The sequence below is a fragment of the Cervus canadensis genome, chromosome 14 (assembly GCF_019320065.1).
Source record: "Cervus canadensis isolate Bull #8, Minnesota chromosome 14, ASM1932006v1, whole genome shotgun sequence".
Classification (NCBI taxonomy): Eukaryota; Metazoa; Chordata; class Mammalia; order Artiodactyla; family Cervidae; genus Cervus; species Cervus canadensis.
The window spans coordinates 50,190,252-50,334,430 of record NC_057399.1 but is presented as its reverse complement, the minus strand read 5'-3'; the positions used below and the strand labels follow the sequence as shown (position 1 = coordinate 50,334,430).

General features: G+C 38.3%; 1 pseudogene; it reads left to right on the top strand.

Annotated features, from left to right (window-relative positions):
* Positions 1 to 30,894: 30,894 nt before the first annotated feature.
* On the top strand, positions 30,895 to 83,172 carry LOC122452961 (annotated as a pseudogene).
* The last annotated feature ends 61,007 nt before the right edge of the window (positions 83,173 to 144,179 follow it).

Sequence of the window (144,179 nt, the reverse complement as noted above, 5' to 3'; positions counted from 1 at the left end):
TGTACACCTGTAACATATAATATTGTACATCAACTAAACCTCAGTAAAAAAGAACAATTCATTCTAAAATTTCCTGTCATATCTTAGGCATAAACCTTGATTGATTTGAAAGCTCAGAGACTGGATTAGAACACCAAGTTGTGCGTAAGTATGCAAATATGAAGATGTCTTGCTGACATCTTCTCATAATTCCTTATTCATAATCACTGGGAACCTAGCATCAGAGAGTACAGAGAGGCCCTGGCAAACACTTCACATAGAGTTGCTGGGAGAAAGACCTCAGTCCACCGTGGCAATGATATCACAGGTGTTAATAGCCCTGGTTCTACTGCTGACTATCTGAATCTGATCTTGGACTAGTTCTTTCACTCTCTGAGCTGTGATTTTATGAAAAAGTGCTAATGCTACACAGATTCAGGAATGATTCAAGTAGAAGAAAAAAATAAAATATTAATGACATTAAAAACTTTGAAAAGGGAAAAATCTTACCCCCAAATGCCTTGGGGTAAGCTCTCTCTCAAGTAGTAGACAGAGCTTGCTATCTTCTGACTTGTGAGCAGCTCTTGAAATGAGATGGCTTGCCAGTATTTTTCTGGGCTGGGGCGGGGGGTGGGTGGGTGGATGGGTTAACTGTCTTCCAAAGGTGAAAATCTTTCTAGAAATCACTTCCGTATCTTCTTTATCTTGACTCGGGTTCTTTTCTCCATTTTTCCTTTTTTTTTTTCTCTTTTTAAAAATCACTTTCACTCCAACTTATTTTCCTCTTAATTCTTCCTAGTAAAAACATAAGTTAAACCCCTACTCTCTCAAGCCTGATCTTGTACCCCTGGTTTCATCCCTGTCTCCATGTTTTTCTGCTTGATGATGAGCTGAAGTTCTAATTCTCACCCATCTGGAAGAATGAAGGAGCTGGGAGAGCCACGTGGGCTAGAGAGAGTTAATCCTCCCATGATGATCCCTACCTTGAGTACTGTCTGGGATATTTTCCTGATATTTCTATGTAATTCTACTTGACAAGAAACTATCCCCACTCTTCCACCCCAGAAAAGAAACAAAACAAAACAAAACAAAACTCTGTGAAGTAGTTTGTCAGAGTTTGAACAATTATTACCAACAGAAATGGAAAAGCCAACTACCCAATTTTCTATTCTTCTTTCGCTGAGATTCTGTCTAGGCAGTTGTGTTTCTTAGAATGTACTTCAGAAAATATGCAGATAATTTCTTCACATTCAATACCATCAATTAGCTCCTATTTAAAAATGGATTTTCCTGCCTTCCAAAACAGTAAATGTTCATTTACTTTGATCTCTTTATAGTTGTCCTTCCTCCTTAGCTAGAAAGTCTTTCTTTCTTGTTAAGTATAATATCTGCCAACTTGGAAAGCTAAAGTACCCAGAACTGGCAGAGATACATTATTGTCATCCCTATGCTTCACTTTCCCAGAACCTAGCAGAAGAGGAAAAAAATAAAAAATAAAACCCTATTTTCACATGCAACTGACACTAGCTCAGTTGCTGAGATTAGCTCATGAGGGTGGGGAAACGTGTACCAGTCCCCTTTCATATATGTATCCTTTTTATCCTCTTCCATCTGCGACTCAATGGATAGAAAATGTGATGGGTTGGAGAAATCTGTTCATCCTGGTAAACTGTTTGGAGGTGTCAAGGCTAAGAATAGTCATGGGCTGACATTAAATAGTAGGGACACATGCTGAGCTGGCTTACCCAAAGCTGGTGTCTACAGCAGCACACCAAATTAGAATTTAGATGGGAGACCTTTTTTAGAATATTCTTGGATCTGATTGTTCAAAGACATTTTAATTTAGAGATGCGATGTGACCCTTGGGGGCATGAGTTCCCATGGACAAGACTGATTCAGGTGCCCTTAAAAACTGCCCTTAAGCTGGAACACAGAGGCAAAAACTATTGCAACAATCCCCCACTCCGTCATATTTAGGAGGAGACTCTCCTCTGAACACATACAAGGGCAAGCAGGTTAAGCCACTAACCCAATCTAGGAGAAATTATAATGCTTTTTAAAATCAGTGAACAACCCATACTTGGATGTTTTCTAACTCACATTATCTGTCTGAGAACTTAGCTGATTCACATCTTGGCAGCATCCATATTCAGCGAGGTTAAATACATGTCTAAATCTATGTCACTATAAATGTCATGATTATGGTGAAAATATCAATTTCCTTTAGAAGCCATGTTTCACTTCCAGTCACTGCTCCTTTAAATCACTTGCACATGTTTAGACTCAGACGGCGAAGTGGTTAAACTGGTAGATTTTGAAAAGAACAGGTCACTCTTTAGATCATATTTGGGAAACTGTTTGTGTGTGAATGTAACTGTTCTACTCTAGAGATTTTTCTGAGTTCTCTATTAAAAAATGAGTCTTTCACATGCCTTCAAATTTCACCAAACTGCTCTTTAAGTCTGTTTTCTTTCACAAACTATCAAACAAGTTTGTTCAAAGAGATGTGTTAATTCACAGACTTGCAGGGCAAGGAGCCTTAGGCTTGAGAGCGCATGTGGCATTCAAGTACATAACCATGTCTCCAGGCAGGACCCTGCCAACAACCTATCAAGAGAACTGAAAGTGTAACCTGCCTTCTAGAGCTGGCGGGAAGAAATTTTCAGTGATTCCAGTGTTTAGACACTCCATGCTGCCCATCTACATGCCTGAAAGGGATTCCCATCTTGTTATTTAAAACTATTCTTCACATTTTGTTCACCGGAGTTAGAACACTAAACTTCTGATAACCATGCTATTTCACAGACATTAGGTCAAACAACCCCCATTGCTTTCCCCCTGTTCTCAGAGTTCCACATATTAATATTTTAGTCTGCTTCATTGCTTTGTGTCCTTACATTGCTATGACAAGAATTAGAAAAAACTACATTTTTCTAAGCAAATGAAGTACATTTTGGATTCATCTATTCATTTTACAAACATTCCTAGAAAGTTCCTATGAGTTGGAAAAGTTCTAGGAACTGATATTACAGGGGTAAACAAAATAGAATTCCTATCCTTTTGAAGTGAAGAGCCAATCTAATGAAAGGAGATAGACAGTCAACAAAGTATATGAGTAAAAAAATATATATATAGATGACAACTTTTCTTAATGAGAAGTGAAAGCCCATGGTGAGTAAGGTTTAGGAGACAAGTCAGGATTTGGGCTTTGGATATATTACTTGAAATGCCTGTTAGATTTCCGTTAGATTTGTCAAGTAAACAACTGGATATAGGAATCCAGTGCTGAAGGAAGATATCTAGTAGATATAAATTTTGGAGTCAACTGTTGACTAAGATTTCACTTAGGATGAATTTACTCATATCATTTATTTTGTAATAAGAAAACTATCAGTTCCATTTCAACCAATCTCCCCATTCCACACTTCATTTTTCAGTCAGAACAACTACTTAATTTCATCATTTTATTCTAATTTTCAATTTGACAAGTATCTACTGACTATATTTAATTTCTAAGCTTAATGAGAAATTTCACCCTCTGCCACATTATATTTTTATTAAAAGTTAAGTGTTGACTTTGTATCTTGTATTTTATTAAGCATTTCCTGTGTAGCATGTCATTTAACTCTCCAAAACCTTTATAAAATAGGTATTACCACAATCTATGTTTATTAACAAAGAACCAGAGACATTAAGCAAGTTGCCTCAGGTGATAAAGCCAGTATCTTAAAAAAATGTTATACCAGTTGTATAACATCACAACAGCTGGAAATGTTACCTGACACCAGATTATTCCACTCCTTAGATATATGTATGTTAAGTCTACAGATAAATACTGAGAGCTCTTTCAATGCAATATAGTTGTACTCAAGATGAGCAGACATCCAGAAAAGGACTGCTTAAATGAAGAGGGGTGAAAAATTATGTATTGCTAAGTGTCTTTGAAGAATTACCTTATTCAGTCTTCACACCAAACTAGAAGAAGAGATAATATTATCTGAAGGCTCAAACAGTTCAAGCAACCAGCCCAATTCTTAGAAAATGTGCAAAGCTGGATTTGATTTAAAGCACATCCAACTCCAGGACCATATTCTTCCCACTGTGATTAGCTGCTGCACCATGGAAATAACAGTGGGTCTTTGTAGTCTTCTACTGGAAGAATCCAAACAGTAGGCTGAGTGTGAAGGATGGTGAGTTGTAAAGATTAAAATCTCTTTTCTGGGGCTTCCCTGGTGGTCTAGTGATTAAGAATCTGCCTGCCAGTGCAGGAGACAAGAGTTTCAATCTCTGGTCCAGGAAGATCCCACATGCCACAGAGCAACAAAGCCTGTGCACCACAGCTATAGCCCGTGCTCTAGAACCTGGGACCCACAAGTACTGAAGCCCATGTGTCCTAGAATCTGCTTTCCACAGTAAAAGAAGCCATCACAACGAGAAGCCTGTGTACCACAAAGAAGAGTGGCCCGCATTCACCACAACTAGGGAAAGCCCACGCATAGCAATGAAAGAAATAAATATTTAAAAAACTGTTTTCACTACTACAATGATGAACTTGTGAGATAACAGAAAATACATGTATTGATCTCTGTCCCTGTTGCCAGCACATAGCTCCTGTAATTCCTGAAATGAGAAGAACACACTTTGTTCTGGTGTTTGGTCTTTGACCCTGTCCCTGACACAGGGCTCTAAAACTCTTCCTAAAGGGAAGGTAACTTCCTCAGTGGTAATAGCACTAGGAGGCTTCCCTGGTGGCTCAGAGTTAAAGAATCCATCTGCCAATGCAAGAGATGCAAGTTTGATCCCTGGGTTGGAAAGATCCCCTAGAAAAGGAAATGGCAACCCACTGAAGTATTCTTGCCTGGGAAGTCCCATGGACAGGGGCGCCTGGAAGGCTACAGTCCATGGGGTCACAAAGAGTTGGACACGACTGAGCCACTAAACAACACTAGGAGCATCCTTTGTTCTCTTGGGGATGCCTCTGGGTGGGTTCCTAGATGGCTCCTGAATGGGAGCAGCTCACCAGAAAGACCAAGACATGATTAGAAACTTGAAATTTTCAGCCCTACCCCTTATTCTTCAGAAGGGGAAGAGGGGGTGGAAATGAAGTTAATAATTGATTGTGCCCACATGAGGAAGCTTCCATAAAATCCCAATAGTACAGTGAGTTCCCAAGTAGGTGAACACATCTACATACTGGAAGTTAATGTGTCTCAACTCCATGGAGGCAGGAGCTCCTGTACTCAGGACTCTCCAGACCTCATCTTACTTATCTTTTCTTCTGTGTCCTCTAACATACCCTTTAATAAAGTGCAAACACGTTTCCCTGAGTTCTGTGAGCCCTTCTAGCAAGTTAATCAAATCTAAGAAGAATCACAGAAGCCTTATATTGATAGCCAGTTTTGGCCAGAAGCCCAGGTGACAACCTGGACTTATGGTTGGCATCTGAAGTGGAGTGAGTGTAGTGGGACTGAGCCCTTAACATGTGGGATCCAATGCTATCGGTAAAGTGAATGGTATCAGAATTGAGTTACATTGTAAGACACCCTGTTTGTCTCAGAATTGCTTGGTATAGGGGGAAAAATCCACACATTTGGTGACCAGATGTATCAGAAGTGAAGTTGTTTATGTAAAGACACACTGGAGGGAAAAAATTAGATTTTCCTGCAAAACACCATTGCTTTGTGGATGATGGAAAATAGCTACCACTTACTGAGAAGATAAGATATACTCAACTAGAAAGAAATCTCAAATGAAGAGCAATTAAGTGACCCACCCCATGCAGCACATAAAATTAAGGACAGGACTGGGAATAGACACATGTTTTGCCCCTGATCCTGTTTTGTATGCTGCCATCAGTTCAGTTCAGTCGCTCAGTCGTGTCCAACTCTTTGCGACCCCATGGACTGCAGCACGCCAGGCCTCCCTGTCCATCACCAACTCCCGGAGTTTACTCAGACTCACACCTGTTGAATCGGTGATGCTATTCAACCGTCTCATCCTCTGTTGTCATCCCCTTCTCCTCCTGCCTTCAATCTTTCCCAGAATCAGGGTCTTTTCTAATGAATCACTTCTTTGCATCAGGTCGCCAAAGTATTGGAGTTTCAGGTTCAGCATTAGCCCTTCCAATGAATATTCAGGGCTGATTTCCTTTAGGATGGACTGTTTGGATCTCCTGGCAGTTCAAGGGACTCTCAAGAGTCTTCTCCAACACCACAGTTCAAAAGCATCAATTCTTCGGCCCTCAGCTTTCTTTATAGTCCAACTCTCACATCCATACATGACTACTGGAAAAACCATAGCTTTGACTAGACGGACCTTTGTTGGCAAAGTAATGTCTCTGCTTTTTAATATGCTATCTAGGTTTTAATATGCTGCCATGTATGTATATAAAAAAGCCATTTAACTCGGATTGTACAGTGAAACAGGAAACCATGAGAACTAAATTAACTTTGTTTTCTCAAAGCCAACATTAGCCTCTCTGCTCCTTTCCTCAGTTAGGTCCTGAAAGAAGTCCAGAAAACAGGTTAATTTCTAAAATGGATTAACTTGTGGAATTTATACACATAACAAAATTATTTGGAGTGCAATATGATGTTTCTTCTTCGCCCCCACATCTTACATGCTCTTTCTAAAATAAATACACGTATTATGTAATTCCACTAAATTATTATAATATTCAGAACTGCTCTATTGCTGGGTTTTCTACTGTGAAGAAAACTTCCAGGGAGGTTTTTTAATAATTGGGTCATTTTGAAATCTCAGTAGCTAATCCCCTTAGATAGGTTCCAAGATATACCTGTCTTATGGTGAATTTTTCTCTCTCATGAATAGAATCCCAGAATATGGCAAGACTGGGTTTAATACATTACTATTTCAAGGTATAGAAACAGATGAATTGAGACTGGACTTTCATATGATAACTAGGACCAACATTTTTTCCCAAAGCTGTGAAAAAGGAAAAGGAAACTGATTGTGGGAACAGTCTCTTGTACAGAAAAGAAGTGATGGAAAGTAGTCTACAATCATTTACAGCAATATATAACTGCAAGTGCTTTTGTTACACATTCTAATGTTTGGTCCTGACAATAACCCAGTGAGATAAGCAGGAAAGGTACCATTATGTTCAAACTACAAATGAGGAAACTGAAGCCAAAAGAGATTAAGTGGTTCACCGAGAAGACCCCAAGGTAGGATTAGAATTTATGAGATGTGATGGCACAGGATGCAGCAAAAGTGAGGAGAGCCTTCAGAATGCAACACAGGTCTGTCACTTATGGCAAGAGAACGAGGGAAGGAGGGTTGGGTAGAGAGACGCTTGAACTTCAACACCATGCTCTGTCTTTGGCTGAGAGCAACCCATAGGAAGGATGGCCTCAAAGTAAATGCAGTGGTGGGTCCAGAGGAGCAGGAGCTGGGAGTATTAATCAATTATCTTGCTCATAGCTGGAGATCTGACCCGCGGATTTTCATGACTGCCACAACCTCTGATGATCACCCAAATAGCAAATAGAAATGTGATCCCAGAAGTCTCTTGACATCTAGTATTTTATACAGTCTTTTTGTTTTCAACTGACATGTAATTGGCTTAAAATTTTGGTTTCAGATGTACCAGTAGTGATTTGGTATTTTATACATTACAAAATGATCACCAAGTCTAGTTAGCATACAAAGTTATGACAATACTACTGACTATGTTCCCTATGCTGTACATTATATCGTCATGACATTAAGTTTAGAACTGGAAATTTATCCCTCTTAATCTCCACCCCAATTACACTTATTTCCCCACCTTGTCCCCTTTTGGTGATCACCAGCTTGTTCTCTGTATCTATGAGTCTGTTTATTTTCTTATATTTATTTTTTTGGATTCTACATGTAAGTAAAATCATACCATAATTGTCCTTCTCTGTATGACTTATTTCACTTAGCATAGGTACATCCATATGCTCAGAGATGGCAAGATTTCATTACTTTTTATGGCAGAGTAATATTTCATTATATTTACATGCCACATTTTTTTTTGATCCATTCATCCATCGTTGGATACTTAGGTTACTTCCATATGTTGGCTGTTGAAAGAAATGCTGCAGTGAACATGGTGGTGGTTGTTGAGTCACTAAGTCTTGTCTGACTCTTGTGACCCCATGGACTGTAGCCCGCCAGGCTCCTCTCTGCATGGGATTTTCCAGGCAAGAATATTGGAATGGGTTGCCGTTTCCTTCTCCAGGGGTTCTTCCAGACCCAGGGATCAAACCCGGGTCTCTTGCATTGCAGGCAGATTCTTTACTGACTGAGCTACCAGGAAAGCAGTGAACATAAGGGTACATGTATCTTTTCATTAGTGTTTTTGTTTCCTTTAAAAAAAAAATACCCTGAAGTAGAATTAGTGGATTGTATGATATATATATATAACTTTCTGAGAAAGCTCCACACCATTTTCCACAGTAGCTGCACCAATACACATTCCCACCTTGCCAGCACTTGTTTTTCTTGTCTTTTTGATGATAGCCATTCTGACAGGTGTGAGGTGATATCTCATAGTGGTTCTGATTTGCATTTCCCTGATGATTACTGATGTTGAGCATATTTTTGTATGTCTGTTGGTCATCTCTATATCTTTTTAAAATGTCCAGTGAGGTTCTCTGCCCATTTTTTGAATTTTTTTTTTTTGAAGCTGAGTTTTATGAGCTCTTTGTGTAGTTTGGACATTAATCCTTCTTAGATATACCACTTACAAGTAACTTCTCCCCTTCAGTAGGCTACCTTTTTTTTTTAAAAATTTTGTTGATGGTTTCCTTTGTTGTGAGAAAACCTTTTATTTTGGTGTAGTTTGATTTGTTTATTTTTGCTTTTGTTCCCCTTGCCTGAGTTGTTCAGTTGCTAAGTCGCATCTGACTCATTGTGACCCCCATGGACTGCAGCACACTAGACTTTCCTGTCCTTCACCATCTCTTGGAGCTTGCTCAAACTCAAGTCCACTGAGTCAGTGATACTATCCAGCCATCTCATCCTCTGTTGCCTCCTTCTCCTGCCCTCAATCTTTCCCAGCATCAGTGTCTTTTCTCAAGAAGTTGGCTCTTCGTTTCAGGTGGCCAAAGTGTTGGAGCTTCAGCATCAGTCCTTCCAATGAGTATTCAGGGCAGATTTTCTTTAGAATTGACTGGTTTGATCTCCTTGCAGTCCAAGGGACTCTCGGGCATCTTCTTCAGCACCACAATTCGAAAACATCAGTTCTTCAGTGCTCAGCCTTCTTTATGGCCCAACTCTCACATCTATACATGACTACTAGAAAAACCATAACTTTGACTATAAGAACCTTTGCCAGCAAACTGATGTCTTTTCTTTTTAATATGCTGTCTAGGTTTGACATAGCTTTTCTTCCAAGGAACAAGTGTCTTTTAATTTTGTGACTACTCCTATGTTGGGACCATATATATTTACAAGTTTTATATCCTCTTGTTGAATTTATCCCTTATTTGTTATACAATGTCTTTGTCTCTTGTTTACAGTGTGTTTTAAAGTCTATTTTGTCTGATATAAATATAGCTGCCCCAGCATTCTTTTTGCTTCCATTTGCATTGAATACCTTTTCCATCCCCTCACATTTTTTTAACAGTTTAAAATCAAGTATAACATGGTCATACAAAAGCATTTGTTACAAATATAATTCACATATACAAAACAGGCTATTTTATTTTTTGTCACTTTATATCTTATTTTAGGCAAAATGACAAAACCAAGCAAGTATTGTTTTTTCACACTATTTTATAGTGAAATTGTAAAAATACAACTTTTGATGATTTGTGCTTTTATGGCATGTATATAACCTTTTATTTTCCAACTGGTGATTCACTTAACTTTTTCAAATTTACATAATTGCCAAAAGGCTTGCAAATCTGTATTTAATTGTATTTTAATTGCCAAATTTTATATGTGGTATCCAGTTGAATTGTATAAAGAAAATGCATTTAAGCATGTTTCTAAAGTTTTAGATTTTATACATTTAATAATTTTTCACCTTTTGGCTTTGTACTGCATAAACTTCTGTTCAACAATTCTGAACCTTTTGGTATTTTATATAATAGTCCAGAACAATGTTTTAAAGTTCAGTGCATTTCCTTTTAATATTGTCTGGGCTTTCTTTTTTTGAATATTTCTTTTGTATGAATTGTTCTCACTTATGAATAATTTTATGTACTCTTTCTACCTGGATTTGTAACTACTGACAATGTATGATTCAGATGAATCACACAAAGATTTATTTAAGTTGATTCTAAAAGTATAGTTCAAAAAGCCTCATTGTTTAGAATTTGAGAGGGAGTGTAGATGATTGGATATATTTCATTTATAAAATTCTGCTTACTTTTAGTCTGTGTTTTAGATATAAGTGAATCTCTTTTAGATAATATATACAGGTCTTCTTTTTGTATCCTTTCAGTCACAATATATCTTTTGATTGGAGCATTTAATCCATTTACATTTAAAGTAATTATTGATTGGTATATACTTATTGCCATTTTATTAATTGTTTTCTGGTTGTTTTTGTAGGTTTTGTTGTTCCTTTTTTCTTGCTTTCTTCCTTTTGATGAGGTTTGATGATTATCTTGAGTATGTTACATTTGAATTCCTTATAGATTCTGAGTTGTAATTACATATGTGAGGTTCATATATAATTATTTCAAGTTGATGATCTCTTAAGATCAAATGCTTTCTAACATCCATGTATTTTATTACGTTCGACACATCGATAGTATATTTTTCATCTTTTTGTTTTGTATATCCCTTAGATACTTATTACGAATATAGATGATTTTTACTACTTTGGTCTTTTAACCTTCCTACTAACTCTGTAAATGATTGATCTACTACCTTTAATACAATTTTGATTTTATCAATGAGATTCCTCATTTCTTAATTTTCAGATTTCTAGTTGTGATCTTTTCTTATCTTCTTAGAGAAATTTCTTTAGCATTTCTTGTAAAGTCAGTTTAGTAGTGCTGAACTCTTTTAAGTTTTGGAAGTGAAAGTCACTTTTTGCGACCTCATGGACTATACAGTCCATGGGATTCTCTAGGCCAGAATACTGGAGTGGGTAACCTTTCCTTTCTCCAGAAGATCTTCCCAACCCAGGGACTGAATCCAGGTCTCCCTCATGGCAGGCAGATTCTTTACCAGCTGAGCCATCAGAGAATCCCAGGAATACTAGAGTGGGTAGCCTATTCCTTCTCCAGTGGATCTTCCCGACCCAGGAATCAAACAGGGGTCTCCTGAATTGCAGGTGGATTCTTTACCAGTTGAGCTACCAGGTTGTCTGTAAAACTCTCTCCTTCAAATAGGATTGGTAGTCTTTCTGGGGAGAGTTTCTTTGTTGTAGACTTTTTCCTTTCATTACTTTGATTGTAGTGTGCCAGTCCTTATGGTCTGCAGAGTACTGTTGAAAAGTTAGCTGTCTTATGAGAGTTCCCCTATATGTAACTGATTGATTTCTTCTTCCTGATTTAAAGATTCTTATTATTTAATCTTTGCCATTTTATTTATAATATGTCTTGGTGTAGATCTCTTTGGATTCATCTTGTTTAGAAATCTCTCTGCTTCCTACACTTGGATGTCTGTTTCCTTTCCCAGGTTAAGGAAGCTTTCAGCTATTCTTCGGATAAATCCTCTGCCCCCTTCTTTCTTCTCTTCCTGGGATACCTATGATATTAAAGTTAGTGTGCTTGATGTTGTCACAAAGATTTCTTAATCCTTGATTTTTTTTTTTTTTCTGTTCAGCTGGGATAGTCTTCTGGTTCACTGATCCATTCCTTTGTGTCATCTAATCTACCGTTGATTCCTTCTACTGTGTTTTTAAATTAAGTATTGTATTCTTCAGCTCCATTTGCTTATTTGATTTCTAATTTTTGTTAAACTTCTCCTATATTCAATCGTTCTTCTGAGTTTGTTGAGCATCTTTATAATCATTACCTTAAACTCTTTATCTGATAGTTTGTGTATCTCTACTTTGCTTAGTTCTTCTGGAGTTTTGTCTTGTTCCTTCACTTGGAACTTATTCCTCTGTCTCCTCATTTTGCCTGGTTGTTTCTATTTCTATGTATTAGGTAGGCTGGTTAATTTTCCAGTTTTGGAGACGTGTCCTTGTGTAGAAGATATATGGACCATAAGTTCACTCTTCCCTGGTTACTACAGCTGCATGCACCAGTGAACCCTCTGTTGAGGTGGGGCCAAGGACTGTGGGCGAGCCAGTAGGCGGGGCTGGCTTCTGGCCTTGTTGGTTGCCAGGCCCTGCCTCATGTGGTGGTTGACAGCCCCCTGGTGGGCAAGGCTGTATTCCGGTGTAGGTGCCTGTGGGGCTCTCAGTGTCCCAGGGCCGCTGCAGACCCATTATTGGGCAGGGCCAGGGTCTTTGGTGGTAGCCGGCTGCTCAGCCTGGAGAGTTGTAGAACTGGTGCCACTAGGCTAGAGGGAGGGCTCTAAAATAGAACTTTTAAGCACCCACATCCTTGTGGTAAAAAGCTTCCCAAAATAGCTGCTACCCATGTTTCCATCCCAGGGGAGTCTTAACTGCCTCCTACCACTCTAGGAGGCTCTCCAAGATGAGCAAGTTGGTTGACCCTGGCTTTTATCAAGCTATTACCTTTTTGCTAGGACTCAAGAGCATATAAGATTTTGTGTGTGCTCTTGATGAGCTGAAGATCTTTTTCCTATAGCTCCCTGGCTGTACTGGTTTTCAAAGGCAAACATCTTGGTATAGGTCCCCTGGGCTGGGCAGCCTGATGTGGAGCATAGTCTCCTTGCTCCTTGAGGAGATCTTCTGCAATTGTGATTATCCTCAGCTGTGGGTTGCCTATCCAGGGCTGTGGGTCTTGGCTACACAACATCTCTATCCCTCCCACTCATCTCATTGTGTTTTCTTCTTTATACTTTTAGTTGTGGAAAATAATTTCTGCTAGTTTTCAGGTCATTCTCATAGATAGTTGCTCTGTAAATAGTTGTAATTTTGGTATACCCATGGGAGGATGTGAGCTCAGGGTCTTCCTACTCTACCATCTTGGCCACACCTCTATTTATTCAGCTTTTAATGCAAATGATATGTGGTACTAATAAATATTTTTGCTACTGCAGTCAAATGAGCATGAATACAGTTAAATTGTCATATTCTGTTATTTTTTAAAGCTGAATCTATAATAATTATGCATGCAAGCACTAAATTGTAGAGAGAATCTACTGAAAAGTTTCAGATGCACAAAACTATCTCAAATACAAGGGGAAAAATCATCTGTCATAATTTTTGAAAAAATACTACCATAGATTAGTTTTGTCATCTCCCACTATAAATTGTGATTCGAGTGTCTTTTACTCAGTAGGTGAAACTTTGATGGATACATAACACTTCAAAGCCAATTTACTTTCACTCATATATTTAAGTGAATTTATGTAAATGAGTTATTTAGAATGAAAAGTCATTTCTCATAAAAATATATTTATATTTATCAAGCCTCTGGGATAGCCAGGAGATCAAACCAGTCAATCCTAAAAGAAATCAACCTTGAATATTCGCTGGAAAGATTGATGCTGAATTCTTTGGCCACCTGATGTGAAGAGCCGGCTTATTAGAAAAGACCCTTATGCTGGGAAAGACGGAGGGCAGGAGAAGAGGGTGACAGAGGATGAGATGGTTAGATGGCATCGCTGACTCAATGGACATGAGTTTGGGCAAACTCTGGGAGATAGTGAAGGAGAGGGAAGCCTGGCGTGCTGCAGGCCATGGGGTTGCCAAGAATTGGACACGACTTAGCAACTGAACAGCAACAACAGTATTTATTGAGTACCACCTATTTTGGCATTGCAAGGAAACCATCCTTTTGTCCTGAAAACAAGTCTGTAGATATATATCAATCTTTCAGAATATACATGAAGAAATTGAGGCTTAGGGACATTAACAACTTACTTAAGATCTAACAGAGAATGCCAGAGTCTTAATTTGAATTTGATTTCACTGCCTACCAAAAAGAGGGGCAATATAGCCAATAAAGGGCTTCCCAGGTGGCGCTGGTGGTAAAGAACCCGCCTGCCAATGAAGGAGACATAGGAGATGTGGGTTTGATCCCTGAGTTGAGAAGATCACCTGGAAGAGGGCATGCTAACCCACTGCAGTATTCTCTCCTGTAAAATCGCATGGACAGAGGAGCCTGGCAGGCTACAATCCACAGGTCACAAAGAGTTGGACAGGCTGAAGCAATTTAGCACACAATAGCCAATAAAAATACAGATTAAAATACTGTAGCCTTATATACATCAGTTTGATTGCTTAATGTTCCTTATTACCTGACTGATACATTCAGGTTTGTTTTTTTTAAAGTAGACCATGAGAGATGGAAGTAGTTTAGAAGTGATACATTACCATGATTATTTTTATAACATGGAAGAATCCTTCTCCACCTCTCCACCTATCCCCACTTCCTGATAGGAAATCTTCTTGGTATTATAGATCAAAAAGAATCCTATTGAATTATATTTTTGTTTGGACCTACTTTTTGGAGATTGCAGAAGAAATCAGATAATTTTTTTTTACTCGAATGGAGTAAAATTTTTCTCTGTCCACAAAGATGTAGAAAGTTGGATGAAAGAAATCAAATATAATTTTCAGTTTTTCTCCCATGTCACCATATCCACATCATTGGATGCTTATTTTTGTGCCTATAATACTCTTTTCAATATTTCTACCATTAAAACCAGTCTTTAGGATTCCATTTAAATCTTTCTTTTTCTTTCCTGTGAAACCCCTGCACTACTCCTCAGTCCACCCTTCCTTATCCTACCTGGAAGATGGTTGACTCTCTCTGCAATACCCCAGTGGTTTGCACAATACCTGCATTACAGCTGTCATCAGACCTCTGTGCATGTAACCTGTCTGCCTTAAGTGGCAGCCAAAGAGTCCCTTAAGGACTGAAACTCTCTTTTGTTCAGTTTTCTGTTTTTGGTGCTTAACATTGAAGAAATATTTGTCCATTGAAGGCATGAGTACATGGTAGAAAGCAAATGATACGGGGAAATTAACTATAGATCTCAGGAATCTTAATAAAGTGATGCTCATTTATACCTAATCTCATTTTTTTTTTTTACAAGTGTAATCATGTAATTCTTGCAAGGGAAATTTGATGTTAAACTTTTGTTCATTTTTATGTTATTATTATCAAGACAAACCATAGGGAATAAGTCATAATTACATTATATTCTTAAGATAACACTCAACATAATACATACAAGATAGAATGAGAGGTATCTAGATGGATAAAGTATGTCAAAAGCAAATATTTGTAACACTCCCCCAAAATAACCAAAATTTTGAAAAATATTGAATGATTTCATATGAATAGAAATGCCATACTGAGCACAGCTTTAGTATTAAGCAAACTTTCTTATTTGCACTAAATATTTGTTAACAAAACTCAATTACAGCAAAAATGAATATTGAAAGAGAAAAATAAATATATTTAAAACAAAAAACAATGAATTTGGAGTTCTCTTCAGCCAAATAAAAACCACCATGGGTCTTAAAATAGCCATACACTGGTTTCATCATTTCTGCTGATCACCAAAAAGGCTTCATTTATAGAGCATTAAGCTCATCTGAGTATTACCTTCTGAATCTAGAGATGTAGTATAGAAAATTGCTATGACTTGCCTTCTGATAATATCCTTGAAGAAGAACAAAACAACCTGGTCATCAGTAAAAATGAAATCATAAGTATTTCTGGGAATCAGAAGAAGGAAATGTTTTATATTAATTCTTAAGGAAGCATGACTCAGTGCAGTTATAAGTTTATGTATTCTAAATGTGTTTGTATGGGAAACAGATTGTTTTATGGTAAAAACAGACTGTTATATAGTAGAAATGCAACAGAGTTGGATAAGGCAAGGCTATTGGTGTTACCTAAGTGACCTCACATATGTCCATTAATCTCAGGTTCAATTTCCTTTTCCATGGATCTCTACCTCACAGAGTTTTTCTTATGGAACAAATGATATAATGCACATTAAACTCATGTGAACTTTAAACTAGAATCCTTGGAAGCTATTACTGTATTCTGTTTATAAATCCACATAAACACATAGACACACAGTATTCATAGGGAATTAAAATATATCCATTGCACAAGCATATGTGCATTCCACAAGTAGTGCCATGTCCTAACAGATTGCTGTCACATTGCATTTGTATCCATAAGCATTAGTGCCATTTTCACATACCTGTTAAGCAATCTTCTGTTATTACTTTGCAACACATCATTTGTGTCTCTCTCTTTACTAACATAAGACCATTATCTTGCCATTCAGCAATGACAGAAAATTCAACTATGATTCCAAATGACACTTTCGTGATCTAAGGGGGGAAAAAAGAAACAACTTTGTTTCTTCTTTTTTAAAAAAAACAGATGTATTCTACATGTACCTTGGATTAGTTTCTGAGAAAAAGTCACAAAACTTATTTAGTGGCACAAACTACTAGGGATTCATTAAGTAGGATAGAGGATAGAAGAGATATTTTCTTAAGAAATTTTCATTACTTGTAAATTTTAAAAATATAGACTGTTCTACATGGAGAATTCAAATTGTTACAAGTTTGCATAGGGGAGGAATTTGGGAGGAGGAGTGAAAAAATTTATTAATTTAGTAGCACAATATAAATCCAGGGTTCATTTTTCCAGCTTGTCATCAGGGCAAAATCGGAATGCCTAACAGGCAAAAGGGGTTTTCCTCTAGTTTTTGATGTGGTAGTCTTACTTTCTGTCACAAATTACTATTTACTATCTAAGTGTGACTTTTTCTTTTATTTGTAAATTTATATATGAATATTTATTATCAATTATAGCTAACTTGCATTGAATGATTATTACTAACCATAATATCATCTCATTTGATCATTAAGTGAATATGTCTTAGGTCACATTGATGATTAGGGAAAAAGCACGGATTTGAATCTAAATGTATATGAATCCAAACCTTCGGCTCTTAACTACTTTATTTGGCCGATTAGGGTAAAATGGAAAGGTTAAGTCATAGAAAGCATGAAATTAATCAACAGAATTACAGAATTCTCCAGGCACAAATACTGGAGTGGGTAGCCATTCCCTTCTCTAGGGGATCTTTCTGACCCAGAAATTCAGCCCAGGTATCCTGCATTGCAGGCAGATTCTTTACTGTCTGAGCTACCAGGGAAGCCCAACACTTAAGGATACAATTATCAAATACTGTAAGTTCCCTACATAAACGAGTTCTGTTTCGAAAGCTTGTTTGTAAGATCAGCAAAGTTAACCTAGGTACACAACTAACACCATCGGCTATACGGTACTGTACTATAACAGGTTTATAATGCTTTTCATGCAAATAATGAATAAAAAAATAAAGCATTTTTAATCTTATAGTACAGTACCTTGAAAAGTACAATAGAACAGGACAACAGCTGGGTATGTTTGCATCTTTGAAAGTTCCCAACTTGTAGGTTCATATGTAGTGGACTTACTGTACCCTTTATTGAAGAGTTTCTTTAAAAAAGGGAGAGGGTTCTTGTTATTGCCATTCCTTTGCAAATATTGGGGCTTCCCTGGTGGCTCAGCTAGTAAAGAATCCTCCTGCAATGTGTGAGACCTGGGTTCAGTCCCTGGGTTGGGAAGATCCCCTGGAGAAGGGCAAGGCTACCTACTCCAGCATTCTGGCCTGGAGAATTCCATGGACTGTTTAGTACATGGGGTCGCAAAGAGTTGGACACGACTGAGCGACTTTCACTTTCATTTTGTAAATATTAACCTCATAAGTACTCTTAAACTTTGTGGATACAAAGTCACCATCTATTAGCAAATCTGTGTATGTAGGAAGACACACATGGGAACAAGAATACAGAACAATACATACAGCCTGATATACAGAATGAGGAAAGCATGCTCTGGTTCCTGTAGGATCACAGAGATGGCCAAACCATTTGGTGGGGCTTAGGAAAACCTCCAAGGAAATCGATTCAGATCAGAATTGTGAAAGGAAAATTTTCTAGAGGTGTGTAGTAGAAAGGGGAGGTTTGAGAAGGCAGAAAGCACTTAAGGCAGAAGGAACAGAATGTGAAAGAATGGAGGTATGAAAAAAGCAAGATGCATTTAAGACTCGTGGCATGAAGCTCCCTCAAAAGGGAATGAACAGAGACAAGATTTTAAAAGATGGGTGGAGCCAAATCATGGTCTTTATGTCATGTAAATAATTTGGAATTTAGGTTTCAGGCAAGATGGAGTTGTTGAAGGATTTTATATAGCTCTATGAACTGAACAGACTTGTACCTTAGATAGATTATTTAAGTATTAGTCTAAAAGTCTAAAAATATATGTAATGTTGAGATCAAAACCACAGATAGGGAGACAAGGTGACCAAAGCTGCTCAAAGCAGACTAGATTTTAAAAGTAAATGAATTCTTAAACATCAAGAGGCTTAAAAGTAAAACAAAAAAATAATGTTTTGAGCATATGAAGGACAATCTTATATCCAGGTACTGCCTTGGAACCCTATTGTTGCATTTGTATTCCTAATGCCAAAATGACAACAAGGTGTCAGGCACAATCCCATGTTCCTATTGTTCTTTTTACCAGTTAATAAGATAAAATTCTCTTTTGCCATTATAATTCTCAGCTGAAAGACATTTTTCATAGAATAAGGCTTTAGTTTCTTAAGTTATTTAATAAAATGAGACTTAGATTTGATATCATGAGAATGATGTAATAGACAAATTATTTACATACTATCTTCATTGTCTAAGTCAAATAATAAAAGAATGAAGACAGATTTTTAAATGATGAATTTTCAAATAAGAAAAAGTGATAAGAAAATTTGATTATCTGTAGCATATACTTTAATAAACACAAAAGACACAGTGCTGTAGCATCAAAAGTATAATTCCTATTATCATACATACCAGTTAGAAGGTTATCAGTAAACATACAGTAAGAGAACTTTCCATTACATTTTGATAGTAATTAACTCTGTGATACACCATTAAGTTGATAGACCTATTAAGATAATTATTTAGTCATTAAGGTACCATTGTTTAAAAGGTATCTAAAATGATCATGATGAGAGTGACTATGATATAATGGACAGTTTATTGTTAAAGTCAAAAGAATTAATTGGACAATAAATAAAACATGGAACTTTATAATACATTTTCAATAGTAAATCTAACTTTGGCACCTTGGTTTAAGCAGGAAAAAAAGGCCTGTGACACTAAATAAATGTTATCTTAAATCCTATTGTTTTGCTGTTTTATTTGTATTTAATTTCTACGTTTGTTTTGAGATTTAATTAGAAATTATAAGCACAAGGGATTTATGCTTAGTGTTATCTAATGTGATAAAATTTTAAATAAACACTTGGTGTTTGTAGAATTTTTTTCCCTGGAAGGAGACACAAACTACTGATGTTGTGCAAAGCAGTGTTTCTTATGATGAGGGTTTAAATTGAGATATTTATGGAAAAGTCAGTAATGATCTTGTTTTATTGCTTGGAAACTGAATGGATAAATTCAATTTTTTACTTCCAGCAGAGAAAATCTCTCTCTTTGGCCACCCATAGTATAGCCACCATTATTTTCAGTATGAAGAATATAGAGATAAAAGCCATAGTCCTGCTCTGGAAAAATACAGAAGTTCTGTGTGCTCCGTGTTCACAGTATGAAGTGAAGCCCATGTTGCTCCAGGATTTTATCCCAAGGTTGCTTCAGAAATCCCAAGTGATTGGAAGCTCAGCAGAGGTATTTTCATCGTTTCTGTCTAAATCAGCAAAAAATTTTCCCTGCTAGTCACTATTTCCTTTATAATATTAAAAATACAAGAGGCAATAGCCTAAAACAGCCTTCAGGCAACTTGAATATTTACTAAGCCCTAACACTTTCTCCAATCTTGAGTATTCCTAGGAGAGACACAGGTAGCCAAGTACAGAAGAAATCACAGCTCTCTCTTAATCAGCCAAGGAGAACTGATGACTATGCTCAGATAAATGGACAAAACCCACCACAAATTATAAAATAATTAGCCTCCAATTAAAATAAATTAATTAAAAAATACAAGTAATAGTTAAAATTGTTTCTTCCAATTTTGAAGCCAAAGGAGAAAAATAAAAGATTAAAATATAGAAAAATGGATATTTGTCTTAAAAACTGATTTGGTTTATGGTCACATGTAACTTATGTTTATTTTAAATAATATTTTTAAATATATCTATTAAAGGTTTTGGATAAGAACTATTTTCCCTATTTTAGTAAATATGGGCTTTGATAAACATTTTAAAGTATAACAAAGGAATAAAGAAGAGAGGGAAGAAAGAAGAAAAACGAGAGAGGTAGGGAGAAAAGAGAAGGAAGGGAATAAAGAGAGGAAGAGCCAGAGAGAGAGGAAGAGTGATACATATCAATAATAGGAATGGCTTATATCTAAATAGACATATCTTGAAAGTGTAATAATATAAAATCCCCATCATCTTCATCTTTAAATTGGCAGAGCAAAGAGGAGCATAGTTACTTGTTTTAAGCTATCACCGGAGATGTTTTCCTGGAGCTCATATCCAATCTTATTCCAGTTCTGGTATTTATTACTTGCTCTTAATATTTCTGTTTTCAGTTTCCTAATCAGAAAAATGGGCATGGAAAGGAATCTAACTCATAGAAAGAATAAGAGGATTAAGAGTTAATGCATGTAAAGCGCTTCAACCACCACCTGGCATGCACATAATGAATAAAAGTTTATTATTATCATTATGTTATTTATTGAATGGCCATTATGAACAGAACACCATCCTGGTGGCTAAATGGAGCTCCTGGAAAATTGGCAGTCAACCTCCCCACCCTCCAGGGCCAAGACACACTGCTTTGGAACCAACGGTGTGATGAAATGTTTTACAGGGTAGATCTAGCTGAACTAATTACCACCTACACCCATCTGTGCCATTTGGGTCCTAGCCAAAAAATCACATGTTATTGTGTAGATATGGGCATATTCTGTCATAAGTTTGATTTAAAATAGCTGTTTCAGAAGCTTATCTGACTAGTAACTGCATCAGAACCTCCTGGGGAACTTAGGAAGAATGTAAATACGTAGGTCCCACCCACAAAGAATATAGATCTGGAATCTTTAAAGATTGTACAAAAATGTCATCTATGTGCGTATTACTCATCCCCAGACATAGAGCATGTGGGGTAGTGGAAAGCATTTCGATTTACATGCTAAAGAAGACCCAGAACACACATTCACATTATTTAAGTGGAAAGGAAATAACTCCATATCATTTTATGACTCACAGGGTACTGCTTGGCCCTGACGTTAAAAAGCAGCACCTTTTAGTGAAAGCTCTGCAGCCAGGCAGGCGGGGTTAAATCTGACTCCTCCATTTAGCAGCTGTGTGAACATGGGCATGTTCCTTAAACCCTCTGTGTCCCAACTCCTCCTGTGCAAGAGAAATACTATAATCATAGGGCTTATCTCATTGGTTGTTGTGAAAATACTTGAAACACTACCTAGCTATAGTACACCTTCAATAAATGTCAGGTATCATTATTAATATCAGGAATTACTACTATTAATCTAATAATAATAAGTCCAGGACAAATAGCCAGTGTGTGCTTGGCAGTCAGGGGTTTTCCCTCTTCTATTTATATTTTCAGTAATTTTATGAACTAGGAAGTCCTTCTTTTGTAGCTGTTCCTGAAAGTAAGCTCACCAAAAAAAAAAAAAAAAAAGGAGTTAATATGGAAAAAAATTTTCAGTAGCTCAGGAATTGATCTTTCCACATATTCTTTTTAATCTGGCATGTTTTAAAGTAACACAGGAGAGAGAATTGCATAGCAAATACCAAGCATTTATTATGGGTAATTTTTTAAAAAATCAAAGAAAAATGCAAAGAAATGATCAAAATGGGTAAAAGTAGAGGCAAAAATCAGTGGAACGGAAAAGAAATGAATCAGTAAATCACTCCTTAGAATGAATTCCATTTTCTCTATGTGGATTTGTATTAAAAACAAAAAAGGGAAACAATCTGTTTGCTAAAAGTACACAGAAAGTCCGACTCATCCCTGCCTAATAGACTCCAAAGAATTCACATATCCTCTTTGTTAATATAGAAAATCCCTCAATTAATCTCTGCCTAATAAACTAATGTGAATCAGAAATCGGGGAGTTACTTTAGTGAGATTACACTCCGTGTGAAATGCTTCTTCACAAACACCCTTCACACTTCAGGCCCATAAATTATTAATGTGTGTTATGGTTGTTAGGGGCAATGTACAGAAATATATCCAGATTCCAAAATCTCAAATAAAAGGAAATGGTTAAAAATGAAAGCGAGAGAAAGGAGGAGACCATTATATTGGTTTGGAGAGAGTTGATGCAGCTCTACCTCTCCATCACGGATTTGAAAGATCTGAAGGACATACAGATGGATGAATAATTCGGATTTCATTTATTAGTCCACTGACCCTAAATATGGCTTCATAAAAATGAAAATAACGTTATTCTCCCACGTCATCCTCTGTAGAATGGAATATGTGTATGTATCTGGGTAGAATTTTTGTGATGTAGTTTGCCCCAGCACATTGTATACGCATATATTTGCATGTCATACATTTGGAAGAAATGTTGAGACAAGCAATTTCAATAACATATATAAAGGAGCACCTTTTGCCTCTTACAGGCAGATGACTTGGGCCTGTGGAAAAAAAAACAATGCTGATTATCATGTAACAACTGGTTACCTGGCAACTAGAAACTAGACAACATAGCGATACAGTTCTACCTCCTTCCTCTAGGATTGACACAAAGGCAATTGTCACCAATGCATCTGCAGGGTTATATTCTGGAAGATTATGAGTTTTCTTCCATGGTCTAAGAGCTTAAAGCTTTCACACTGCATTTTCTAGCTTGGGAAATAGAGTAGTTTGTGATGTTACATGCATGCTCAGTCATGTCAGACTCTGCAACCCCATAATCTGTAGCCTGCCAGGCTCCACTATGCATGGAATTTTCCAGGCAAGAATACTGGAGTGGGTTGCCATTTCCTACTCCAAATTGGTGATACTATTAACCAAAATAGAGATTCTAGGAAAAGGAATACATTTGTTCGGTATAAGATAAAGATCATTCTTTGAACTACTTGAGTTTGAGATGTCTCTGGGTCACCAATGAGAAGACTATTAGGAAGCTGAAAATTTTGCTGTTATGGGGGTAAAAATATTAACATGTATACTACTGTGACCTTTCATTTGAAAGTCACTTTATCTACAGTAATATTAGGTAATCTGTTATTTCCTTTATTGATAGGTTCTGTCTCACTGCCTTCTTTGGGTTAGTTCTCCTTGCCCGATGTTCAAGCGTTTTTCAATAAATTAAATAACAGAGCATTAAAACTGAAATTTTGGCTATGACCCTTTGAGAATAGATAACTAGCTACCAAAGGCATTTGTAATATAGAGTTTCCTGTGAGAGTTTCAGAAATAGATGTGTGAAAAATACATGTAAGACTCTTGTGTAAGAGAATTCTTACTTCCATTTTAGTTATATAAAAGGGCTGAAAACAAAAACTGCCAAAGAATTGTGCGTGAAGCTCTTGTTTTGAGAGGGTACTACTCTGGTTTCTATTGCGCTCCAGTGGGTGAACTACAATGTGGGTGGGGAATTTAATATGTGTCTCCTCTAGAACAATGCACTACTAATTAGGAGGCTGAACTAATGATCTAGTGATAGTAGACTAAAGGACCAAGACATAAATAACTACACTCTAGGATTTTCTGAAACAAAAGATCTGTATTTCTGTGGGCCAGACAAGGCCTTCAAACCCAGCAGAAAGAAAGCTGGCGGGCTTATCACATCCTGTCCACATAACTCTTAAAGGACAAAAACTGCTGTCAACAGAAGGGTGTTAAAGGTATCCTCAGATTCCCAGGGAATGAAGAAGGAATAAACACGAAGCTGAAGATGATTTTATCACCCTCAAAAGAGCAATCCGAGTGAGAACTCTCTCAAGATAAACAACGTGCCTGTGGGATGCGCCTCATCTAAAAAGTGTCAAAACCAGATCACCACAACTATCCTAGGCAATAACTATGTCTTAGCTCTCTTTACCTCATTACTCTCTCAGCTTTCATTCCAAGGAAGCCAGGAATCTTGATTCATAAGATGGGTAAGGAGAGGGAGAATGGTGAACTAATGGAAAGATATCGAATCTTTCCCCTATAAAGTCTTCCCCTTTGCAACAGGCCCAACATGGAAGAAAAGAGGAAAAGCCACAACCTTCTATCACATTTGCTGTCATATTGTAACAAAGAACAGAACATTGTAATTATAGAATTGGAAATTCTTTTCTGCAACTAAAAATTACTGCACACCTTTGTATTTCCTGGTGGCTGAGATGGTAAAGAATCTGCCTGCAATGCAGGAGACGCAGATTGGATCCCTAGGTTGGGAAGATCCCATGGAGGGGGGCATGGCTCCCCACTCCAGTGTTCTTGCCTGCAGAATCCAATGGACAGAGGAGACTGATGGTCTACACCCATGAGGTCGCAAAGAGACAGACACGACTGAGTGGCTAACACTTTCACTTCTCACTTTTTTGTATTTCCTTAAGAGAAATCTTACTGTCTGCCCAAATGTTCATTCAGGGTCAGGAGCGAAATTAGCCCCAGTGAGCAGATATACAGGAACTATGGAAGACCAAATAAGTTGCAGTGCTTGTGCAGTGTCCTTGTTACCATGACAATCTCCTCACATGATAAGAAGTCTGATGATTCTTGAGTGATCTGGTCCACGGCCCACCCCAGGCCATATCTTCTCCTCTAGCTTTCCTGATTTACCCAGTCTCTGCCCACATACAAATGATGCAAGATAAGCATTTTGCAAGTGTGCCTTTTCCATTTTTTTCAGTTTCTATTAAAAAATAATCCTTTAGTGAATTTAAACCTACTTCCCTGAACCTTCTATCATGTTGCCCTTATTTCTGCCTTTTCTAGTTACACACAATAAATTAAGTGCCTCTTTCATATGATAGCTCTTAAGGTTCTTGCAAAGAGCCATCATTATACAATTTTTTTCCAGCCTGCTATGCTCCACATTAAACAATTCTAGTTTCCCTGCTCTTGCTCAGTACTTTTCATCACTTTCACAGACAGATGTCAACAGGTTAGAAAGCATGCCGCCTCTCCCGAAGACAAATGAATAGCACTTGTTCTGCAACTATGAGCTACAGTGGACATTTTCATAATGATATACTGATATGCCTTACAAATTTAAGATTTTTGATAAAATGGTAGATCTCTGGAGTTAATAGTCAAATACTTATTTATGAGAACTGAATGCCCGTTCTTCATTTCCCCTGTTCTGTGTGGGCCTTCCTAGAGTAATGCTCTTGGCCTCTTGCCCATCTCTTACTCATGCATCCCAGGAGGATGTGAGCTGCCAATTTCATGAGTGATGACCATTGCTTTAGTTTTTATAACAGTAATCTATTAATAGGTCATAGGCAGTGGGAATTAAGTCTCTTCCCTCTCAGCCCAATACTAGGAAAAGACAAGGACTTGGAGAAAACCAAATTTTCCTTGGGGTAAACGGTGCTAACACATAGACTGACAATAAGGCAAGAATGAGAGCTAGCTGGTGGGGAGGAGAGAGACTAGAAATAACATTTTATGATCATTTTCTAAGCCATATTTTTCAAACAGAATTAACTATGATACTCCCATCAAATTTTATTAATTACTAGTGAAGAAAGATGGGAGAAGGCAATGGCAGCCCACTCCAGTACTGTTGCCTGGAAAATCCCATGGACAGAGGAGCCTAGTGGGCTGCAGCCCATGCAGTCGCTAAGAGTCTGGCACGACTGAGCGACTTTCCTTTCACTTTTCACTTTCATGCATTGGAGAAGGAAATGGCAACCCACTCCAGTGTTCTTGCCTGGAGAATCCCAGGAATGAGAGTGGCTGGTGGGCTTCCGTCCATGGGGTTGCACTCAGACACGACTGAAGTGACTTAGCAGCAGTGGAGAAAGAATGGGCATTAATTACTGTTGTTGTTCAGTTGCTCAGCTGTGTCTGAGTCTTTGCGACCCTATGGACTGTAGCATGCCAGGCTTCCCTGTCCTCCATTATCTTCTGGAGTTTGCTCAAACTCATGTCCACTGAGTTGGTGATGCCATTCAACCATCTCATTCTCTGTCACCCCATTCTCCTGCCCTCAATCTTTCCCAGCATCAGAGTCTTTTCCAAAGAGTCAGCTTTTCCATTAGGTTGCGAAAGTATTGGAGCTTCAACTTCAGCATCAGTCCTTCCAAAGAATAATAGGATTGATTTCCTTAAGGATTGCCTGGTTTGATCTCCTTGCTATCCAAGGGACTCTCAAGAGTCTTCTCCAGCACTACAGTTCAAAAGGATCAGTTCTTCAGTGCTCAGCCTTCTTTATGGTCCAACTCACATCTATACAAGACTCTTGGAAAAATCATAGTGGGTTTTTATTAGCCCCTAAAATCTCAGTATTTGGTCCTCTGATTTGGTGTTTAGGAAAAAAGATTATGAATTGTATTTGGAGAATGCTTAAGGACTTAGACTTAAGTAAACTTGGACCACAAGGGACTTTGACATGGACTGACCACAGTAGCTAATTGTGGCTAATACTTATTAGCTGGGGGCTTCCCTGGTGGCTCAGTGGTAAAGAATCCACCTACCTATGCAGGAGATGAGACACAGCCTCAGTCCCTGGGTCAGGAAGATCCACTGGAGAAGAAAATGGCAACCCATTCTAGTATTCTTGCCTGGGAAATCTTGTGGACACAGGAGCCTGGCAGGCTACATCCGTGGGGTTGCAAAAGATCAGACATGACTTAGCAACTAAACAACAACTTATTAGCTGAGGTTATTTTTAATGGGTTAGAGTGTTTTGAAAATTCAAGATAACAAAGCATTAATGTGTGATCCTCAGCAAATGACCTTGAAATATACAGGTATAACTTTTATCTAAACAGCACAGCTGAGGCAGATTTAATTATATAGCAAAGAGTGTTTGTATAGATGAGCTTTTTAAGAATTAGGAGAATGACTTTTTAATGACTTATTTTTCTCAGTGTGATTTGCAGACAAGAAGGCCAGGCCTGCAAAGGCAGTTGAGTTATGCTAATGTCACAGAGCACTAATAAGACTGCAGGTTCACACTGCTAGTGCCATGCCTAGGTAGAGCGCACCATTAGCTGGAGGCTTCCCTGGTGTCTCAGTGGTAAAAAAATCCATCTACCAATGCAGGAGATGAGATACAGCTTTAGGCCCTGGCACTAGCAGTGTGAACCAGAAGAGTAAGGTACCCAATAGGTGAAAGATACCCATGGTCCACTTTTCTCAGTTCTTAGGATTTAATATATTAAAAGAACAAAATGTCAGTGATTTGGTCTTTTTCATTCCGTCTCTGCCTGTGACCATGAGAACATGATACTGGAAAATGAATCTTTGGGGAACCAAAACTTCTCTCAGATGCGCTGTTTCTACAGCTAGAGGGAAAGTAGAAGGGGATAAAGAATTAATTATTGTATCACCTGATCCTTTTGTCTAAGCTAAAATGAGGGCAAAATAAACAAACAAAAAATGAGAAAACATGTCCTCACTAGACATGCAAAAAGGAAATGATAAAGGGAGTTCTTCAGACAGAAGAAAAATAACCCCCAATTAAGAAGCGTGTAAATTCAGGAAGAGATAGCAAGCAATGGAAATTGCAACCACATGGGATAAACCAAAATAAATCAACTCAAAAAAATGTATCACAGTATAATTGTTATTGTTGTTTTGTCACTAAGTTGTGTCCAACTCTGGCTTCTCTCTCCATAGGATTTCCCACGCAAAAATACTGAAGTGGGTTGCCATCTCCTTCTCCAGAGTATCTTCCCAACCCAGGGATGGAAATCCATGTCTCCTGCATTGGCAGAGGGATTCTTTACCACTAAGCCACCTGGGATTGAATATTGTTGTATTGAAAGCTGCTCAGTTGTGTCCGACTCTTGGCAAGCCCGTGGACTATACAGTCCTTGGAATTCTCCAGGCCTGAATACTGGAATGGGTAGCCTTTCCCTTCTACAGGGGATCTTCCCAACCCAGGGAACCAACCCAGGTCTCCCACATTACAGACAGATTCTTTACCAGCTGAGCCACCAAGGAAGCCCAAGAATACTGGAGTGGGTACCCTATGCCTTCTCCAGTGGATCTTCCTGACCCAGGAATTGAACCAGGGTCTCCTGCATTGCAGGTGGATTCTTTACCACTGAGCCACCTGGGAAGCCCCGAATTATTAGACTGGATAAAATAGTCAAACTTTATGACATGCTATTGTAAGAAAACCACCTTAAATACACAAATTACAAAAAAATGTAAAAATAAAAAGGATATACATTAACCAATAATAAACTTGTATAACTATTAGTAATATCAAAAACAATTTCAAGGCAGTGCGGGAGATAAAGATATTTCTCAATGATAAAGAACAGTAGACCAGGAAGGTATTATTTTCATCTGCATCAAGTAAACCAAATACATAGAAATAGATCCAACAATATATTCAGTGAAAAATTTAAAATATTATTGGGAAGAAATTTTTAAATCTAAATAAATAAACATAGGTTGCTCATGGAGTAGAAACCTCAATATTATAGAGATATCAGTTCTCCCCAAATTGATTTTTAGATCCAGTGCAATCCCAATCACAATCCTGAAAGTTTTTTTTTTTAAGACAATGACAAGTTGATTCTAAAACTTACATGGAAAATAAAGGCCAAGAATAGCAAACATGGTCTTGAAAAAGAAAAAATCTATAAGATTTATCCAAATATCATGGCTTACTATAAAGTGGTAGCAATTTAAATAGTATGCTATTGCTAAATGCAGTTAAAAAATACCAGTGTAATATATAGAAAAATAAAAAGACACATGACCTAGAAGAGAGAGTACAGACACGTACCTACATAAATGTGGTTCTCTTGCCTATAACATAGGTGATGCTACAGTGTGGTGAAGAAAAGGTAGTCTTTTCAGTAAATCATCTGGGTCAGTATATGTTGAAAACTAAAGTTAGTCTTACTCTAAACACAAATATCATTTCCAGATGGATCATAAACCCCACTGTGAAACATAATACAATAAAGATTTTAGAAAAATATTTTCAAGAATTTGCATATTCTTGCATTTTACTTAAATTACTTAATAAGGACACAAAACAGTAACTGTGAAGGAAAAAATAATTGGACTATGTTAAAGCTTTGACGAGTTTAATAAGACACCTTTAAGATAGTCAAAACCATGCTACATGGAAGCAACCTAGATGTTCCTTGACAGATGAGTGGATAAAGAAGGTGTGGTACATATATATAATGAAATATTACTCAGCCATAAAACGGAATGAATTTGAGTCAGTTGTAGTGAGTTGGATGAACCTGGAGCCTCTTATGCACAGCGAAGTAAGTCAGAAAGAGAAAAACAAGTATCGTATATTAACACGTATACATGGAATCTAGAAACATGGTGCTGACGAACTTAGTAGAGAACAGACTTGGGGACTCAGTGGGGAAGCTGAGGGTGGGACAAACTGAGAAAGTAGCATTGACATAGATACACTATCATGTGTAAAATAGATAGATAGTGCGAAGTTGCTATACAACACAGGAAGCCCAGCCTGATGCTTTGTGATGACCTAGAGGGTGGAGTTGAGGGGACATGGGGGAGGTTCAACGGGGAGGAGATACATATCTATCTATCTATCTATATGACTATTTGTGCTGTTGTATGGCAGAAACCAAGAAAGCACTGCAAAGCAAATTTACACATGAAACTAATTTACACATCCACCAATTAAAACATCAAAATAAAAAAGTCATGCTACAAAGTAGGAGAGAATATTTGTAAGATATATACTGACAAGATTAATATACAAAAATATATAGAATTTCTATAAATCAGTTAAGGCAATGGCAGAAATGTGCAGAAGACTTCACAAAAGAATCTCTCTAAATGGCCGTAAGCATACAGAATAATGCTAAATATGATTATGTATGAGGAAAAATAAAAACAACCACAAAACATTCATGGCCAGTTGATTTTTACCTAATGGGCCAAGAAAATTCACTGGGTTGAAAGAGTGGTCTGTTGAATAAGTGGTACTGAAACAACTGGATATCCACAAACAAAAGTATAAAGTTGGAACCCTACTTCACACTGTATACAAGAATTAGCTCAAAATGGATCAAAGATCCATTGGAAGTGCTAAAACTATAAAATTCTTCGATTAAAAACACAAGTGCAAGGGGGAATTGATCAAGGTCATGGAGGAGGATGATCTAGTTCCTGCCACAAACACATCAAATACATCTACACGTGGAATAGTGCCCACTGAAAACTGACAGAAACTCTGCAACCAATTCGGTAAAAAAGATTAACATGAAATCAGATAGGAAAGGAAGGGAAGGGATCAGGTTGGGACCTGTGCTTCTGGGAAGGGACTGAGAAGAACAAGGAGATCTGCCCTGGGGAGTAAGCAGTTCAAGCCACACACTGGGCATCGTAGTCCTGGCATCGAACCCAGGGAAGGCAAGCCCCCTCATTGGTTGGAGGGCTGCAGGAATGAACAAGAGGGCTGTAGGAAGCCTGCCCGTGAAGAGGGCATGAACGCTGGCTGGCTCCTGAGGCAGGGCACAGAGGGTGGTGGGCTGAGGACTACTCCATTATCTGCCTGGTTTCCCATGATGGCCCTGGCACATGCCCAGTCTGAACTGAGCAAATGCTCCAGCCCCGCTGACTTCGCCTCACAGCTGGAATTAGCACTGCCACGGAGGGGGAGAGACCTTGGCCATGGGACGCAGGGGTGACTTGATCTCATGGTGGCATCTGAACACAGCGGGGGCAGCCATTATGGGTGCTTACAAGCTCATCAGGATGGGTCCCGATCTCTGATGCTGGCTGGACCACCACAGTCTCCACTGACACACATCAAGAGCCCACACAGGCCTTGCCTGCCCAGCAGCAGGATTTCACAACAGGATGGGGTGGCAATGGCTGGGGGAGTGATTGATTGTGAGGGACCAAGGAGACTCAGATGCAGGAGGGGCTGGCGCCTGCACGGGTGGCATGCTGGAAGCAGCCCAGACCTCTGTCTGGCCAACCTGGTACAGCCCACGTCCCCTCATGGGCCCCTCTTGCTCTAGTACTGCTCCCCTTGATGCTTCTGAACTGTGGTGTTGGAGAAGACTCTTGAGAGTCCCTTGGACTGCAAGGAGATCCAATCAGTCCATCCTAAAGGAGATCAGTCCTGAGTGTTCATTGGAAGGACTCATGTTGAAGCTGAGACTCCAATACTTTGGCCACCTGATGCGAAGAGCTGACTCAGTTGAAAAGACCCTGATGCTGGGAAAGATTGAGGGTAGGAGGAGAAGAGGATGACAGAGGATGAGATGGTTGGATGGCATCACCGACTCAATGGACATGGGTTTGGGTGGACTCCAGGAGTTGGTGATGGACAGGGAGGCCTGGCGTGCTGCGGTTCATGGAGTCTCAAAGAGTCGGACACAACTGAGCGACTGAACTGAACTGAACTGGGACAAGAGTGCTGGTGCTGGGAGAAGGGAGACCACATACTGAAAGGGAATCCATCCAGTTTGCCCAACCCTCAAGGCTACTGCTCCATCAACTTGGGACCTGTCCTGCCTGCTATAGGGCAGTGATGGCCACTGAACAGAAGGGAGGCCCCATCTCAGCTGGCTCTGGCTTTAGTTCCTTCATCTTTGGCCCCACCTCATACTAAGGTGAAAGTTGCCAGTGCACCCTGAGGAAAGACATGACTTCTGTTCACATCAAATCCATCTCTCCCACCAAAGGTACTGGGTATACACAGACTGGGCTTCCCAGGTGGCTCAGCGGTAAAGAGCCCACCTGCCAATGCAGGAGCTGCAGGAGATGCAGTTCAATCCCTGGGTCAGGAAGATCCCCTGGAGAAGGAAATGGCAACCCACTCCAGTATTCTTGCCTGGAGAATCCCACGGACAGGGGAGCCTGGTGGGCTACAGTTCATGGTGTTGCAGAGAAGACACCACTGAGTGACTAACATAGACATCATTTCCAATACCTCAGCCACTGATGTCAAAAGACTCTTTGGAAAAGACCCTGATGCTGGGAAAGATTGAAGACAAAAGGAGAAGAGGGTGGAAGAAGATGAAATGGTCAGACAGCATCACTGACTCAATGAACATAAATGTGAGCAAACCCTGAGAGACAGTGAAAGATAGAGGAGGCTGGTGTGCTGCAGTACATGGGGTTGCAAAGAGTCAGACATGACTTAGCGACTGAACAAAAATAATCAATCACTTGGTGACAATTTTTGGACCAGAGATGACAACAATCAGACTTTATGGGGAAATTTATTAAAGACTATCCCTTCAAATTGAAAAAATTTTTTAATAATATACTCTTGTAATAGTTGACAATTAATTTCAAATGTTTTTAAGAATATTGGTCATTTGGTCATTTGATTTTTTCATTACTATCTATGACCATGATATCCAATGTCACTGATCCTCTCCTGCTAAAAAACTTAGCAAGTCTCCAAACTGGAAATGAGAATAAAGAGACTTGATTTTTCTTAGTGAGTTGATGCTGGTCCCTGGGGATTACCAGTCTTTTTCTAGACTTTCTCATAGAACTCCAAATATTAAAGAGACTGAGTTCAGAATTATTTGCCTAAAGTTTTGAGAATCTATATTACCCTATGTGAAAACTTGGAATTTACTCATCTCCAGCTTTGAGGGTGTTTCCAAATAGTAATAATCAGCATGTTTCCATGTTAATCTGTATATGTGCAAAGGAGTTTAAATTTCCATATAATCCCTGTCTTTATAATCAGCTACTACCTCTGATCATTCATGCTTATACTAAAATAAATAATTTTGATATTTATAATATTACAAGCTGTGCATCTCCTTAAGGGGATTAAAAAATCTTCTTATTAGCTACTAAATTTTTTACACTCATAACAGTCCACAACATTTTCAAGGCTGAATTCAATTCCAATTCCCTGCCTTCACATTAAAGCCTACATAAACTGCTCCATATGAATAGTTATTTAATATTTTATTAGAGCTTTTAATTTTACTCTCCCCCTCAGTAAGTTATTCCCCTGCTTACAAATGTTATGGTCAAAAAATTCTTCCCAAGAGCTAATATGATTTTCCATTCTGTGTTTCCTACCATTCTAAAAGGACTAGTTACATCTTTCCTAGGCCCCTTCCCATTCTTCTCTAACAAATACTATTTCTTTATGTCCCCCTTCCCATTTCTAATACCAACTGTTCCCATAAACTCACAAGCAGAACCTGCCCTAACTGAGCAGAGCATATATGCTAAGATCATCAGTATAGAATCAGAAAACTGGGTTCAACCTAACTCTTGAGTATAAATTTTAAATTACTTAAATTCTGGTATCATTATAATAATATTACAATAGAGATAATATTTATTATCTATTCTATAAGGTTATCATGTAGATTATATGATACGGAATATGAAGTCAATACTTACTTGTACTAAAGCTCAATAGTGTTATCGTTATTTTTATAGTAGTTAAAATGTTTTTGGTGGCAATAAAATAGCCAATATTATTAGTCAATAAAATAGCTAGATTAATTAAAAAGGGGGAGGGAAGGGAAGAGTATTTGAATGACACAGTGGAAGAATTTGAAAATTGGTGCTTTACATACACAGCAATTAGGGTCACTCAGGGGCCACAGCTTCAGGGGTCTAGTGCCATCAGCATTCATGGCACACAATACCAAATGTGTTCTAGGTCTTCATTCTAAGATTCAAATTTGAGGAGACAGCATCTTATTGCTCTAATATGGTTCAGGATATTTAGTACTCCTGCATCCATGCCCCTAGAACAGGAATACACAGACATTATCACTAGAGATCCACTCCTCTGTATGAAGCTAGCACCAGAAAAGGGGGCACTGGGCAGCCACCCCTCCTGCTGCTGTCTTCCATTATATATGTAGTCTTCTCTTATATGTATATACATATAATGTAAAGAGATAGAGGAAAACAATAGAATGGGAAAGACTAGAGATCTCTTCAAGAAAGTTAGAGATACCAAGGGAACATTTCATGCAAAGATTGGCACAATAAAGGACAGAAATGAAAAAGACCTAGCAGAAGCAAAAGAGATTAAGAGGAGGTGGCAAGAATACACAGAAGAACTGTACAAAAAAGGTCTTAATGACCTGGATAACTATAATTATCATGGTGTGCTTACCCACCTAGAGCCAGATATCCTGGAGTGTGAAGTCAAGTGAGCCTTAGGAAGCATCACTATGAACAAAGCTAGAGGAGGTGATGGAATTCCAGTTGAGCTATTTCAAATCCTGAAAGATGATGCTGTGAAAGTGCTGCACACAATATGCCAGCAAATTTGGAAAACTCAGCAGTGGCCACAGAACTGGAAAAGGTCAGTTTTCATTCCAATCCCAAAGAAGGGCAATGCCAAAGATTCTTCAAATTACCACACAGTTGCCCTCATTTCACATGCTAGCAAGATAATGCTCAAAATCCTTCAAGCTAGGCTTCAATAGTACGTGAACCAAGAACTTCCTGATGTACAAGCTGGATTTAGATAAGGCAGGCAAACCAGACACCAAATTGCCAATACCAGCTGGGTCATGGAAAAAGCAATATAATTGCAAACATACATCTACTTCTGCTTCATTTGACTATGTGAAAGCATTTGTATAGATCACAACAAACTGGAAAATTCTTAAGGAGATGGGAATACCAAAACCACCTTACCTGCCTCCTGAGAAACCTGTATGCAGGTCAAAAGGCAACAGTTAGAACCATACATGGAACAATGGATTGATTCAAAATTGGGAAAAGAGTACATCAATGCTGTATATTGTCACCCTGCTTATTTAACTTCCTTGCAGAGTACATCATGCAAAATACCAGGCTGGATGAAGCGCAAGCTGGAATCAAGATTGCCAGGAGAAATATCAATAACCTCAGATATTCAGATGACATCACAATAATGGTAGAAAGCAAAGAGGAATGAAAGATACTCTTGATGAGGTGAAAGAGGAGAATGAAAAGCCTGGCTTAAGACTCAACATTCAAAAAACTAACATCATGGCATCTGGTCCCATTGCTTCATGGCCGGTAGATGGGGAAACAATGGAAACAGAGAGAGACTTTATTTTCTTGGGCTCCAAAACACTGCAGATAGTGACTGAAGCCATGAAATTAGAAGATGCTTGTTCCTTGGAAGAAAAGCTATGACAAACCTAGACAGCATATTAAAAAGCAGAGATGTCACTTTGATGACAAATGCACATATTGTCAAAGCAATGGTTTTTCCAGTAGTCATGTACAGATGTGAGATTTGAACCAAAAAGAAGGCTGAGAACTGAATAATTGATGCTTTGAACTGTGGTATTGGAGAAAACTCTCCAGAATCCCTTGGACTGCAAGGAGATCAAACCAGTCAATCCTAACAGAAATCTTTCATCAGATTAGAATATTCATTAGAAGGACTGATGCTGAAACTGAAGCTCCAATACTTTGGCCACCTGATGTGAACAGCTGACTCATCAGAAACGACCCTGACGGTGGGAAAGATTGAGGGCAGGATGAGAAGGGGCAACAGAAGATGAGATGGTTGGATGGCATCATGGACTTGAAGGACATGAGTTTGAGCCAACTCCGGGAGATGGTAAAGGACAGGGAAGCCTGGTGTGCTGCAGTCCATGGGGTCATGGAGAGTCAGACACAACTGAGTGACTGAAGAAATACAACTACTACTTTTACAAGTTTTACTACTGCTGGTGCTACATCTCCTTTTATCATTATTGGCAAGCCATTCTCACACTTTATCTAGAATCAATTAAAAGCCAGATAGTAAGTACTACAAAAATGCTTGCCCCACAGATCATGCTGGGCTGAAAAATTGTCATTGTTGTCCCTTGTGATACCATAAAGAAAGAAAAGAAAATCACATTAAAAGATTTATTTGGAAAAATTTATCTCTATCATTTTAAAGAACAATAATTCTATTCACAGACATGAATAAGGCTAATGCACCAAACCTGAAAAAATGCATAACAATGATAACTAGCTTTTAGAGACTTTGCTATGCCCTCTAATTTGCACATTATTTCTGACTTTACCTTAACACAGTCTAAACAATGTTAAATTTATGCATCATTTCTGCCTCTACCTGGCATAGTATTGCAAATATGTGTTTATAAAATAAGACAATTAAGGTAGGTTTAAATGATCCAATTTGGATTAAATTATTTATTTAAATCATTATTTACTTAAACAAGTAAGTTGCTATGGCTATTACATTTCTTTGCGTAAATATTGCCAAGCACTTTCAGCAATATTTACTAGAATAAATATTGATAAATAAACATGTACCTGATAGATAACTATAAGGTATAATTATAATTAGGAAGCTATAACTAGAAAATAGGAAATTAAAATGATTGATCTAGTATTGTCTTTACTATTTCCCCTAATTGAAGGGCACCTTGCTGGTACACTAAGGAAAAAATCCTTTTTGATGGATTAATCCTATTAAGAGTAGCAGCTAAAATGCAAGGTGGGGGGAAGAATTAGCAGGTGAGTAAGAAATTATTCACAATTGAGTATACACATCTTCCTTGATTTATGATGGAGTTACATCTCCATCCTAAGTTGAAAAACTCCTAAGTTCAAAAAGTTTTTAATACACCAATTACCAAACATCATACTTAGCCTAGCTTTCCTTAATTTTGCTCAAAACACTTGCATTACCCTACAGTTGGGCAAAACCATCTAATACAATGCCTATTTTATAGCAAGGTATTGGATATCTCATGTAATTTATTGAATACTGCACTGCAAGTAAAAAGCAGAATGGTTGTATAGGTACAGAATGGCTGTTAAATGAATCAGTTGTTTACCCTCATGATTGTGTGGTGTGGCTGACTGGGAGCTGTGGGTCACTGCCGCCGCCCAGCAACAAGAGAGAATAGCATACTGTGTATTGCCAGTCCAGAAAAGATCAAAAGTCCAAATTCCAAGTACAGTTTTTTTTTTTTTTTTTTTTTACTGAATGGATATTGCTTTCACACTCTTATTAACTTGAAAAAACCTAAGCCAAATTCTTATTAAGTCATGGACTGTCTACATATGTGGTAATGGAAAAAGCAATGACTTTGGAGTCCAAAACCCCAGGGTTCAATTCTACCTCTGCCATTCAATTGATGTGCATTCATAAATTCATTCCAAAATTTATTTGATCCCCAGTGTCTTCATCTGAAAAACAGGCACAATAGAACCTACTTCAAGTTATTACTCTGAGAGGACAATGCACCAATGGTGCTCAGGGTCTAGAATGGAGCATGGCATCCACGTATTGTTGGATCACTTCTTTCTCCAAGGCAAAGTGGAAACCAACTTATTTAGCAGTTGAAGAAGGTAAAATAATACATGGGGCTTCCCTGGTGGCTCAGATGGTAAAGAATCTGCCTGCAGTACAGGAGACCCAGGTTCAATCCCTGTAACATTTACCCAAAGAAATGTAATAGCCATGACATTTACCCCCAAAAGGGTGCAGAAGACCCCTGGAGAAGGGATTGGCTACCCACTCTAGTATTCTTGCCTGGAGAATCCCAGGGATAGAGGAGCTTGGCGGGCTACAGTTCATGGGGTCACAAAGAATCGGGCATGACTAAGCGACTAAACACACAGAGCACATAAAATAATACATACAATTTAACCCTTTCAAAAGCACAGAACACGTTATATTAAAATAACACTCAAGCTTTTTATAAAAATTGTCAGGACTTCCCTGGTGGTCCAGCGGTTAAGAACCTGACTGTCAATTCAGGGGACATAGGTCTGATCCCTGCTTCAGGAAAATTCCACATGCTGCTGGGCAACTAAGCCCAAATGCCACAACTACTGAAGCCCGCACGCTCTAGAGCTCACACACCACCGCAACTATGAGCCCATGTCCTGCAGCTACTCATGCCGGCGTGCCTAGAGCCCACGCTCTGTATCAAGAGAAGCCACCGTGCATTGTAACTAGACAGTAGCCCCTGCTCACAGCAGCTAGAGAAAACCTACACACCGCCAAAAATAAATAAATAAATGTCAGGCATGGCATCTCAATGAGAATGCAAAGTACAGCCATATTTAAAGACTCAGATTAGTCAAGAGATTCGCTCAAGGCCAAATGGAAATCTGTGGTCAAGTCAGAACAAAGGCCAAAGTCTCCTGACTTTAGCTAGGTGCTAAAATGCACACTTTGCTGAGCTGCAGGTGGCATCTATTCCAGGGTTTGGGGTGCTGGCCACACATTAGCCCTCCTCTCTGTCCTTGAATGTCAGAGCAGCAGCAAACACAAGTAGGTAGAAAATCAAAGATCTGTGTTCAGAGCATCCACAATGTGTTGCCTGTGTAAAAAAACAAAGTTAAATCTGTGTAAGCAAAAAGAACAAACAACATACTGAATAAAGAAATCTTGGTTTGGGGAAGAGAAAAAAAGGATGATGTGTATGGAGGAAAAAAGTACCCACTAGTGTAGTTTACCTTGCCAATTCAGCAAGGGCCAATCACCTCTCTGTTTGGATGCCTTTTTACCACCCCATCCCATCCTGTCTCAAAAGAATAGCTTAGTTATAACTAAAGAAGCCAGTAGACTCAGGGTAGCTTCTAGTTGAAGACATACAAAATGGGGAAATGAAGGAAAAAAAAAACTAGGCTATTTTGCCCAAAATATTTATGGAAATCATGCTGCAGAGCTCCTCAAGAAAAAATAAAAGAGGATTATGCTGAGGTGAAAGGAATCAGGATGAGGATGAAAGAAAACTAAGCGTAGAGAAGAAAGGCCTTTCATGGGATTTGTACTGCACATGTGCACTTATTTTATTCAGAAGAGTGTTGCTACAGAACCCAGCAGGGGTAACTGTTATTTATCTCTGGTTATTAGCCAAGCCTAAATTGTGTAACAAAAATAACAAAAGATTTTCTTTACATCTAATTAGACATAAAGGCTAGAACAATGTTCTTGTGAAAGGATGCTTTTAAGATGCTTTTTTGGAATTGAAATAGTAACAACATTTGTTTTGTGTGGTAAACAGAAGCCTTTTGGCAGTGCAGTTGCTTTCATTTTGAAACTGCCAAGAATTATTTGCTTATCTATGGAATTTCAACTACTTTCTGTGCCTGTGAGTCATATGGATACTAGAATAAACGGGGCTACAGAGAACATTGGGGTTTACTGTGGCCATAGGCAACTTCCCCTGCAGACACACAAACATACACACACAGACACACACGTGCACACACACACACACCAGGTACCCACACTACTCCTCTAGGAGCAGAGGGTAGAAGAAAAGACAGAAGAGAATGTAAAAGAAGAGAAAGAAGACAGACAGAAGTATCACCAGAAAAGAAATGCAAGGAAGGAAGGACAGGTGAGAGAAGGACGGAAAAGCAATGTCAGGGAGAATGAGAGAATTCCTAGATGCAAGATTAAGGTAGAAGGGAAAAGTGTCAAAAATTAATAAAAAGGAAGCACAGAAGGGACAGATGGGAGATATCAAGACGGAACATAGACAGCGAACAGAGTAATAGGAAAAAAGTGGGAAAAGGCTTGGAAAGACTTCATGAGGCAAGAATAGCCTAATACAATTTGAAAAGAGCTGTGGAGTTCTCTAAATGATAATGGTATTTGACAGTATGATATTTATAGCTGTTTCCAGCTCTCTCTGAATACTATATAGGATTATCCAGATTTTCTGGGGTTTATCACCACAGGCATGTAGGATTAACAGCCTGATGAAGTAAAGAATTATTTTCCAATCCAGTTCTTAGGCTTGTATAGCACTCTTCCCTGACTATGGTACATAAAATACAATAACTGAGGGAAAGAAAGGGTGTATAGCTGTATGTAGACATTCCCCAACTTACAGTGGTTCAGTTTAGGGTTTTTTGACTTTATGATGGTACAAATTTGATATGTACTCAGTAGAGATCATACCTCAAAATTTGAATTTTGATCTTTTCCCAGGCTAGAGACAATACTATGTGGTGATACTCTCTAGGCCATTCCTAGTCACCTTCTTGGTCAGGGATGTCAACAACTGATAAACATTTGCAACCATTCTGTACACATACAACCAATTCTGTTTTTCATTTTCTGTATTCAATAAATTACATGACATATTCAACACTATTATAGACCACATTTTGTGTTAGATTATTTTTTCAGCTGTAGGCTACTATTACTGTTCTGAGCATGTTTAAGTTTGGCCAGGCTAAGTTCTTATGTTCAGTACATTAGGTGCATTAAATGCATTTTCAACCTTCGATATTTTTAACTTAGGATGGGCTTATTGGACATAATCGCATCTTAAGTTGAAGAAGATCTTTAAACTAAAAGAAGAAATTCTTTAAACTAGGTTTAATAACTACTAGGTTCAGAGAAATCCACTAAATTAACAAGCATTATGTAGCACCAACTGTGTGTCAAGCTTTGTGAATTCAGTGGGAAAAAATGTAGACATAGCCTCTGCCTCCCAGAGTTGAGAGCCCAGAGTGTGGTAAATGGTATGTCAGAAGAAGTACGTAGCTATAGGTAGCAGGTAACCAGAGACCCAAGTCAATTCAAGTGGAAAGTAATAAAACTGAGTCAAAACTTACAAAAATAGATAGCTAGTGTGAACCTGCTATAAAGCACAGGCAGCTTGGTACTCTGTGATGCCCTAGGGGTGGGATGGGAGGAGGATGGTGGGAGGGAGATCCAAGAGGGAGAGGATACTTGTAGTTGACTCACTTCATTGTTCAGCAGAAACTAAAACAACAATGTAAGCAATTATGTGCCAATAAATAAAATAAAATGAAATTAAAATATACCAAAAGCACCCCACCCCCGGACCCCGCCCCAAAAGATGGTTGAAAGCTAATCAGGCAAAGACTAAAAGGAAGGGAGGGGTGTTGTGAGGAAACAAACGGAATGTTTAAGGTGGAAGGATTAACTGAACAAAAGAATGGTCTCTTTGCTTTATAAGAAGTCTCTCTCTGCATCCATTGGCATGATGTATGATGTTGAGTTACAATGCTGTAGGGAAAGCAGAACCATGTTGTGAAGGGACTTACTTGTTTGCTATGAATTTAGGACTTTATAATAAGGACAATAAAATGCTATTGAAACATTGTTCAGTGGGGATTAACACTACAAAAATTTTTACCTTCTAAATATCATTCTTTGGAAAGTAGATGAGAAGTAGCCAAGACTAATGTCTAGTAGTTCAGTTAATAAGCTCTTACAATAAGCCATAGAAATAGAAGAAGGTAGTCTAGACCAAGGCAGGAGCAGTGAGGTGAGAGAGAGAAGGATCTGGATTCTCAAGATAATAATCTGCACTATCAATGAAATTCAGTAATTCACTAAAAGTGGAGAGATCAAAGTGAAGCCCAGAGTCAGTGTGAACAGCTCTGAAAATGGTGTTGCTTTGTATAAAAAGGGAGTTGTTAGTAGAGAAGTTAGAGGAATGTCAAAAATGACAGCAAGAGGCATTCATCATCCTTAGCGATTTGTTAACAGAACTGAATAGTCCTGTGTTGAGTTTTTCCTTTTATAGATGTATATTCATTAACAAATTCAATAAAGGTTTACTGAATGACAGACTGAATTCCAGAATGGATGTGAGGGAATAAACACATGAAGAAATACATGAAGAAATGGAGGAGTAAATAGATGAGAGAAAATTCACAGGAGGAGGAAGACAATGGGCACAGGAAAATATTTTTATTCTCATTAGCAAGGGTGGTAAATCTTATACTCAAAATGGAGTCAGTCCCCCAGTTTCAGGTAGTTTAATACCCGTGATACTCAATGCAGAGCAAAAAATAAAATAAGAGAAACACTACTGAGGCCTGATGAAACTTCGTTTAAGAATGCAAACAGAGGTTTGCATACTTTATAGGCATTGATTTTACCCAAGGAGATGAACAGTTATAAATAATGGTATCCTTGTTAATGCTTTCAAAGAAGCCCAATTTAGACTTCAGGCTCTGGCATAATGAGTGTTGACGTCTATCTCACCATTTCCTCAGATGTGTACATGCTTATTTAACGATCATTTTTAGTATGATTTATAAAAGACAAATAAGATAGCAACATGGTTTCATTTCACCCTCTGGAAACAGAACTCTCTGGGAGTTTTAAGGCCAAAATGGTGAAAACAAACAGAAAGATCTAATAGAAATTAATTCTTGACTTGCTGCATTTTAGCACCTCTCTGGCCACACATACTTGCATAGATGTATAAGTGAGGGTGGAGAAGGGGCGTCAGCTAGTGTGTGTGGAATTATCACATCATCACCTGAGTGAACTCTTCCATCCCTTGCTGTCAGTGCAACTCAGACAAACTCATTTCTCACTCAATTGTCAGCACACTTAAGAATTCAGAATGCAGACAGGGCTACTACTAAAGGATAGGCTGCTTTCACTGATAGCAACGTCAGTATGTAAGGTAAGAACTTATAAATCTGTCAGGATAGTGCATAATCTTAGGAGCTCATGACAGAACATGTGGCTATGAGTCAAAGCAGAACAAACATGACTGTTCTTATGCTTAAATTATCCTGGTGATTTCTACATAAGAATTTCTATTAATATAGCTAAAGTTCCAGTTTGTTCAAAATTTCTCCCCAAAATAAAACTTTTTGTTCTTAAATTAATAGCTATTAGAGAAAACATTCAAAATAGAAGACTCTAAAAAGGATTTACCCTTATTTCATCATGATATGTTATTTGACCTTTACAAGCCTTTTTTTTTTCTCATTTATTTTTATTAGTTGGAGGCTAATTACTTTACAATATTGTAGTGGTTTTTGCCATACATTGACATACAAGCCTTTTTCCTCTTCCTTTTAAAGTGGCAATTCTTATTTTGGGGGATTATTGGAATTGATAAATGCTTTAGCACATGTAAACATTTAACAAATGTGATATTGACCCATATGAAGTGTGCAGTAAAGGCTGACATAACTGATATTTTTTTTTTTAAATCAAGCTAAACACTATGGAAAACAATCCAGGAACACTTTCTCCCCCAACTACTGCCTTAAAAACGTGCTGGGCTAGATTTCTTTGCTGGTCCTAGACAACACCTGGAGTGATTCTTTTGGCTTTCTGGTCACTTTCATTTACACAGAAAAAAGAAAAAAATCACACTTTGGCAACAGAGAATTTCGGCTATTACACAGCCTAGTCAAGTCTGAACCAAAACTGCAGTTTCATACCCAATTCAGTCTCTCCTCACATCAGTTTATATATGACACAGGCTGAGAAACCTCTACGGAAAAACAGGCTTTTACTCTTTTTGCTCTTAGACTTTTTCTTCCCTCCTTTTATTTGCTCCTCCTTTCCCCTCAGATGCTATTTGGTCCTTTTCCTCCTGCATTATATCAGGACTCAGGAGGAGGCTGGGTTTGGGAAATGAGCGTAAAGAGCTGCTGTTACCTGACCACTCGTTCTCTTAGTGTGGCAGATGCCAAACACCCGTTTTCTTACCAAGCATATTCTTGGCTCTTTCATAGGCCTCACAGTGATCTTTTTATGACACAATTTCCTCAAACAAAGAAAGCAATAACCACCTGAACCCTTGCCACTGTTTATCTCTTGCTTCCAGCAGATAGCCTAGAGCTTCATACTGCCAGGCGCTCCTTGCCCAAGCAAGCTATGCTCATGAGCATAGTTCCATCAAACTATTTTCAACTCTACCTTTTAAGGTAGAAAACTCATGTCTTCTTGTCAAACCAAAACTTGAAGATTCCATCTGCTTCTCACTGCCCTCCTCCCTTGGCCTGTTGTCACAGACCTCTCCACCCACCCCCAATTTAAGAATTCTCCAGGCAGGAGTGAAACTGCCTGTATGTATTCATATACACTCTCAAGCTCTCCGAATGCATGTCAAGCACTTCTAAAAACTGCTTCCCTCTCTCTTCTCCTGTCTTAGAAGCGAGTAAGTAGACTCGTCTCTAGCTCAGCAGACATTCAGCTCAGGTGTGAGATGCCATTTCCCCAGCTTGCCACCACTTCCAAAAACTTCAAGAGATTTCCTTGGAGCCTCCATCACTCAACTTGGGGTAAAGGAGAAGACAAAAACAAAAATACTTTACGCCTAAGCCTATTATTTCTAACTTCTACAACTTTTTTATTCATTCTCTCTCTTTTCATCATATCAGTTGAACAGTGTATGAGAAAAGAAGTTAAAGGATTTTCTTAAAGCCTAGAGGTGATTTCTAATCTATAGCATTATTAACACTCTGGATAAGATCTTTGTGGAGGCAGAGCTGTACATTTTAGGATATTTAACCAGGTTCCTGCTTCCTACTCACTAGATGCCAGAAGCTTTCTTCCCCCTTGAGGTATGACAACCAAATATGTCTCCAAACACTGCCAGATAGTCTTTGGGGGCAAAATTCCCCCTCGTTGAGATTCACTGTCTTAGAGGCATGGCACCCAGTTGCATCTGGGTGTTTTCTCAGAGATTTTTTGCTTGCTTTGGGTTTGACCTAAAATTCTGAGACAACAGAAAAAATCCATATAGTTATACTACTTTCCCAACTCCTACATCCATTAATTTAGTGGAAATTCACTTTTTATTCACTAAATAAATCTTCATGTTCTGCTAGGTACCAGGCACTATCACAGGCATTAAATGAGATAAGACTCTGGCTTCTGGGAGCTTACAGATTAGAGATACTAGAGGCAAAAATACAGCATTCAGCAGATGGATAATATGATCAAAGTGGTTTCTGAAGGAGACTACCTGGGCATCATCATGTATGATGAGAACAGAAGGAAGTTTCAAACCTGGAAAACCAGTTAGGAGGCAGTCGCTACAATAAAACAAACAAAAGAATTTTAAAGGGAATAATGATCTGGATATGACTCCAGGTCATGAAGAGCAAAGAATAAAAGAGTGAAGTTTGGGGAAAAAAAAAACCATGATGGCATTTTATAAAGTGGTTGGTTAGATGGAAGAGAAGAAATAGATACATGTCTTCATTGGTTTCCTTCATAGGGAATTATCACAGTTTTCCTTGCAGATATGGGATTGCTGGGATTAAAAAAAAAGCAAAACCTGCAAGGCAGATGACTGTGGAAAAAAACAAGAGTTTTCATTGGGTTTTTGGATATTTGTATGTGGTAATTTTGATTTGAGGGCAGATTATTCAAGGTTATTCTGTAGACAGAAATTCGAAGTGAGGACTTCCCTAGAAGAGATGTATTGGTCTTCACCTCATTTTTCTCTGAAACCCCTAAAATAAATATAAATGAACTGGTTGATCTTTCAACTCTGTTTTGAGAAAAATAGCTTATTGACAATTCAGATTCACAAAGCAGCATCCAGGCCATCCAACAATAAAATCCAATCTTTAAACCATCTCTGATGACTTTACCTAAGCAGAAGCAGCCTATTCTGCACAGATAGGAGACGTAAGTCTTCATAGGCCCTTAACATGACAGATATTTTAGAAACAAAGACTAGTAAGAAATGTAAGAAGCTTTCGTTTTAAATAACATGGTCAATGGTGAGCACTTGTCAAAAGTGGAAGCTAAAGTCACTCAGTCGCGTCTGACTCTTTGCCACCATGGAATTCTCCAGTCCAGAATACTGGTTAGTGGGTAGCCTTTCCCTTCTCCAGGGAATCTTCCCAACCCAGGAATCGAACCCAGATCTCTTACATCGCTGGTGGATTCTTTACCAGCTGAGCCACAAGGGAAGCCCTGTTAAAATAAGCAGGTTCCAAATATAGTATAAAAATGTAACTCCAGTAGCTATAGGATTGTTTAGCTAAAAAATATTTAAAAATTAAAAATTTAATAGAACTAGAATTTGACCTATTTCTTCTTCCTGTCATTTCTCCCTTTGCTCAACTGCAGTTTCTCAAATTTTAGATCAAGAAGGTTAAATTGAAGGAATTTTTGCTCTTTGGGTATGAACCTATTATCTCATTATCCTCTCATCCTTCTGCCAGTCATTCTCCAACTTTCATGCTGGTTTCTTCATTCTCTATTTCTCTCTTGCTTCTGTTGAGAAGTCTAAGAACATTTTTAGGAGTTTTGTAGTCCTGGGTTCAAATCTCAAGTACACCTTTACAAAGTTATTCTATAAATTCAGGCAAGTCTTTCTCTAAGATTTCTTTAAGATTAAGAGAACATTTCCTTACAAGGCTTTATGTTAATTAAATAAATTAAAGATGCACAAGTATGGAATTCATTTTAGTTGTTTTTTTTCCCCTTTCCTTCTCCCTCTGCTAAGTGATTGGTAACAGGAGATACGAAAGGCATGACATCGCTATTTTGTACTTGCTTTTACATGAAGGCTTCCCTGGTGGCTCAGATGGTAAAAAGAAATCTGCCTGCAATATAGGAGACCTGGTTTCAGTTCCTGGGTGGGGAAGATCCCCTGGAGGAGGAAATGGCATCCCATTCCAGTATTCTTGCCTGGGAAATCCCATGGACAGAGGTGCCTGGTGGGCTACAGTCCATAGGGTTGCAAAGAGTTGTACACAACCGATCAACTTAACATTTTCACATGCTGAAACAATAGTAAAAATATAGGTATTTTATGTACAATCTGAACAATGTCAAGCCTACAAAACAATAAAAATATGTATAGAAAAGAAATGCTATAATGCAAACCGTTATTAACAGTGATAATTCTGGATGATGAAAAAACAGATGTTTATCTTTTCCACCATTCTGTTTCCCTATCTTTGTATAATAAATATTTAATTTCCTAATGAAAACCATAAATGAACTTCATGGCAAAAGAAAGGAAGTTTCTAGAGTAAAAGAAATTCCAATATTCTCATTAATGAAAGCAGAGGTTATTGGATTAACTAGTAACTCAGAAAAATAAGCCTCAAACTAAATAAGATAATGTTCTTTCAATTTTCTCTATACTATAAGTGGAACAAATATTAGTACCCATGGAATATATCCTCAATCTCTGTTTATGGTACTGACTTTGGGCTTTTTTAAAAAAAATTAAAATAAGTATTTTCCAATCAAGATAACAGCATTAATCTAATCAGATTTTAATACATCAATTTTTCTTATACAGATAAATACTAAATAGTATGATCGTTGTTGTTGTTCAGTTGCCCAGTCATGTCCGATTCTTTTTGAGCCCATGGGCTGCAGCATGCCAGGACTCCCTGTCCTCCCAGAATGATCATCACTGTGGCTTAGACAAGTCTTCTTTTATAACACAAGTACAGAACAAATCTCGATAGTTAGGAATATATATCCATCGCTCTCCAGCTCAATTTTGTCTTCATTTTGCTGACTCCCTAAGAGGTACTCAAAATGTCTAAGTACTGCAACAATGGAAGTCTAATCTACATACTACTTTATAATTTTAATTCAGAATAACATGGACTCTACTTAAACTATTGCCTCTTTCCCCTGCTATCCCAGCAATGACCTTCAAAGGGAAAAATGAAGACTTCAGGAACTTTCTTACCATGTTGCAATTACTCATTTACTCATCTATTTTCTTATCACAATGCATTCTCCTTTAAGACAAGGGAGATGTTTCAATCTTTTTTGTTTCACCCCATCAGTTGACAAGGCTATATATTGTTACCCTGCTTATTTAACTTATATGCATTGTACGTCAAGCAAGACCCCGAGCTGAATGAAGCACAAGCTGGAATCAAGATTTCTTGAAGAAATATTGACAACCTCAGATATGCAGATGACCTCATTCTTAGGGTAGAAAGCGAAAGGAACTAAAGAGCCTCTTGATGGAGGTGAAAGAAGAGATTGATAAAATGGGCTTGATACTCAGCATTAAAAAACTAAGATCACGGCATTGGATCCCATCACTTGATGCAAATAGGTGGGAGAAAAGTGGAAACAGTGTCAGATTTTCTTTTCTTGGGTTCCAAAACCAGTTCAGACAGTGACTGCAGCCATGAAATTAAAAGACACTTGCTCCTTGGAAGAAAAGCTATGATAAACTTAGGTAGCATATTAAAAAGCAGAGACATTACTTTGCAACAAAGGTTTGTATAGTCAAAGCTATGTTTTTTTTTCCAGTAGTCACGTACAGATGTGAGAGTTAGACCATAAAGAAATCTGGGTGCCAAAGAATTGATTCTTTCGAATTGTGGTGCTGGAAAAGACTCTTGAGAGTCTCTTGGACTGCAAGATCAATTCAGTGACTCCTAAAGGAAATCAGTCCTGAGTATTCATTGGAAGGACTGATGCTGAAGCTCCAATACTGTGGCCACCTGATGCAAAGAACTGTCTCATTGGAAAAGCCCCTGATGCTGGGAAAGATTGAAGGCAAAAGGATAAGAGGGCAGCAGAGGATGAGATAGATAGCATCACTGACTCAATGGACATGGAATTGGGTGAACTCCAGGAGATAGTGGAAGACAGAGGAGCCTGGTGTGCTGTAGTCCATGGGGTTGCAAAGAATCAGACACGACTTAATGACTGAACAATACCACCACCAACACATCGGTTGCTGAAACAAAAGATATGCTCGCTTATAAGTACTTGATGAGTGAATGCATCAAAGAATGAATATTTTAAGTGGAGAAAATCTTAAATATCATACAGCCCTAGTTTCCACAGACTTTTAGAACACTTCCCATAGCACAACCTGACCAAAAATGATCTGTCAGATATTCTTTAGCTCTCATTATCCTGTGACAGGACTACAAGACTGTGATCCTCTTCACTCAATTTCAGAATCCAGGTCCATCTTATGCCTGCTTTTAACTGAAATATGTGATTTGTTGATTATCTTTCACTGGCACTTCCTTTATTTGCCTCCCCTTTGTTTTTCCTAGATTGAAAACATCACAGTAAACATCTCTCTAAAGATTCTTCTACACCACAATTCTAAAGAGCACCACTTTGAACATATCTTGTCTCTATTTGGGCTTCCCTGGTAACTAAGTGATAAAGAATCTCCCTGTCAAGCAGGAGACGTGGGTTCAATCCCTGGGTTGGGAAAATTCCCTGGAGAAGGAAATGGCATCCTATGCCAGTATTCTCGCCTGGGAAATCCCATGGACAGAGGATCCTCGTGGGCTATAGTCCAAGGGGGTTGCAAAAGAGTCAGACACAACTTAGTGACTAAACAACAACATCTCTATTTAAACTGATTTTAATTTCCCAGAAGGCAATGTCCAAACTACTCAGTCTGCAAGTTAGGAAACAACTGTCAGTTTCCACCCACCTGCCTTGCCATTTATTATTTTATTTTTATAATCATGAAGAGCTTGTTGCACATGTATTACATTCCTGCCCCTGGATCCTGGGGAGTAATTTTGACCTGCCTAGAGCATAAACCCCAGAGACACCATGTAACAGAGCTTTAGCATAATGCTGTTCCTGACTTCACTTCCAACTGAGAAACAAAATGGATAAGAGGTTACCAACATAAAAGTATGACAGATACTCCACCATGCGCAGAATTTAATCAAGCATATTTTAAAAGTCAGTTTTCCACTTCTGACCGTGATAAATAAGTGGTACAAGACTTGCCCTCCTACCATAAACAACCAGAAAAATGGAAAGACTATATGAAATGGCTGTTTTCAGTTGGTGGAAAATAGGTAGCAGAGGACTATTACCCCCAAGAGAAGAGAAAGACAAAATGAACTCTAAGATCGCATCAGATTTAGAAGGCCTAAAGGCACTTTTTAGGCTGCAGTCTGGAGAGCAAGATTCCAAGCAAAGCACTATGGCTTTGCTGAGTTAAGGGGACAAAGACTGGAGTTTAGAAAAGCTAAGGTGGCTTCAATTTGCAGGGCAAAGTACCAGAAAGAAGGGAATTATGCACAGAAAGAGCTCTAGATATCTTCATAGGGATCTTCTTAAATCTTGGCTGGATATTATGCTGTACTTACATAAAGTAAAGGCCTATGAGACAGGAAACAAACAATCAGAGAGACTTGAGCTGAACACCCCTCAGAGCTTACACAGGACTAAGAGGTATTAGCACTCTGACTAGACAAAGTAAAGAAAACTGTCGAAAACTAAGATTCAATAGAAACTCCAGAAGGGTCACATCTTAATAGTGAACTAAGCCAGCCCTGGAATACAGGCTACACTAGAGATACCAGAAGAAACCCTGAAGAAAAGCAAGACTCAAAATGATCACACTAAGCCATAAGTTACGTAGCTGTTAGGAAAACAAATTTTAGCACTCTTTAAAAGATGATAACAAATAATAAAATCAACAATGTGAAATTCACAATGTACAGCACTCATAAACAAATGACAGTAAGATTCTGCTTCTACCTGTGAAGGAATAACTGCTACAGGAATGTTTCCACAGTAAACAACTACAAACAGTGAAAAATATATGAAACAACTGTTTTTCAGTATTTCCAACAAAATACAGGATGCTGAGTTAAATTTGAATTTCAGACAATTTTAGTATAAGTATGTACCATGCAACTTTTGAGACACATACTGAAATTCAGATAAATTGTTTATTTGAAACTCAAATCCAACTAGAAGCCTTGTATTTTTATTTGCTATGTTTAGTGATCCTATGTACACTGGAAAACAGTCACAGTACAGTCACAGTACTGTAGAATGTTGAAAGAAGGGAAAATAATGAAGTTGGCATTTCTAGCTTTCAGGTTAGAGACAATTCTGGACTATGGTTCTGGATAAGGAAACCCAAACAGAGCCAGGAAAATTTGCACCAAAGTGAACCTGTAGACAAAAATTGGATTTCAGGGAGATCAATGTGGCTGAACATAGGCCAACGTACAATATTGGAGAGAGCTATGTGGAAACATCTCTACAAATACAATATCCATTGAGTCCTTGGCTGTGATTGCTTAGGATAAAATTTCATGAGGCAAGGAATATAACAACTTCTGAAGAAAGAAAAATAATCAAGGGACTGTAAGCTAAATAATTCCCAGAGCTCACATAGGACCAGAGTTTCTATCAGTCAGGGTAGAAAGATTCCACTAAGTACATAGAACTTTTAGTAAAGACTTTGGAAGGATAGACTCTTAATAGTGGGGATAAACTAACACTAGACTAAATGCTACTCCAGATATATCACAAAAAGATAAATGACAAGCTTCAAAAGAATGAAGCTCATCTATAAGATGATATATATATATAAGATATATATATATATCTTAATTGCTGGCCAGACTGAAGTCCAACACTGAATACCCCAACGTTTACTACTCAATGTAGTAAAAGTTTACTACCCAATGTATAATTGGGCTTCTCAAGTGGTGCAGTGTTAAAAAACCTGCCTGCCAATGCAGGAGGCACAAGAGACCCCAGATCCCTGAGTCGGGACTATCCCTTGGAGTAGAAAATGGCAATCCACTCCAGTATTCTTGCCTGGGAAATTCCATGGACAGAGAAACTTGGGGGGCAACTGTCCATAGGGTCACAAAGAGTCAGACACAACTGAGCACCACCACCCCACCCAATGTACAATGAATAATCTTGGGCATCTGATCAAATATTTTTAGACATGAGAGAAGCAGGAAAATATCCACCATTAGGAGAAAAAAAGCCAATAGAAACAGACTGAAAAATGACAGAGATAATATAATTAGCAGGCAAGGACCTTTACAAAGTTATTGTAAATATGTTCAGTGTACACAAGGATATAACAATAATGATGAGAGAAATGAAAGCTAATTTTAAAAGGAACCGCATGAAGCTTCCAGACCTGAAAAATATAATGTATGAAAAAAATTCCTAGATGTGATTAACAACAAATTAAATCCAACAGCAGAATTAAAGAGATTAGTCAACTTGAAGATTTAGCGATAGAAAATATCTAAACAGTTCTAGGGGAAAAAAAGAGAATGGGAAAAAAGGACTCAGTGACATGTGCAACAGTTTCCAGCAATTTAACATGTAAGTAGAGATTCCCAGAAGGAGAGATGTAATAGGATTACAGGGGGAAAAAAAAGATTCGAAGAAATTACAATTAAATTTGTCCAAACTTGATGAAAAATGTAAACCTGTGGAGCTTACAAAGAGGAGAACCACTGAGAAAACCATATTTAGGTACATCATAATCAAATTGCTGAAAATTGGTGATAAATAACAGGTATGAAAATCAGCAAGAGGCAAAAGATAACATAGCACATGGGGGGGAAATAGGTAAGAATCTTTCCTGATTTTTTTGTTATCAAATGAAAAACTTAACAACTTTAACATAATGAGAGGAAAAACAAAACTTCCAACTTCTATTTAAAAAAGAATAACTCCTTCATGAATATAGATAACCAAAGTTTTTTTTTTTTTTTTTCCAGAAATACAAAAAGTGAAAGAATTCATTATTCAGCAAAGTTGTAGCATGAAATCTATTAAAGTTCTTCAGGTAGAAAGAATCATGTATCAGATATAAACTCAGACCTATATACAGGCATTAAGAGCACTAAAATGGTAAATATATGGGTAAATGCAGACAATGTATTCTCATATTTTAATTTCCTTAAAGGATTATTTGGGAAAGAGAAACTCCCAAAATGGCAGAATATCAAATCCTCTCCCCAATAAGCAATAATAAAACTGGATAAAGTTGTCAAAAAAATCCCGAATAATTTCAGGGCTCTGGAAATCAACTACAGGCCTACAACAAATTTAGAAGTGTTCGTTCAGGAAAAGCAACTGGACCTTGGCTAAGAACCATAGGAGTCTGTGGTGTTTTAATGTGGGAGACAATCATACAGCCGCCCTCCTAGCTTCATCAGAATGGTAATCCTACCACAGCAGAATAAGCTCTGAAAAACAGAAGCTTTGCTGCCAGAGGGGGCTGAATTGATGGTTAAGTAGACTGTAGGAAAATGACATGTTCCTGAATATAGCTGGCAGCCATATGGGAAGGTCATTCATATCTAATGTGCAAATGCAATCTTGATTTTGGCAAGCAGCAGACCAGCTTAATAGCTGGAAATATAGTACAGAGATCCATGGAATGAATGGGAGAGTCACAGTAGGCTTTGAGAAGTTCCCATACACTTTGGTGGTCTGGAAAACTGTGAATTTACAAGGTTGTTCACAGGATCAGTGGAGAATGTGTGTGTGTGTGGGGTGGGGGGGGGGGGGCGGCTAGTCAGCTACATATCCCCTGAATGAACATAAACATTTATGTGTGCACAGAAGAGATAAGAGAGCAGAAAGTAAAAGTTGGGCCAAATTTGTAAATGGCCTGAACTTTGAATGTTCTCCCCTAATATAAGCACAGATCCATAGGCAAAGGGGCAGAAACCTTACTGACTCAATTTATGTTGTATTTGAGTACAACCTTGGACCAATTAATGGTTGATCACTACATTATGCTGACATAGGGGTGACCCTCCCACCAGAAAACTGGAACTTAAAATTAAAACATGATTTGTTTTTTTAATCTAGGCAAACATCTATGGCTACACACCATCACACACCATGGGGGGAAGAGCGTATCCACAGTATTAGCACAGGCAAGTCACTAAACAAAACCCAAACAAACAGCAATAACAAAAATCCTAGGAGGATTCAGATACAGTGTTGCTAGAAAATATTGTCTAAAATATCTAACTTTCAGACAAAAAAAAAAAAAAAAAAACAAAACTGTAAGGCATGAAGAGAAATAGGGAATATGACCATACTCAGAGGAAAAAAGTCAATAGAAACTGTCTCTGAGAGGGCACAGATGTTGAACTAAGAAATCAAAGACTTCAGAGGAACTATTATAAATGTGGTTCAGGAACTAAAGGAAGCCACATGTAAAGAATTAAAGGGAAAGTATGACAACTGTGATATAATAGAGAATATCAATAGAGATATAAATAATTTGAAAGACTCAAGTTACACAGTATTTTTTACCTTTATTTAGATCTTCCTCAATTTCTTTTATTAGCATCTCATGGTTTTTCCCATACAGATCCTGTACATATTTTGTTAGACTTATACCTAAATACTTTATTTTTGGACACTATTATAAAGGCTATTTTTTTAAAGTCTCAAATTCCACATGTAATTGATGGTATATGTAGGGTCATGGCTGACTTTTGAATATTGACCTGGTAACCTGTGACCTTGCTGAACTCATTAGTTTCAGAAGTTTTTGGTAGATTCTTTGGAATTTCTTATATCCAAATAGTATAAGCATTTTCACTGTCATCTTTATAGTGTTGCTGATAAAAATTCTTGGTTTACTTTTTCTTTCTTTCAGCACCTACTACATTTTGGCCATCATTTTTGGTGAGAAGTTGGCTGTTAATAATATTGCTCTTCCTTTATGAGTTGTTCTGTTGCTTAAGATGTTCTTGTTATGGTTGGCTTTGAACACTTTGACTATAATATTTCTAAGCATGTCTGTCCTACCTCAAGTATGTTGACCTTATTGGAAATCTAAATTGATGTTTTCTTCATATTTGGGAAGTTTAAGCTATTATTTTCTTTAAGTATTTTTCTCCCATTTTCTCTTTATCCTCTCTTAGGAGTCCTCTATGCATATATTCATAGTTTCTTACAGGTCTCTGAAGCTATTTTTAAATTTTATTCCCTCTGTTCAATTGTTTTTCTTCAAGTTTGTTTTTTTCTTTTACTATCTCAGATCTGCTGTTTATTCCTCCAGTATATTTATTTGTTTTATTTTTTATCTCCAGAATTCCATTTGGTTCTTTTGAGTAGTTTATATCCCTTAAATTTAATTTACTACATTAATTTTACTTTACTACATTAAAAGAATAACAAAAATATACAAAGCATTTTAAGACACACAAAAATATTTGGAAAAATTAAATATCCATGCTAGATAAATCTCTAAACAAACTAGGAATATAAAGGATTTTCCTCAACCTGGTTAAGGTTAAGCATCTATTTAAAATCTATAGTTTATATCATATTTAATGAGAGAGATGGAATGTTTTCTTCCGAAATTATAAACAAGTTCACTTTCATCATTCTATTCAACATTATACCTGAAGTCCTATCCAATGTAATAAAGCAATATAAATAAATCAGAGAAATCCATGTTAGAAAAGAAAATCAACTTTACTTGTAAGCAACATGACTTTGTATGTAGAAAATACTAAGGGAAAAAAACACATTTGAATACAAGAGTTCAGTAAATCAAAGGACCCAAGATAAATATAGAAACATCAATTAATTTTATGTATCATCAATGAACTATGCATATTTTAAAAATAGGATGACAATCTGTATACCAAAAACGAGACCTTGCTGAGAGAAATGAAAGGATATATAAAGAAATATTCTTTTTTCATGTTCAATACTGCTACAGTGGAAATTCTCCTCAAACTGACCTATAAATTCAAAGTAATTTCTATTGAAATACCATCAGGTTTGTTTTCAGAAATTGACAATCTGTATTTAGAACATATGTTGAAATGCAAAGGACTGAAAATAGCCAAAATCAGTTTGAAAAAGAACAAAGTTGGAGGACTTATACTTTCAATTTCAAAAATTACTATAATCATACAGTAGTCAAAATAGTGTGGCACTGGAAAAAGATATATAAATCAAAGGAAAACATTTGGGAATCCAGAAGTAATTTCTTACATTTCTGGTTAATTGATCTTTAACAAATGTTCCAAGACAAATTCAATGGGGAAAAATAGTCTTTTTAATAAATAGTACTGAAACAATTGAATATTCACATATAAAAAGATGAATTTAGACCCTTACACTTCATACCAAACACAAAAATTAACAAAATGGATATTATACCTAAATGAAAAAGCAGGAACCATTACATTTTTTAAAGAACATATAGGAAAGATACCCTCGAGACCTTGGGTTAGGCAAAGAGGTCTGAGATACAAGTCCCAGAGCATGATGTATGAAAGAAAAAATTGATAAACTGGACATGATCAAATTAAAGATTCTGTGCTATTAAGAAAATGAAAAAATTAGCCACAGATTAAGAGAATTTGCAAATAAAATATTTTATAAACACCTTGTGTCCATGATACATAAAAAAAACACCATCAATAATAAGATAAACAACCCAGTAAAACTAAAAAAATGTTGAATAGACATTATACCAAAAAACATATGAATTAGATAATAAACCTCTTCACACTTTTATAAGCCTGAACACCCTCAAGAATCTCTTCCTCTTCAAACTCTTCTTCTATATTTGTTTGCCATATCATTCATTAGCACCTACTGGCTATCATGTGTTGTTACCTGTCCTTACATATGCATGCCTTGACTACTAAACTGGTATATAGATTTGGAGATGTCACTAAACAGTATGTTATAAATCTTTGAGGAACCCAGATTGGTTCCTCAAATGTACTGTGGCACAGTACATTGCAAAGAGTAGCTGTTAAATACTGATGATTAGGGAATCAGAAGACTGCAAAAGACCTTTTCTTCCATGGAAGATCAAACATAGCTATTTTTTTTCTCTTCCTATCTACAAAGGGGAAGTTTTCAGAGCTTCCTTTGTCTGTTCTTCTGAGTGTTAACAACTCTCACTATCGACCAGTATTATACACAGTTGGTCTGATACTTTTAAGTTTTATTCCAGTTGATGTATGTTCTTTTTAAAAAATAGCAGTTTAATTTGATCACTCGACCAAGGTTATCATCAGCTTCAAATTCTGTTCTACCATGCTGAACTGCTGAGACTATCTTCATTAAATTCACAGAGCTTGGAGAAATACTAGACAAGAGCTAGATATTCTTTAAGTCCAATATCTTCAAGATAATATGACATCCTAGGAATTCTAGTGGTATGCCTAGGTGTGTTGTCTATCAATAATTATTTTTTAATCAAACAGTAAAAGACACTGCCTTCCTGAACTGAGTACAAATATAAAATAAATAACTAATCCTTAATTATGCATGACATTATAGAGCAATTATTTGTGAAGAAGCCTGAGAGTGTTTTAAATATAATCTCATTAGTTTTCTCAAATTTTCCATAAGTTTGAGAGGTAGTCACTATTATCTCTATATTTAACACGTTACTATATTAATAAAAACTAGGTTCCTTACATTTTATAATCACATTTACATTTATCATTCTACTAGCCCTTTCGTGAAAGATACTGTTATCTTCTCTTTTCAAATGAGTAAACTGAGGTTAATCACTTCCTAAGATCTTTGCAATTGTTAATATCATTAAGAGCTAATCTTTACTTCTGAGGAAGTGAGCCTGATACAAAGCATCATCCTAATGTAAACAAGAGTGGGAGTATCGGATTTCGTATTAAGAAATGGGACAGTAAGGGTTAGAAAGGGAAACTTTAGGTACCAAGGCTAAATGCTTTAATCAGCATTTCCGTTAAGGTCAAACACCTGTTTTGCTATTACTGTCTTTGTTCCTGGGCCTTCCCATCAAAACTTGAACCTATATGTTTAATCCTTAACAGTACATCTTAGAATAGAAAAAGTATGAGTAAAAAAGCTACGTTGCCTTAAACAATCATTGAATGTAGGGCACACATAGCAAGGTAAACAGTGTTCAAGCTTCCTAAAATGGTCTTCCTTTTTGCCATTCAAAAGGCTACTGCCTCCTAGTGGCAGATATGAACAGATGCTACGGAACGCTACTGGAGCAGGTAACCAGGATTGAACTAGCATATAGTAACTAGTGTATCTGTCCATATGAGTTAGCTCCTTCTTCACTTTTATGCTTAGCACCCCAGCATTGCTGTTGCATTATGACACAGTGACACTTTGGGGGTTTTAATATTTATATTTGAGTTTTAGTAGTTCAGGCAAATGCTAATTATTATAGCTTAAAAAAAAAAAAGGCAAAAACTTGAAGAAGAAAACTGATAGCATGATATCTTTTGCCAGAAATAGTCTCTGGTCATGCAATTCCATAGGAATCGCTGATCAAAGAAGAAATTGAGAAGATAACAGAGGCAGTATGTAAAAAGCTCTGCTACTACATAACTTCTAAGGCCAACTTGTGAGGTTGGACAAGCTATAATTTATTGATTTGTACAATAGGAATACTATTTTTATCTATTGCAATTCATATTCAATAACAAATATTCAATAGGAATATAATATTTTGTATATATAAGCTTATAAAAATAGTTGATTGCAATATTAGAGGCAAAGGTCTGTGGTTAAGGTTCAGTTGTGCCACTTACTCATTATACTGTGGGCTTTATGAATCAGTTTTCTTAAATGAAAAGTGAAGCTAGTTGTGTCTACCAGCCTCAGTTATCTGATTATGTTTTTATTTAGAGAAGTAACTGAGACATTGCTGGCAAACAAACTATATTGACGACAATACAAAATTCGAACTATGGAATTATAAGAATTTGTCAATCTCTTGGTATCTGATGGAATCTGGCTTCCCAGGTGGTGCTGGTGGTAAAGAATCCACCTGCCAATGCAGGAAATGCTAGAGACACAGGTCTGAACCCTAATTGGGAAGATCCCCTGGAGCAGGTAATGGCAACTCACTCCAGTATTCTTTCCTAGAAAATTCCATGGACAGAGGAGCATGGAAGACTGTAGTCCATGTGGTTGCCAAGAGTCAGACATGACTGAGCATGCACACATGCACACATCTGATGGAATCTCTCACACTCAATCAAAACATTTACTTCCTGTTCTGCCACCATCCTCTCAGTGCCATTCTTGTTATGATCGTTATAGAGAGGAGGTGTCCTATTTCCTTTAAATCAAAGATAGAAGTCCTAAGAAGTCCACCTGTACTACAAAATCAGCATGGAGGAACAGAAAAGCAATGATAACATGTACATTAGAGGATTTATTTTGAATTAATTATTCCACACACTCTACTGCATCCTTAACAATCCATTAGATGACCACCACGTCTTTCTCTATACTATATACTCTTGGCATTTGCCACATAAACCAGATGTTGAAGCATAATAGATTCAACCCATATTGGGTGAATAGTTTTATGGGATTTTGTTAAGTACTGTTCAAATATTGAATACATGCTAGCATTACTATCTATATTAACATCATCAAAATGTTTATAACATGTTTTCAGGTCACGTTTACAATCAAGGTGGGGGGGCTTTCATTTGTTCTTTAACTTGCTAAAAATTATTTTTTAAGTGCCTATTGTGTTACACAATTAGTTAATTTTTAAACTCACTGATGAATCAAGCATAGCTCCTGCTCTTATACATTTAATAATCTAGTGGGATAAAGATAATAAAGAAATGAAACAAGCAAGTTAGTATATGCATTGATCAGGATGTGTCAGATTATGCTATGCTAATGAGAAACCGCCAAATCTCAACGACTTGACACCAGCAAAGCTTGTTCCCTTGCTCATGCAGTTTTCTCAGTGCAAGTCTATAGGAAGGGTCTGCACATCTTTGTCACTTAGGGACTTAGGCTGACAGAGACTTTGTCTTATCATGTGCTCCCTATAATCTCCACAGCAGTGGGAAAAGAGAATGGCAAATCCCACACTCATTCTTAAAATTTCTGTTCATAAGTGACTCGTATCCCTCCCTGCTTATGTTTCCTTTTGCAAAGCAAGTCACATGTACATACTTAAATTGAAAGAATAAAGGAGTACAGCCCTATGATGTGTCCAGATGAAAGAAAGTAAAAAATATTCAATGAATAGCTTTACACTATGATTTCCAAAATGTAAAATTTCAAATGAGGAGTGTCTAGAGAAAGAGACTATAGCAGTAAGATAAGGGAAAAAAAAAAAAACCAACCCTTACACATGGGTTGTCTGAATATTCTTTGGAGTCTCAAACAGATAAGAATTCAGCCAAGTAATGAGCGGAAGACAAAAACTGTATCAACATGGGTAAAAATTCTGAGGTTGGCAAAAGTTGGACCATTACAAGGAACAGAAAAAGATCTGGCATAATTGAAGCATGATAGGTAAGGAAGGGACTATAAAAAGGGGCTGGGATGAGGTTTTTAGGGCTCATATGCCACAGTTACGAGTGTGAAGTCAAGGAGAGCTTTAAGCCATGGAGTAACATCATCACAGCGTCACCTGATTTATGACTGCCATGTGGAGCATAATGCTGCAGGTCAAGAGTAGGACCTGTAATGATACAGGGTTACTAAAAGTGGAAGGGGCCAACAGTGATTGTGGCCCACATATAGTAGTTGGGCATACAAAGCTTACACAGGGGATTACCCTGGAACACCTGGCTCTGGTGACCAGGGGGAATTGCAACCTGGGTCCCATAGGACACCTCACTTCTTCATGAACAGGAGATGCAGCTGATATACCTAGTACATAGGAAAAAAAAAACACAAAACAGGCAAATGAAGAGACAAAGGAATACCTCCCAAATGAAAGAATAAGACAAAACCTCGGAAAAAGAACTAAAGGAAACAAAGATAGGCAATTTATCAGATAAAGAGTTCCAAGTAATTGTCATAAAGTTGCTTACTGAGCTCAGGAAAAGAATGCATGAACAGAGTGAGAATGTCAACAAAGAAACAGAAAAATATAAAAAAGAACAAATCAAAAGAACTTCAGAACATAGTAACTGAGATGACGAATGCACTAGAGGTAATCAATAGGATGCAGAAGACTGAATCAGTGATCTGGAAGACATGGTAGTAGAAATCACCCAATTAGAATAACAAAAAAATAAAAATTAAAAAAATATTACAAGAGGATAGCTTAAGGGATCTCTGGGATAGCATCAAACATATGAACATTTGTATTATAGGGATTCCATAAGGAGGAGAGAGAAAAGGACAAAAAACGTATTTGAAGAAATTATGGTTGAAAACACCCCTAAGCTGGTGAAGGAAACAGACATCCAAATCCAAGAAGCCTAGAGAATCCCAAACAAGATTAACCAAAGAGATCCATAACCAAAACATACTCAAATTAAAATGTCAAAGATTAAAGATAAAAATGGAATCTTAAAGCAGGAAGGGAAAAACTATAGGTATACCTTAGAGATACTGCAGGTTCAGTTTCAAACCAGAGCAACAGAGTGAATATCCCAATAAAGTAAGTCATACCCAGTCAGCAGAATACACATTCTTATAAACTGTACTTGAAATATTCTCCAGGATAGGCCATATGCTGGACCACAAAGCAAGTCTCAATCAAGAAGATTAAATCATATCAAGCGTCTTTTCTGAACTTAATGGAATAAAATGACAAAATGAAGCATTCATTTATGATAAAATTTCTCAGAATGTGTATAGAGGAAACATACCTCAACATAATAAAGATCATATGTGACAAAACCTGTGAAAAACTGAGAGCTTTTCCTCTATGGTAAGGAACAAGACAAGGATGCCCACTCTCACCACTTATATTCAACATAGTCTCAGCAATCAGGCAAGAAAAATAAACGGCATCCAATTTGGAAAGAAGTAAAGCGGTCACTATTTGCTGATAACATAGTACTATATATAGAAAATCCTAAAGATGTCACTAAAAAACTACTAGAGTTGAGAAATGGATTCAGTGAAGTTGCAGAGTACAAAATCAATTCATAGGAATATATTGCATTTCTATACACTAATACATTTTCAGAAAGACAAATTAAGAAAATAATCCCATTAATAATTGCATCAAAAAGAATAAGACACTAAGGAATAAATTTAACTAAGGAGGAGAATTATTTGTACTCTGAAAAGTATAAGGCACTGATGGAAAAAACTGAATATGACGCTGTTGGATGACAGAAATAAAGAGTGCCCGCTTAACTAAGTCACCTTGACCCTAAAAAACAAAGCAATTGATCTGCTTTTAAAGAGTATTTTACTCACAGGGTTATGATCATATGGACAATGATCACAACTGCACTCTACACCACTTATGGGCCATTGAAATGATTATATAGTTACCCTAGAGTATGATGGTAGGTGCTTTGAAATAGGATGTGCTTTCCTAAGTCAAAATTTATGAATGAATAACTCATCTTGTGGGTACCAGGAACACATTAGTGAAGGTTTTAATCATTGCTTGGGGACTAAGAGAGCATAGAGGCCACCTGGTCCTAATGATTATTTAACATACTTATTAAGTATCATCCTAAAGGAAATCAGTCCTCTTGAATATTCATTGGAAGAACTCCAATACTTTGGCCACCGGATGCAAAGAACTGACTCATTTGAAAAGACCGTGATGCTGGGAAACATTGAAGGTAGGAGGAGAAGGGGATGACAGAGGATGAGATGGTTGGATGGTACCACCGACTCAATGGACATGAGTTTGAGTAAACTCCGGGAGTTGGTGATGGACAGGGAGGCCTGGCGTGATGCAGTCCATGGGGTAGCAAAGAGTCGGACATGACTAAGTGACTGAACTGAACTGATTTGACTATCAGGCTGTTGATGACAGAATGATAATTTACTGTACAGTACAGTCCTGTATAGCATCAGCAGAAAGATAGGAGAAGTAAGGACTCAAGATAGTGGCCATTATGCTAACAACCGTACATGACACAAATAAATGGAAAATTATACTATGCTCGTGGGTTGGAAAAATTAATATTGTCACAATTTCCATATTACTCAAAGCAATCTAGAGATTCAATGAAATCTGTATCAAAACACAAATGAGATTTTTCAAAGAACTAGGACAAACAATCCTAAAAATTGTATAGAACCACAAAAGACCCCAAATGCCAAAGCAATCTTGAGAAAGAGGATGGAAGTATCATACTTCCTGATTTCAAGCTATACTACAAAGCTATAGTAATCAAAACCTTATAGTACAGGCACAAAATAGACATATGGCTCTGTGGGATAGAATGGAGAGCTCAGAAACAAGTCCATGTTTACATGATCAATTAATTTACAACAAAGGAGCCAAAAATATACAATGGGGAAAAACTGATCTCTTCAGTAAATGGTGTTGGGAAAATTGGACAGCTACATGCAAAAGAATGAAACTGGATTACTTTCTTACAACGTACACAAAACTAAGCTCCAAGTGGGTTGAAGACTGAGATGTAATACCCCAAACCATAAAACTCATAGAAGAAAACACAGGCAGTATACTCTTTGCCATCAGCCTTAGTAATATTTTTTGGACATGTCTCCTCAGACAAGGGCAACAAAAGCAAAAATAAACAAACGGGACTACATCAAACTAAAAATCTTTTGCAGAGTAAAGGAAACCATCATCAACAAAATGAAAAGGTAACCTACTCAATGGGAGAAGTTTTTTTGCAAATAATGTATGTGATAAGGGTTAATATCTAAAATACATAAAGAACTCACAAAACTGAATATCCCCAAACAATCGGATTAAAAAATGGGGCAGAGGACCTGAATTTTTCCAAGGAAGACATACAGATGGGCAACAGACACATGAAAAAATGCTCAGCATCATGCATTATGAGGGAAATGCAAACCAAAACCCACACTGAGATGTCACTTCATACTCATCAGAATGGTTATTACAGACAACAAATAGCAAGTGCTGGCAAGATGGTGGGGAAAAGGAAACACTTCTGCACTGTGGGTGGGAATATAAATTGGTGCTGCCACTATGGAAAATAGTATGGAGCTTCCTCAAAAAATTAAAATAGAATTACTATACAAATTAGCAATTCCAACTCTGGGTATTAAAAAAACCCCACTAATTTGAAAAGATAATTACCTCTATGTTCACTACAGTATTATTTATAATATTTGCAACCTAACGGTCCAACTATGAATGAATGGATAAAGAAAATGTGATACAAACACACACACACACACAAAATGGAATATTACCAGCCATAAAAAGAATGAAATCTTGTCATGTGCAACAACATTAATGGACCTAGAGGGTGTTATGCTAAGTGAAATAAGTCAGATAAGGACAAATATCATACAATTTCATTCACATGTGGAATCTAGAGAACAAAAACCCCAAACAAAACAGAAAGAGACTCAGATACAGAAAACAAAGTAATGGATGGCCAGAGGGAATAGGGTTGGTGAGTTGGGCATAATAGCTACAGGGAATTAAGAAACACAAACTTCTGGTTATAAAATGAATAAGTAATGGTTATATAATGTACAGCATGGGGAATAGAGTCAGTAATATTTTAATAACTTTGTACTGTGACAGGTGACTTACCATGATTAATTTGTAATGTATATAAATTTTAATTCACTGTTGAGCCTGTGAAACTAATATTTTATATAAATTGTACCTCAACTTAAAAAAATGCTTTTAGTTAAAAAAATAAAAGTGGAAAGAAATCCACCTGTAGTAGAGAAAGAAAAAATTTCCAGATAAGTTTTGATGGTAGAGACAATAGGACATTCAGATAGAGTAGCTATGTGACTTACGGAAAAGATGACTCAAGAAGGACTCCTAAATTTCTCATCTGAGTTATTGTGTGGGAAGTAGTTTCATTCACAAAATTAAGACAGAGAAAGGAGGTTTTTGTTTTTCCATTTTTTCATTCACTGGCTTGTGAGTGAGGGTGGCTGCATGATAGTTTAAGAGTTTGATTTAAAAGTTAATTTTAAGAAAGCTGAGACATTCAAATGCAGATCAAGCAGGAAGTTGTCTATTCAAGTCTGGAGTCCATGAGAGACATTCTGGCTGGTTATATATATTTGGGAGTTGTCAGTATCTATAGGGTAATTTAAGCCAAGGAAAGAGATATTTCATGGAGAGAGTGAATTTAAGAAAGAGGGCTCAGGACAGAGTCCAGAAGAGCTTAAATATTTAGAGGTCAGGGGAGGAAGACTGGCAGAAGCATTTGAAAAGACAAAGCGTCTTATCATAGAATCCAAGGGCAGCGTGAGCTTCCTCATGGAAAGGATGATAAGCTATTTCAAGAGCTCTGGGAAAGTCAGATCAGACTAGGACAGAAACAGCAGCACTGGGTTTACTTGTTCAGTTCAGAACAGTATTTCTAGCTTTGTTTTATTACTTAATTTAATCAAATGTTTATTCTATGCCTACTGTAGACCAAAAACTATTCTAATTTCTTAGAATATGATGGCAAGTAAGATAGCCGTGGTTTCTGCCACCAAGAAGCTTACATTCTGTTAGCATAAACAAACAATAAACAGGGTAAATAAATTAGATAATTAACTAGATAGTAAACTAACAAGTGCTGTGAAGAAAGGCAAATGTTATATAGTATTATCAGGCTAACTGATTTAGGTTTAGGGAATAGACAAGGGACATCAAAGTGTATTGTAACATGATTATAAATGAAGTGTGCTATCTCCTTGAGTTCAGTTCAGTTCAGTTCAGGAGCTCAGTCGAGCTGAGTACCGAAGAATTAATGCTTTTGAACTGTGGTGTTGGAGAAGACTCTTGAGAGTCCCTTGGACTGCAAGGAGATCCAATCAGTACATCCTAAAGAAGATCAGTCCTGGGTGTTCATTGGAAGGACTGATGCTGAAGCTGAAACTCCAATACTTTGACCACCTCATGCGAAGAGCTGACTCATTGGAAAAGACCCTGATGCTGGGAGGGATTGGGGGCAGGAGGAGAAGGGGACGACAGAGGATGAGATGGCTGGATGGCATCACCGACTCGATGGGCATGAGTTTGAGTAAACTCCGGGAGTTGGTGATGGACAGGGAGGCCTCGTGTGCTGTGATTCATGGGGTTGCAAAGAGTCGGACACAAAGTTGGATGAATATCAAATATGACTTAGTTCAAAACTTCATAAATAATATAAGTAGAGACAATAGTGGGAAATTCATTCATTAACTGGAAGTGACACTTTTAATGACCTTAACATTGGTGCTAGCTCTGTGAGGAAGAAAGCAGGGTGTTAGAAGGCAATTCAAAGGATACATTTCATATCCATAGCATATTCCCACTATATCACAAGAACTCTGAGGTTTTTCAGATTGATGTTAACATGTTTTCTGTTATGTATTTCCAAAGAGAAGCAAATATATTATCTGTGTCATCTACAGTTGTGCTCCATATAATTAAGCTGTGTGACAACTATCTAAATGTATGTGTTCCAAGAAGGCAGTCTGCCAGGAAATACAAGGAGGAAAATGTCATTTGTTCTATACTCTGACCATAACCCTCCTCCCAAATTGGCTATTTCTGTCCCTGCTTCAGGGAAGACCATTCAGTTTACCGAAGAACCTAGAGACCCAGGGAAGGGAAATATGACAGTGAAGTCGTCTGAACCTTCTCTTTGGTGGAGCAAATTTGCAAAACTCCTCCCATTGACCACTAGTGAGCAAGTTTTCCAGGAATCAAGTTATACAAGTGCTTCTCTTGCAGGGCAAAGCTAGTCTTCTTGGATCCATCTGAAGAATTGCAGAATGTAGGGCTCTATCCTAGACCACTTCCTAAAAGCAACTGGGGTTTGAATTTAAATCTGTAGCAATTAAAATTGTTTCCCCAATTTTGTTTGGAACCGGATAATATAAACATCTCTGCCATGTAGTCTCAAGAAATTTCAGGGCTTTAATTTTCTTCATTTACTAGAGAGCACTAACTCATGATAACCTGTACTCCCTTATCACTTCTGATGATTTTTACCTTCCTAGAGCAGATAACTGAAGTTTAAGCCATTTTAGTGTTCATCTGATCTGTTAGCATTGCCTATAATGTAAAATACAAACTGTACAGTTGCTGCTAAGATATTAAGAAATACCTATTTCTTATGGGCAAGAATTTAACGTTAGAAGGTACCTGGAGCTTGTAAGGAGAGCACACATGGGGGACTTGATAGGGTAAACAGGTTCCAATGAAAGTCTAAATCATTGACTCCTCTTGTCTCTCCTGTATTTTCCTTCATGCCACACTCTCTCAAGTAACCACATTGTCTGGAAGCTGAAATATTTATGTAAGACTAATTTAATAATTGATTTCTTTGATCTATACTTGTTTTCTATCCAACAGACATAGTTTTCAAATAGTCTTATCTAGTTGCCTATCTCCCATGAAGCTTGTTTGCTTCAAATTATAATAGATTTTTTTATGCTTCTGAAAACCAAGTTGGTCTTTTTCTTTATTAAATTATCCCAGAAACTCAAAGGAATGTGAACAATGAATTGAAGTCCTAAGTACTAGACACCAATTTTTTTCCATTTCACCCAAGCCCAAATCTGCATGTCCCTGTAGGGGAGGTAGGATAGGAGTGAAACTTGCCATCATGCTTCTTTTTTTTCCTCCTCCCATAATTGACAGCTCTCAACCAGTTCCTTTGAATATATGCTGTCATCCTGTCAACTGTGAGAAAACCATAGCCTAAAATTATTTCATTCTTATGAAACCTAAGTCACCAAGTGGTGAATGCCATCAGCTCACCTTGTACCAGTAGAAGAAGAGAGGCTTAGGAGGTTTCATTGTGGACAACACACAGTCTGCATGGCTCAGTTGTGTCTGATTCTTTGTGGCCCCATGGACTGCAGCCCGTCAGGCTCCTCTCTCCATGGAATTTACCAGGCAAGAATACTGAAGCAGGTTGCCATTTCCTACTCTAGGGGATCTCCCCAACCCAGTGATCAAACCCATGTCTCTTGTGTCTCCTGCATTGGCAGGTATGTACTTTACCACTAGTACCACCTGAAGGAGAGAAAACCACTGCTAAATGACACAGCTTATTTGTTTTATAGCCCACTGGTGACCTATAGTGTGAACTTCAAGCAGGGGGTGAGAAGGGTACCATACCAAGCAAGGCAGAACACTTAGGAGTACGTTAGAGTCCAACCTAGTCATCTACCTTACATGGTGCACAACTGTCTCTGAGATGGGAACCAGAGCAACAAGCCAGATGCTTCTCATTAAATCCTCATCTATGTCATCTCAAAATTATCTATTTGTATTGATAAATATTCTACAGGGCAGTGATGATAACATTATGAACAATTTGATCAATATTTGCAGTTAGCTAACCTCATGTACTCTTGCCTGGAAAATCCCATGGACGGAGGAGCCTGGTAGCCTGCAGTCCACGGGGTCGCGAAGAGTCAGACATGACTGAGCGACTTCACTTTCACTTTTCACCTTTATGCATTGGAGAAGGAAATGGCAACCCACTCCAGTGTTCTTGCCTGGAGAATCCCAGGGATGGGGTCGCACAGAGTCGGACACGACTGAAGTGACTTAGCAGTAGCAACCTCATGTAAAGCACACATGATAAACATGGAGAGGATCCCACTCCTAAACATCTATTCTTTGCATTGCCTAACTATGTCTCATTCTCACTTCTCAGGTGTGAAATTCCACCACATCAAGATTCATTTTGGTTAACAAGACCATTTTGAAAGGTAAATAACTAACAGAATTAGTTTAACAATTAAGTCCTTTATGGAGAGTGCACAGTTGCCTTAAATTACTTCCCTCCTAAACTCCAGTTGAGATATCCCCAGAGTAATGAGCACTTTGATAGCAGAGACTTAGAAAACAGAAGGGCAATTTTGGAATATGAGGGGAAGGGCTTACGTAAAGACATGCTTAGGTTGAACTTAAAAACTGAGATTTAGAGCAGCCAGAGAGAGGCGTGATGAAGTAGGGACAGGAGTAAAGAGAGAAAAAGAAAAAAAAAAAAAAAGGAGGAGGTGGCCCTAAAAAGAAAGGATAAATACTAATACTTCAGAAATTTGTCCTGAACTTGACGTACTCCCAGTTTTCAGTGTAATATTGACTCTTGACTGTTCAGATATTAGACATAATAGTCTATTTCCCTGGTGGCTCAGAGGGTAAAGAATCTGCCTGCAATGCAGGACCTGGGTTTGATTCCTGGGTCAGGAAGATCTTCTGGAGAACAGAATGACTACCCACTCCAGTATTCTTGTCTGGGGAATTCCATGGACAGAGGGGCCCGATGGGCTATAGTCCATGGAGTCACAAAGAGTCAGACATGACTGAGCAATGAACACCAAATGGTAACTGTTAAAATCAGCCTTCATCTCCTCAGATGCCATAGAAACAGATACATCACCTCAAAACTCATTATTATGTGATTTTAAAAATCTCTATATAAATTTATATTCTAAATTTTGATAACAGTTAAGAGGCATGAGGGCTTCCCAGGTGGCATGAGTGGTAAAGAATCTATCTGCCAATGCAGGAGACTTAAGAGATGTGGATTCAATCCCTGGGTTGGGAAGATCCCTGGAGGAGGGCATGGCAACCCACTCTAGTATTCCTGGAAAATCCCATGGACAGAGGTGTCTGGCAGACTACAGTCCATAGGGTCACACAGAGTTGGACACAACTGAAGTGACTTAGTAGGCAGGCAGGCAAGAGGAATAAAAACTTTGATGTTTTACAATAGCCTGGCTGATTTAAATGAAAAGGAAGTCAAAAAGCCTATCAGTTTATGCAGCTGGGTTGTCAGATGCGGGAGTCACAAATGAGGCATTGTCTTAATTCTCCATCTCATGCATACATTTCTCAGACCACCATGCTAGTCATTCAAGGCCAGAAATTAACATATATTCATTCAAATACAAACTATCTTTCCTTGAATATTCTTGAGGCTGAAAGCTCTCCAGAGAAGTTATAAACTGAGCACAGGGGAGGCTTAAGAAAACCTTTTTTTTTTTTTTTTTACCAGACTTGAGTCAAATAAAGGCATTTTAAACTCTGTTACTTACTCTGCAGCTCAAATATATTTTGCCAAGAGATTATTTATAGTTGTGGACATGAAATAGATGATCTGTGAACTGCCTTTGGCGAGAGTCACTTTAAGAACCACAGATCTCGCTTGGGGCAGGCAGTGCTGGGACTCCGTGGGCTGAGAGAGGCCCCCAGGGACTTATGTTTTCATACCAGCTCTGCCCCCACAGCCTTGCCACAAGGCCCTGGGCAGTGTGTTACCCTGTTGCAGCTGTACTTTCCTCCAGAGTTTGTGAGTTAATCAGCAGCCCTCCAGAGGAAAAACTAATTTAAATAATGTGTAAACAAAAGGTCTTGTAGAGTACAGTTAATAATAAATAGCCAAAGCTTGAAGCCCTTGATTGCACCAGTAAATCGGTTAGCCCCTTATCCAGCTCTATCAGCAGCCATCATCTGGCAGTTTTTACAAAATGTTCACATCTCCTGTCAGACCAAGACTTCCCAGCCCTGTAAAATCCAAGGATTTAAAAATTACCACCTGAGTCCTTTTCCCAAGTCCTTCAAAGAGGTAAATCTAGAAATTAGCAACTTTGTTTAGGGCCTACTGACAGTGGTCACTTTGTACCTTCCTTGAGCAATAGACCCAGAGCCAACAAGAGCCATACCCAGGGGTTGACTGGGAATCCCAACCAACCAGCACCAAATGAGATCCTAAAACAGTTCCAAAGGACATGACTGAAGCAACTTAGCATGAATTGCAAAGCCTTTTTCATGAAAGTGAAAAGTTAAAGTGTTAGTTGCTCAGTCATGTCTGACTCTTTGTGACCCCATGGACTGTAGCCTGCCAAGTTCCTCTGTCCATGGGATTTCCCAGGCAAGAAGACTGGAGTGGGTAGCCATTCTCTTCTCCAGGGGATCTTCCCAACCCAAGGATTGAACCCAGGTCTCCCGCATTGCAGGCAGATTCTTTACTGTCTAAGCTACCAGCCTTTATCATATCTACCCGTTAATAGCCTACTTGACCTACATTCTTATCTCTGCCAGTCATTCCATCTACCTTCACAGGTCCCCAACATTGGTGCTAGGACGACTGCTATATCTGCTTTTGCTAGGTTTTCAATGTGTATCGCTGAGAAAGGAGCATGCTGAGTAAAGACCACAATAGCTGTTAGTGCCCACCTTGTTTATCCCACTGAGATCCAGAGCTTAGATTTCAGCCATCAGTCAAGTGTGCTCATTTCAAATACCATCTATATCAATACCAAAGGTGATTGTTGCAGTTGTTGCTGGTTTTTTCGGTTTGTGTTGTTGTTGTCTGTAACTAAGACTTCATGAAAATGATGAAGACATTTTTTAAAAACATCATGTACATGGAATGAACACTATACACAACTTATTGCCTAGCTAACTCAAGCACCATTGTTCAATCATGGGTCAATCCTCATCTCAATTCCCAAGAAGGGCACTACTAAAGAATGAGCTAGCCTTCAGACAATTGCTCTCATTTCCCATGCTAGTTCAGATGAGTTGTTCAGTCTTGTCCGACTCTTTGTGCCCCATGAATTGCAGCACGCCAGGCCTCCCTATCCATCACCAACTCCCGGAGTTTACTCAAACTCATGCCCATTGAGTCGGTGATGCCATCCAGCCATCTCATCCTCTGTCGCCCCCTTCTCCTCCTGCTCCCAATCCCTCCCAGCATCAGGGTCTTTTCCAATGAGTCAACTCTTCGCATGAGGTGGCCAAAGTATTGGAGTTTCAGCTTCAGCATCAGTACTTCCAAAGAACACCCAGGACTGATCTCCTTTAGGATGGACTGGTTGGATCTCCTTGCAGTCCAAGGGACTCTCAAGAGTCTTCTCCAACACCACAGTTCAAAAGCATCAATTCTTCGGGGCTCAGCTTTCTTTACAGTCCAACTCTCACATCCATACATGACCACTGGAAAAACCATAGCCTTGACTAGACAGACCTTTGTTGGCAAAGTAATGTCTTTGCTTTTTAATATGCTATCTAGGTTGGTCATAACTTTCCTTCCAAGGAGTAAGCATCTTTTAATTTTATGGCTGCAATCACCATCTGCAGTGATTTTTGAGCCCCCAAAAATAACGTTTTACACTGTTTCCACTGTCTCCCCATCTATTTCCCATGAGGTGATGGGACCAGATGCCATGATCTTAGTTTTCTGAATGTTGAGCTTTAAGTCAACTTTTTCACTCTCCTCTTTCACTTTCATCAAGAGGCTTTTAGTTCCTCTTCACTTTCTGCCATAAGGGTGGTGTCATCTGCATATCTGAGGTTATTGATATTTCTCCTGGCAATCTTGATTCCAGCTTGTGCTTCTTCCAGCCCAGCTTTTCTCATGATGTACTCTGCATATAAGTTAAATAAGCAGGGTGACAATATACAGCCTTGACATACTTCTTTTCCTATTTGGAACCAGTCTGTTGTTCCATGTCCAGTTCTAACTGTTGCTTCCTGACCTGGATACAGGTTTCTCAAGAGGCAGGTCAGGTGGTCTGGTCTGCCCATCTCCTTCAGAATTTTCCACAGTTTATTGTGATTGACACAGTCGAAGGCTTTGGAATAGTCAATAAAGCAGAAATAGATGTTTATCTGGAACTCTCTTGCTTTTTCGATGATCCAGCAGATATTGGCAATTTGATCTCTGATTCCTCTGCCTTTTCTAAAACCAGCTTGAACATCTGGAAGTTCTCAGTTCACGTATTGCTGAAGCCTGGCTTGGAGAATTTTGAGCATCACTTTACTAGCGTGTGAGATGAGTGCCATTGTGTGGTGGTTTGAGCATTCTTTGGGATTGCCTTTCTTAGGGACTGGAATGAAAACGGACCTTTTCCCATCCTGTGGCCACTGCTGAGTTTTCCAAATTTGCTGGCATATTGAGTGCAGCACTTTTACAGCATCATCTTTCAGGATTTGAAATAGCTCAACTGGAATTCCATCACATCCACTAGCTTTGTTCGTAGTGATGCTTTCTAAGGCCCACTTGACTTCACATTCCAGAATGTCTGGCTATAGGTGAGTGATCACACCATCGTGATTATCTGGGTCATGAAAGTGTTTTTTGTACAGTTCTTCTGTGTATTCTTGCCACCTCTTCTTAATATCTTCTGCTTCTGTTAGGTCCATACCATTTCTGTCCTTTATCGATCCCATCTTTGCATGAAATGTTCCCTTGGTATCTCTGATATTCTTGAAGAGATCTCTAGTCGTTCCCATTCCATTTTTTCCCCTCTATTTCTTTGCACTGATCACTGAAGAAGGCTTTCTTATCTCTCCTGGCTATTCTTTGGAACTCTGCATTCAAATGGGAATAGCATTCCTTTTCTCCTTTGCTTTTCGCTTCTTTTCTTTTCACAGCTATTTGTAAGGCCTCCTTAGACAACCATTTTGTCTTTTTGCATTTCTTTTCCTTGGGATTGGTCTTGATCCCTGTCTCCTGTACAATGTCACGAACTTCTGTCCATAGTTCATCAGGCTCTCTGTCTATCAGATCTAGTCCCTTAATTCTATTTCTCACTTCCACTGTATATTCATAAGGGATTTGATTTAGGTCATACCTGAATGGTCTAGTGGTTATCCCTATCTTCTTTAGTTTAAGTCTGAATTTGCCAATAAGGAGTTCATGATCTGAGCCACAGTCAACTCCTGGTCTAACTCCCATGCTAGTTAGGTCATGCTTAAAATCTTGCATGCTAGGCTTCAGCATTATGTGAACCAAGAACTTCCAGATGTCGAAACTAGGTTCAGAAAAGGAAGAGGAACCAGAGATCAAATGGCCAACATTCAATGGATCATAGACAAAGCAAGGGAATTCCAGAATAACACCTTTCCCTGTTTCATCCACTACACTAAAGCCTTTGACTGTGTGAATCATGACAAACTGTGGAAAGCTCTTAAAGAGATGGGAATACCAAACCATCTTACCTGTCTCCTGAGAAACCTGTATGTGGGTCAAGAAGCAACCATGTATGGAACAACTGATTGGGTCAAGATTCAGAAAGGAGTTCGACAGGCTGTCTGTTCACACCAGCTCTGCCCTCACAGCCTTGCCACCCGGCCCTGGGCAGTGCGTCACCCTGTTGCAGCTGTAATCAAGATAGGAGGGAGAAACACCAACAACCTCAGATATGCAGATGATACCACTCTAATGGCAGAAAGCAAAGAGGAATTAAACAGACTCTTAATGAGGGTTAAGGAGGAGAGTGAAAGAGCTGGCTTAAAACTAAATATTAAAAAACTGAGATCATGGCATCCAACCCCATTATTTCATGGCAAATAGAAGGGGAAAATGTGGAAGTAGTGACAGATTTCCTCTTTTTGGACTCTCAAATCACTGTGGATGACGACTGCAGCCTTGAAATCAGAAGATGATTGCTTCATGGCTGGAAAACCATGATAAGCCTAGACAGTGTGTTGAAAAGCAGAGAGATTACTCTTCCGATAAAGGTCCATATAGTCAAGGTTATGGTTTCCCAGTGGTCACATATGGTTGTGACCTGGACCATAAAGAAGGCAGAATGACAAAGAAGTGATGCCTTCGAACTGTGGTGCTGGAGAAGACTCCTGAAAGCCCCTTGCACAGCAAGGAGATCAAACCAGTCAATCTTAAGGGAAATCAACCCTGAATACTCATTGGAAGGACTGATATACTGAAGCTGAAGCTCCAATATTTTGGTCATCTGATGTGAACAGCTGACTCATTGGAAAAGTCCCTGATGCTGGGAAAGACTGAGGGCAGAAGGAGAAGAGGGCATCAGAGGAAGAGATGGCTGGATGATGTCACTGATGCAATGGACATGAACTTGGGCAAATTTTGGGAGATGGTAAGGGAGAGAGAGAGCTGGTGTGCTAGTCCATGGGGTTGCTAAGAGTTGGACACAACTGGGCAACTGAACAAAAACAACTTGAGCATGGGGCTTCCCTGGTGGCTCAGATGGTAAAGAATCTGCCTGCTATGCAGGAGACCCAGGTTTGATCTCTGGGTCGGGAAGATCCTCTGGAAAAGAGAATGGCTGCCCATTCCAATATCCTTGCCTATGCTGTGTGTCTTTAGTTGCTCAGTTGTGTCTGACTCTGTGCGATCCCATGACTGTAGCCCTTCAGGCTCCTCTGTTCATGGGATTCTCCAGACAAGAATACTGGAGCAGATTGCCACTTCCTTCTCCAGGGGATCTTCCAGACCTAGGGATCAAACCCATGTCTCTTATGTCTCCTGCATTGCAGGTGGATTCTTTACCCGTGGAACCATTCTGGGGTTTCCCATAGACTGTATTAAACACAAAAGTAATTTTCAGATAGGTTCACAGCACCTCACATACATCAATCTACCCTTTGCTCAGCACAGAGCGATATCCACACTATCTAACATCACTTGTAAATTTTCTGTGAACTTTAGACTTGGGTGTATTAGACTATTGGTCAAGAATGATTAGACTATTGGTCCAGGATGTGTTAAGACTTCTGAACTAGGACTTTTAGCCTTTGACTTTTCAGTTCCTGCACAAATTTGTTTTTTCCTTGAGGTACTTAAGAAAAAGACTTTCCTCCCCACATCTGTCTCTGGCTTAAGGTCAAAACCACCAACATCACAGCTGCCTACCATTGTAAGCACATGCTGCCCTCAGCTCTAAGAAATTCTAGCATCCCTCATGCTGTACCCTGAAGACTTGATTCATCATTCTCGCTTCAGGTGAAAATTGTTCAAGTTATAATATCCTTACATTCCTCTAACTTAACTTAGCTCCAACCTTAAGGATCTCCTGCCTTTCCCCTCCCTCTAGTATGCACTAAATTCATGAAAAATGTATTAGATTTCCCACTTCTTTCTAACATTTGCCTGAACTAGAAAGGAAAATAGTCCATCTAGTGCCCAGAAAGATTGCACAAAGGGGAACATTTATAAACATGGGGTGAGCATAGCCTTGAGAACCAAGCAAGCCTAGTTGGTGCTTTTGGTCCATTTATAAACTCATCTGTAAAACATGATCTTAAGACTTCAAATATTTGCATTATACCACTTATTCTGGTTGTTTCTATCACCAAGAAGTCTGTTCATTATAGGTTGCCTTCCTACATAGCTTTTTGATAATAGGCATATCAACTGAAACAAGTATAACAATTTTCTTGAAAACTAAATTTCTCATTATAAATGTGTGCATTAATCTGGTTTGTCCATCACTCTTGTATGAGTCTGGTTAGTGTAACTCATCTAGAAGAGATCACTCCTGAAAAATAAACATTCAAGTTTATGGACATGAAATCTTAGATTTTTAAGGACTCATAAAGGTAATATATAGTAATGAAGGTTAATAGCTCAGTTAAACTATATTCCTGGGAGTTGTCATAGTTTCAACTTTAATTACCACAAAATCACACCCATATAATTTTTCTATACTTTGTTTGGCCCTTGTGAATGAAATTGTCTTTGAGTTAATCCATTTTTAATTCTTTGGCTATGTCTAGTATTGGTATCCTTAAAGTTAAGTCCCGAGTCATTTTACTTTGCCAGTAGTTTGATAAATTTGCAAAAGTCTTTGTTTCTTCACAAAGTATAACATGTCCCCCAAATTTTAAGCCAAGAACTCTTCTGAGGAGGCCGTTAACCTTTTTATTGAGAAATCAATGCAATGTTTCCTCTAACAACTATATTTCTAATTATCTCTTTTTTTCTTAAATCTTCTATCTTTCCTGATGATTACTTAAAAGCTATCTTTCTTCAAGGCCTCACCAAACTTAATGATTGATTGATCTACCTTAGCAAGCAGCCATATATTAGGCTTTTCTTTTTTAACTGTAAATTTTTCTCTGATCCTAGTTCATTTATTTACTTCTTTCTACTTAGAGTCTCTTGCTAACTTTTAGTCCATCCACATTCTATCTGGCCCTTTGCTGTCTTTGAGGAACAGTCAACACTGGGGATTGTTGTGTTTGTGTAATTCATGTTTGACTATTCCAGCCTTGGTTTTATTTTTAAATACTTCCTTTTCCTGCTTCCTCCCTGTCTCATTACACTCGTTTACTCTATGTAGAGGCAGATAAAGGGTCTGAATTACGAACTTATGTTTAGGGAGAAATAATTATACATATTGCACTATGCTGGATTTGTTTTCTGTGGACACATCTACCAACCCCTACTCAGTACCCACCCCCCCACCCCAGCCGCTCCACCCTCCAGCCGAACACATACACAATGAAAGGTGGAAAGTATTAGAGGAGTAGCCCAAAGGTAGCCCCACCCACATTCAGCCTGTAAGAAGACTAATTTTTTTTTTTTTACCTCATTTATATAAACTATATTAAAGTTCTCTCAAGTCATCTCTCAGTAAACTTTTAATGCATTCTCCATACTGCAACCAGAGTGATCTTTGCGACACAACGTTGGCCTTGCGATATGATGATGATTGAAATCGTTTCTGACTACCCTATCTGTACAAAGTGAAACTCTGAGACAAGACAGGCTATTCCACATCTGGTTTTCCTTTCTCTGGGCCCCTTCTTTCCCCTGGAACTTCCCCCAGAGCCTGCTTGCTCCATATATTCAACCTGAAACAAGCTGCTAGTGTTTGAGGACAGTTTCCCTTTCTCCTATTTCCCCTGAAACCTTAGTGATTTTCACAGTATATTTTGTGTTGTTTCCTCTGCCCAAGACGTTCCTAAATCTACAGCCATAGCAGTCCTTGCTTCATGCCCCCAACCTACTTTCATTTATAGAGACTTATCAGGACCCTGATAACTCTTTATTATGTTCATTTACTTATAATACATGTCTCTCTTTAGAAGTCTCTATCTAAGTTCCTTGTCAGCTACATGCATGCATGTTTAGTCACTCAGTTGTGTCCAACTCTTTGTGACACAGTGGACTGTAGCCTGCCCGACTCCTCTCTCCATGGGATTTTTCAGGCAAGGAAACTTAAGTGGGTTGCCATTTCCTTCTTCAGGGGATCTTCCCGACCTAGGATCAAAGCCATGTCTCCTGTGTCTTCTGCATTGCAGACAGATTCTTCACCCACTGACCCCTCAGGGAAGCCCTGTAGGCACCATAGATGTATGCAAATCACATTTTACCCAGAATGCATGATAGCATATCATTGGATATAGATATTTTGCTTCAGAAAATTATATTTGATAATACTGCCCTATAAGGCAACCATCAATCCATCAATCCACAAGCATGAATCTCAGATTTGTTTTTGAACAATGTACAATTTTTCCATTCTTTAACAATCTCTGTGGTCAAAAACACTCAGTAGTAAGGTAACTAGCAGGGATTATGATGTGGTCAAAAAGCAAAGAGCTTCCAGGTGGTACAAGTAACATAGTCCAATAATCGGCCTTGTGTTCTCACCAGTGGAGCAGGGTATTGCAGCACAGTCAACACACTAATAGGTCTCACACATACACACACATGTGTGCACACACTCACACACCCACACTCTCTAGGAGTTGCGTGCAGATCTGTTGATAAACTGACAAAGTGCGAAGGGCTTAGGACATATAGTTATCAAAATTGGATTCCTAAATTTAGCTAATACTATCTTAACTAGCAAAGTGATGTTTACTTGGTAAACTTCAAGTTAAAAATTTTTTTAACAGTCTGACCTTTTGAGAGTCTAGATATAAAGAGGATGAAGAAAAAATTGCTTTTCCTAATTTCCTTCAAGTATTCAGAAGTCATGGAAACTTTGCCCCAAATTATTTTTTGTACTACCTCACTTTCAGTTAAATTCAAGCTTGACTGTAACCTTTTAAAACCTGTTCTTTTCCTTGAAATTAATGGAATACTATGATCCTGAGGAGCAAAGACAATGTTGTTTCTACTTTTGTCTTCCACAGAATTAGTAGTGTCCTTGTATATCACATTTGATATATATTTATAGACTAGATATAGAAAACATCTCATTACCACTCTCTGTTCCATAGATAAAGATGAGAAGTGGCATAGATACATAGGCACACATACATATGTAACATAGACATACACTACGATAAAAATTCAACTGGAAAAAAAAACTCCAAAAAAAGGATAAAATGAGCTAAACTAAAACACATTTTCTTCTTTACTATTCCAAATGCCTTCTTAAATTTCAGAGTTCTTTGAGTATTAGTCTAGTTTATTCCATATAGATCATATTGCTTGGGGGTTTATTATTTAGATGTTCTTTATATTCATGGCATTTTATCCCAAAGTAGGATTTTGTGAGAATATTCTATGCTTTCTTCTTTTCTTACTAAAGATTATCTCAGGCTCAAATTAATAACTTGATTGCAAAAATTATGTCCCTAACTATTTATTTGAAGACCTTCAATACAAATTAATTGAGTAAATAAAATGAGTTATTACCATATAATAAAGGTAATTTTTGTCAATCCCCAAATGCAATATGTCTGGCCACTATAAATATACCTGTAAAAGAATTCCCTGATCTAATTAAATGTAAGTGTGTAAATAAATTTTATCATAAAAAGGGGTCAGTTGTAAAAACAGGGGAAATTCTCCAGGCATTTCAAAGAAAGAACTGAATATAGAGAGTTAGTGCTTATAGAGCTGATAGAAAGGTTGGCAGCGGGGAGAAGACTGCTAGGTTTTAGGAAATTAGGATGGTAAGGAAATTGCCAGGTGGTGCTCGTGGTAAAGAACCTGCCTGCCAATGCAGGAGACATAAGAGACGTGGGTTCGATCCCTGGGTCAGGAAGACCCCCTGGAGGAGGGCATGACAACCTACTTCTTTATTCTTGCCTGGAGAATCACATGGACAGAGAAGCCTGGAGGGCTACAGTCCATGGGGCCACAGAGTTGGACACAACTGAAGTGACTGAACACACACACACGAGGAAACTGCCAGTAATGAACTCAGCTGACTGTCCCACTGAAGCAGAGATATGTCACATGCCCACTGTTGCCTGCTAACAGAAGTGACCCCTTTTCTCACTCCCAAATATCATGCAAGTATCTCTTTGGCAGAAATTAACCTAGAATCCTATTAACCAGGGCTCATTGCTATTAATAATCAATGGGCCAAAAACAAACACATAACAGGTCCTCTGAGCAAGTCTGAAAAGTGTTACTTAATAAAAATAGCATCTTTTGTCTTTTTTTAACAGATACGGTACAGATATGGTGGCCATTTTTTTAATGGATGCAAATTCTTTGACATCTCTCCCATCCAGAGGTGTGTTTAAGTTTTCTCCCTCCCCTAGAATCTTGGGATCCTTATGATTGCTCTGAAGATAAAGTACAGGAGAAGTGAATTCATGAGACTTGTGGGCAGGGAGGTGGGGGGTAGTGGGGGGTGGGGTGGGGTGGGCTCTAAGACCAGAGAACTTCTGCTTGACTCTCTGGGAATGGTTGATCCCAACAATGTCTGTCTCAGAACCCAGCCACAATGCTGAGGGGGCTGTGGAGACAGTCCCAGCTGAGCCCAGCTTGGAGTCACCCCAGCCCAGACATCAGATATGTGAGGAACAAAGCCTCCAGATATTTGTCCCCACTGTTCCACTCACTCCTAGCAATGTGAAGCTTGTTATATCACAGAACACAGACAAACCATCCACCTTCCACGTCTTATCTGAATTTCTGATCTACCAAATTTGTAAGTGTTACAAAAGAGTAGTTTTACATCACTGAGTTTGGGATAGTTTATTACTCAGCAATAGTTATACTTGAGCAACTCTTGAAAACATGAGCAGCAAGAAAAAAATAATGAAGTGAAAGGAGACTTAGAGATTTTGGAATTCATCTTGAGTATGCAAATTTGAAAGTTGCCGCAGTAGACAAACAGGTAAGGTTTATGCACAGAGCTATGCAATTAGACATACAATCATCTATTGTAAATCTGTAGTAGTGGTCTTCCTCCATTTTATTTCTTCTCCAGTTATATATAATCTTAAGTCTGGGCCCTGAAATCTCAGTGGGAATAGATTTGGTAGGTCTGGGTCTTCTTTAGCCATTCCCGTATCATCACCCAAATTACACAGCTCTAGTGCAATTTGGGTCTTTATTAACAAGTTGCAATTTTCAAAGATACTGCACAATCTTACCACATTAATTAACTCTCATCCACACACTCCCAGAGGAAAAGAAGGAACAAAAATTCCAATTACCGAATCCATTTGCTAGGAAAACCAAGTTCCCTGTAAGTGGAGCTTATCATATTTTTCTAAACTTTTCCCTTGAGTTTGGCAATTCAGTTATACAACATTCTTATGGCTAAGCTTCTCATCTCTTCCTCTCGCTTTTGATTCAGATGTTCTCTTTGATTTTTATCTCTTTGTTCCTTTTGCTGTGCTATTGAGAGTGATGGTTGTTATAAGCTTTTATGTGACGTTGTATGTTATCAAGCACCTGAGGGATTAGATCTATTCATTTTTCCATTCTGTACTCATTACTACCTCTTTTTCTACATGTTTGAGTGTTCAGTGTGTATAAAACTGTAGCCTGGTCCTATGGCAGGTGAAAGAAGTACCGAAGACATAGTTCCTTGCTGCAGGGTACTTACTTTCTAATGGAGATTGCTGTTGTTTGTTGTTTTAGTCCCTGTCATGTCCAACTCTTTTGCGACCTCATGGGCTATAACCTGCTGTCCATGGGATTACCCAGGCAAGAATACTGGAGTGGGTTGCCATTCCTTTCCCCAGGGGATCTGGAACCTGTGTCTCCTGCATTTGCAGGCAGATTCTTTATCCCTGAACCACCAGAGAAGCCCTCTGATGGAGATACATATAGAATATACAAATAGCATGAGAAATGTTTACATAAGAAGCACAAGTTAAGGGGAAAAATCTGCTGTTATTATGACCAGGCTTAGCTTCAGAACGCAGTGGGAATTCTGGCTTGAATGATTGGCCCAAGAAAGATTGAGCTTGAGTTCCCTACTACTTTCTTTCCACATAACTGAGCAGCTAACGCATGCCAAGTATTATCGTAGCTAGTCTGCATTTTTATTTACCTGATTCAGTGCTTAGGTTGCCACTAGCAGTATTGGCCAATTATCTAAAAAATCAAGCCAAGACACACAAATCTAAGGTTTGTTCAAGGCAAGGGAAGACAGTTGGTTTAAAGGCAACAAACTGTGGAGAGGCAATGATAGTTATAGGTGATCAATCCATTGAAAGCAGCATCCTGGTCAGATCATTCATATCCTGGCCACCTACTCTGTAATCAAACTGTGCTAAACTTGGAGATAAGGGATGGCTAAGTCATAAGTCTCGGCCTACAAAGAGTATAGGTATCACAAGAGAAGGGTATATGAGATTCAGTGGAGGTACAAAGAACAGAAAAATCTAATACCTACGGGAAGGTGACTAAGTAAAGCAGGGATACAGGGTATCCAATGACCCAAGCAACTGGATTATAGTTTACAATACAGCTACATCCCCCAAAATAAATTAGCCAATCTGAAAAGTAAACAGATATGGGTATAAACAGCAACATGGATGAAAAACATTATGTTTAATAAAATTAGGAAGACATAAATGTGCCTTAGGTTATATGACTCCATTAGAAGTTCAAGAGAAGTCAAAACTAATCTATGATGAAAGAAATCATAACAGTAATTGCCTCTGCAGAGTATTGACTGGAAAGAAGCACAAAGGATTTTCTAGGGTGATGAAATATTCTATATCTTGTTTGAGTGTTGGTTACAAGACAGGATACATTTGTCAAAATTCATTACATTGTGAACTCAAGATTGTCTCTGTCTTTTAGTCTGCTTTATGCTGTGCTTCTCAGCCCCTCATCCCTGGGCACTTATATATCATCAAATTCCTTGAGGGTAAGGACAACAGTGAGTATTTGGTTCATTTCAATGCATTTTTCTGCTCTCCAGTAAATGGGACCCTCAAGTCCCAAAGGACATGAAAGCTCAACAACACCTGTAAACAATTCATTTCATATATTATTATTATTATCATTTTTATTCTACTGTTTCTGTCTTATTGAGGTACAAGCTAGTCATTCCATCCAGAAGTAAAGGTCTAGATTTTAATAAACACTGTTGTGCCAACTGAGCAGCCATATAGAAAAAAGATAAAACTGAATCTGTTCTTCATGCGGTATACCTATGTGAATATCAAATGGATCAAAATAAGAAACCACATACATAGGAGGAAAAATAAGAATGCATTCCTTTATTAGCCAAAGGTAGATAAAATTTCCCTTTGATTCAAAATCTAGAAGCAACAGAGGAACAACTTGATAAATTTAACTGTATCAAAATTAAAAACTAAAAAATCTGCATTATGAAATGCTATATACAGAGTGAAAAAGTAGATAAGCTTTCTCTCCATGATGATAGTGTCCCACTACACTAGGTAAATGTTCCTAAGACCTGCGGGACTTTCTGTGACACATGTGGCAAGCACCAACCCCACAAAGTGGCACCATATAAGAAAAAAAGGCAAGGATTTTCTGTATGACCAGCGAAGGGGGCTTTATGACAGAAAGCCAAATGGTTGTGGCAGGCAGACAGAGCCAGTTTTCCAGAATAAGGCTAAAATTGTGAAGAAGACTGTGCTCAAGTCTGAATGTGTTGAGCCCAACTGCAGATCTAAGAGAGATGTAAACATCTTGAAATGGGAGGAGTTAAGAAATTAGAAGGCCAATGATCCAATTCTAAGCTTCATCTCTTGTTTTAATATAAAGATAATAAAAGTTCGAGGTTATGTTCAGGTTTTACAAAAAGGGTTAATGATAAACTGAGAAAAATGTTTGAAACTTAGAGCTTTGATATCCTTATTAAAGCACTCCTGATAATTAAGAAAATGATCATGCTTAATACAAAAATTGACAAGAGGTACAACATAGAAAGAAAAATTAAAATGCATCTGTGTGTGTGTGTGTGAAAATAATGTTAACTTCTCACCCTTAACTAGGGAAATAGAGATTTTAAACTATGTTCTGGACACTTACTTTGAGGACTAACATTATTTTTTCTATTTTTAAACCATTATAGTTACATTGGATAAATTAAGTAATTGTTTTAATATTGGTGAAGATAAGGATTTTCAGTTTGAGAGAGAAAAGTCCTAGAAATAAAAAAACTCTACACCTTGAAATTGAATTAATTAAAAATTAATTTTTTTTTTGTTTTAAAACCATGTACTGACTAGTTTAGCTTACTAAAAAGACCTAGAAACAGTGACAAGTCAGGATCAATGAGCAACCCCAGAACCCAGGCTGTGATCTCTAATTCCCATTCCTCACAGAAAGGAAAGATGAAGTTCTTGGTGACGGGGTTGAAACCAAGTCCACCATAGCTCATACTCTCTTGATCAAGTGTATGAGCGATTTTTCTATACAGAATAATAATAGCAAACAAATATATGGTTACGATTAGAAACTTGTCATTTTGTAAGGTCTAATGAAAAATCATTTTCAAACAACTGTCATAAAGGCACACTATTGAGAGAAAAGTTGAAGTGCCCAATAATTATTTAGCGATACTAAACATCAGGAAACTAAATATTTTACTCACCTCTAGAAGTGAATTTGAGGTACACAGTACCAGAGGTTTAGGGAAAAAATACAATGTGATCCAATCATGCCTTTATGTTTAAATTTATCCTGCAATAATGTGGAACATGAAGGAGCAAATAAAATTGTGCCACTTAGAAGGAAATCCAGTTGTACAAGGGAACTGGTCCAATATTTTCAATAAGTCAACGGCATGTGAGAGAAAAAGGCAAAGAGTATTCTAGAGAAGTATTTAAGAAGATGCTTAAGAGCCATGATAATCATATGCAATGAGTAGATTGCTTTGGGTTTTTTTCTGAGAAAAAATAACTAAAAACATTTTTTATATCACTGAAAAAGTTTTAACATGGTCTAGACATAAGTTGTTAGTGAATTATTTTTTTGGTATTATACTAACAGTATTATGGTTATATGAGAAAATACCTGTTTTAAAAATATATAAAGAAGTGGATTAAAATGACATGATATTTATTGTCAGTGTTAAATGCTATATGTGCTTCATTACACCAATTGTATACATTTTTAGATGTTTTAAATTATGCATTAATGACCAATGTAAGTACAATGTAAGTTTTTATAACATTTATTTATACCTCCTCAATTCCTAGCTTATCTTGAGGTGGGGTAGTTCCTATTTCTGAATAATTCACAGAAAGCAGGAAACGAATTGATAACTGACTTATTAGACTGTGAGGCATTATCAACTTTTACACATATTCCCATTAAATAATTCATCTCTAGTGACTCTTTTATCCATGAGTCACTGTATAATAGAGAAACCTTTCTCAGACTAAGAAAAGGGGACTGGAGTACACTGTCTTTAAAGCAAGAAGAAATGGACAGTTTTCAATTGATGGAATCAGAACTCAGGATGAATGGAGTTGTCTCCAAGGATTGTCAAATGGGATTCTCTGCAGACGGCTGCACAAGATGACACTTCATAAAACATCATTTCTCAGCTAAGCTGCACAGCATCTCTGGTGCTTCAAGAATATTGTTTATCTCATCAAGAGGAGTAGGTTCTAAAGGTAAGAACTGAACAAGTGCCATTGAGCAGGAATTGAAGCAGATGGTCCATCTAGGATGGACTGCCTTTACTTGATAAGAGGCTCATCCAATCCCATGCAGACCAGTCGCCAATTAAAAGAGGTCTTGGCTGAGGGAATCTGCACTTTCCTTTAACAGATAATCTGCTTTTCCATTTTCTGACTCTGTCCACTATCCTGTTCCATCACTGCCCTTTCCAGGGATAAAGAAGCCCCTTAAACGACCAGATCTGTGAAATAATTCATTGATACTGACTAGTGAATGTCTGGATTTTACCCAAACTTCTTGCCCCAGTTTTAGGCTGCATTTTGTTTGCACACCCCTTCTAGCTTGTACACTAAGGAAGAAATGTGCCCATGCTTTGTAAAAGAACTTTGAAGACATGGATTAACCATGAGATTTGTTTGGACTTCCTTTTGCCCCCAAAACGGGCTTTATTAGCTGTTCTTTTTAAACACATTTTAGGATTGTAACATTTTAGATAAATAGAATGTATTTAAGTTTTCACATAAATAGCTGTATAAAGATACTTTGATTAGCAGGCATATTTTAACTTTCAAAGTTTAGGATCCTGAGTTCTAGTGTTGTTTAACAAAAACAATATGAGTCTGAAGACCATCAAGATCAAAAGTCTAGTACCAAGAAGCAGAAGTCTACCTTGAAGGAGAAGGGAGTTTTCTGTTTATAAGGGGATTCTTCGACTAGGTCAGCCAGGTCATGACAGTAGACTGCCTGAGTAACATGGAGCCAGGTATGAGCTACACAGCGAAGTCGTAGGCCAAAAACTTGCCACACCTGAAGAAAACCTGATGGAAATAGTAAACTGGAAGAGGGTAGTGGTTTCGATATAAAAAAGTAGAGAATAAAGTATGCATGCATATTTACATCATCTCTGGAAAGAACTTGGCCCCGTGTTTCTTTTAAACTTTGATTAATCTTTTTCTCAGTTTAAGTTGGGGCATTTTCTTGCCATACCCCAAGTCTGTTAGATAATAAACCCTCTGGAAGCAGCTCCATATCTGTTTTATTCACCACTCTTTCTCTAATGGCTATCATAGTGCTTGATATCTACAGGTGCTTGATAAAGTCCTTCAATAAAGGACTATGTAGCACAATGCAGAAACTGGGTAATTAACCTCTCTCAAATAACAAATGAGTGTCGACTCACATTCTGGGCATAACTAAGCTGGAACACTTTCATTTTTATTTCTGTCTTACATTCCAAAGAAACAGGAGGACTTCTCTCTAGAATTCAGAACATCAAGCCTGGGTTTAATTCTTACTATAACCCAGGCGTTGAAACCATTTCAACTTACAGTTAAGTGCTTGAATGGTTAGAAGTTTCAAGGGAATCAAAAGTTTTTTCTTATAAAGGAACTTAAAATATTCTGATCTTGCATATAAATTTTTTTGGACTCTTTTGACTTATTAAGAATTGGGTCTTTAACTTCTTTTTTTCCTGTATTTTATAACAGACTTCAAAATGATCTCCCTGCCTCCAGGCTTGCTTCCTTGCTCTTCATCTTCCACACGCCTCCAGCATAACCTTGATAAAACTCAGATTTGATCAGGTCACTAACTCTTATGTTCCAAAATCCCTTCATGGTTCATAATTCATGCCTTAGCGTGGCAGCAAATGCCCGTCATCTTCTATTTTCAGCCCCATCTAGGTCAGCCTCTTCACACACAGATCTCATCCATGTGCCATGCTTCTACCATACCATATGTTTCACCAACCTTGAACTCCTTCATACCTTTCCTCTTGCTCTTTCTTCTGTCTTACATGCTTCTTTCCTCATTTTCATCCTGACACAAAATCTAGTTTAAATGCCACCTTCTCTGTGAAGCTTTCCTTGACTCATCCAGATAGAATTAATCACAATTTCTGTGTTCCCATACCTTAATGTAGGGTGAACAGATGGAAGCAGAAGTTTGGGAGCCAGGAAGATCTCGTTTCCAATCCTGGCTCCTCTGCTCACTGTGACCTTGGACAAAACACTTAAGGACTCTATTTCTCATCTATAAACTGGATATTATTATATCAACATGTCAGAGTTTCTGTAAAGATTAACTGTGATCATGGATACAAAATGCTTAGCACAGGTCTTGGCTACATAGCCAAAACTCAAAGGAAGTTACTTATGTTGCTTTCATCATTGTATTAATATTTCCTTGTTCATCATAATCTGATTGGTAGTATAGATAACTGCATGCCTGCCTAATCATTGATATAATGATTTCCTAAGCTTGGCTGGGGAAATATATCTCTATATCACAATTGTTAATTCATGTGTGTTATTTTAACAGTATAAATATAGGCTATTATAAATTGTCCTCTTTATAATTTTCACATAATAATCCCCCCAAAAGCAGCATGACAGAGACTAACCTGTTTTGCCTCCTTTTCACTGCAAACTATGAAATTACCGTGACTTTACAAAGGTTTTAAAAAATAGCATATAAATCCACCTCTAACCTATATTTCTAACAACATAGCTGATGCAGGTTACATGGGCTGAAATGCATCGAAACTCCTTATGATTCAGCTCACTCAGTTCAATTGCTACTTAAGGATGTGCTATGCCCAGTTCAGGGCTTTCCAGGTGGCACTACTGGTAAAGAATCTACCTGCCTATGCAGGAGACACAGGTTTGATCCACAGGTCAGGAAGATCCCCTGGAGGAGAAAATGATGACCTACTCTAGTATTCTTGCCTGGGAAATCCCAAGAACAGAAGAACCTAGTGGGCTACAGTCCATGGGGTCCCAAAGAGTTGGACACACATTCATGTCATGCCCAATTCATTGGGAAAGCAATGTAGAACAGAACACAAAAAGCATTCGTTGTAATTCACTTAAAGTAAACAGTGACATGTGCTCTGTTGAAACAACAGTCCCATCAAATTCACCTAAGATATCTAAATGGGACATGTTTGTGTGATGCAATTGTGTAAGTCTCAGCAGATAACATCTGTGTCTCTGGTCTCCAGGAGAAGTCCTCCTACTCTAACGTCAGTGTCATCTTTCCAGTTGTGTCACTACGCCGACAAACTCTTCTGTGATTTCATATTTCTGACTTGCAGCGGCATACAATCCAAACTTTCAGCGTAGCACAAAAAGTCTTGGAGAAGTGTGACCACACCTATTTTTCTAGCTTTGCCTCCCTTAGCTATAATTCCTATATTCCAGCCATAGGAAAATTGTCTCCTTGGACTTTCCGTTTCAACTCCAAGAGAGCAAAGAGTTTAGAAGTTATCAATCCCATCCTTATAACAACTAAAACCTAGAAAAACTGAAAATTATTTGACTTGGGAGCAAAGAGAACTGATGCTGCTGGTTGCTATAATGTTTAAGTTGGAGAAATAGGCTCATCCAGAGACACACAATCAAGGTCTTATCTGAAGTAGAAACCCACTGGAGCCATAAAATGGTAGTAATACTTGAATGGCATTTTGAGGAATTGCTGGAGGCTGAGAGTGGCTTAGCCAGAGAGTGAGAAATTCCTGAAGGCTGCAGTCTTGGGGGCTGGAGGATACCCTTTCATTGGCTTTACTACTGAGAAACTCACCAGATTCTCATGGTGAAGATCTAAGAAAGGTCTTCTAATGGCTCTGGTAGGGGGAGGGAAAGAGTAATTATTGTGAAATATGGACAGAGATTTATCCATTATAAATTTATCCATTATAAAACACTCCAAATGAAAAGGTTTCTAGAACATTTTTCCTGCTAGGGTAGTGCATGCCACCCACTCCAGTCACTTCCAGTCTACTGGTGTCCAGGCCTCAAAACATAACATTGAGAATTCTGCAACCAAGAAGAAAAGAGAAGGTGGGGGTATTGGAGGAAAACTATATCAATGGAAAAACACTTGTGAAAGTCACAGAACCAAGATGCAGGGTGTCCAAAACAGATTTAATTGAAAGATTATAGAATGCTCCTCTCCTCCATAAAATACAACTATACCAATAGTGCTCTGGTATAATAATAGTGGATTGCAGCTGAATGAGCAGCAAGACATGAACTCTGCAAGGAGTACTGAGGGAAGCTCAAGTCACATACGAAGACAAAAACTCAGACATTACAGGAATTTGAAGACTTTAGTACATAATGCTAGAGCAAACACTAAACACAACCAAACTCGTAAGCAGCTAACATAAATTCTCAGACCAAATACCTACACACCTCCATTCCTATTACCTATTTAATGGTTTAACATAAAAACACCAACTTTCAACAGAAGCAAAATAACTATGAGATATTTGAGAGGAAAAAATAGTATGAAAAGGTAAAGAAACCATCAGAACCAGAACTAGAAATAATGTGGATTTGGGGACTATCAGAAAGGGAATTTAAAATAACTGTGATTCAAATGTTAGGGACTTTAATGGCAACATGCAAGAACATATGGGTAATGTAAGCAAAAAGATACATAATCCAAAAAAGAATTAAAAGGAAATTCTAGTAACCAAAAAAAGCATAACAGAAATGAAGATTGTATTTAATGGACTTATCAATAAACTTGGCATAGCTGGAGAACAAGTTAGCAATTTTGTAGTCAGGTCAAAAGAAATTATGAGCTGAAATCCAGAGAGAACAAAGAATTTGAAAAACAGGATGGAACATGTAGAAACTGTAGGACAATTTCAAAAGGTGTATTGAACACATTCTTGAAGCATTAGAATGAGAAGAAAGAGAATGGAGAACTTTCCAAGTACTTTCAAAATTGATGACAGATACCAGACCACAGGTTCAGGAAGCTCAACTAAGTAAAATAATTACAAACCACCTCCTTCCATACGGCACCCCCCCCACAACCCCTGCAAGGTATATCATATTAAAATTACAGAAGATCAAAGACAATAAGAAAATCTTAAAAGATACCAGAGGGAGGGGAATCAGTTCAGCTCAATTTAGTCGCTCAGTCGTGTCCGACTCTTTGCGACCCCGTGAATCACAGCACGCCAGGCCTCCCTGTCCATCACCAACTCCCGGAGTTTACTCAAACTCATGTTCATCGAGTCGGTGATGCCATCCAGCCATCTTATCCTCTGTCGTCCCCTTCTCCTCCTGCCCCCAATCCCTCCCAGCATCAGGGTCTTTTCCAATGAATCAACTCTTCGCATGAGGTGGCCAAAGTACTGGAGTTTCAGCTTCAGCATAATTACTTACTAATAGAGGAGCAAGTATAAGAATGACAATGGACTTCTCATCAGAAATCATATATTAAGTAAGAGACTAGAGTGACATATTCAAAGTGTTGAAAGAGAAAACCACCAACCTACAGCTCTATATTAAGGGAAATCATTCTTTACAAGGGAAGAATACAGAATTTACCAGACAAGCAAAAGTTGAGGGAATTCATCATCAACAGACTTGCCCTGAAATTAAAAAAAAGATTTTCATGCAGAAAGTAGATGATACAGGTCAGAAACTTGGGTCCCCTAAAGAAGAGAGAGAAAAAAATAATTTTGATTTGCTTATTCTTAATTGATTTAATATATAACTGTTTTAAGTTATAATAGTAAAATTTTATTGGATGACTGTAGCATGTGCTAAGTGAAATAAATGAAAACAGTATCACAAAGGATAAAAAGGAGAAACTGGCAATACTCTGTTATAAAATACCTGTTTGTGAATATAAAGTACTATTTATAAGTAAGTGTAGTATTATTTGAAAGTGGAGTTAGATTGTTAAAAATGTGTATGTAAATTTTAGGTTAATAAGCAGTTTGAAAAGATGTATAATTGTAATGCTGAGGAGTTACTAAACATTTTATGATTTTACTTTAAAATGAGAGAAAGTAAAAAAAAAAAAAAGGAGGGAAAACAAAGTGAAAAAAAAGGAGGGGGAAGAAAGGAGGGAAAGCAGTGAAAATAGACAGCAAAGTGAAAATAGCAGATTCAAACACAGTAGATGTTAATGCAATTATATCAATAATTAAGTGTGAATGGTCTAAATACACCTATTAAAAATATACATTGTCATATTGGATAAACAACACAAGACCTAACCACATATTGTCCATTAGAAAGCCACATTAAATATAAAAAGACACATAAGTTAAAAGTAAAGAGATTGAGAAAAACATACCAGGCTAACACTAACCCAAGAAAGCTAAAGTTGATACACTAATTTCTAACAAATCTACATTCAGAAAAAGGAAGATTGTATGACATAAAGAGAAGTATGACATAATGACAAAGTGATCAGTTCTCTAAGAAGACACAATAACCTTAAACAAATATGTACCTAACAAGAAAGCAATAAGATATATGAGGCAAACATCAATAGAATTGAAAGGAAAAATAGGTAAATTCACTACTAAAGATTTCAACACACTTCTGTCAGTAATAGATCAATATTGGCAGAATATGAGTAAGGATATAGCTGACCTTAACATAACTAGGCCATAAAACAACTAACACAAATAGACTAGATGCTTTATAAACTATGTTCTCAGACTACAATGGAATTAAAGTAGAAATTAGAAACAGAAATATAGCTGGAAAATCCTAGTCATTTAAAAACAACAGACTTCTAGATAACACTGGGTCAATGAATCAAGAGAAATTTTTATATATTTGAACTAGATGAAAATTAAAAAGCAGTTTATCAAAAGGTGTGGGATGTAGCAAAAAAAAGTGATTAGAAAGAAAATTATAGTATTAAACCATATCTTAGAAGATAACAGAGGTATAAAATCAATAACCTGCTCCTCCTTCTTAGGAAACTAGACTAATTTAAGCATAAAGCAAGAAGAAAAAATGAAAATTAGAGCATAAATCAATAAAACTTAAGACAGGCAAATGATAGATGAAAGACATTAAAACCAAAAACTGTTTCTTTAAAAAGTTCAATAAAATAGGTAAAAAAAAAAAAAAGACAAAAATTAACAATATCAGACAGAAAGTGTTTATCTTGTGTACATCAAAAGAATTCCAAAGAATACTATGAACAATGCTGTTCCTACAAATTTAATAACATGAAATGGACCATTTCCTTGAAAGACATAATCTACCAAAATTCCCACATGAAGAAGAAACTTGAAAAAAACTCCATCTATGAAACAAATGATATTAATTATTAATGAACTTCCAAAAAGAAAAGTACCAGGTCCAAATGGTTTTACTGGTGAATTTTATAGAACATTTAAGGAAGAAAAAACACTGACTCTCCATAATCTCTTTCAAACAATAAAAGCACAGGGAAGATTTTCTAACTCATTTTACAAAGGCCAACACTGCCCTAACAACAAAACCAGATTTAAAACATTACAAAAAAGAAAACTATGGATAAAACACAAGCCCATATGCAAAATCATCAATAAAATATTAGCAAATTGAATCCAAGAATGTTTAAAAAGAATTAAACATGATAAGCAAGCAGGATTCATTTCAGGTATGGAAGGATGATTCAATATTAAAAAAATCAGTGTAATTGATGCTTTTGAACTGTGGTTTGGAGAAGACTTTTGAGAGTCCCTTGGACTGCAAGGAGATCCAACCAGTCCATCCTAAAGGTGATCAGTCCTGGGTGTTCATTGGAAGGACTGATGCTGAAGCTGAAACTCCAGTACTTTGGCCACCTCATGCGAAGAGTTGACTCATTGGAAAAGACCCTGGGAGGGATTGGGGGCAGGAGGAGAAGGGGGTGACAGAGGATGAGATGGCTGGATGGCATCACCAACTCGATGGGTATGAGTTTGAGTAAACTCCAAGAGTTGGTGATGGACAGGGAGGCCTGACGTGCTGCAATTCATGGGGTCACAAAGAGTAGGACACAACTGGAGACTGAACTGAACTGAACTGATGACTGTCTAGGTAGGAATTTCTGAAGAATCTACAAGAGGAGAATACTGGAATGAACCATGTTGTATGGATTCGAGTTTGGGACTTTAACATGAATTCATGCTTAGCTCACTATTGATCAGATAATTACATACAAAAATATCTTAAATCTACACTGATTAATTTATACATATATATTTTTTCTTTCTGTCAGCTGAGAAAGCCTAGCAGCAATGATGTCACTGTAGCAACAAGCATAACTAGCACCCAGATCTTGATTTCTAATACCATTGTCCAATAAAATGAGTCACAGATCCTTGGATGATGCTAGGATGCAAAATAACAAGATGAGCCTGGAGTGTTGAGTAGTGTCAGAAAGAAAATATGAGCAAAAAACACAATGAGAGGAGTAAGCCAGAGTTACAAGAGCCAACTGAAGGAACTCCTAATAGCAAAGCTGGAACAATTTAAACAACAAGCAAAGGAGTATTGTGTCAGGTTGGCCAAAAAGTTCACTAGGTTATTTCTGTAAGATAGTACAGAAAACTCAAATGAACTTTTTGGCCAACCCAATTTATAGTCTAAATTTCCACGGGTTCATCAGTTCAGTTCAGTTCTGTCTCTCAGTCATGTCCTACTCTTTGCGATCCCATGAATCGCAGCACACCAGGCCTCCCTGTCCATCACCAACTCCTGGAGTTTACTCAAACCCATGTCTATCGAGTTGGTGATGCCATCCAGCCATCTGATCCTCTGTTGTCCCCTTCTCCTCCTGCCCCCAATCCCTTCCAGCATCAGGGTCTTTTCCAATGAGTCAACTCTTTGCATGAGGTGGCGAAAGTATTGGAGTTTCAGCTTCAGCATCAGTGCTTCCAAAGAACACCCAGGACTGATCTCCTTTAGGATGGACTGATTGGATCTCCTTGCAGTCCAAGGGACTCTCAAGAGTCTTCTCCAACACCACAGTTCAAAAGCATCAATTTTTTGGCACTCAGCTTTCTTCACAGTCCAGCTCTCACATCCATACATGACTACTGGAAAAAACCATAGCCTTGACTAGACGGATCTTTGTTGCAAAGTAATGCCTCTGCTTTTTAATATGCTGTCTAGGTTGGTCATAACTTTCCTTCCAAGGAGTAAGAGTCTTTTTAATTTCATGGCTGCAATCACCATCTGCAGTGATTTTGGAGCCCCCAAAATAAAGTTTCTCACTGTTTACACTGTTTCCCCATCTATTTGCCATGAAGTGATGGGACCAGAGGCCATGATCTTAGTTTTCTGAATGTTGAGCTTTAAGCCAACTTTTTCACTCTCCTCTTCACTTTCACCAAGAGGCTTTTTAGTTTCTCTTCACTTTCTGACATAAAGGTGGTGTCATCTGCATATCTGAGGTTATTGATATTTCTCCCAGCAATCTTGATTCCAGCTTGTGCTTCTTCCAGCCCAGCTTTTCTCATGATGTACTCTGCATATAAGTTAAATAAGCAGGGTGACAATATACAGCCTTGACATACTCCTTTTCCTATTTGGAACCAGTCTGTTGTTCCATGTCCAGTTCTAACTGTTGCTTCCTGACCTGCATATAGGTTTCTCAAGAGGCCTTTGTGAACCATGGGTTCATACAGATATATAATTTGTATATAGTAAGAACCTGCCTGCCAATCCAGGAGACATAACAGATGTGGGTTCTATCTCTGGGTTGGGAAGATCTCCTGGAGGAGGGCATGGTGACCCTCTCCAGTATTCTTGCCTGGAAATCCTCATGGACAGAGGAGCCTGGCAGGCTATAGTCCATTGGGTTGCCAAAAGTCAGACATGACTGAAGTGACTTAGCTTGTGTACACATATATATAATTGATTGAATAAATGAGGATAACAGGCAAATTACCCACGCAAAATAATTTCAAGTTATTTATGTAGCTACTTCACCCTCAAGGAAGTGGCACATAATTCTTCACTCTTTTAGTAGGGCTGTGCACAGTGAGTTTCTTCTTAGAAGTTTAGTATCAAAAAGGGAGAAAAGGAAAAAATAATATAATGGAGAAATGTAACACTATCTAAAGCTAGGTGATCAATATTAATGTAAAAAATGACAAACATGTTGATAATTCAGTAAAAGAAAACAGACAAATCCCAAATGAGGAATATTCTACAAATTGCCTAACTAGTACTCCTCAAAACTTGTAAGGTCATCAAAAACAAGGAAACACTGACACAGCTAAAAGGAGCCTAAACAGATAAAACTAAATGGGATGTAGTACCCTGGATTTGAATCCAGAACAGAAAAAAGATGATAGGTAAAAAATATGGAAATCAGAATAAAGCATTGACTTTCATTAATATGTCAATATTATTTCATTAATTCTGAAAATTTTATCATTTGTTCAGTCACTCAGTCATGTCTGACTTCGTGCGACCCCATGAACTGCAGCACGCCAGGCTTCCCTGTCCTTCACCATCTCCTGGAGCTTACTCAAACACATGTCCATTGAGTCGGTGATGCCATCCAAGCATCTCATCCTCTGTCATCCCCTTATCATACTAAGATATTAATAAGAAAATATGGGTACAGGGTATACATGAGAATTCTTTGTTATTTTCACAAGTTTTCTGTAAATCTAAAATAAAAAGCTTATTTCAAAATATTTAAAAATATCTTTATTCTGACATACCATATTCTTCTCATCTCTCCTTCTCATGATGTTTTATTGGTCAGATATGAGCCTGCTTCTCCATTTGACAAAAATCTAAGACATTGTGTCTTCTATAAAGTAATCGTCAACCTCTCCAGATGGTGTTCATTGTTTATCCTCTTGATGCCATGGTACTTACCTCATTACAATGTAATCATGTGCTTGTCCTTTCCCAACAGGCTGTGATGTCTGTGGTCTCCACCATGTCTTATTATTCTAACACTGTACTAGCAAAGTGTGAACACAATGGAAGTTAATGTATGTTGCCTAAATGAAAGATTGTGTTAGTAATGCTTTTGAATTTTTAAAGCAAGTTCACATACATTATTTTGTATGTTCATCTCAACCTATGTGTTGACAGGCCACTACTTTTGCCATTTCAAATGAGTATATTGAGACTCAGAGAATGGAACTCTCATTCTAGTTATTCAAAGTGCTAGAAAAGGCATTCATCTCAGTTCTTAGGACTCTACATCCACTTTCCCCTCCCATGTAGAGATAAACTGAGGCTCTTTATCTGGGTTTAAAGCCTGATTCTGTCCACTTCTCTATCTCTGATCTTGGGCAAGTCATGAAATCTAGGTGAACTTCAAAACCTTAATATATTTTTAGTGGAAGCAAGTAATAGTATTTACCTTAGAGTTTTGTGAAGATTAATGATACATTGCTTGCAAAAAGTAACTTACTTGGTAAGAGCTCAGTAAACTGCAACCACTTCTACTATCAGTAATATCAGTGAAAAAAAAAAAAAAACTACTTTAGAATCAACCAATCAGCTTCACCAAAATACAAAAAAAAAGAAAAAGAAAGTAAGGCCCATTTTATTTGCTCTATTTGGGCCAACACATAAGCTCTTACTGTTTTACTTGTCCTCTCCTTTAAAATAGAAGTTCAGGGAGGGGGGATTGGAATGGGGAATACATGTAACTCCATGGCTGATTCACTTCAATGTATGACAAAACCCACTACAATGTTGTAAAGTAATTAGCCTCCAACTAATAAAAATAAATGAAAAAAATAAATAAAATAGAAGTTCAATGGCAAAGAAACCAGTGTTCTCTTTGAGATGGCCATTTGGACTGCATGACCTCTAAGTTCTTTTCTGTACATATATTCTTCCATATTATTTATTTCCTTTGCAATCCCTCAAGTAATGCAGCATACAATATCATAGGCTCAATAAAGGATGACTGACTGAAGCTTTCAAACTCCCAACACAATCACTTTCATGTTGCCAACTTTGATTCGGTTTGTGATTTATGGGCATATGGAGTGTTTTGGATCCCAGAATTTCCTCTTTTGAATCATGATTTGCAAATGGATATAATAACCCATAAACTGATAACAGCATCAAAACAGAGTCATCCAACTTGAGTAATAAATGGCCTTTGGAGGGAAAAGATACCAGTCCATTAGGAAGGGCACAAACAACAAGCTAGGGAGTGTGAACAATAGCCTTCATAAAGTCAGGCTTTCTCAGTTCAATCCACACATTCTGTCCATTCTAAGACATTGTGTGTAATGAGCGCCTAATGCAATCGGACGCTCACTCTCCTTTGGCAAGGCAGGCCTGCAACAATAGACTAAACCTCGGCCCTGCCAACCCCAAACAGACATGCTGGTCTGCCTCATTCCAGATTTGTGGCTTGTCTCCACAAAGTAATAGTGATTCTCTTGTCTGTACCAATTGCAGGCTGCAGATGGGTAGCCTAATGCTGTAATGTCAGACTAAATTCTCCACAGATGAACTGGAAAATTTCCTTACTCATTCAGAAATCTGCCAGCCAGCTGTCAGGTCTCCAGGACTCACTCACTTGCCCAGATCACCAGCGAACAGACGGTGTTCACCGCAATGATTAGTCTGTGTTTTCAGTTTAAACCTTTTTCTCCTATCTAATGATTCAATCCATTCTTCTTTCTTCAAAGACTCTGAAAAAATGATCATTGGAAATTTCTTAACCAGATGGATTCTTCAAGAAGGCAACTGAGAAAAGTGTCAAAACTGCTTTGGAGTAAGGGATAAAAAGTGTACCTCTATGAGCTATGCATTGGCCATGACCTCACTCCATGCCCAATCATTCTTCCAAGGTGTCCAGTGAAGGACTCCCTTTTGTGCCAATAGAGATGGGGAACTGGGAAGCAGATGCCAGCTCACTAGGTACTTGACTGTCACCACCAATAAAGGACACAACATAATTTCAGGGGACTTTAAAAGCCAAGACAACATTTAAATAGAACAGGAAATAAGTGGCAAATGGGCTACAAAGAAGAAAGAAGGATCTATTTCATTTTGCATTTAGAAAATATGAGAACACCACTCCATCTAAAGAAATATGTTTTGTGCCTTCATTATATTTGAATTTATAAATAAAACATAGAGATCATCTGTCTGTGGGCTTTGGGTGGTGGTTTTTGTTGACGTTTGTTCTTCCTCTAGCATTCACTCTGGGTACAATTAGCTCTAAGGATGCCCATTCACACCGTCTTTCTCTACAGAGATGGGATTTTGAAAAATCCATAATTCTTTCTGAATACATTTCTCTCAGGGGTCTCCTTGTTCATCATGCACAGTCGGTGCATTTTCTCTTTCTTTACTCCATTACTCTCTTTCACTTCAGAATTTTTGTGGGAAAACCTAGAATTATTATTCAGACACTTTTCCAGGGTATTTGATTCAAAGGATGTGTAAAAACAGAACAAAGCATAGGGCATAGAGTGTGAGGTGAAAATGCTGATTTTCACCTGATTTTGATTTGCTTGGTCTAGGGAGTTGAGCAATTATACACTTAAGCAGTTATGTGGTAAATAAGACCCAAAGAGTTAGTGGGTAGATTCTGATGATGTCTTTCCTAATTTTACAATTCCATCTTGTCTACTTCAGCATTTCGATTTTTCTTCTTTCTCCCTCTGCACATCACCCTCCCCCCAACCTGTCCAAACTAGCCTAGTTTTCACTCTCTGTAACTTCTAGCAGTGGGTACTTTTCCCAAACACTATACAAGAAGGATATACTGGTTTACACTTCTCTATGGAAGTGCTTTGCTCAGAAAATACTCACTGATAAAACTCATACCTAAAAAAAAAAAACAAAAAAAAAAACCTCATACCTAAGGGGACAGTAGTCATATGACCAAATCCAAAAAAATTGCTTCCAAAGCTTTGTTTTTTAAGCTAGTATCCATGACGACATCTTTTCAGGGAATCCACAAAGGCTTCAAGGACTGGAAATTCTCATGTCTGTTTTTCAAAATGATTTTAAAAATTAGTACAAACATAACCTGGAATATTTGGAAGGCTAGATTTTAAACTTTCCTCTTGATCTGCGACCAAATTTGCAATTGTCTTTTCAATTGTACTCTTGCAAGTAATACAAAAAAAAAAAAAAGCTGTCATATGAACACTAAATGTTCTTGCTTCAGCTGTGTCTCACTCTGTGGGACCCTGTAGACGGCAGCCCACCAGGCTCCTCTGTCCCTAGGATTCTCCAGGCAAGAACACTGGAGTGAGTTGCCATTTCCTTCTCCCTAAATGTTCTAGATGTGCCAAAAATAGATGAAGGGGTATGGACATTCAAAGACTACTGATTAAATTCTTCATTATTCTTCTGGAGGGCTTCTCATGTTCAAAGTCACCCTCATCCTAAAATTCTGAGCTTTGAAATTAGTAAAGTTATATCTTTTTTGATCATTAATAGGAGTAAGTATTGCCTTTCACATCTACATTTAGGGTTTTATCAAAGAAATTATTCTCCTATCTAGTTTCAAGAAAAATTAAATTAACCTACAGTTTGGGAAACTGTATGACAATCAATCATAAATGCTATCTAGAGAACAATGGCACTCTTTTAATGGAAAAAATTTAATTATCTAAACATTTGCAGAATATTAAGATGTGAGGATAACATACCGAATTTATTGAAATGTAGCTGCGCCTTGAAATATTTAAGCTCTCTCAGAAGCATAAAAAACATTTAGGTTTTGGAGCTTGATCAAGATGGCAGAGCAAGAGGACATGGAGCTCACCTCCCTTGACAGACACAGCAAAAATACGTTATCTATATGGAACAATTCGCACTGAAAGCTATCAGAAAACTGGCAAAAGGACTTTTATACAATGAAGGCTGTAAAAACGATGTACACGTAATTAGGGAAAAAGGGGAGAAAAGTAATTGGAGTCAGGGCCTGTGTCCCTGAGAGGCGACTTAGGGAAAGGGAGAATACAGATATGGACCCCCCACCCAGGGAAGTGAGTGGTAAGAGGCACAGATTGGGCACCCCAGTCCTGGTGTCCCAAGATGAGCCCATTTGGCTGGTTGGATGACTTCTGGGATTAACTGGAGGGCCAGACAGAGCCTGGACTCCACCCATGAGGAGCATGTGCAGGGAAGAGAGAGATGTGTTCTTGCTGCCATACCCCTATTAGACAAAATAGATTTGAAAACAAAGGCTGTAATGAAAATCAAAGAAGGCCATTATATAACGATAAAGGGACCAATACGAGAAGATGATATTATACTCATTAACATATATACTCCCAATATGAAAGTGAAAGTGAACTGAAAGTCGCTCAGTCATGTTCCACTCTTTGCGACCCCATGGACTATACAGTTCACGGAATTCTTCAGGCCAGAATACTGGAGTTGGTAACCTTTCCCTTCTCCCAGGGATCCTCCCAATCCAAGGATCGAATCCAGGTCTCTCACACTGCAGATGAATTCTTCACCAACTGAGTCACCAGGGAAGCCAAATATAGGAGCACCTAAATATAAAGAGGGGTCATGGCAACCCACTCCAGTACTCTTGCCTGGAGAATCCCATACAGAGGAGTCTGGCAGGCTACAGTCCATAGGGTCACGAAGAGTTGGACATGACTGAAGCAATTTAGCATGCATAGCATAAATATATAAAGCAAATACTAACAAAGGGAGAAATTTACAATAAGACAATACGTACAAGAACTTTAACATCTACTGACATCAATGGACAGATCAGAAAATCGATGAGCAACAGGTCTTAAATGATGCAATAACTAGTTTGACTTAATAGATATCTACAGAACATTCCATCTAAAAGCATCAGAATATACATTTTTATATACACATGGAACATTTTCCAGGATAAATTAGTTGATAAGCCACAAAAGGAGTCTTGACAAATTTAAGAGGATATAAATTATACCAACTATATAAAATAAGAAATGAAAGAGGCAAAATAAAAATGGATACCACAGAGATAAAAAAAAATCATAAGAAAAGCTGTGAACAGCTATGCCAACAATATGGACAATCTAGAAAAAATTGGACAAATTTCTAGAAACATACACCCTACTAAGACAGAATCAAGAAGAAACAGCCAATTTGAATAGATTTATCATTAGAAGGGAAATTGAATTGGTAATTTAAAAAGCTCCCAGAAAATAGAAGTCCAGGACTGGATGACTTCACAGGGGTCATCTGGTGGTCCCTACCAAAAATATAATGAAAATGATTATCTATCCTCAAACTATTCCAAAACACTGAAGAGGATGGAATACTCCCATACTCATTTTACAAAGCCATTGTTACCCTGATATAAAAACCAGACAAAGACACTACAGTAAAGAAAATCATGGGCCATTGTCTTTTATGAATATAGGCACAAAATCCTCAACAACATATTAGCAAACTGAGTCTAACCAACAATGCTTGAAAATGATCATACACCATGATCAAGTTGGATTTATCCAGGGATGCAAGGATGATGTGACATGGACAAATCAATTTGATATATCATATTTAAAAAGGAAAGACAAAAATCACACAGCTATCTCAATAGATACATAAAAAGCATCTGACAAAATTCAACATCCATTCATGATAAAAACTGTCATTGAAGTGGGTACAGAAGGAATATTTAACATAATAAAGCCCATTTTGGTAAACCCACAGCTAATATACTCAATGGTGAAAAGCTGAAAGCCTTTCCTCTAAATTCAGGGGCAAGACAAGGATGCCCACTTTCACCATTTATGTTTAATTTAGTATCAAAGTCCTGTTCACAGCATCACATGTGAAATAAAAGGCATCTGAACCAGAAGGGAAGAAATAAAACTGTCACTATTTGCAGGTGACATTATACTTTATATAGAAAGCCCTTACATCTCCACCAAAATTTATTAGGATAAATGAACTCAACCTATTTGCTTTGGTACAAGATTAATATGAGGAAATCTATTGCTTTTCTATACACTAGTAATCAGAAAGAGAAAATAAAAACCAACCCTGTTTTAAATCACATCAAAAAGAAGAAAATACCTAGGAATAAACTTGACCAAAAAGGTGAAAGACCTATATTTGAAAATTATAAACATTGATAAACCAAATTGAAGATGATACAAAGAAATGTAAAGATATCTTGTGCTCTTTGAAATAATTAATATTTGTTAAAATGTCCGTATTACCCAAAGCAATCTAAGGATTTAATGCAATCCCTATCAAAATACCAAAGATAGTTGTCACCAAATTAGAACTAATAATTCTGAAATTCATATGAAACCATAGAACACCCAGACTGTCAAAGTGACATTGAAGGGAAGAAAAAAAGGCTGGAAGTAGCAACTTCCCAGACTTCAAACTATCCTACAAAGCTACAGCAAGAAAAACAGTGTAACTGGCACAGAAACAGACATATATGTCAATGCAAGAGAACAGACAGCTCAGAACCAAACACACACACTTATGTTGAATTAATCTACAACTAATGCACAATGGAGAGAAGACAGCCTCTTCAATAAGAAAACTTAGTGAGATAATTGGACTGCTACATATAAAACAATGAGATTAGAATCATTAACTTACATCATATACAAAAATAAACCCAAAATGGATTAAAGACCTAGATGTAAGACCTGAAACAATAAAATCCCTAGAACACTATTTTACATATCATAGTAATACTTTTTGAATCTGTCTCCTAAGGCAAAAGAAATAAAAGCAAAAGTAAAACAAATGTGACCTCATTAAACTTAAATGCTTTCGCACTCAAAGAAAATCATTAACAAAATGAAAAGACAACTGACAAACTGGCAGAAAATATTTGCAAGTCATATGACCAACAAAGGGTTAATATCCAAAATATATGAACAGCTCATAAAGGTCAGTATCAAACCCAAATAACCAAGTCAAAAATGGACAGAATACCTGAATAGACATATTTCCAAACAGGAGATAAATATGGTTAATAAGCAAATGAAAAGATGCCTAATATTGCTAACTATAGAAAAATGTAAATCAAAACAATGTGGTTATTAATTCACATTTTCAAGAGTGGATATCATCAAAAAAGTCTACAGATAGCAAATATTGGTGAGGATGTTCAGTTAAGTTCAGTCCAGTGGCTCAGTCATGTCTGACTCTTTGTGACCCTATGAACTGCGGCACGCCAGGCCTCCCTGTCCATCGCCAACTCCTGGAGTCTACCCAGACTCATGTCCATTGAGTCGGTGATGCCATCCAACCATCTCATCCTCAGTCGTCCCCTTCTCCTCCTGCCCTCAATCTTTCCTAGCATCAGGGTCTTTTCAAATGAGTCAGCTCTTCATATCATGTAGCCAAAGTATTGGAGTTGCAGCTTAACATCAGTCCTTCCAATGAACACCCAGGACTGATCTCCTTTAGGATGGACTGGTTGGCTCTTCTTGCAGTCCACGGGACTCTCAAGAATCTTCTCCAACACCACAGTTCAAAAGCATCAATTTTTTGGTGCTCAGGTTTCTTTATAGTCCAACTCTCACATCCATACATGCCTATTGGAAAAACCATAGCCTTGACTAGACGGACCTTTGTTGGCAAAATTATGTCTCTGTTTTTTAATATGCTGTCTAGGTTGATTATAACTTTCCTTCCAAGGAGTAAGGATGTGGAGAATAGGAAACCCATGTATAGTGTTGGTGGCAGTGTAAATTGGTGCAGCTATTATGGAAAACAGTATGGAGGTTCATAAAAAATTTTAAAAAGAACTGCCACATGACCCAGAAATTTCATTCCTGGGCATATATCCAGGAAGAAAAAGTACTAATTAAAAAGATACACATACCTCAGTGTTCATAGCAGCACTATTTATAGTTGCCAAGGTATAGAAGCAATTTAAGTGTCTATTAACAGATGAATAGATAAAGGCAATATGGTATTAACATATATACACAATGGATTATCACTTAGCCATAAAGAATAATGAAATTCTGCCATTTGCAGCAATATGGATATATATAGAGAATATTATGCTTTGTGAAATAAGTTAGAGAAAAACAAAGACTGTGATATCACTTACATGTGCAAACTAAAATATAAGATGAATGTATATTGTAAAGAGAAGCAGGTTTATAAATACAGAAAACAAACTAGTGGTTACCGTTAGGGAGAAAGGAGGCAGGAGAGGCAAGATGGAAGTATGAGATTAAGTGATATAAACTACTGTGTATAAAATAGACAAACAAAAAGTATATATTATATAACACGGGAATTATAGCCATTATTTTATACCAGTTTCAATGGAGTATAATGCATGTATGTGTGCTCAGCTGTGTCTGGCTCTTTGTGACCCCATGGACTGTAACCCACCAGGCGTCCATGAAATTTCCTAGACAAGAATACTGGTGTGGGTTGCTGTTGCCTACTCCAAGTACAATGTATAAAAATACTGAATCAGGATGCTGTACATCTAAAACATACTGTAAATTAATGGCACTTTAATTAAAAAATTAACCATCATATAAAATTGAGGTTTTGGTAACCTTTTTATATATCTAAAAATTAACAATGTAAAATGGCCAAGTAGCAAAATTCCAGGTAAAGCATCTCTGAGAAATCAGCTCTAGGGAAGTATATAGACCCTGCTGATATGGGATGGTACAGGTTTTCATTGCTGACCACGGCAGTGTGCAAATATAGTTCTTTGAAATACAGGTATTATTTAAGTTTCAAAGGAATTAGGCAATATGGCAAAGCTAATTTACTATTTGCTTAAGAGATTTTCCTTTTCTTCTTCTGTATATCACTTTCCCTTTAGGTCCAAGAGGCCAGATTTTAGTCCTAAAAGTGTGATATTGTGCAAGGCACTTAAACTCTCTGAACCTTTACTCCTCCTCATCAAAACAGGGTTGATAACTTTTCATAGGTTTGTGGATTAAACAAAATTATAAAACCTGGTATATACACTCGGTAAGTAAATATGTGCCCTCTTGATCAGTCCTCATAGCCCTTACTTCAATAGACAGATATTTAACAAACTTCAGTATACCAACTCCAAAAAGTTCTGCAGTAGTTCTCAAAACTGAGTAGTTCTCAAAACTGCTGCTAAGTCACTTCAGTCGTGTCCGACTCTGTTTTGTGACCCCATGGACAGCGGCCCACTAGGCTCCCCCATCCCTGGGATTCTCCAGGCAAGAACACTGGAGTGGGTTGCCATTTCCTTCTCCAATGCATGAAAGTGAAAAATGAAAGTGAAGTTGCTCAGTCATGTCCAACTCTTAGCGACCCCGTGGACTGCAGCCTACCAGGCTCCTCCATCCATGGGATTTTCCAGGCAAGAGTACTGGAGTGGGGTGCCGTTGCCTTCTCCATCTCAAAACTGAGTAGTTCTCAAAACAGCCACCATTTAAAATAAGGGGTGTGGGAAATAACACAGATGAGCACAACCGTGGTCACCTGAGCACTGAAGTTACAAAAGAACAATATCAAAGTAAAAATACTTCCTCTTTCAGCCATCACTCACAACAACGTGATTGCAAAGACAATTGCAAATTTGGTCATGATTTGGTCTCCACAAATCAAGTGGAGGGTTAAACTAGCCATCCAAGTAGGACAGATTATGTTAATACTTATTTCCAAAGTCATTTGAAAATTAAAACACATAACTTTTCAGTCCTCAAAGCTCTTATGGATTCCCTAAAAGATGTCATGGTAGATACCAAAGTCTGAAAACAAAGTTTCACAGGAACAGAATTCTGTTTTTCTTTTTTTTTTAAAAGCAGATTTAATTCTTCAGGGGCAAGAGCTGAAACTGAATGGTATCACATTTTACAATTAGTGTCTGTATCCTTATTTAAGATGCATTTTAATGCAAGTGAAAATCACTGCTTTGAAGAAAGCAGGGTAAAAGGAATGATGAAAACACAACTTACTTTATACTTTATTCCTACTTTTGAATTTTTGAATTAATTTTCAATTATTGTTTGGGAATTTGGGTCATCCAAAGTCATAATTAAACCTATGCAGCTAAACCAGGTATATGATAGAATGTATCCCTATGTAAGGAAATAGGGAATGATAGGACCTGGGGTGACCTGAAGAAGGGGCAACCTTCATCCAGTTCCCAGGTACTGTACTATCACCATAGAAAGCTCATGAACTCAGTGTTCCAAGTCTTCTCTTTCTTCAATAAGCCAGAAAACTAGATTTTTACATAAAACCTGATTTTTCAACAAGGCAACAATTTCAGTGAAGAAAACAAAGCACTATGCAGACTAAATAAAGCATATCCATGAGCCAAATTTACCTCCAGACCCAACTGTGACAACCAACATTTACAGACAATTTAGGAGTTTGGAATGGCCAAGTATAATGGAAGTTGAAGGTGATATACAGACAGTTTAACTCTTCCCTACATTCGCTCTCTCCTGGAAATATTCAGCTAAGTGTATTCTTTACAGAAATTTCTTCTATATTGGCAGAGTTTGGTTTAAATTCATGAAGATTATTTTATCTGATTGGCAGTCAGGTGGTGCTAGTGGTAAAGAACCTGCAGCAGACATAAGAGACGCAGGTTTGGAAGATCCCCTGGAGAAAGAAATGGCAACCCACTCCAATATTCTTGCCTGGAGAATCTTACGGACAGAGGAGTCTGGCAGGATATAGTCCTTAGAGTCACAAAGAGTTGGACATGACTGAAGCGACTTAGCACACAAAAGCTCAGAAGCTAGGTAGCTTTGCAAGTGTTTTTTTTTTTTTTAGACGATAGTTTGTTGGAAATAAGTCCTCATAGCTAGAGTTTTCTTCCAATGGCATCACTGTGACATCTGATTTAACCAAAACACCACTCCCATGGGTCTTCCACTGAGGAGTAACAATGACTTGACTTGATTAGTTGTCAATTATTACACAAATTATACTCCACCTGAATACACTGCCATCACAGACAGGAACTTTATTGCTGACGACTTTGGAATTTATACTTTAAGTGCATTTATCTTAGCTTAATTTTATACATTTATATCCAATTACCTGACTAGACCACTTCCATGTACAGAGAATTTTCAAACTCATTGATCTAATACTCCATTTTGTGGTTTCTATCCCCCTGATATCGTACAAATCCACAATCATCTTTTTGGATTGTCATTGTTTTAGTTCAGGCTTTTTTCACTATAATCTGTTCTGGGAAGACTTCTTGCTACACCTCAATCAGTTCCTATCACCTCTTAAGTTTTATCCAGGAGGTCAAATGATTTTTGTCACTCCGTTATTTAAAACCAACAGTTACCAGCTGAACTCAGATAAAGTCCAAACTTGTGATCACAGTCTATAGGATCGTTCACGGTCTGGCCTCAGCTCACTGCTTTAGCCTCATCACTCCCAAGTCTTCCCTTCTTAATCCTCTATGCTTTGATCACTCTGAACATAAGTGTAGTTGGCCAGGGCATACCAGGTTCCTACAGCTCAGACTTAAATCAATGAATCAACATCATCTCAACTACCCGGAGAGTGGAGTGACGGTGATTTTTCAAACAAAAAATAGGGGATGCTACCACAGAAAAAGACAGTGATTTCTCTCCTACTTGAAATGTGTTTGGACATACAGGTTCTATCACCTAATAATATCCCAACATGAGGCTGATCTACAGAATTCATATACTAGGTATGTCTGTAGATCCAGGTATCTACCTTATCCAGAAGTCTTAACCTTTGATGGTGTCTGCTTTAGAAAATGTGTTCCTCAGCTATGCCAGTTCTCTCTTGTCTCTGCCATTTGTGATGCAGCTCCCACTTGCTCTAATATACTTCTTTCTCTTTGATGGTTCCCTTCGTCTTCAAGATTTGGCTCAAGTGTCACCTTCTCAAGGAAAACGTCCCTTCCTCTGATCTTAGATGTTCCTCTTGTGAACTTCCTTAGCACTTCATGCTTAATGATCAGGGTGTTTATAAAAAACTAACCTTTACTATGGAATTCTGGCACAAGCTTAAGGGTTCAATAAACATTTAGAGAATGAACAATAAATGGCCAATTTATATTTAATAAAAGTTAGCTACCAATCTAGTTTATCCCATCTAATGTCATGTAATTCACCTTCTAACAAGGTCTGTTCCCTATACACACATATATGTGTTCATACACATATTTACTGACATATCCCATCTCCTCACCTTATCAGGGCAAACAGAACCAAACTGCTGGGTGGCCCATAGAAGTGATGTATCTCTGTGTGGGATGGAAAGTTGAAGTGTTTGAGATCTACCACCTTAGCACTATAGCCTGAATGCACATGATCTCAACAATGATATCTGGTGGTTATCTTAGAGGCTTATTTACTCTAAATTGGATAAGGGTTAAACTTAATTATAGACATCTAATAGCTAAATGACTCAGTGATCACTGCCTGGAATGATCCTTATGTCTTGGCGTCTATCAACACATTCAAAACACCCATCAAGTCAATAATTGGCACCCTCTGTAGAAGTGTCTAGAGAGAAGCTAAGAAACTAAGTGCTCTCTGGCTTCAGCATACTCTTGAAGCATGCTTTCCCTGGAGATCAGAGCTGTCAAAGGGCACCTTGATTAGGGGAGAACATCAAGGCTCCTCCTCAATTTCCATATGTCAGGATTTTAACAGGTACATGATATTGTACTAAATCCAATGCCATCTCTTTAATACTTATGAGGAAGTGAAATGGGCAATTAAAAATCTATGAAGATGATTGATTTTCTCTACTAGCAATTATGCCTTATAATTGTTTGCTGAAAGTGGGATTGGCATTTCACAAAGCTATTGATTGGCTGGGGTTTTGTGCTTACTAAATCTCTGTGGGCTCGGAGTTTGGGTTTGGAGGAAAACCAAGAGGTGAGCAACATTTGAGACGCCTCTCCAAAGCCTTTCATCTAGAAGCTGGCTGGTGAGCTCTTGAGGTTTCTGACATTTCCCCCCTTCCAACCAGGTTGGAACCCCACTGTAATCAAAATTCACAATGTTCCAGAACCTAGGCTTTGGTCCTCATTAAAAACCTAACAGACAAAAAAGTCCAGGAGGCCTGCTAGCCAAACCTTTTCACACGGCAGGGAAAGTGAGCATTTGGTTTTATTTTTAAGTTAGCAGACTGGGTTGGGGCTCATTTTGAAGGCTGATGAAAGACTGAAAGCCCACGTTTCATCTTCTGATTAATCCGAAATTAAACAATTCAGAGATTTTGATCGCTTAGTCTTTTTTTTTTTTTAACAAATATGACAGATAATAAATAGCTTTCTCTAGTATACTTAGAAGGACACACTGTGTTTGCCGGCAGGCTCTTGATGGACCGTTCTTCAGCTTATTCTAAGATCAGATAGTAAACCACAATTTCCTTTTAAAGCACTGTTACAATTTTCACCTCTTATTGAAACCAAAGTGTGTGTATTCTACTCCTTTAGGCGTTACTTACCTGCTGTTCATATTCCCAGTTACAATCTATCTTACTTTTAAAAAACATTTTTGAAAAAGTGGGCATGTGATTTATGTAAGCCTTGTAGTACATGAACGGGGAAAGGAATTAGGCATCTATCGTAAGGCTCATTAGCCGCATTTGAATTAAACATAAATCTTTGGAGAATAACAAAGTATTTTCCATTTCCCAGGTTTTTTCCCCCCTTGAATCAGGGCTTGAAAATTAAAAGATTTTTAAAATAATAATAAATCCCAAAGGAAATAAATGAGAACTCTAACACACCAAGCAAGATCATGGATATTTCAAGGAGAGAGATGATGAGACCTCTATATAAAATTCCTGTGACCACCTGATCTTAATAGCCTCACCCTCTGTGACTACCTCAGTCCTCTTCACCTCTGGCCCCTCTGAACACCCACCTCTGAGCACAGTAAGGAACTCCATCGCTCAGGCTCCCATAGCACTTTGTCTATATCTTCCTTATAACTCATTACAACGCACTGTGATTATTTGCTTTCCTTGAACATCTTCCCCACAGTCTGTCATTTCCCCCAAGGACTAGGACTTAACTGTCTTCATTCCCAGCATAGAGCAGAGCACCTCTCATATTTATTTGCGTATGCATTTGTTTATTTACACCTCGACTCTCTGCCAAAGAATTTTTGAGGTGCTTTATAGAATAGAGGTATTTATAATTCAAAGGAATAAAAGATAAATCCATAAATAAAAGAGAACAGAGTAAAAATCAAAGGCGGTTAGTCAGTGCCTGGCACAGTTGCTAGAGTCTATCTGTCAGGGTCTCAGCAGGAATCCGATGGCACATTCAAATGGAATCTATTAAGGAGAGGTTGAATAAAGGGACGATTTGCCAAAGTGTTAGAAAGGCTTAAGAAATGGAAAAAGTGGGTAGTGAAGTGCCTCTGGGAAGATAACTAAACCAACTCCACCAGTTTTGACTTCTCTAGACCTGAATGCTGGTGACTAGAACCCAGAGAAAGAACTCTAAGGCAGCCTGACAGAAGCTGTGAACTTACCAAGGGAAGGAGCTCACCTGTAGTGTCCAAACCTGCACAGGTCATGGAATGAGTACCTAGTCTCTCTCTTCCCAACTTTAGATCTTTTTGTTGGTACCTTTCATGGACCAAATCTAATGGAAGCCCAAGGACAGAAGGACTCAATATAGTCCATCCAGGTCAGGTCCCAGAGCCCCAAGCTATGTGTAGTAAAGAGGGGTAAGGAGAAGATACTTAACACATCATACATACTTGCTAATTCTGTTACAGACACATTAGCCACCAGCCAGAGCAAAATGAGAAACATAATTAGTTCCCCAAATCAGAGCATTTATTACTAATAATATGTCTATGGTTTATGAAAAGGTCTGAGATTAAAAATCTCCCATGGGAACTCCGAAGAGTGACTTCCACAGAGCTCCTTCTTGTAGCGTGCCTGGAGGCAAACAGAGGGCCCAGTACACAGAACAGTTAAGAAGCAATTTCACAAAGTTACAATAATGAGTTATAAACCTACCAGTTTCATAGCCTGATGAACTGGGGTAAATTTTAAAGAACTTGGAGGAAATGTCAAACTGATTATCTTTAATGTAATTCTCCAATAATATCAGTCACTTTGTTTTTAACAAAGATTTTGATAAAAGTTGAACAACAGGCAATTAACATAGCCTGGCAAAACCAAGGATTACATATGACTGATAAAGCCTCAGGCTTCAGTAATCAAAAGAATGGAGGATAAGGCTAGGTTCTTTTGTGGAATGTACAGTAAGGAATCTGCCTGCAATGCAGGAGACCTGGGTTCGAACCCTGGGGTGGGAAGATCTCCTGGAGGAGGGTATGGCAACCCACTCTAGTATTCTTGCCTGGAGAATCCCATGGACAGAGAAGCCAGCTGGGATACAGTCCATGGGGTTGCAAAAAGTTGAACACGGCTGAGCAACTAACACTATTTTCAAGGTGTAAGATGCCTAACCCAGATATGTATCTACATAGATGCCCAACACACATACACACACACTCACACAATCAAGCTGGTACCAGATGGAAAAAACTCAATAAACATCTGTTTTAAAAAGCAGATATCGAAATATGCAGAGAATGAGGCATACTTCCAGTTTGTGCTTTCTTCATCTTTGCTACTAAGTAGACTCCATTTTCCTCTCCTTAGTATATATTCTGATGGAAACTAGTTATTTCATTTCTTGCTATGGTAAAAAGAAATAATGTTCTTCCTGATTTTCTAATCATTGTCATCACCATCACTAAATTTAAAATCACTTCTGAACAGCGGTTAGGAAGTCTACTGAGTACTTCACATGCATAAACCTCATGTAACTATCACCATCTGCATTTTACAGGTGAGGAACCTGAGGCACAGAGAGCTTCAGTGCCTTCCATGAATGGTCCTTGTCTCTCTCTCCAGCTATATCTAGCATTTATCTTTTCCTCAGTGTCCCCACTTAGAAGACGTGGATCTTTTGCAGTTCATCACACCTGCAGGTTTCATACCTAGGATGCTAGCACAAGCTATTAATCTACCTGAAATGTGTTTTTCTCTTTTCCTCTTCACTTAGTAACCACTTATCCTTCAGATTTTATCTGAGCATCACTTCTTCAGAGATGTTTATTTCAATTCCCATATGAGACTGAACCCTCCATTTTAGAATCCGATGAAACTATATACCTAACCTTTATAGCATTTGTCTCACTGCAGTTTTCTATTTTTGGCATAATTATTGGCTCAGTATCTCCCTAGCAGACTGAAAGCTACATGAGGGTGAGCTATGTCTTTTCTGTTTACTAATGTATCCTTGGCATCTAGTACGGTCCTTGAGCAATATAGGTGTTCCTGGAGCCAGGCGTGTGCTGGGAGTTATAGATAGAACGTTACAAAAGATGGACTTCATCTCTTTGCTCATAGAGTATTTGGTGTAAAAGAAAGGTAATCAGTTAAGTACAATGCCATCTATGGTAGGGGTTAAATCAGGAGAGGTTCCAGCGAAAGCCAAGATACAGAGAGTTCAGGAAGTTTTCTCAGAAACAAAAGACCTAAGTAATAGTGATCACTAGGTTCTTTATGTAGAGTGATTCCTACTAATGTTAAGAAGGAAGTAAATAAGGAAACTGAGGAACAAGGAAGGTATGTGACTTGCCAAGTTTGCTCAGCTAAATAGAAGGAGAACTGGATGCAAACCTAGACAGTCTTGCTCCCACTTCTGTGTTATTATTAATAATTCCACACTGCACCGAAACTTTGAGTTGCCTGGGCAAAGGAGAGACCAGAGACAGGCAGGGCTCCACACAAAGGCTAGAGCAAAACGATGGCTCAGAGCAAAAAACAACTTTAAGCTTTTAGGAAACTGATTGATAGCATTTTTAGAAAGAAAAAACAAAAATTAAACCCAAACACTAGCTATAATGTGGCAACTAGATTGGAGCAAGGCCAGCCAAAAGCAGGTTATCCTTTTCTCACATCTGCCCATTAAAATCCTAGGGACCTGTGTTGCTTGGAAGTCCACACAAACCACAGATGGATTAAGGCTTGATTTCTACATGGGTCATCTCTCTCTTGCAAGACCACAAACGGAAGGCTACATTGAACTCAACATTTTACCACATGCATGCTTTGGTCACAAAAATGGCCCCCAAAAGGGAGCTGACTTGGTTCAGAACAAATCCATTTTGAGAAAGTTCACACAACCTCACTGCTTTAGAAGTTTAAAGAAACATGATCACATCAAGTCCATGTGTAACAATGAGAAAAAGTAAAAGGATAATTATCCTAGTAACTACTTCCTTCTCTAAAAAGAAAAATTCAAAGAGGATGTAGTTTACAAAAACAGTGGGCTGGTTTTTCATCCTCACATCTTTGAAGGGCTATGCAGTGTTGGAGGGTGTTGGTGCTGGATCAGGCATTTTTGTACATACTACCCCCAGGGAAATCTAAATCTATAACCATCATCATAAAATAAAACAAGAAGCAAATCAGAAAGGAATGAATGAAGGGCAAGTGATAGCCAAGGGGTTTACAATAATCAATTATTAAAATGCCTTAAAAGAGCAAAGAAAATGCTTATCAGATCAGCAAAGCACCTTTTAATAAATAATATGATTTGGGTTTAATTAATGGCCTAATTACAGTTTTACCCAATAGGCTTAAATGCTCCAAAGGAACAGTTTGGATCTCTCTGGTAGATAATCTGTGTTTTAAAAAATGTTCTAATTACATATTTGCTTGAGTAAATAATGTGAATTTTACAAAACTGCCTAATGATATATTTATGTGGCTATATTTACCCAAATGGCCTCTCATTCTGTACTAATGGAGTTGGGCTTACCGTTCCCGAGAGACATGGGAACTTGGGATGGCTCCAGCTTTTACCTGACACCCCTGTTATTCTGACTGGTTTTGTTTTCTGTCACCCCAAAAGACACCAGTGAAAGCACGTGGCCCACTTATTCATCATCAGTTTATTTAGGAAAAAATTCTTGCTCAACTTTTTGTGTAAACACATTTTTCAGAAAGGGTACAGACTTTAAAAAATGAGTATTAATGCTATACAATGATCCATTAAAAGTGGATAATGAGACTGTGACCAAGACAGGACTTTCAAGGTTTAATTAGCTGCATAATTTATTCTCTTCTTTATATAGTATCTTACAATGCATTACAAAAAAAAAATCAGACTCTGTCTTAGAGTCAGATTGCTGAGACTTAAAGCCATATAATGGTCTGTATTAGGTAATAGACATCATAGAAAAACTGTTTGAATATCCCAGCTTTGGTGGGTGGGGGAGCATGTATCCATTCAGGAGTTTTAAATCATTTTCATGTTTTAAAGACATAACTCTACAAAAAGTGGATGGCTATCTATTCATAAAATTGCATGAAGGAACTCAGTTTCATTTCATGGTTCTCATAAAATCTAACTCTTAGCAGACATTCACTTAGTGCTGCATTCACAAAATATTAATAGCATGGCTCTGGGAAGGAAACACAGTATTTATATTTCCGATGATGCTACAGACAAGATGAGATAGTTTACCAGAACACATACAAAAAAGGATAAAATAATTGAGGGAACAAGGGAATGAGGAAAACTAGCTGCGAATAAAATGGAGGAATGAGATTAATATCCTACCCATATGGTCAACAATAGGTTATAGATATGGAGCTTCCAACAGGCTAAAGCAAAACAGAAACCAAGACTGTTTATACAAGTCAATAGAGTCAGATAATCAACAAGATATAAAAATTGGTTCACAGCAGGGAGGAAAGAGTAAACTGGGAGATTGGACTTGACATATACACACTACTATAAATAAAATAGATGGCTAATAAGGACCTGTTGTATAGCAGAGGGAACTCTACTTAATACTCTATAATGACCTATAAGGGAAAAGAATCTTTAAAAAGAGGGGATATATGGATACATGTATAAGTGATTCATTTTGCTGTACGCCTGAAACTAACACATTATAAATCACCTGCACGCCAATAAAAATTAAAAAAATAGAAATACATTTAAAAAATTGGTTCATGAGAATCACAGGTGAAATTGATGCCCTGTGTACACAGGACTCTCAGCAGTATCCCAATAGAAGATACAAGAGTAAGTTTCATATGATTGTCAATTATCACTACAGGACTAAGTTCTTTTAAAAAGGAAGTATATAATAAATGTAGTACTGACTCTGCTGATCACAGTGGTATCTCTCTTGGGTGATTCAGAAGTCGTCCAATAATTGCAAGGATTCAGGGCCCTCATTATAGGCATTAATTGTGTTTTACTATAGTTGGGCATAATTACTACTTAATTGAGGGTTCAAGCTGATAGATTGCCAGATTAACTAATTTTCACCTTAACAAAAGTGTAATTATTTATTAAAATTTTGAATTCCTCTGCTGATGCCCTTTACATCATTATTTCTTGCCCTGGGCACTATCTCACAAAGCTCAGGTGATCCCATTGCTCAGACTGAAAGACCTATGATTCCGACTTGTAAAGATATGGACAGCATGGACTCCAAAGCTCTACAATCCTAGCATTTTCTTCTCATCCAATAGCATCTAAGGCTGCTGGCCTGTGGGAGGTCTGTGGCCACACCATCTGTTTACTCTGGCCTCATTTGCCTGGATCAAGTGTAGGAAGCTGAAGGCACTAAGCTGAATATTGCAGAAACTTTGCAGTAATTGAAAAGAGAGGGTGACAAGGCGGGATGAGTGGGAAGCTCTTTGGCAACTTAATTATACTGGTCACTCATGGGCTGCGTGATAAACTTAAGGCATATTTTTGAAATAGTACCAGGCTAAGAGCAAGCCATAACTCCAAGTGCTTTGAAGAGAAGCCCATCCACTCAAGTAGTCATTTATAATTAGGCTGTGAAACTCAGTCCTGTAGTCATTTATTATTGAAATTACCTTAAGGTGATCTCCAAAACAACTTCATCTCTTGATTTACCTCTTCTTCCCCTTGTAAAAGTAGCAAATGGAATTCCTGGGATTAGCATAAGAGGAGCAAATAGGCAGAGGTGAAATGGAGCCAGGAGCTAATGCTTAGCAGGACCCAGAAGGGAGGGGCCAGGAGGACATGGGTGGCTCATTGGAGAATTGATGGGAAAGACTCTCTGCTTCCAGAAAAGAGTGGGCTTCAGTGGTTTCTCTCAAGTTTAATTGCACATTAGCAGAACCTTATTATCTGCCCATGTGGGCAGCACCTGGAGGGAGTACATCAGCTTCCGACTAAGCGGAGAGTTGGCAAGATTCTGTTTAGAAAATGGGATGTAGTATGACTCCAGAGGGTGTACCTGTCCTCAGCCTTCACAGAATATATTTCTGTGGATGTTTTTCATTCTATGTCCACCAAAAGAAAAAAAAATATAGTAGGTGGTATTATGTGTCTGACTTCTTTTGCTAAATGAAATGTCAGCAAGATTTATCCATCTTGTTACACAGATATTTTTTAATTTTAATATTTTCTTTTTTAAAATTCTTATTGGAGTATAGTTACTTTACGATGCTGTGTTAGTTTCTACTGTAACGCAAATTGAATCTGCTATATGTATACATATGTCACCTCTTTTTTGGATTTCCTTCTCATTTAGGTCACCACAGATTATTGAGTTCCCTGTGCTATTTAGTAGGTTCTCTTTAGTTATCTATATTACACATAGTATCAACAGTGTGTAAATGTCCATCGCAATCTCCCAATTCATCCCACCCCTCGTACTGTATGATTTCTTTTATACAGAATTCATTAATGGGCAAAAATAATTCATAAGAAGTCAGAATAGCAGTTTTGATTGAGGAGGGGGGTGGATCTTCACTGAAAAGACCATGAGGGAACTTTCTAGAAAAAATGAAATATTTTAAAACTTGTTCTAGATTGTTTTACATAGGTATGTAAACATTTATTGAGCTGAACACTTACAATCTGTGTATTTTAATAAATAAAATGTATTAACATCTAAAAAAAGAAAAAAATAACTTTCTATTACTATGGAACACAAAGAAGAAAACAATCTTTTTTTTTTTTTAAAGAGGATGGTGGGTAGCCGGAGGGAGGGAAAAAAGGAGAGAAGAAAATACTCTTTCCCAGACTTGAAATCAATACACCTTTATCAAACCCAAATCAAATTGTATATGCCAAAGTTATTAGACCCAGAGTCTACTTGTTAAAAATAAATATTTTGCCAAAGGATTAAATCCCATTATGTCATGGAGGCTGAGTTTCTTCAGCCAACCAGAAAAACCATGACAGGTAAAACTTGATAGCATCTATACAGGGGGAAACACAGGAAGCACTGAATCCCCAAGCTTAAATGAGAAATCTTGCAGGTTCCTGTGTCCCCGATCAGAACCATGCCTTTGTGGGCAGCTCTGGATTCTCAGACTTGCATTTGGGATAAGTCTTCTTGGCCTCTTGCGCATTCTGGCCTCTGCCCTTCCTCCTGCGTGTCTCCCACTGCTTCCCTGGTGCTGTCACAGCTCACCCATTCTGAAACCCATCCTCTCAAACTGCTCTTCCAGGTATTTTCCTATTCTCCAGTATTTCCTGGCTCCTCTCTCACCATCAAACCTTGCTGTTTCATTTGCTACATTCTCAGGAGCTTGGTGACACACGAGTTTTATTAAATGCTGAGATAAACAGTGAATGTGTTACACCCTCCAAAAAGCAGATCTCTAGTCAACAGCAGCCTCAGTGACATAACTCAGAGAAGAACATATTCGAATCATGGCAGCATGGAAAAAAATGTCTGTGATATTTCTCAGCCTCCTCCAGCAAATGGTACCTCAGTGATCAGGATGGCTTTGGCTGCAAGTAAGAAAATCTGACTTGAATGGACAAAATGATGGGGGTATTTTATTATGCCATATGAGAAACACAAGAAATGATTCTAACAATGAACATCATCAAATGGTTAATACCGAAATCAGATTGATTATATTATTTGCAGTAAAAGATGAAGAAACTCTCTATAGTCAACAAAAACAAGACCTGGAGCTGATTGTGGCTCAGATCATGAGCTCCTTATTTGCAGTAAAAGATGAAGAAACTCTCTATAGTCAGCAAAAACAAGACCTGGAGCTGATTGTGGCTCAGATCATGAGCTCCTTATTGCCAAATTGAGGCTTAAATTGAAGAAAGTAGGGAAACCCATTATGTCATTCAAGCATGACTTAAATCAAATCCCTTGTGATTTCATCGTGGAAGTGATGAATAGATTCAAGGGATTAGATCTGGTAGACAGAGTGCCTGAAGAACTATGGATGGAGGTTCGTGACATTGTACAGGAAGCAAAGATCAAGACCATCCCCAAGGAAAAGAAATGCAGAAAAACAAAATGGTTGCCTGAGGAGGCCTTACAAATAACTGTGAATAGAAGAGACGTGAAAGGCAAAGGAGGAAAGGAAAGATATACCCATTTGCATGCAGAGTTCCAAAGAAGAGCAAGGAGAAATAAGAAGGTCTTCTTAAATGAACAAGGCAAAGAAGTAGAGGAGAACAATACAATGGGAAATACTAGAGGTCTCTTCAAGAAAACTGGAGATATGAAGGAACATTTCATGAAAGGATGAGCACGATAAAGAACAGAAACAGTAAGGACCTAACAGAAGCAGAAGACATTAAGAACAGGTGGCAAGAATACACAGAAGAAAGTGGGCCTTAGGAAACATTACTACAAACAAAACTCGTAGAGGTGATGGAATTCCAGCTGAGCTACTTAAAATTCTAAAAGATGATGCTGTTAAAGTGCTGCACTCATATGACAGCAAATTTGGAGAACTCAGCAGTGACCACAGGACTGGAAAAGGTCAGTTTTCATTCTAGTCTGAAAGAAGGGCAATGCCAAAGAATGTTTAAACTACTGTACAACTGTACTCATTTCACATGCTAGCAAGGTTATGCTGAAAATCCTTCAAGTTAGTCTTCAGCCATATGTGAACCAAGAACTTTCAGATGTACAAGCTGGGTTTAGAAAAGGCAGAGGAACTAGAGCTCAAATTGCCAACATGCATTGGATCATAAAGAAAGCAAGGGGATTCCAGAAAAACATCTACTTCATTGACTATATTAAATCCTTTGACCGTGTGGACCAAAACGAACTGTGGAAAATTCTTCTTTTTTTTAAAAAAATACTTATTTTATTATTTATTTACTTGGCTGTGCCAGGTCTTAGTTGCAGCATGCAGGATCTAGTTCCCTGGCCAGGGTTTGAACCCAGGCCCCCTGCATTGTGAGTGTGGAGTCCTAGCCGCTGGACCACCAGGGACGTCTCCTGTGGAAAATTCTTAAAGAGTCTGGAATATCAGACCACCTTACTTGTCTCCTGAGAAGCCTGAACCCAGGTCTTGAAGTAACAGTTAGAATCTTACATGGAACAACTGACTGGTTCAAAACTGGGAAAGGGGTACAACAGGACTGTTTATTGTCACCCGGTTTAACTTCTATATACAGTATATCATGCAAAAGGCCAGGCTGGATGAATCACAACTTGGAATCAAGATTGCCAGGAGAAATATCAACAACCTCAGATATGCAGATGATACCACTCTAATGGTTGAAAGTGAAGAGGAATTAAAGAATCTCTTGATGAAGGTGAAAGAGGAGAGTGAAAAACCTGGCTTAAAACTTAACATTAAAAAACTAAGATCACTGTATCCAGTTCCATGACTTCATAGCAAATAGATGGGGGAAAAGTGGAAACACTGACAAACTTTATTTTCTTGGGTTCCAAAATCACTGCAGATGGTGACTGTAGCCATGAAATTAAAAGATGTTTGCTCCTCGGAAGGAAAGCTTTGACAAACCTAGACAGTATATTAAAAAGCAGAGACATTTTGCCAACAGAGTATGGTCAAAGCTATGGTTTTCCCAGTAGTCATGTATGAATGTGAGAGGACCATAAAGAAGGCAGAGCACTGAAGAACTGATGCTTGTGAATTGTGGTGCTGGAGAAGACTCTTGAGATTCCCTTGGACAGCAAGGAGATCAAACGAGTCAATCCTAAAGGAAATCAACCCTGAATATTCATTCAAAGGACTGATACTGAAGCTGAAGCTGCAAGATTTTGGCCACCTGATGCATAGAGAAGACTCATTGGAAAAGACCCTGATGCTCAGAAAGACTGAAGGCAAAAAAGACAAGACAAAAGAGGATAAGATGGGTAGATGGTATCACCAACTCAATGGACATAAATTTGAGCAGACCCTGGAGATGGTGAAGGACAGGGAAGCCTAGAGTATTGCAGTCTTTGGGGTCTCAAAGAGTTAGACATGACTTAGGACTGAACAACAATAATAGTCTCAGATGTCATATGCTCCTTCCTAACCCTTAATTGTCACAGACAATGTGAAATTATGCCTGGCTTAGACTAGTCACACTATCATTTAGTCATGTAGGAGAGGGCATACTTCCCAAACAAAATCTAGAGTCTTTGCATATAATGTAAACTTATTAAATTTAAATGTCAATCTGGTCTTTTACCTTAATTTACTTTTCTCTCAATTCAGTAATCATATCCTTCCTTGTGTAGAAGCTTTGCAATGCTGATCTGTAAGAATTTCAGTGTAAGAAAAAGAGAAGGAACCAGAAGACAAGACAAGACAGTTTTGTAGAGTTTAAATTTTGTGACATCTAAAAGGCTTTATTACATGATTGTGTTTCTCATTACCATTGGCCTTTCCCAGTAACTCAGAACTCAGAAACAATCAAGTATCTAGACCACAAAAATCACATCAGGAGCAAGTGAGTACACATTTACAAGAGTACAAGAGATTGCCTGTGGTCCACTATGTTGGTGATGCAGGAATGGAGATTATTTTCTTTTCTTTTTTTAAATTTATATTAGTTGGAGGTTAATTACTTTACAATATTGTAGTGGTTTCTGCCATACATTGATATGAATCAGTCATGGATTTACATGTGTTCCCCATCCTGAACCCCCCTCCCGCCTCCCTCCCCATCCCATCCCTCTGGGTCATCCTAGTGTACCAGCCCTGAGCACTTGTCTCATGCATCCAACCTGGACTGGTGATCTGTTTCACACTTGATAATATACATGTTTCAATGCTATTCTCTCAGATCATCCCACCCTCTCTTTCTCCCACAGAGTCCAAAAGTCTGTTCTATACATCTGTGACTCTTTTTCTGTCTTGCATATAGGGTTATCGTTGCCATCTTTCTAAATTCCATATATATGCATTAGTATACTGTATTGGTGTTTTTCTTTCTGGCTTACTTCACTCTGTATAATGGGCTCCAGTTTCATCCACCTCATTAGAACTGATTCAAATGTGTTCTTTTTAATGGCTGAGTAATATTCTGTTGTGTATATGTACCACAGCTTTCTTATCCATTCATCTGCTGATGGACATCTAGGTTGCTTCCATGTCCTGGCTATTATAAACATGGAGACTATTTTATAGTGCTGATGAGTGAAAGCACTAATCACAATGAAGGTGATGTTTTTTCCAGAAGTTGAAAAAGCTGTAAAACTGTGTCTTAAACCTTCATTTCACTGATCTAGAGTGAAGAAAATCAGCCAGGTCCACTGCTCCTAATTTCAAATTGACTTAACTGGACTCCAGTGACTAAAAAGTGAGCTGAAACCCAAATATTTTTCTCCTGAAAAGTTCTATGAGCACAACTGGCTAGATATAGGGTCTATGGTTTACATCTCTTCTACTAATGAACTCACAGCACTTTGACCTCTATTACATGGCCTTCCACAAACAGGCTTGTACTATGAAATATATTGCCTCAATGTATCTAAAATAAGGACAAGATCTTCTCCATCTTTATAGTACTCTCTAGTGCTTAGAATAGTGCTAATTAATAGCTATTAATATAAATTTATTAAAAAATAATTGCTTGGTTTGAAAAGCTGTTGAAAATAACTGACTTGTTTATAGTACACTCTAACAATATAAGAAAGAGATCTGCCTAGAGTGTTTCTTTGAAATACATTAAAACAGAAAGTCTAAATCCTTAATGTTTAATCTTTTATTAATTGAAAAACCAAGACTGGTGGGATGGGGGATGGGTGGGAGGGAGGCCTAAGAGGGAGGGGATAATGTATACATATAGCTGATTCACTTTGTTGTATACCAGAAACTAATACAAGGTTACAAAACAATTATACTCCAATTAAAAAGAAAGAAAAACCAAGATTGCCAGGATAAAGACTAAACTAGTTGTGCACTAATTGTTTTGAAAAATCAAGAACTATTAGTAATTCTGGATGAAAGTTTCACTTCCAGAAATCATGTTTCTTGTACAGATACATCTCAATAGACTAACAGGAGTGAAGTAGGGTCTTCCCCAAGAGCCAGCACTGGAGCTCTGGCTTAAAAGCTCTTCACAAAAGATAAGAGTTATATTGGAAATAAAAGCAAAAATAAACAAATGGGACCTAATTAAACTTAAAAGCTTCTGCACAACAAAGCAAACTATAAGCAAGGTGAAAAGACAGCCCTCAGATTGGGAGAAAATAATAGTAAATGAAGCAACAGACAAAGGATTAATCTCAAAAATATATAAGCAACTCCTCCAGCTCAATTCCAGAAAAATAAATGACCCAATCAAAAAATGGGCCAAAGAACTAAACAGACATTTCTCCAAAGAAGACATACAGATGGCTAACAAACACATGAAAAGATGCTCAACATCACTCATTATCAGAGAAATGCAAATCAAAACCACAATGAGGTACCATTACACGCCAGTCAGGATGGCTGCTATCCAAAAGTCTACAAGCAATAAATGCTGGAGAGGGTGTGGAGAAAAGGGAACCCTCTTACACTGTTGGTGGGAATGCAAACTAGTACAGCCGCTATGGAGAACAGTGTGGAGATTTCTTAAAAAACTGGAAATAGAACTGCCATATGACCCAGCAATAACCTCTTCTGGGCATACACACTGAGGAAACCAGATCTGAAAGAGACACGTGCACCCCAATGTTCATCGGCAGCACTGTTTATAATAGCCAGGACATGGAAGCAACCTAGATGCCCATCAGCAGACGAATGGATAAGGAAGCTGTGGTACATATACACCATGGAATATTACTCAGCCATTAAAAAGAATTCATTTGAATCAGTTCTAATGAGATGGATGAAACTGGAGCCCATTATACAGAGTGAAGTAAGCCAGAAAGATAAAGATCAATACAGTATACTAACACATATATATGGAATTTAGAAAGATGGTAACGATAACCCTATATGCAAAACAGAAAAAGAGACACAGATGTACAGAACAGACTTTTGGACTCTGTGGGAGAAGGTGAGGGTGGGATGTTTCGAGAGAACAGCATCGAAACATGTATATTATCTAGGGTGAAACAGATCACCAGCCCAGGTTGGATGCATGAGACAAGTGCTTGGGCCTGGTGCACTGGGAAGACCCAGAGGAATCGGGTGGAGAGGGAGGTGGGAGGGGGGATTGGGATGGGGAATACATGTAAATCCATGACTGATTCATGTCAATGTACGACAAAAACCACTACAATATTGTAAAGTAATTAGCCTCTGACTAATAAAAATAAATGAAAAAAAAAAAAAAACCTCAAAAAAAAAAAAAAAAAGGGTAGGGTGAAACTCCTGCATTAGTCTCATGGCATCACTATTTGTCTAGGTAAAACCATGTGATCTAAAACAATACCTATGGCCAGAAGAACACAACATTTACTCAAGGGATTTCTGAACAATTACATCTTACTAGCTGGGTAAGTATTCAAAGATCCTTTCCTACTCATTTTGACCAGCAATTTTGTCTCCTATAAAGTTAAGGTATAAGACTGACTTTTAAAGATATTGGTATGAGTGATCACAACCAAACCAGCTAAAACTTGATTTTAGCTTTCCTTGAGGGGCTGTTTTACGACTGTTTGTCCTTCCTATAAGCCATGTTTGGCATCCACTTGAATTAAATAATCTGTGGGGCAAAAATGCCTTCCTCTGCTTCAGTTTGCCAAAGCACTTAAAATTCTAACCATTAGTATCAAATTACTCAATTAAACAACCATTGAGAACTTACTACATGAATGAAATGTATTAATTAGTTTTGAGAAAGTTAAAAACAAATCTGTTTTAAAGAGTATATAACCCACAGAGGCAAAGGATGAATAAGATAATAATTATAATTCAGTATATATACACATAAAATACATATATTCGTAAAAATATACCAGAGGGGATCAAAGCTAGAAGAGATATGATCCAATTGAGAAAATCAACCGGGGAAATCTTTGTAGACAAGAAAATATGTGCAAAGAATCTTAAAATACAGATTTAAAATTTTTTTTATTTTCTATTGGAATATGGTTGATTAACAATGTTGTGTTAGTTTCAGGTGTATAGTAAAGAGATTCAATTATAGATATACACCTACCTATTCTTTTTCAAATTCTTTTCCCATTTAGGCTGTTACATAATATTGAGCAGATTTCCCTGTGCTGTACAGTAAGTCCTTGTTACTTATCCATTTTAAATATAGCAGTGTATATATGTAAATCCCAAACTCCCTAACTATTCCATACCCTACCCCGTAAACATAGGTTATCTAAGTCTGTGAATCTGTTTTATAAATAAATTCATTTGTAAAAAGATAGATTTTTAATAGAACTGATAGTGAAAGCATGTAAAACAGGCATATGAGCAAAATCAAAGAGACATCTTGGTTTTTATGTTTCTTTCAAAATGGGCAAATTCAAAATGGATAAAACCTAACCCAAGGACACTGCAGTGAACAGCTGACAGACAACAGGATTCAGAGGAAAGAAGATAATTGACAGGAAGGTTTTAATGGTCAAGAGGAGCCTTTGAAAGGTCCAGAACACGAGGTACACAGGAAGATCCTGAAGTTTCTGTGGGTGGCAGGAGATGACTGGTCAATGACATGGTGATCCCAAAATGAGTTTTTCCTTCTCTACCATTTATTCTCAGGCAGTCTCTAACCTCCATGTGCATTAATCTGCTTTGACAAAGCAAAAAGAAAATAAATCCGATGATGCACTTTGCTCGAGAATGTGGAATCTATATTGAGGCCAACCTTAGGGAAACAGGAACTCAGAGTGAAGGTTATGGCTCTGACAGCGACCTGGGCTGACTGCGCTTTCATTCCTTTCTAGGTCACACTGACATGAGGCCCACAGACAGCTTTGAAATCTGCCAAAGAAGTCAACACATGCCAGGGTGGAATGGGATTCCACTTCCCTTTGGTTTTTGTAGCAAAGAACTCTCATCAGATATAGTCTAGTCTTTAAACAAAGTGCCACTTAGCCTAATCATTCTTATAATTCTAAAAAAGCCTTTTGATAGCCACAAATGGGTAAGGAAACAATAAAATGACAACAGACAAATGTACTAAAGATATAAATACTAAATTAAAAGGAAAATTAAAAATAGGGAAAAAAAGTTCTACTGACTATAATCAGTAAAAAGGAAATTCAGAAAGATGTATCCTATTTTTCACTTATTAAATTATCCACTGATACTATCTGATAGAGAAAGCTCTTTGCCATAGAGTAGGAACATGAGATACTGGCATAAGGTTTTGATTCAGTAATTCAACCTCTGGAAATTTATTCCAAGAAAATATATTCTATTTGTAGATCATATTCACATTATTTCTAATGATGCAAAACCATAGACAGCTTTAATATAAACCAAACACAATGATCAAATTTATTTAGAACAGTAACATGAAAACTATGCAGAACATGTAGTGGTGGTGGTTTAGTCGCTAAGTCTAAAGAGTTGAACACCCAATTCTTATGACCCTATGGGCTGTAGCCTGCCAGGTTCCTCTATCTGTGGGATTCTCCAGGCAAGAATACTGGAGTGGGTTGCCATTTCCTTCTCCAGGGGATCTTCCCAACTCAAGAGTCGAACCCTGGTCTCAAGCATTGCAGGCAGATTCTTTACTGGCTGAGCTATGAGGGAAGCTGGGAAGTGCTTATGAAATGTATCAGGATACAAAATTAAATGTATAGCTGTTATGATTATAAGACTATAGCAAGCATACTGATAGTATGTAAAATATAAAACAATGCTTGTTTTACTTGACTGTAGTATTTACAAATAAACTTTCTTTTGTCTTTTTGTATAGTTTCTCTGGAGAAGGCAATGGCAACCCACTCCAGTACTCTTGCCTGGAAAATCCCATGGACAGAGGAGCCTGGTAGGCTACAGTCCATGGGGTGGTGAAGAGTCAGACACGACTGAGCGACTTCACTTTCACTTTTCACTTTCATGCACTGGAGAAGGAAATGGCAACCCACTCCAGTGTTCCTGCCTGGAGAATCCCAGGGACGGAGGAGCCTAGTGGGCTGCCGTCTATGGGGTCGCACAGAGTCGGACACGACTGAAGCGACTTGGCAGCAACAGTTTCTCTAGTACCGATATGCTGCTCTAGTAATTTTTAAAGGCTTTATATGATTTAAAGTCTTATTCATGAATTTCTAACTGCAATTGGATTAGGAAAAACATTTCATCACAGTATTTAAAGTACCTGAAAGTATGTATTTGGTCCCATTCAGTTTGTTAAATAAAGAAGCTATTGCCTAAGTAATAGCACTTGGGAAGGAGTCCTGTGTCCCCATACTAATTGAGAAGGATCCAGTAGACTGTATATTGTCACTCTGCTTATTTAACTTATATGCAGAGTACATCATGAGAAATGCTGGACTGGATGAAGCACAAGCTGGAATCAAGAATGCTGGGAGAAATATCAATAACTTTAGATATGCAGATGAAACCACCCTTATGGCAGAAAGTGAAAAAGAACTAAAGAGTCTCTTGATGAAATTGAAGGAGAGTGAAAAAGTTGGCTTAAAAGTCAACATTTAGAAAACTAGTTCTTGGCATCTGGTCCCATCACTTCATGGCAAATAGATGGGGAAAAAATGCAAACAATGAGAGATTTATTTTTTGAGCTCCAAAATCACTGCAGATGGTGACTGCAGCCATGAAATTAACAGACATTTGCTCCTTGGAAGAAAAGCTATGACCAACCTAAACAGCATATTAAAAAGCAGAGACATTGCTTTGCAACAAAGGTCCATCTAGTCAAAGGTTTGGTTTTTCCAGTAGTCATGTATGGATGTGAGAATTGGACTATAAAGAAAACTGAGTGCCGAAGAATTAATGCTTTTGAACTGTGGTGTTGGAGAAGACTCTTGAGAGTCCCTTGGACTGCAAGGAGAGCCAACCAGTGGATCCTAAGGAAAATCAGTCCTGAATATTCATTGGAAGGACTGATGCTGAAGCTGAAATGCCAATACTTTGGCCACTTGATGCGAAGAGTTGACTCACTGGAAAAGACCCTGATGCTGTGAAAGATTGAGGGTAGGAGGAGAAGAGGATGACAGAGGATGAGATGGTTGGATGGCATCACTGACTCAATGAACGTGAGTTTGGGTAAGCTCTGGGAGTTGGTGATGGACAGGGAAGGCTGGCGTGCTGCAGTCCACGGGGTCACAATGAGTTGGACATGACTCAGTGACTGAACTGAACTGAATAGTAGGCACCCACCATGCCTGTTTCTCTCTTAGCAACATACCTTCCAATCCCAGACACTTTCTCTACTTACTTCACTAACCTGTATTTTAACAAATAAAATTTGTAAATCTAAGGCTTTGTAGAGTACCTATTCTTAACTAAATCAGGCATGGGTATCTGCAACACCCATGTATTTATCTGTAGTACTATAAACTTAATTGAGTCAATTCAGTTCTGATCTATCACCTACGATAAAGATAAAAGATTTCATGTTAATTGACCCATGTAATGAGATTAAAAACTTTATTGCAGTAATGCATGGCATCAGAGTTCTTTGTTTTATAAAAAGGAGTTCATTGTGATAGAAAGTTCAGTTCAGTTCAGTCTCTCATTCATGACTGACTCTGCGACCCCATGAACCGCAACCCGCCAGGCCTCCCTGTCCATCACCAACTCCCAGAGTTCACCCAAACCCATGTCTATTTAGTCAGTGATGCCATCCAACCATCTCATCCTCTGTCGTCCCCTTCTCCTCCTGCCTTCAATCTTTCCCAGCATCAGGGTCTTTTCAAATGAGTCAGTTCTTCGCATCAGGTGGCCAAAGTATTGGAGTTTCAGCTTCAACATCAGTCCTTCCAATGAAAACCCAGGACTGATCTCCTTTAGGATGGACTGGTTGGATCTCCTTGCAGTCCAAGGGACTCTCAAGAGTCTTCTCCAACACCACAGTTCAAAAACATCTCTGCTTTTTAATATGCTGTCTAGGTTGGTCATAACTTTCCTTCCAAGGAGTAAGTGTCTTTTAATTTCATGGCTGCAATCACCATCTGCAGTGATTTTGGAGCCCAGAAAAATAAAGTCAGCCACTGTTTCCACTGTTTCCCCATATTTGCCATGAAGTGACGGGACTGGATGCCATGATCTTAGTTTTCTGAATGTTGATCTTTAAGCCAACTCTTTCACTCTCCTCTGAGACCCTGAATATTAGAGATAAAGTGCTCTCCCTAAGAAATTAGAGGAGTTTGCAGTTTTGTTTTAAGCTTGTCAATTAGAAGCAAAGAGCTCCAGTATTAAAGGATGGAAGTGCTATGCTGGGGGAGAAGTCCCTGGTGATGATGAGGAAAGCAGCATAGTTGTAAGAGTTGAGCTGTGTGCAATATGACCGCTCCCTGACCCTGACAGACATTCAGAAGTTGCGCTGTCCACAGCAGCCTTATGTGTGTGACTGCTGTGAGTGACTCTCATTTGTATTGTGTGCGTGCTGAATTGTGTCTGACTCTTTGTGACACCATGGACTGTAGCTTGCCAGGTTCCTCTGTCCATGGGATTCTCCAGGCAAGAATACTGGAGTGGGGTTGCCATTTCCTTCTCCATGGGATCTTCTCTGGCTTCTGCATTGGCTCTCATTTAGTTGGGCATAAAAGATTTAGCAAAGAAAAAACATTCAGCAGTGCAGAAAATGGAGTATAAGGTGACCATAAAAGTATAAGTTCCCAGGGAACCTGATAAATTCTGGGAAGGGCTTCAATCAGACTTCCACAGTTCTTGGAACAAGGTTTTAATTAACCTTAGAATCCCATAGACTCCCAGCTGGCTTCCCCAGTAGACAAGCTAATGACAGAGAAAAACATCGCATCCAGGCTTTAGTGTCTAGGTCAGTTTTTGTGCCACAACTTCATGCTGCCTCTTAATTCCACTTTCTATTCCTATCTGTTCTAAGAGGCCATAAAAAAACATAAATGTCATGGGACAAAATACATGGATAGTAAGAAAATGCTATGGATAGTAAGAAGGAAATGCTCTTTTAACTGAAATATACTTTTTAGGTACTGAAGATACTGTCAAACACCTGCTATAGAATGAAACATTAAATAGTAATTGAAATGGCAAAGATAAAAGATAAATGAGCCTTCTCTATTGCTTTTCTTCTTCCTTCCTTTTTCCTCTCTCTCACTTTCCTTTCTTCTCAGTACATTTTCTTCTTTTTTTTTTCTTTTCAGTACTTTTTCACTGCTACTTGTGAGATGCTGAGTTTCACAAGGCTCAAATCCATTATCTGAAGATGGGAATCTTATATAATTCACTACTTTTTGATCCATAAGCCAAAAACCAGGACATACAAATAAGCAGTTTGGGAGGCTGGGGTGGTCATTTGTGCCATTTCTTGTGTACATTTTCACTGAGGGTTCCGCTCCAGCCGTGAGTACTAAGATATCCTAGGTTTTGCAACAGTTTGGACTGGGCATGAAGAGTTTGGGAGAAGAGAGGACATCATCTCACCTATCTCTAACTCAGGGTTTTGTGTAGAGGAAGAGCTTTGACAAAAGACTAGATGTCCAAGAATGATCAAAATGAAAGGAGATTTTTATATGTGGTCCTTCTTCTGACACAACAGCCAGCTAAATCAGTGAACCTGCATTGAGAAATGAAAAATAACACAGCATGCCAAAGGCAGTTACTGCTGATGGAGGGTATGGCAGACAAATCTCCACTTTCTTTCTTTCCTGCTTTTGTTTTTTTCCCCCAGTGTCATCAATCTCTCCTTCCCTTATAAGCCAGCATGTCCTCAAGAGCAGCACCGAGCATGACAACAGCCACTTTTTTCCCCCTAGGGTTTGGCACTGTTTGTTGTTTGGGAACAGTTTGTACCTTGTTTTATCTATCACAGCGGAGATTAGCTTGAGTAGTCTCTTATGCCTTTTAGTGAAGTGTGGTCTGTAGACCAGAAGCATGGCCACCACCTGGGAACTTGTTAGAAATGTGAAATCTTGAGCTTCACATTGAATCGGCAACATTTTAATAAGATCCCCAAGTGATTTTGAGGCATATAAATTTTTAGATGTGCTTTAGGGAAAAATTGGAAGGTTGCACCTTTTATCAATTCTGAAATTACCAGTGAATGGATAGCACTACTCTGGAAAGCATGGGCTTTGCAGGAGGCATTCCTAGGCTTGACATGCTGTGCATCACTGGGCACATGACCTCACATCTCTAGTTCTCAATTTTCTCAGGTTAAGTAGTAAAGAAATCCCGCAAAATTGTGAGGATTAAGTGAAACAATATATCTAAAATATATACTTCAGGACTTGCAATAGTAGTTGTTTTAAATTGACTCCCAGTATGAGCTTCAACCAGTATCTGAAGCTGATTAATGTCATCTCACGTGCAATCCTTTACTCAAAAGCTCACTTCCCTTTAGGTGAAAGGACTGACTACTCAAAACCATTACTCCTAGCAGACTTCCATTGATCTTGAGATTCATGCCTGAGTGTTTTGCTATCCTACTGTGTTTTGTTTTGCTTTGTTGGCATTGCTTTCCTTTTAGTAAGGAATTCCTCAGAACAGAATTACAGTAGCACTAGAACAGGGATGCCCCAAACTAATGAATGACTCAGTGGTGATATGTACTCAAGATCCTATAAAAGGCAAAAATATACCAGTTTAGTACCCCTGAAACAGGGAAGATATTAACTCTTACTTCAGAAAACCTGGACTGATTTGGTGGTCAGTATTATGATAAGAAATGGAGACAAAACAGTCTTTGCCCTCAAAAATCTTAGTTTGTATGAAGGCAATTTAATAGATGCCATGGAAAAGGAAATCCATGGAATTTGGGGAGCTCATAGAAAGGGACATCTAGACTATATTTCTAGGGTTAGAGATGGAGTGATTTGAGAAGACCTCCCAACTGACATGTTATTTAATGTGCACAATTATGAACAGGATGTTTACACATCTATCAGCTCACTCAGGAATAATAAAAAGCCGGTTGGGTTTAAATCTTAATTGGAATGTTGAACAAATTATTAATCTTGGTATGCTTTTTTTCACATATCAGTGTAACAGAGAAAACATCACATCATAGATTAGTTGTAAGAATAAAATAAAATATAAATATATCTATACCTGGTGCTTAAGAAATACTTGCTATTTAGTTCTTTCTTTTTGTATAAATTGGTTTCAAAATAGCTATCCTATCTCTTACCAGAATTTCTATGTGAAGCAAGTGGGTCAAGATTGCAGTAGAGTCCCCAAAGGCATAATATCTCATGTCAGTATATATGTATACATCTGTATATACACACATTAGTATATACACATATGCACACATGTGCTTAGTGGCTCAGTCATGTCTGACTCTCTGTGACCCCATGGACTTAGCCCTCCAAGCTCCTCTGTCCATGGGGTTCTCCAGGCAAGAATACTGGAGTGGGTTGCCATGCCCTCCTCTAGATATACACACATACATACATATATTTTTGTGTATATGGAAAATATTTAAATTAAATTAAGAAGAGGAAGAAATGCTGATGTAGGTAGTCAGCAAAAGCATCTGAGAAAAGTAGGTCTCAAAAATGCCTCAAGGTCAACTCATCCAAAATCAAACTATAAGTGCCTCTGAAACTTACTCTTCCAGCATTTTCCACCTCAGTTTGTGACAAAACTCTCCAGCCACTGTCAAGTCAGACACAGGAGTCATCCTTTAAATCTTCTTATTTATGCCCTCCTCACACCCACCACTGAGTCCTGATGCCTTGATGTCCTAAAAATTTCCAATAACCTCTCTTTCTTAAATTCGTCCTTCACAATGTAACCCAGTCACGTGGACCTCAGGATTGGACACAGTGTTTGGTATCCAGTACGTTTACCAACATTGCTTTAGAAAATCAGAGGAAAAGTGCTGTATAATTTTTAGACAGTATATATTTAGGTAAATAACACAAATTGTGACAAAGAGGTCAAGAGTCTTCTCCAACACCATAGTTCAAAAGCATCAGTTCTTAGTGCTCAGCCTTCTTTACAGTCCAACTCTTACATTCATACATGACTACTGGAAAAACCATAGCTTTGACTATATGGACCTTTTTTGGAAAGTGATGTCTCTGTTTTGTAATATGCTGTGATTTAGGGTCAAACTTGAAAGGTAAGAAGCATTAGTTGATAAAACCAACACATCTGGGCTCTAAGGCATGCCCCTCCTTGAGAAGGAGGAGCATATAGTTTATATTAAACAATTCAAGTAGTAAAGGCTGGAAATGCAAATAGATTTCAAACCACATTACTTCAATAAATAGGTGCTCTCATTTGACATGGAAGGGGGTACAAGGGGACAAAACACAGTCACAAGAGAGGAAGGGTCTCAGCAAAGGAAGTTAACATGAATGGGGAGAGAGGAGTCTGGGTGTGGGAGGCCGACCCCAGTGGCTTCACAGTGTTCCTTAATTTGCCCTTGTCAACAATTAGGCAGAGTGGAAAGCAGCCAGCAGACGTGAATTTGGTGGAAATATTCGTAGAATCTGACCACTTCTCAACACCTCTACTACTACAGTCCCCCTCAAAGTCACTGTCTTCTTGAACCTGGACTCAGCTTTAGCCACACACAGGCTTGAGGGCTCTCGCTTTCCTGCCCTAGGGCCCATCCTCAAGGCTGGCACCAGAGGGATGTTCACTTCTGCCACATCGTGTTATTCAAATCCTCCCCAGGCTACCCTCTCACTCTGAGCAAAGACCCAGAGGGATGGGATGGGGAGGGAGGTGGGAGGGGGGATTGGGATGGGGAACACATGTAAATCCATGGCTGATTCATGTCAATGTATGGCAAAAACCACTACAATGTTGCAAAGTAATTAGCCTCCAACTAATAAAAAAAAACAAAAACAAAAACAAAACAACATACACACACACAACTCAAGTCCTTATAATGGCTTCTGTGGCCCTACCTGTCCTGCCCCGACTTTGACTCCATGTCCTACTGCTTTTCTCCTCCATTCTCTCAGCATCAGCCATATTGGCCTCCTTACACTTTTTCAATCCTCCTGCCTTGGCCCTAGCGCTAGTCATTTTCTCTACACCCCACCATATCTGCTGGAGAGGTCTGTTCTTTTCCCTCCTTCAACTTCATGATTGAATCTCATCTAATCAATGAGACTTCCCATCAACATCCAGATTAAGGTTCTGCTGCTTCCTCCCCCAACCCATCTCTGGCACTTCTAATTCCCTTCAGTTCTGTTCAGTCGCTCAGTCATGCCTGACTCTTTGCGACCCCATGAACTGCAGCACGCCAGGCCTCCCTGTCCAACACCAACTCCCGTAGTTCACCCAAACCCATGTCTATTGAGTTAGTGATGCCATCCAACCATCTCATCCTTTGTTGTCCCCTTCTCCTCCTGCCTTCAATCTTTCCCAGCATCAGGGTCTTTTCAAATGAGTCAGCTCTTTGCATCAGGTGGCCAAAGTATTGCAGCTTCAGCATCAGTCCTTCCAATGAATATTCAGGACTGATTTCCTTTAGGATGGACTGGTTGGATCTCCTTGCAGTCCAAGGGACTCTCAAGAGTCTTCTCCAATACCACAGTTCAGAAGCATCAATTCTTCAGTGCTTAGTTTTCTTTATAGTCCAACTCTCACATCCATACATGACCACTGGAAAAACCATAGCCTTGACTAGATGGACCTTTGTGGACAAAGTAATGTCTCTGCTTTTTAATATGCTGTCTAGGTTGGTCATAACTTTCCTTCCAAGGAGTAAGCATCTTTTAATTTCATGGCTGCAATCACCATCTGCAGTGATTCTGGAGCCTAGAAAAATAAAGTCTGACACTCTTTCCACTGTTTCCCCATCGATTTTCCATGAAGTAATTCCCTTCACCTACTCTTTATTTCATGGCATGTTCCACTCCCTAAATGTTACATTATTTATTGCCTTGTTGACTGTCTCCCTCCATCCCAACCCTTGGGAATATGGAGCTCTGTGAGGTCGGGGATCTTTGTTTTCTTCACTGATGTGTACGATACCTGGCATTTAGTAGGTGCTCAAAAAGTATCGATATTGAATAGTGAATGAAGGCAAATTGGGAAACTTTTCCAAAATCAACAAAGTTAACACAGAAGATAATAAGGCAATGCTTTAAGGTATTACCACACATCCTTGAGCTATGAAACTAGCTTCAAGAAGAGTTACTACTATTCATTCATGTATTTAATAAATATTTGATGAGGGCCTGCTCTATGCCAAGTACTGTTCTCAGTTCTGGGGATGTGACAGTTGGCAAAAAAAAAAAAAAAAAGCCTCGAGAAGGTTGAATTCTAATAGGTAAGACAGACAAAATAAACAGGCAAAATACTTAGAAATTTAGACGGTGGTAAGTGTTAAGCAGATAAAGCAGGCAAGAGGCTAAAATGATTAACATACTTCCTAAGAACCAAAATGATAGTATACAATAATAGAACAGTTTAGAGAAGTATTAGGCAGGGTTGAAAATCCTGTACCATTGAAAAAGTTACATTTTCCCTGTGTTTTGGTTTTACTGGAGGCAACTTTTAGGTGTGCCACATGCCTCTCATAAAGTCACCAAGTGGCTGTTGGATTGGCTTCACAGCAGATTCTTGCTTCCGACCCACAGAGAGTGCTGTCCTTCCTATGGGCAGATGCGGTGTGCTCCCCGGGGCAGGTGCAGTAAGCAGGACCTCACACATTCAAGGATCCCCACTGTCTCCAGTAATCCTGAGATAGTGATCAGTGTCCGAGAGGCACAGCAGAGTCACCTCACAAGCTGACTTCCACTACTCCACCCACTCCCGCGGCACTTCACACTCAGGGTGAAGTTATACATGGCTTTATCTCTGCAAGGGCATCATTTGGTTCCAGGCTCATGCCTACTGATGGCAGTTTCCTTAGCTGCCTTGAAAGAAGCAATAAATGCCACAAATAGAAAATCAATTGTGGGAGCTCTGGGCTCCAGCCCACTCTATTCTCTTCCTAAGCGACTTGCTGGCCAACTCCCCATCCTCTTACTTCCAGAATTCACTAAGATTCCTGTTTAAAGACTTTCTTGTCCCAGTGAAAGGAAACAGAAGTGATGGGTCTCAGTTCCTGGAGGGAGTGTCTAACAGCTGTGTCCACCTATGCTCTTTCTCTATTGCAGTGAACCCTGGACACCATGGTGAGATGGACGCTGCCTAAGACAATGAAGATTCATTAGGCAGAGCCTCTAACCACAATACAATTATCTGTGGACATGGAGTATAAGCAAAAAATGACCTTGTGTTTTTTGCTGTTGTCCTTTTAAATATTTTTTTTGATGTGGCTCATTTTAAAAATCTTTATTATATTTCTTGCAATATTACTTCTGTTTTATGTTTCTTGGATTTTTGGCCACGGGCCATGTGGGATCTTGGCTCCTCCGCCAGGGATCGAACACATACCCTCCATCTTGGAAGGCAAAATCTTAACCACTGAACTTCCAGGTAAGTCCCTGACTTTGCATTTTAAGCTACCAAGATTTTAGGGTTGTTTGTTACCATAGCATGACATAGTTCATCCTAAATAAAGCCAAAACAAATCCTTTTGTGAGCACTTGGCACTCTTTCCTCCCCACCTTAGGGAGAATAGCACTAAGGAATCCAGGAAATCCAGAGAGATTTCAACATTTTTAAAAATGAGGGAATTTATGCAGATACATGAAAGAGTCGAAGTGCCTGGTATCTATCTTGGGACTCTGATCCTAGAGGTGGTTACTTTGAAGGGCAGTGTAGAAATATGCCACTGAAATCTCTTCTGATATATCCCAAGAGAATTTATTTCAAGTTTTTCCAGAAAGTGGGAGGTTAACCTAAAAGTTTAATTAAAAAATAGGTGTAACAACAGAAACTCTCTGAGTAATGGAGAAGGAAATGAAAACAGAAGAATTTTATTGGAGCAAATTTTATTGCTTCAGCAGTTCTTAAAATGGCCATGGAAGCAAGAGCAAAGACTGGGAGGCCAAGAGGCCCCACAGCAATAGGAGGAGTGATGGCGCCCACGTGTATGGCAGTGACTTCTTAGGAAGTGAGCTGCAGGATGGGTGTCAGATGTTAACACCATCTATGGCTGGAGCAGAGATTAACCCCAGAGCCTGTAACAGGTCTTTATTTGGTCCAAGAAGAGCTGATGAGCTATGCCAGGATGTTGCTTAAGGGGAAGAAGGAAGGAAGGGGCCTTACGGGAAATTTCAACACGAAGGCTCAGACTCAAAATAGGATTTTATTGTCACAGTGATTGCTACACAGAGTTTGACAGGCTTCCCCTAGACTGGACTGGGAATTAATAGTTCATGGAAAAAAGGATAAATGTTTATAGAACCATCCAGAAGGATCTAGAATCTGTTGCAATAATATGGCACATAAGTTTAAATGAAACAATGCATTCACTGCATCTGAACAAAACTAGGGATACATTGGGTCTTAAATCACGACCTTTAACTACAGCTACTTGGAAGCCAAACCCATCTGCCCCCAAACAGGAGATATCAACAGTAGTAAAATGGCATACAAATTGAAGCCATGGGATGCCACACCAAAAAATCAAACTTTTAAGGACATCTTTTGTTTTCACTGTATATCTTTTGATGTTTATATAATAGTGAAAATTATGGAAAAACATGGAAATTATCATCCAAATACCAAGCAGGCACTACAGACAGACTAGGCTTCACAATCCCATCAGCCTGTAAGTCGCTTCAGGGTAGAAATGGGTGCAATGTCTAGAAGAGTCATTCCAGGAACTGTCTGTGAGCTATGGCTCCCATCACAGCTCACAGGCAGCAGCCTGAATCTGCTTCACTGTAATCAGAGAAGGTAGATGGAATGGAGCCCACTTAGTTGATGGCTGCCAGCCCTCTGCGTCTCCCTCCTGCAGACACATGTGCAGGAAGCCTGGCAGCTCCTTTCTCCCTTCCTGTCATTCTCACTAGGCTGCGGAGGAGGCAGAGGCAAGAGTGGTGGGGGGAAGCAAAGGCTGCCAGAGCACTTGCCACATTCAGACGTGCCAGGACAGCCTCCCTACGCGGTGCCCAGTGCTCCTCAGGAACGCTTTCTGGGGTCAAGACGGAGAAATGGGTCTGAGAACCTGAGCAAGGTGTCCCAAAGGACAGGCAGGCCTTAACAACTGGGGCTGTCTTTGAAAAACAAATACATGAGATGTATTTTACACCCTAATGAAATCCTCTTATCTTTGAAAGAGACAACTGGGAGTTAGGCAACATTCTGTACTCAACACAGAAAATCTGCCTGAAAGAGTTCAGAGAATCAATGAACAGTTTGGTGAGGAGGGAGTGAGAGGAGCAAATGGGAAAAATAAATTTCAAACACTGATGAACTTTTCCAGTGTCCCCAGTGGGAAGAATCCCAGTGGGGGACAGTGACACAGGCCCAGACAGGCAACTTTAATTGGGAAGACAGCAGACAAAGTTAGGATCATGGTCTACTTCCCTTACTAATAAATGTCCCAAGTGCTCCCAGCACAAACTGTCAAAACAAATCCAGCTTTACTCTGACTTTTGTTGATAGGTGTTAACACTCCACTCAACCAGACAAATTATGAGGCTGCTATATCAATGTAACCTCCTCTCTCCCAACAATCAAAAATGTCAGGAAAAATCTAGAGCAGAATCCTCAACTTTAAACACACACTCTAAACAGAGTGAGGATTACAGCCCCTCAAGTTAAATGACACAAGGCAAGCTAGATGCGCAGTTCAAAGTTCTCACCTAGAGCTACAGAACTGCCTTCTTTAATTTATTCATTCATATGCTTCTTATATGGATGGACTAAGCTTGATATAATGGCTAAAAGACTTATATGTTGTATACTCACAGAGTTTATGAAACGGCAGAAAGACAATAATCATATGACAAGGTGATATGTCCTCTGATTATAAGTTTCTAGGACAGCCTAAAACCATAAGTCCTAGCAGGATTATTCAATATAGACAAAAGTAGAAACAACCCAAACATCAATTGATGAATCAATAAACAAAATGTGGTATATCCATACAAAGGAATATTATGCAGCAATAAAAGGAGTGAAGCATTAATACGTACTACAAGATGGGTGGACATTGAAAACATTATGCTAAAGAAGTCACATATTGTATTCAATTTATATATAATGACCATAATAGGTAAATCCAGGCAGACTAAAGCAAATTAGTGTTTACTGGAGGCTGGAAGAAATGAAAAATAACTGCTAATGGGTTCAAAATTTCTTTAGGGGATAAAAGTGTTCACAATTTAGAGGATGAAGGGCTGCACAAACTTAAAAATGTACTGAAAACCACTGACCTGTACATTTTAAGGGATTTCCCAGGTGGCTCAGTGGTCAAGAATCCACCTGCATATGCAGGAGATGCAGGAGGCAAAGTTTCATTTCCTGTGTTGGGAAGATCCCCTGGAGGAGGAAATGGCAACTCACTCCTGCATTCCATGGACAGAGAAGCCTAGCAGGCTACATATAGTCCATGGGATCACAAGTCAAACACAACTGAGCAAAGGGTGAATATTATGATATGTGAATTCTGTCTCCATTTAAAAAATAGTTAAAGGAGAAAAATCCTTTGTGAAGAAACACTAGCCTGATATACATAATCAATGTTTCTTGTGTGGGTATGTGTGAAGTAGGAGGAAGAGCTTTGGCTTCAAGAAAAGGACCATTATTTTGCTTCTCATAACTATTTTGCTGGCCATGGCTTCCTAACCTAAAAATTAGGGCTCCTTGAATGTTGTTCAAAAATGTAGAAATAACATGTATAAAATCATCTGTTGTAAAGTTGATTCTCAATCAACAATTGACCAAGAATATTACAAAATTTACATACTGAGATTCACAACTAGGATGAGATTTCTCTATTCCTCTAGGCTACCAAAGTAGCATCCAGAGATGCTATCCATTGGCATGTGTGTGTTTGTCACTCAGGCATGTCCAACTCTTTGTGACCCCATGGAGACTGTGACTCGCAAGGCTCCTCTGCCCATGGAATTCTTCAGGCAAGAATACTGGGTTGGTTGTCATTCCCTTCTCCAGAGGATCTTCCTGACCCAGGGATTGAACTTGGGCCTCCCACCTTACAGGCAGACTCTTCACCATCTGAACCACCAGGGAAGCCCCATCCAGTGGCATCATTACATCAAACCAAAAAAAAAAAAAAAAGCAGAACTGTGATAGCAGGACTACATGCACAGAACGTATTAAGGGCTACTACTTCCTCACCATAACATGGCAAGAATTAAATGTCATTTCCTAATTTATGAGTATCTGTGCATCCTGGAAACTCCCTAACTTTATACCATAGTGATTTAAAGTCTGCTATATTTCCTCCTACATTTTGGAGATTCTATGCTTTGGCAAGTTAATTAGCTGAAAAGTACAACTACAAGAACACTGTGAAGATGCTTCCTATTGGAAAGACACTGATCAATTTCAATCAAAACCCCAGATGTATCTTAATTCAACAGATAGATGATGAATTTTGATTAAAATATAGAACATTTAATTAGGAAAAAAGATGTTTATACTTCATCAGTTTCCATTGCTTCCCCATCTATTTGCCACGAAGTGATGGGACTGGATGCCTCGATCTTAGTTTTCTGAATGTTGAGCTTTAAGTCAACTTTTTCACTCTCTTTCATCAAGAGGCTCTTTAGTTCTTCTTCACTTTCTGCCATAAGGGTCATGTCATCTGCATATTTGAGGTTATCGATATTTCTCCTGGCAATATTGATTCCAGCTTGTGCTTCATCCAGCCTGGCATTTCGCATGATGTATTCTGCATATAAGTTAAATAAGCAGGGTGGCAATATATAGCCTTGATGTACTCCTTTCTCGATTTGGAACCAGTCTATTATTTCATGTCCGGTTCTAACTCTTGCTTCTTGACCTGCATACAGATTTCTCAGAAGGCAGGTCAGGTGGTCTGGTATTCCCATCTCTAAGAATTTTCCACAGTTTGTTGTGATTCACACAGTCAAAGGCTTTGCCATTGTCAATAAAGCAGAAGTAGATGTTTTTCTGGAACTCTTGCTTTCTCGATGATCCAGCAGATGCTGGCAATTTCATTGTGACTGCAGCCATGAAATTAAAAGATGCTTGCTCCTTGAAACAAAAGCTATGACCAACCTAGACAGCATATTAAAAAGCAGAGACATTACTTTACCAACAAAGGTCCATGTAGTCAAAACTATAGTTTTTCCAGTGGTCATGTATGGATGTGAGAGTTGGACTATAAAGACAGCTGAGCGCCGAAGAATTAATGCTTTTGAACTGTAATATGGGAGACAACTCTTGAGAGTCCCTTGGACTGCAAGGAGATCCAACCAGTCCATCCTAAAGGAAATCAGTCCTGAATATTCATTGGAAGGACTGATGCTGAAGCTGCAATACTTTGGCTACTTGATGCGAAGAACCGAGTCATTGGAAAAGACCCTGATGCTGGGAAAGATTGAAGGCAGGATGAGAAGGGGATGACAGAGGATGAGATGGTTGGATGGCATCACTGATGTGATGGACATGAGTTTGGGTAAACTTTGGGAGTTGGTGATGGACAGGGAAGCCTGGTGTGCTGGAGTCCACAGGGTTGCAAATAGTCAGACACGACCAAGCGACTGAACTGAACTCTACCAGTTATAGTTTCCCGATTTTATGTTATATATAAAAACCCAAGTTGAGATGGTAACTTTATCTGAGACCTCTTTATAGCAAATATATTCATCACAGGGCAGAGTACAATTCTAGGTGTATAGTGGGAGCATGGTAAACACTTATTGCAATGAAAAAGCATTACATAACAGACTAGCTTCCATCCAAGAAACTGAAATGTTTGTTATATGAATTGTTCTTCCCTCCTAAGGAAGAGACATCCAAAGGCCTCTGTCATCTGGCTCTTGCCTCTCTCTTCAACATCACCTCTTCCACTTGCTCCACCACACACTAGTCTACAGTCACACTCAACACTGTCTCCATCTCATAGTCTATAATCAAAGTAATATTTGGAGTGCTGTAAATATGTCTGTCCTTTCTTGCTTCTATGCCCCTAATGATGCTATTTCTTTGCTTTCATCTTCCTTCCCATTTCTCTACGAGGTTAAATCTTACGTGTCACCTGTGATTCAGCTCCAGTGTAGTCTGCCCCAGGAATTCTCCTGATCTCCCCAGCCCTGTTCCTCAGTGAGGCTGAGGGGCCCCTCATATATCCTTATTATCTAATAACCTGTCTGAGTGTGTTATAATTGTCAGCCTACTTAATGCCTCCCATCCTAGACTGTGGACCTATGGCTTTCATATTCATAATACAGTATCAGGCACTGAATAAATGTTAACTGACTTCAAGAATAAGTGGGTGGATGAATAAATAAATCCATAGTTTAGTTCTAATGGTATTCAGCAATGCATTGCAACAATTTTGATTATTGCCAACTTCTGAAGTTTCCTTAATTTTAATACTTAAAGTCAAATAATTACATTTGATGAGAAAGACCATTAGCCTCATTTAAATAAAACTCAGCATTATCATCACATGTAATTTATAACAAAGTTAATCCAACTCATACTTAATGATATGAATAATTGCTGTCATGGCATAAGTTCACTGGGCATAAAGTCAGACAGTTAACACAAACAAATTAAGTAATGTTGCTTTTATTTAAGCCAAGTAAGTAATTCTACCAAACCATTGAGGGAAAAGAAACTGGGCAAAGAAGGAGGCTACTCTGCCTGATTCCTTAATCAGGAGCTGAAGTGGTTTGTGAAGCAGGAGCATCCAATATCCTTCACTTTCAGGAGCTAAGGGCCACAAAAATGTCATTCTCAGCTATTTGCTGGTTCACTTATTAATGCTAACAATTACCTAAGGGAAGAATGGGAAGATGTTGGCAATTGCTTTAAATGTCTTTCCTCAATCTATCTTTCAAATGGGCTTTATTTTTGAAGCTCAAAATCTTTGAGCTTTGAAGCTGCCTTTTGTAGCTGAATGCCTGGGTAGCATTCCGTGGTTCAAGGAAGAAAATGTGACACATATGTACAATGGAATATTACTCAGCCAAAAATGGAATGAAATTGTGTCATTTGCAGAGATGTAGAAGGACCTAGAGACTATCATACAGAGTGAAGTAAGTCAGAAAGAGAAAAATCAAGTATCATATATTAACTCATATATGTGGAATCTAGAAAAATGATATGGATGAACTTATTTGCAAAGCAGAAATAGAGAAAGATGTAGAGAACAAATGTATGGACATCAAGAGGGGGAAGGGGAGGATGAAATGGGAGATTTGGATCGACATATATACACTTCTATGTATAAAACAGATAGCTAATGAGGACCTACTGTGCACAGGGAACTCTACTCAATGCTCTTTGGTGACCTAAAGGGGAAGGAGATCTGAAAACTAAGATCATGGCACCTGGTCCCATCACTTCATGACAAATAGATGGGGAAACAATGGAAATAGTGACAGGCTTTATTTTCTTGGGCTCCAAAATCACTGCAGATGGTGATTGCAGCCATGAAATTAAAAGATGCTTGCTCCTTGGAAGAAAAGCTATGATCAACCTAGACGGCATATTAAAAAGCAGTGACATTACTTTGCCGATCAAGGTCCATCTAGTCAAAGTATGGTTTTTCCAGTAGTCATGTATCGATGTGAGAGTTGGACTATAAAGAAGGCTAAATGCTTAAGAATTGATGCTTTTCAACTGTGGTGTTGGAGAAGACTCTTGAGAGTCCCTTGGACTGCAAGGAGATCAAACCAGTCAGTCCTAAAGGAAATCAGTCCTGAATATTCATTGGAAGGACTGATGCTGAAGCTTTAATACTTTGGCCACCTGATGCAAAGAGCTGACTCATTAGAAAAGACCCTGATGCTGGGAAAGATTGAAGGCAGGAGAAGGGGACGACAGAGGATGAGATGGTTGAAGGGCATCACTGACCAACGGCATGAGTTTGAGCAAGCTCCGGTAGATGGTGATGGACAGGGAGGCCTGGCGTGCTGCACTTCATGGGGTAGCAAAGAGTCAGACATGACTGAGTGACTGAACAACAAACAGCAATAACTGATTCACTTTCCTCTACAGCAGAAACGAACATAACATTGTATAGCAATGATACTTCATAAAAAAATGAAAAAAATGAGACAATAGAGTCATTCCAGCAGCATCAAGAATTGGATAGGAACTTGGCTTATTTGATCTATGCAGAAGGAAATAAGCCTCTTGACTTGAGAATTCTAGAAGCAGTTAAGTCATAGGAGAAGGAAATGGCAACCCACTCCAGTATTCTTGCATGGAAAATCCCATGGACGGAGGAGCCCGGTAGGCTACAGTCCATGGGGTCACAAAGAATTGGACACAACTGAGCGGCTTCACTTCACTTAACTTCACTAAGTCATAGAAATCACGTGTTGAAAGAAGGCCTTAAATTGTCCACGTAAAAAACCCAGGAATCATGAGAAATAACAAAGGACCATTTTGCTCTGTCCCGATTCTCCTTTTCTTCCCTCACAGATATAGACTACTCATAAACTGGTTTTAATTCCATGTGTCACTCACTAATTACAATCTCAAAAGTTAGCTATTACCGTGGAGAAACTGCAGTGCAGAATGTGCTGAGTTATACTCCCGGTACCAGCTGCCTCCCTGAAGGAGTAAAAAGTCTTTACTCCCAGAAGGTGTAAAAAGTCTTATTTGATCCCAGAGATTCATTCGAATCAAAAGAAATTAAGAGTGTAGAAGCTGAGATTTTTGTACGGTTCACTCAGTTCTTCAAGGGCAAAAGAGAGAACCTTAAAAGTTGAGAGAAAAAGAGTGAGGGAGAAGGTAAGAAAAAAACTGAACATTCCCCTTCTGTATTTAGGTTTCACAAACAAGGTGCCAATCCATAATTGTGTAGATAGAACTCATTGCTTGGGGAAAAAAATAAAAAAAACTTGTGTCACCTTCTAAAATATGTTGGTCATTAAAAGGAATCAAACCAATGCATTTATTCTCTGCCCAATATTACCTGTACTTCAAGTTAGGTATAGATAGTGATCATTTTTTCACATTTCAAGTTAATTTCAACTTCAACAAGATTCCTTGTTGAAATATGAGTTTAATAATTATGATTTGATGTGAATGAG